Genomic DNA, 144179 nt, shown 5'->3' with positions numbered 1-144179 from the left:
AGTAATCCTAATTCGAGTTTATGCCAATTTATAATAATTGATAATTTTAACGTTGTTGTAATATCATATATAAATTTTTCCAATATTATCTATTATCAATTTCTTACTAGCCTAATTATTCAATTACTATTATCCACTGTATTATTATTCTCATTATTCTTCAGTTAATCGTACAATTGGTACACTAAGCCTTAATTTTCTAAATATAATTCTACATTCACGTAAAGATTGCTATAATAGATTTTATTTATTCATATTGAATCTGTATTCTATATCTTGTTAAATATTGACGTTGGTAATATATTATGGTTTAAATTTGAGTCCGCATAAAATTATAATATATCCTAATAGTCTTTAGATTTGTTATTAATATAAATATATCCTATTAGTATACGAATTTATTTTCTTTCAATTCTAATGTTATACTAAAACATCTGAATACTATTACTACCACTTCATGTTACTTGTTTCATTTTAGAGATTTAATAAATTATTTGTTAGACTAAAAATACTTTTGGTACAAAGTTACTAACAAGTTAAGTCTTTTTGTTTTGTATATTATATCATCATCTTTTTACGTTCAACGCCTAATAATTATCATATTAACTATCTAGTTTAAACGCAAAAGGTATATTTCTAATTTATCACCGTAGATAAGTGTTAATAATTTCCCATTGAAATTTAATCGTAATTATTATTTTTATTGTTAACATTGACGGTTGAACTATTATTCTAACAACTCTTACAAATATTATTGAGTCCCAAACATACTACTAACATTTATGTGATTGTAAATTATTGACCCTACGTATAAGTCAAGGTGCTTAATAAGTCTATAATACTAATCTCACTATTTATTTATTTTTAATATTGGATTGTCTACGTGTTTATACTTTTTAGATTAATTATTCTCAAATCCTTATTAGCTAAAGTTATTGGTGTACCCTACAATTTTTACTTCACTACATACACAAACAACCAAACAAACAAATCAATCAATCAAATAATTATTTTAATTATTGATGGTTTTTAGTGATTAAGATTTATCTCACAAACCCAATCCAGTTCTAAACTAATCTAGTTCTCTAACTGGTACTGGCTATTTCTATCTTTTCCCATATAATATCTAATAGTGAGCTCTGATACCAACACTGTAGCGCCCCCTAAGCTAGCAGCTGACTAATCCAAGAGATTGACTAAATAAAGAGGCACTACGAATCTAAATCAAATACTTAAACATTCAATTAAGAAATTTGCTACAAAACTTATCCCAAAACTAACCCCGCTCAGAATATATATACATGAACTTCTCTCAAATGATACATATACAATAGTCAATTGGTTTACAGATACAATAAACAACATAATAAACATAGCATAAGTTAACTAATTAACGAAGTCAACACTTGTGGCTTTCGCTGCGCAACTATGATCTGTCTCTGAAAACTGAAAGTGGGAATAATTAACATTTAACTTCTAAGTAATCATAAACAAGATTAAGAAAAACAATAATGTTTTTTCAGACATTAAATAGTGACCAAATCACTGAGATACACAAACACGAATATGGACAACCTCCTTCTTCAAACAATGTATACTATGGTTGTGCAATTCCGAACTCGCAAATCCACACATAATCGTAAATATGGATGTCGACAATTCCGAACTCGCAAGATGTCGACCAATATATCCTAAAAGCTCTAGGTATAAATGTGAAGGAGCGTATCCTATGTACCACACGTGGAAATTCTTATTTCCCATAACAATTCATATTGACCACAACACATTACAGGTCATTTCCAAACCATGGAAAGATTAACAAAATCAACAGAATTATCGTAAAACAAGTTAAACAATGCATAGAACGCACAAACAGAAATACATGAGTTTGTTAAACATAAACTTTTGTAAAGGAAAACAATAATGGTTACCAAAGAGTCAAATGTATTCCCACCTCTTTTGATGAAAAGCCATGCCTACCTCGAGATCCACGATCCACTGGTTCATCCTTTGAATATATCGTTGTTAATATAGACTAATTGTTAATCACACAAGAAGTCTAAGAATCTAGCCAAAAGGCTCACACATGAATCATACAAGTCTTTCTAATGATTTTAGGCCCATTTAAGGTTCTACATCTTTTATTTATCTATCTTTAGCATAGATAAGGTTTACTAATTGAATTGGGTTGATTCTATAGTCTATTAGATAAGTCTTGTGAATATCTACAGCTTTGTAAAAGAAGCCAAAGGTTAATTCAAACCATATGTGTTCCAATTCATCAAACTAAGAAAACTATCTCTAGGCCCAACTCTACAAACCCGACCCATTAAACTAAGGCCAGTCCATTCCGGTCAACTAACGGTCGGTGACGGTCAACGGTGTCAACTAACAGTCAACGTATGGTCAAAGGGTCAAATCAAGATTCATGTCAAACGGACAAGTCTAAATTGGTCAACTAGTCAACTCAGATCAATACAAGGAACTAGGTGAGTCAACGATTCAACTCAGTAAGATACTGAGTCATACAAGCTTAACTAACACACTATGTTACAAATCACTTTAACTCTAGTTCTTACATCTTCATCTACCATTTTAACATAACAATATCAATTCATCATTCTTAAACAAATTATAACTTCATTTACAAATGTACACTAGGTTTACCTGTGATTGCAGTTGTAAACCAAACTCAGATCAGCTCAACTTCTCTAAGTCACAAGAATTGTGACTTTACTGTCACAACATCATCGTCTCAGGTTATAAAATCTCCCTGGACTGTAGTCAAACTATCAATTACAATCAATCATATAAACTTCAACTCATCCACAGATGAATCTCAATCCATTATTATCAGTTTTCCCCTTTCAGTTTCAGCTGCAATCTAGTCAACATCCATAAAACCACTTAAACCAGCCACCCTTAGAAGTTCAATCATACCCTGCACCTTAAAACAACAACACCACCATTCGCATACCTGTAACACATCTCAATACCCCATTTACTTCAACAATAAAGCAATATGCAGCTCCACCAGCCAATATAATCCTGTGTAATTCAAAACAACAACCAAACTTCGTTCCATATCCAACATCCAGCCTTAACCCAATTATCAATCACAAATAATCAATCAAATTATCGTCTTAAGAACCTGCAACAACACCAACCTTTTCACCGGCATTCTACAACAACCATTCACTACTGGAATCCCATCATCCATTTATTATTTTCTCCCATTAACACAACTTCAATATCAACCCAACTACAGAACCACCACTAAGTATCTTAAATCCATCTAACAGGTTCGGTGTTCAACTCATAACACAACCATCACACTTCAGCTAAATCCCAACTCAGGTAACATACTCTTCTTGTATATCAAAACAACTCTAATTTGTTACTCATCTACCAGCTCAACACCAATCCAAGTTTCCTTCATTTACAACATCACAGCAGCAATAACCTCACCACTACTACCTCAATTCATCCGTTAAACACCTACTACTTCAATATAATCAACTCAACCTTCACCTCTAACAAAGATAGCAACCACAGACCCAATCCCAACTATACTTCAACCTCAACAATTCATCTTATATCAACATCACTTCTAACTTGAAATGCTAATACGCTGAATCAATTCCACCGAAGACCTAATTTCTGTTTTGGGGTAGAACAAAAACCCTAATTCTCAAATCTTCACCAAATTAACTTTTAAACTTCAATTATACATCTACCCATTAATCCTCAATCCATCAGCAACTCGATCTACATCTCAGATCCACACAATTCTTCAACAACTTTCATCTTCAATAAACCCTAAATTATTCAATTATTTCTATGAATCAACTTCAGAACTTCCATTGAACCACAACCCATCTCTAATCTTTTCCTTAATTACTCAATTTCACCATCTACCTACTCACAGAACTTATTAAGAAAACCTAATTCTTAATTCACTTCCTCATTCGAGTCTGAATCAACAAAAGACGCCATCACGATCACCACCTACTACTGCATAATCTTCCACACCTCCTATCGATCACAAAACCTTCGTTTAATCTCTCGAATTCGACAGAAAAGGAAGAACAAGAGAAGAACGGAAAAGAGAAAGAGAAAAAGAAGAAAGAAGAAGATAATAAGAAATAATAAAGAAGAAGAAAAGAATAACGAGTTTATCTCCTCGTTGAGATAAGGTCGTCCAATATTGATAAAGGCACCCGAACTGATAAGGGAAGCCAGGCGGTTAAGATTTAAATGACGATTCTACCCTTCGTACTTATCTGAAGATATCTTCTTCGTCTGATATCCGAATGACACGTTCGAGTAGTCCATTGCGCGTAACTTTTTGAGATTTATTCAGCGGCACTAGTTTCGTATCTAGATCGTTGTTAGTTTAATTCATATTAATTAACGTTCGTGTTACACTAATCGAGTAATTAACGGCTAAGACGTCTCTTGACTAGTCTAATAGCGTTGACGAGCTTGAGGGTCCTTACAACAAATTTAACAACATAAGGATGGAATTTACTTATCCCAGGAAAAGTATGCAAGGGATCTTGTGACAAGATTTGGCCTGGATAAGTCATCTCCAAAGTTGACACCTATGCCCACTACTGGTAAACTGCATATAGATGAGAAAGGAGTAAAAGTAGATCAAAAATTGTATCGATCTATTATTGGTAGCCTTTTATATCTTGCAGCTACTAGACCTGATATATCTTTTAGTATTGGTTGTTGTGCTAAATTTCAGGCTAATCCAAAGGAATCTCATCCTGCAGCTGCAAAGAGGATCATATGATATGTCAATCACGTTGTCGGGTATGGTCTTTCCTACACTTTTGATACTAACACTGACCTTTCTGCCTATTCAGATGCTGATTGGACAGGATGTGTAGAAGACATAAAAAGTACATCAAAGGGATTCTACTATGTAGGAGTGAATCTTGTGGCTTGGCATAGCAAGAAACAAAATTCAATCCTTGTCTCCATGCGAAGCAGAGTATATTGTTGCTGGGTCATGTTGTACTCAACTTCTATGGATGAAACAAATGATGGCTGACTATGGAGTTGATATTGGAATAGTGAAGATCTTTTGTGATAACTCTAGCGCGATTCGAATCACTGAAAATCCTGTTGAGCAATCAAGAACAAAGCACATTGATATCAGGTACCATTTTATTCGAGATCTCTATGACAATGGTATCGTAAATATGGAATTTGTGCCTTCCGAACAACAATTGGCTGACATTCTCACCAAACCATTAGACACTGCTATGTTTCAACACTTGAGGCAGTCTATCGGTGTTGTTCTGGTTCATTAGTTGTTTCCATGACACTTTCCCCTGTGTTTATCTCGATATTTTGGGAAATTGAGTTGGAACTCCAGTAAGTGTTTGCTTCAAGTTTGCATTTGTTTACATAGGTTGATTTTTTGTCAGGTTGTTTAGTATGTTATGTCCAAATAAATCCTTCTTTTCTTTTTTGAAATCAAGGTCGCTCTTGTTGTTCTTTCGGGAATGACATATAATGGGGGAGAGTTCTTAATTGAACTTGTGCTTAATTTCCAAATCTTTGTGGGGGGTGTGGCTGTGAAATATTATAGGGGTTATCTTGTATCTTTAAACTCCTTGGTTAATGTATTTATCTTCGGCTTTATGGTTGCATCTAAATAAGATAATATATGCTTTCTTTTGGTCATGAAATGTCTCTTTTGGAAATTTCGTTAGGATCCCGTTCTTGTACCTTAGCCAATTTTATTGACAAAAAGGGGGAGAATTAATATGTAGTTCACACTACAAATACATATGGTTTTCGGATCATTATGTAAGGGGGAGTGGTTTCCTTGTGAGTTGGAGTATTGACTAAGGGGGAGTGACATATCACCATAGTATTGTTGTTAAAGTTGTGATATAATTGAACTTTGACGTTGTGTAATGATACTATGACACTGTATAACAATGATTGAGAACTCTTGTTTTCTCGTTGTTATAGCTACGGATTTTCAACAACGATGATGCTAAACTTACAACCTTTGGGATTATTGGAGTACTTGGAAGTGACGAAAATTTCAAGTAATGTTGAAGATTAGGCATGTGGAATAGGATCTACAAAGTTTATTTATATAATTTTTATTCCATATGTATTGATAGTTTTGTCACTAAAATTGACAAAGAGGGACATTGTTAGAGCATTGCTCAGTCGAGCTCGCATTCGTTGCTATCTCAAGCATGTTTGTCAAAGTTAGTGATCAAAACTATAAGTCTTGATTTCTAGTCTACTATAGCTAAGGTCTTGGACTAGGATAGTGTAGTTGAGCTCAAGAACTCCATGGCAATCATCATACAAGACGAAGGACTACTCAATGAACTCGTGGATCTTCATCGACTAAAAGGTATGTGGAGACTTGAACTTATCTATCACTCAAAGTCTATTTATCTCCTATCTTGAGACAAAAGTTGTTTTGCTATATAAACTTAGATTATACACATTTGGTATTTCGAGCCGAGTTTACCTCGCCTATCTGTTTCTCGAAATACGTGTTGGTAAAGCTTTCTCTTTAGCCAAGTTCATCTTTACCTAGTGACGAAAGTCATGTTATGTTTCAATCACTTTGAAAATTGCTCTGACGAAAAATAGTTTGTGAATAACAACTATATAACGTCCTCTGAGAATGTTTCAATGATTGAAATGAGAGTTTAGACTATATAACCATTTAGAGGATATAAGCATTGTTGTGGAAACACATATATGTATAAGTCCTTGTTACTTGAACCAAAGTTTGCGAATTTTGTTGATCAAGTGAACCGGAGAAGTGAGTGAGCTAAGTCCGTGAACTCAGTCCGCGAACCCAATCCACGAACTGGCAAAATTCTCAAACCCGAGAATTTCTGTTGGAGTTTGTGAACTCCATCCGGGAACTTAAGTCCGCGAACTTGAGTAGGTTATGTCTAAAAACGATGTTTAGTGAACTTATCTTTATAAACTAAGGAATGAAATTGCAAACCGTGTCTATAGAGTTAATGAACCGATTCATGTGAATCAAATAGTTTTTGCTTCAATTGTGTCTTGTATAGTACATGAGATTTCCTTGCAATTGAACAACTCTCTAACTAGTTCATTTGAGTCATTTGAACTAGTTATGGTGAAGAAGAATATGGTTGATATGAAAATGATAATATGGCTAACCATTTGGTTAACTATTGTTGAACCAACTAATGTACAAGTTTGGGTACGGTTACACTAGCCCAGGAACGTGCATTTCCTTTGTGTATAAGAAGTTATGTTTTCGATCTAACGGTTGTTAAATATTAGCTTGAATCTAATCAGGTTTTCATCTAACGGTGAATATTGAATGCTTTGTTACCAAGCTAACATTGATTTCAAATCCTGATTTGAAAGACTATATAAGGGAGAACTCTAGCAACTGGGAAAGTTAATTCCCACACATTCTGTGTGATACTAGTTGTGCTAAGATAGAGTCAATTCTTCATTAACCTTTGGTTTCTTCTTCTAAACCAGGTTAACGACTTAAAGACTTCATTGGGATTGTGAAGCCAGACCGATACTACTTTTCTTGTAGTTGTGTGATATGATCTTGTTGTTTCTATCGTACGAGTACAATTGTAATAATTGGCTTGAGATTTCTATCTCCGATAGGCAAGATAAAAAGTAATAGCAAACATCTTCGTCTCATCGTTTGTGATTCCACAAATATCTTTTTTCGCTGCGTCGATTAAGATTATTGTGAGGTGATTGATAATACTAGGATGTTCTTCGGGAATATAAGTCTGATTTATCAATTAGTTCATGTTCATCTTGATTTATCAAAAGACGGAAAAAAACTCGTAGGTATATTCCTGGGAGACGGATTTATCTATTATCGTAAACTTTTTTATGTGATACGGATTTGTTTATTAATGTCTTCGACTTTGGGTCATAGCAACTTTTAGTTGTGGGTGAGATCACTGTGTAACCGTGCTGATATGATATGATAAGATAAGATTTATTCTGTTCTCAAATTTTGAAGATATATGGGATTAAACAACTAATACCTATTAATAAGGCATATATGTCCTACTTAATTGAGACTATTTCAACTTTTATGGGGAATGTGAATATAAGCAATGTTTGTAAATGTGATTGACTTAGGCCCAACGAACTAAAGAGCACAATAATTGGTTGAAAATTTGATGGGAAGGGTTCACGTATATACTGCACATTTGAAAAGGAAATACGGGGACAAAAATGGGATTTTTATATTAAAACACGAAAAAATAAGATGAAATTGGAGCAAATTTTTATTTTTATAAAAATTACAAAATAGGGAAAAATAAAATAAGGAAATTCCTTGTGAATTCTATTAACCCAATGTGAATCAACATATATAAGGGCTAATAACAAATTTAAAATACAAACCCAGTGGAGTTTTGGGACCAATACAGACGGTGTTGGAAACAGAAGGAGTTGATAAGTTTTTGGGACACAATATTCAAAATTAACCAACGCCGTGGCCGGCCCGTGCCGTTATGGCACGGGTGAAGATCTAGTATGTTACATACAATAACAGTCAGTATCTGTTATAATGGAGGCATGTGCATACAAATAAGAATATGTCGGCCCATCTATATGTAACCAGGGTTGACACTCTAGCCTATAAATATAGGCTTATTCCTATGTAATACTACATTTATATCTAATGAATAAGATCTCTCTCTTATCTATATTTCTCATTAAACACGTTATCAAGCACGACTCTATCAGCTAGTGCAATTTTTTTCTTCTTCGTTCAATACCAATCATGGATTCCTTCACAAAGATATCAACGTGGTTCTGATCAAGATTAATTTTTATTCTGGATGCGTTACTAGGTATTTCTTTTGAACAAAGAAATTTCGTTTTCCTAGTATATATTAGGGTTCCACGAATGTATGATTATCAAACATAGAGATTTAACCGTTAGATTTTCCTAAAATGTTAATATGTTACACCAAGTTAGGTATGATTTACTCTGTTAAAATTTCAATCCAATCGAAATATGATGCAATCTCCAAAACTAGATTTTAATGAATCTGTGTAGTTCAGGAAAACCCTAATGTTTAACAGCGTAGAAAAACTAATTATTAGGAATTCCAACCGTTAGATTATTCTGTAATTTTGTTATGAGTTACATGTTGTTCTCCCTGGACCACTGTAAAAATTTCATAAAGATCCAACCATGGTAAATACTCCAAAGTACGTGATTTTTCCAGCTATGTTCACAGAAACGTTAATGGAACAGTCATACGACATCATGAATATATTTTTATCTGGCCGTTGGATTTCCTTGAATTAAGTATGGAGAAACTATGTGATGAATCAACCTTAAAATTTTTATCATGATCTGGATATGATGCATTTATCTGTCGATAAGAACAGTCGAAAGAAGAATTTTTCAATTTTTAGGGTTAACGATATGTTCTGTGCTCATATGCTAATAGTTTCAAACTTATTATCAATGGGCCCGAATACTACATATATAATGAACCATATATGTTTATATTCATTAACCATGACTTTGTGAACCCAACGGACCGGGTCTTGACCAAATAGTTGATCAGACTTGGACTAAACCAATTCGACTCTAATTTGACTTTTTGGACTTAGAAGTACTTGAGCACCATTAAAGAGTCTATGATGTGGAAGTTTGTGTGCAAAAATACAATGCTTTCGTCATAAAAAATTTCAACTTATGAAGATACACCTTTTAAAGAGGAAGCCATACCTTCAACATTCTAAGGCGACATATTTACTTCAGACGATGTAATACTTTGAAGGAAGTTTGTCGAAACATTAATTTTTTTCCCCCAAACTTGAATGTTCAGTGGGATGTAATCCACTTGTTAGGCTATAACGATTCAATAACTTCGACAATGATATGTTTTAATTAAAAGAACACTTCACTTTTTGTGGAAAGAAACTCACAAAAGTTTCCATGAGTCAGAGATGTAATTCTGGCTCCAGTAGTAATGATACAAAGTAAATGTATCTACCTATAATGAGACATAGATGTAATTCTGACTCATATAAACGAGAGTTTTAAATCCTGGTATAAACATTTTATTATGAATGTTACAAGCGTTGTAATGCAAATATCATATATTAGTAGTCAACTACAAGAGATATAGGAAGTTTAAAGGAAAACGAACACACTATATTCTTGGAGAAAGTCATGACCTAGACATTAACATTAATGGCAACAAGAACTTTACCAAGTCAATACACTTACACATTTTTTCCATATCTTTATTCAATCGAATTCGTATGGTTAGATTCTATATTTTATATGATTTGATCCTAAATATTGTCTACATGATAGTTTGACCGATATTTCATTAGCTAAAATAAAGAATTTTTTTTATGCGAAGAATTATATCCAGTGTATGCTCTTGTGGAATGAAAAGTATATCATTTCTGTGAGACTGAAATCCTCTAAAGCACTTGAGATATACTCAAAAGTACTTGAGTTGTAAGGATCAATCGTACATTATGATGAAAAGTATATCATCTTCATGAATGATAACACTCTAAAGTAAATGAGGTATATTTTCTTTTGTCACGTAATAAGGACGCACCACTTATTACACAAAACTCTTAAGAAAATATATTAAACTTATTGTTAAATTGTTTCCTTATACACCCTGCGATGATTGGATCATCACAGGAGCCGAGCGAAGAAATGCCCAATCTTTGTTGCCTAATTGGTATAAAGATTAAAAGTTACATGAGCTCTGTAAGAACCAAGAGATAATCACACTTTGTTTCTACGAAGTTTATGCAAACAATAATTGTATGAAAACTAACTGTGAGAATGGGAATGCATATAAAAATTACCTCAAATGAATGTGAAAGGAATCACATTTTAGAGAAAATAATGAGCCAATTAATCTAGTGAATTGTAAATCACCAATACTTGGATAACTGGATCCATATCGTCACCGACAGTATAATGTTAGCATTGACTCATTCAAGTTTTGACATATCCATAAAGACACTTTGGTTGTGACATGATGCTTTATTTTGAAAGAACTCAAATGAACTAAATTTGAGTGAGCAAGAAAATGGGAATTACAAAGATTGGAAGAATACAAAGTGACAACATCTCTCACAATCAACGCTTTCTAAAGTACTAGAAATAACACCTCCCCTCCCATTATGCTTTTAAAGTAATAAAGCATGTCACTCATTTTATAAAGTCTTTCTTTAGTCAACAGGATTGAGACCATCCTAAGATGCAAATGGTAAACAACTCATTTTTTCAAAAGAAACAAAGTGATAATTGTGGACATATCCATGCAGAATGCGGTCCATTCAAGTGATTTATGGCTCTGGTGGATAATAGAAGTATTGAATTTAATTATTGTTCACAACATATTATGCGTCTTTGAAAAAATTCTAGCACATATTATATAATTTAAGGTCTCACCAACCTTGTTAATGCTAGATATTTTACATCAAAAGGATTTGATGGATATTGCATATTTAACAGGATCGTTGTAGAACATCCTACACCCCATGGTCTCGCATAGGCTACCATCAAAGGTTACAGATGGTGTCTAAGGATAGGTTATGCGTAACAACCTTCTATAAATGCTTGGGGGATATGCAATATTATATGCATATTTAATTATTCGTTTTAGAACTCATAACTAGTCAACCATTTTTGTGTACCAGTTGGTAACTGGTTATAAGCCTAACATTTGTGTTCCTATGTATTTTTGGTTGTGTTATATATGTGCCATTGCGACTCCACATCGTATTATAATGGGTCATCAAAACGATTAAGTAGTTTTGTTGGATACGAATTCCCGCTAATTATCCGCATTTTGAAACTTTTCGCAGACGATCTCTAAATCGCTATAATTGCAGGTTGTCACTTGAGACAGTCTTCCCATCATTAGGGGGAGATATAGAAAATAATTTTCCAAAAGAATGACATGAATTGTCGTGGTGTGTTCCCTCTTTGTCTCAAAATTTAATATTATGCTCCATAAATGTAATTGTGAAGTGATAAAGAATTATCTATTTTCAGAATGTGCACTGATATCGCTAAAGTGACAAGATCACACATACCAGCTGCAAATGTTCCTGCGAGGTTATAAATCCTCAGTAAGGGGTACACCATATACTACGGTGTTTCAACTACAATTGGTGGAAGTGTAGTTTAGGTCGTGGCTCCATAAGGAAGATGAAAATACCACCGGGTTCGATCAATGCTCACCTAGAAAGGAATTAGGTGACCAAGGCACAACCTAATATATCATTATTTAAATCATCTCATTATATTGTCTCTAATTATGTCCATGAATCAACTGGAGGACGCTCCGAAGTTTAAAGGATTCCAGAGAATACTAAAATGTAAAAGGAATATGAGAACACACACGAGTCAATGGAAAGATCGTGCGAGCATATTAATGATTATTATTTTTATATACAGTTGCTCAAGGAAATAGAGCGCGGTGAGATCGAACCATGCTCCTTATTGTTTAATTAACAAAGAGCATATTTGGCCTACACAATTCAGGTAAAACTTGGTTCTTTGACAAATATACAGGTATTTGGTGTGGTAGTGCTAACCAACCAAGTATAAATCCTGTGGGACATATATGATTATTTATCACCAGGAGCAGTAAGAAGAATGAAGTCTTAAAGTATATAGACTCGCCTTGTCGCGCGAGGTATCTCGCAAAGCCCTGAAATTGTTTACTTTATTGTAATGAACGTTACAGCGTTATGTTACTTAGATAGTTTGGTAGTTTCAAAATGACTTGAAATGCAGCATTTTTATGTGGTTATCACGTATCTCAACAAAGATTATGGGATAAAAATGTTTACAAAAGTGCATAACAGCTTTTTTTGTTACCCAAATCAAAAGAATCTAAACCACAGAGTACGTTTCAAATTAGAGTGGAACGCTCACTTAAGGATTCATATAATCTGGCGGATTTGGTATACCCGTCTAAGTGACTATTTGATTGGGAAGGGATAAATAATTAAGGTATTTTCTGAATTGGAATTGTAGCTATCTATGTCGATGATATGGACATGGTATGTACTCTTAATGAAATAAGAGGCTTTACAAGCTTCTTGAAATTCGAATTTGAAATAAAAATCTGGGAAAGCTCGATCGAACACCAAGCTTGTGGTATATTATTCCACTAGTTTGCATATGTCCAAAGTTGTCAGGAAATTTAACAAGGACATGCATACTGCTAGCACTCCCATGATTAGTCGAGGTCCAAATGTAAGTAAATAACCATTTCTTCTAAAGAACTATGGCGAAGATGTGTTGGGAGATGAAATTCCCATATTAAGTGCAATAAACGCATTGTTGTACTTAGTATAATGTACTCGACCAAATATTTCATCCTCAGTGAACTTGTTAGCTAGATTTAGCTCAGCGCCAACGCAGCGTCTTTGGAAAATAATCATTGACATGAGTTTGCTTTATCCCTACAAAGACATAAAGAGGACTGCTAATGGAAGTGCAATCCAAAAGTTGTTGATTATAAAGGAATAATAATCTCTTCTCCCACGAAAGTAATCAAGGGGAGACATGACTGACTTATTTACTAAGTCATTTCCTATATTCACTTTTGGAAAATATATGACTAAAGGAAATGTCTAGAAACTCCTCTGAGTGGAATCAGGGGGAGATGCCGACATCAGGGGGAGGATCCAAGGATATGATGTCGACATATTTGACTCTGAAATGTGAAGCTGTGTTGTATTCTTTTTCCCTTCGATCGAGATTAGTTTTTCCCACAGGGTTTTTGTTATTCGGCAAGGTTTTTAGCGAGGCAACCATAACTACACCAACTACATGATAAATGACGAAGAGCTGGAGATTGCTTGCTGAAAAATATCAGAATCAAAGAAACGAAACTCGATAGTTTGTCAAGTGAAACCATTGTCGGAATCAGCACAACAAAGCAAGAATTACATGGCAACAGTTTTCGGCACAAGTCAACTAGTAGTTTTGATAATACTATTGTGTATCAGCACTAGGTGTTCATCAATCATCTATAGACATAGATAGGATGTTATGTGCGAGTATTCAGCAAAGGCAAACTTCCGGAATTATCGCGTTGTACTTTTTTCCCTTCGTCAAGGTTTTATCCCACTAGGTTTTCCTTTGTCAAGGTTTTAACGAGGCAACATATGTGAGTCAAACTCTGTTCTAAGTTTTCATAATATTGTACTCTTTTTCCTTAGTTCGGGTTTTGTCCCTCTGGGTTTTCCTGACGAGGCTTTAATGAGGCAATAGACTTAGATACAGTGGTCATCGAAGAGAGAAACTAGATCTGAAGAGTTATATCTGAAGCGCTACATCGAAAACATTATATGTGAAGCACTATATATGAAGCATTGCTATTGGACCGCACAAGGGGGGGTGTTGTAGGGCCTTTGACCCATGTGTGCGGCCCATCTATATGTAACCAGGGTTGACACTCTAGCCTATAAATAGAGGCTTATTCCTATGTAATACTACATTGATATCTAATGAATAAGATCTCTCTCTTCTCTATATTTCTCATTAAACACGTTATCAGCACGAGGGGGAGTGTTTTAGGGCCTTTGGCCCAAATGTGCGGCCCGTCTATATGTAACCAGGGTTGACACTCTTGCCTATAAATAGAGGCTTATTCCTATGTAATACTACATTGATATCTAATGAATAAGATCTCTCTCTTCTCTATATTTCTCATTAAACAGAATACTAATTCAAACGAGAATGTTCCGTTATTTTCTTGGTAACGATTCAGATTTTTGTATTCAAATTTTGGGAATCTGAAACCCATTCAGATTTAGATTTGGTGTTACTGGAATTCCTTAAGATTCATATTTTGGGTATCTGAAACTGATTTTGGAATCTACACCATTATGATTCAAACTGAACTTAATTAACTTCATTAATTATTTTTTTTAAAGAAATAGAATCTCTGAATACAAATGGAAAGATAAATACTAGCAACCTTACATATCGAACATTAAAACTGAATTCTGTCTGTTGTCACCCTGCCAGTCTAATTTGGTTGGTCGCTCTTCGAGTTAAATAAGCTTTTGACCACTTAATCATGTCACAGCTTGAGACATCTCCAAGTACTCCATCTCTCTCGCATAACATCGCACTTACATCCATCAATCATGCAATCATAATCTTCATTATTTTGCGGCTTTGCTCTATCAACATATGTGACTCAAAAAGCAAAGACCAAATGAAGAAGGTGCTGCTGGATCCCAATATCCTGTATAACAAGACATCAACTTCGTATAAGGACATTTATAGTGAGATTAGTAGGGGGAAACGAAGAGATATCATGATTTCTATTACGTAATTTAAATATCACAGTTCAAAGGCTGAGAGTAAAATAACCGCTTAATATTTATGTAACAAACACATATATATACACAACACTTGTGTCTATGTGTCGTCCACATTTCCAAACTTGTATACATCTGATTAACGTTAGATTTCTATGTGGTTCTCACATATGCATGCAATGTGTGTGCAAGTTCTCCTGCCGAAAATTGTGAAAGCTGCTCATACCTTGTCCATTGTGCAGATTCCTGAACATTTGCTTGGGATAGTTCTGCTTCCCAATAGTTGTTTAGCTTCTCATTTCCTGTCGCTGCATATCACCACATTTGGCATTAGATAGGGTACTAGTGACCATAATCAATTAGAACTCAATAGTAAAGCTTGATGACAAATGATAGAGCATCCAAAAAAGAGTTCAAGTAGTGTTGGACACGTGTGTTGACAACCCAAAAATCAAGAAGGACATCCCTTGTTACGCAGGATGCTGAACTACGTATACTTGAGAAAACAATACCTAACTATATAGAGTATGAACAAGCATAAACTGGAATACCATGCAAAACATCACACTTGCTCAATAAAACCCTCACGTTGCGCACTAGGTTCGAAGTTTCATAACATTCCAAAATACTTAAACGCACTAGCTCCCACTTTTTTGATCCATTGACACTTGTATGCAAGCATGTTCATCGCTTACAAGTATTTTCATTCTCTTCACAGATAATATAAACAATGTGGCATTTTCAACTATAGTTAGAATAAAGACCAAGTAATAGAATCAGCCTCATGAAACTTTTGGTAAACTCAGTTACCTGTAGATTGCATAGCCGCAAAAATGGAGCATTAAGAAGCCAACAAGGAAGCCAGTACCTCAAGAAAATACTCCCAAAACATCTACACCAGGTAGTCCTTCTGAGAAAGATGAGAAACCAGGATCAAACACCTACTAGAGTTTGATCTACATGCGTTAAGATACCTATTCAGAGTTTTTGTGTTTCATATTGCCAGTGAAATGTAGTTCATATGACTATCACCCAAACAGATAACGTTTCAATTATATAAGTGGAGACTTTGTTGACTTTGATGTGTGCCATAACTTATGCAGAAAAAAGAAGCACACATAGACAGACCAGAACTGATTCCCCCAACCCCAACACACACCAGAACTGATTCCAAGTTTGTCCGATTCACATGGTGTTATTAAGATTGGTATGCCAGGGTAAAGTAGCCTGAGTTTCAGTGGTTCCAAAATCTTAATAAGCAAATGAAGCCGACATGCATAAATATCCAACAGAAAATCAATTCTCAATATAAGAATTACAGGAAAATATTTTATTAAAAGAGTAAAACAACCTTCAGACAGAACCAAATATAAGAAGGATGGACAAGATATTCATTATTCCTAGAGTATTGAGAAACAAAGTGGTATTATAGTTCAATTCACATTTCCTAATAGATTTCCGGTGCCCAACAGAAAAAGAGGATTGGGAGATAGTCCCTTTACACTTTTTATTGTGCTCCCACTAAAGATTTGGTAACAGAATGAACTTACTAACTTCCTCTACTATTTATATATCACCAGTACGCTGCTCTACTTCACAAAACGGGACTTACCAGGAAGTGACTCAAGTCACATCATTTCTGACCGGAGCCAGCTTCAACCGATTTGATTGCCTCTGCTTCAATAGCAGCCTCTGGACCAATGCTCATGTTACTCTGTTGACTCCATCAGGGACCATTTTCCTAAGAGAGCCATAGCTATCATCTTCCCACCAAGCTCCGCAGGATTTTCATGCTGCATCAGAAAAAAGATAATGACATGAGATAAATGCATAACAAGACCAGGTCCGCTAATACCTAAAAGAAGAAAAAACAGCAGTCGCAGTGAAGCTGCTAGAGATTAAAGTTGCATTATAATCAATCAAAATGAAGATTAAAAACCACAAAAAATCATTTCACTAGGTACTTGCTCATTACAATCAAGACACCAAGTTCCAGCTCTGTTTTCTATCAAATGAAGCAATGCTACTGTGATACTAGAAACTCTACCAATCCTTAACAGTATTGATCCATACATAATAGCTAGCCATCAACAAACTGATATTAAAAAACAAAGGGGGTTTAAAAGAATGGTAACCAATCATGTTCCACTAAGCATGAATTTGAGATGAATTTGAGATAACACGATTACGAAAATAAAAGAGAATATTGAAACCTAAACAACACAAGTAAGCTAATTACAGATTTGGTACTTATGAGAGTAACTGAAAAGAGATAGGTTTTTACCCTTGTAAGAGTCAGGACACCATCAATTGCCAATAAACACCTGCAAACATCAAACCCTTTTAAGTATCAGTGAGATATAAACAGCATCTAAGGATTAAATGTTTAGTGAAGAAATTAATAACAATAAAGAACAAATGGAAAATTGAAGGTTCGAAGATCATTACCTTCAACTTCTATAGAGAAAAAACAAAATGGAAGTAGGGTTTTAGAAGGTAGAACGAAAATCAGGTTCCTTATACGGCTAAGTCTGAACAGCTATGGGTTGAGAAGGTAAAGAAACAGGTAAAATTGTGCGTGTAGTTCGGTGATTCAGGGTCAGGGTTTCGTAGTACTCAGTCGTATAAACTCCGAAGAGGAAGAAAACTCAACAATTCTCTCTTCAACTTTTATATGACTGAATGATACGATTGAAAAACAAATCAATGAAATAAAGAAACTAATTTTGGTGGAAATCTGCCAAAAGCTTCGATCATAACGGAGGAGAAGACCTCTGTTTGTAGAATCAAACACATTGACCTAAAAGATTCTTATCTAGGAACACCTCTATTCGTAGATAAAACCATAATAAAATTTTCTGAAAGTATAATAGAAAAAACGGAACAAAAAATACAAGGCTGGATAGGAAAATTTTAGCTCAATCTAGTAAGATGATACTAAATAAAACCATTTTAGCTAACTTGGCTAGTTATAAAATGAGTTGTTTATATTGCCCAAGAAGATAACTAATAAAATAGGTGTTATTCAAAGGAACTTCTGGTGGGGGAAAGAAACAAATTACAAAGGTTATTATCCTAAATCTTACTCTTGCCTGTGCAAACCAATTAGTAAAGGAGGTCTGGGTTTCAGGAATGCCCATAAGTTCAATTTAGCTCTTATAGCTAAGCTTGCATGGAGAATTATGAAAGAACCAAAAGCTCTATGGGTATCCCAACTGAAACCAAGGTATTTCAAGAGAAACTCTGCTTTTACAGCAAAAATCCCTACTTCTAGTTCTTGGATTTGGAAATGCATATACAAAGGAATAATTCTAGTAGAACAAAGTAGTATTTGGGAAATAGGAGATGGAATGAAAGTCAACATTTGGGAGGATAACTGGATACCTGAAATGACTGAAAAACTTACAAATTACAAAACTATTCATAACTTTTCTTTAGTTCTAGTCGGGGAACTATTAGACATCAATACAAAAAGGTGGAATGAATCTTTAATCTATTCTTTATTTCCTAGCGGTATAGCTCAGAAAATTTGCAAAATTAGGTTGGCAGGAGAAGATACTCTGAGATGGCTTCTTAATTAATCGGGAAAGTTCACCGTAAAGTCTATGTACAAAAAGCTAAATGAAAAAACCATAAATAATTATAATTTAGGACAACCTGATATCTTTTGGAAGAAACTTTGGGATACATAAACATCTCAAAGGATAAAAAAAATTGCTTGGAAATGTCTTCAGAATGCTGTTTCAACTAACTTTAAACTGTCTAGGTTTAAAGGTGATATCTCACCTTCTTGCTCTTTTGGTTGCAATGAACCTGAAACAATAGAACATCTTTTCTTACACTGCAAGTTTGCAAAATCTGTATGGGCTACTGATCCTTATCCTGTAGATATACAATTTGCTAGAACTACAACTTTTTTGGAAGTCTTTAAGGAATGGCTAGAAAAGAAAATCCTTTGATCCCCATTGAGATAATAATGACCAAATTTTGGTTCATATGGAAGAAAATATGCAATAGAGCTTTTGACAACCAACAACAAACTCATCAGCAAGTAGCTTTAGAGATTCAAAGACACCTAGTCTTTTGGCACAAGGAGATATTCTTAGTTAAAAGTAATGATCAAGTAATAGGAAACAGAGAAAAAAAAACCTGGAAATTTCCGGAAACACTCCATAATAAACTAAATTTGGATGCTGCTTGGATCTCGAGTAGTATCCCAGCAGGCTTTGCTATAATTTGTAGAAATGATGCAGGTGAATTCACACAAGGAAGAGCCATACCAATCTCAGCAAATGACCCAGAAGAAGCGAAAGCTCTAGGTTTTCTACAGGCGGCTAAGTGGGCAAGAGATATAAATCTCTCTGATTTCAGCGTGGAAGGAGACTGCAAGAACCTTTTTGATTATATAAATGGAGAGCCATCTCAAATTTCTTGGCAAAACAATTATATCATGGACGAAATGAAATATGAATTCTCTTTTTGTAATAACTTTAAAGGCTTCCATTTTGTTCCTGGAACTGCAAACAACGCAGCTGACATACTAACCAAGGAGGCTAGAATGTTCAGTATTACTATTAGCTGGAGTACACACCCTCCTTCTTGTATTAAATATGTTATAGAAGTAGATAAATCTAATGCCAGGGTACCCCCAATATGCCCGGTACTAGATGGCTCTACTCATTGCGATGTAAGGGTTACTAACTCCCTAACTTAGTTTCTTTCTAGGATATTTTAACTTACAAAAAGAAAACGGAGGAGAAGAAAAGAAGATGAAAGAGAGGCGCAATTAGGTTTAGGGGTGAAAGACTTAGATTATGGCAAACCGATCAGAAAAAAGAATCGCAATTATGTCGGTGGCTAACCATTTTCGAACTTATAGGACCATGACACTATATGTGGCTAGCAGTTTTTGGGCACGCAATAAACGATAAATGGTGGGCGTATATAAACCGAAGTTATATGTCGGACATATTTCGTAATTTATTGGTTCATCATTAAATCACACACCTAGTAAAATACCACGTTTAAAAATGACAGTTTTTTTACGGTAATTGAAGGGCCCCACCATTTTCATATTATATGACAGAGTTTGTTTGTAATATTTTAATCACACAATTAATTAGTCATTTAAAAGCGTGATTAATAGACCTTTTTGGACTAGTGAAATCTAAATTTTAATCCAATTCTTAATCAATCTCCAATAGCATGTGGCATCATCAATGCTAAACTTTAACTATTTCATCTTCAATAACAATTTCATCACTAGGCTTCCTCCATGTATCTTTACAACATCCCAATTATATTTCCAAACATATCTTCATTCTCTTCATAATCAGTTCAACTAAACTCAGCTTCACATATGCCATTAACACCTGCATCATCCATATCCTTGTAACTTCAATACAAACATAAAAACACCTTCATTCCTGTCATTCAATACTCAACACAACCACATGCCTATCATAATTCAGCACCAACACCGACTGTCTTAGTCCATTATTGACTATGTTCTAAATATAACATCTCCACTTGCAGTACCAGTTCATCATCCATTACATAACATTACCACCACCACCATTTCCTTCCTTTCACCACAACCAACAAAGCTTCATTCCAAAATAAACATCAACTTCATCTTCAATAAAAATTTCATCACTAGGATTCCTCCATGTATCTTTACAACATCCCAATTATATTTCCAAACATATCTTCATTCTCTTCATAATCAGTTCAACTAAACTCAGCTTCACATATGCCATTAACACCTGCATCATCCATATCCTTGTAACTTCAATTCAAACATAAAAACACCTTCATTCCTGCCATTCAATTCTCAACACAACCACATGCCTATCATAATTCAACAGCAACACCGGTTGTCTTAGTTCATTACTGACTATGTTCTAACTATAACATCTCCACTTCCAGTACCAGTTCAGCATCCATTACATAACATTACCACCAGCACCATTTCCTTCCTTTCACCACAACCAACACATCTTCATTCCAAAATAAACATCAACTTCTACATCCATCCCCAAATGTATTTCAAAAATATACAACCAATAGAGTCTCTCTCCTCTCCGGATATATGGTCAAGCGAAAGTCAACATCTCAGTCAACTTAGTCAACCTTGATTTTCCAAATCAAATTTTGATCCGTTCTGGTTTTAATTACTTCATTCAATTGCTTTACAGTCTTGTCTGAATTCTGCTCTATATTAATTATGTTTTTATGTTGCTTTTCTTTTTTGTTTTTTCTCTGGTTTTTTTGCCCTAACTTCCTTATTTCAATTTTTCCTTTGTGTATTTCTCTGATTTTAACTGTGTCTTTATATTTTAATGGTAGCTTAGTCTTCTCCTCCTTGTTGCCACGCATTGGTGCATCAGTCATGTCCTATCACATCATGGAGTTTCTTCACAGTTGGCAGTTTCAAAATTGGCATCTTCAAAGTTGGCTTTTTATTGGAGTGGTACAGGTTTTGTTCATCGTTATTTCTTCACTTCATAGTTATCTAAACTGGGTTCATCACATAGGTTATTCTATTTTACCTTTATGGAAATTTGTTCACGATGTCATCCACAGTTCTTCACAAGCTTTGATATTTTCAATTTTTTATCAGTTTTCGATTTTTTTAAAACCTATCACCCATCTCTATCTTCATCAGTTCATGACACCTCTTTACTAGAAAAATAAATGTCTGTATTCAGTCCTCAACATATATGCATACGAAGGAGTCCAGTAACTCGCTGACAGGGGATTCGCGAGTGTTTAGAATCTTACCTCCCGTTCCAGACGGGGGATGAATCGGTTGTAGTCGACTCGGGCCACTGACTCCGATGTCAAGTGTACGAACCCAAGGTGCAGAGACAATATCGTAATTGTCCTCCTTTTATGCAAACAGTTTATATTTAAAGTACCCTTCCGTAGGGTAATAAAAAAATAATGTCCCAAAGTCCAAAAAGAAAAGAAAAATTACAAAAATAATAAACCCTAATACAGTTTTTTAAAGAAAACAAACAAACCCTAAACTAAAATTGTCTAAAATAAAATTGTCTTCTTTTCTGTTCTTTTTGCTTTAATCTTTAGCTCCAAGTCTTTATGAAATCACCAAACTCTTTGGATCAATTTTCTTTATGATCCAGAACCTGTAGACACAAGATAAATACCCAAAAACATAAAAAAGAACAAAAATAATAAAAATAAAATAAATCTAAAACCCTAAAAACAAGTCCGCGTCGGCGGCGCCAAAAATTGTGTTACGTGTTCCTAAAGCGGACATTTTTTTTCTTTTTGTTTTTGCTCAAAAAGGTGTTTTATTGCAGAAATTGTGTAACACAGGGATTTGCAACGCTGTAAGGGTGTTACAGACATCACGGTTACAATCTTCTAAGGCTGTAGAAGAATGATAGTTTTCTAGTGTAGCACAACTTCGAATGTCTCTGTAGGTCCAATGTTCTTCGTTTTCTCCTTCTTCAGCAGCAGCAGAGAACACCTCTGCAAGTCTTCTTTCTTCGATTCTATGGCTTCTGACCGGACCCCTAACTCCCATCTCCATTCGTAGACCTCACAAAAGCCTATATATACACAACAGGTCGATAAATCTCCCAAGAAATCTTCGATTATTTTCTTCTTCTTCACGGCCAAGTTACGGATATTTTCTTTCCTTCTAAACTCTCTTTGCGGCTTATGTTACCTTGTTTATCTTAACCTTCCTGTTAGAATGGAATTGTCCAAGTTATACTGTCCACAACCCCTACGTAACTTCCAAGAATAGGCTTAAACAAAGACCCGAGAAAGGATCACCTCTGTTTTCCTTGTACATGATCACACATCCCAATTTGATTGATCCAAACACATGTAAAATTACTATTATCATCTAACAGGTCCAGCCCAAGCCGAAACAGCGATTGAATCTCCATAGAACCATTTCAAAAATCCAAACAAACCCGACAAAAACTATTTTCCCCTCTTTCGTTTAAACTCCACGTAAATCCCTAATTCTTCGAATATAAAACACTTATCATTCCTGTTTTATCTCCACCAGCTAGTACCAAGTAAATCCCATGAACATCTCCAATTAAAACTCGATGAAAATCCTGCCAGAGAATTACGCAGGAAAGGAAGAAAATTTCCCGCCAAAACTGTGTGTTCAAACTATGAAAATGGTGTCCCCCTAACCAGAGTAGGGGTGCGATTAGCAGCTGCCTGGAAATGAGATGCCCCTTAGTAATTAGGTTACCCCTTATCCAAAGTGAGGGTCCGAATAGCAAATGTCCTCCCATGAACGCAAAAAACACTTTTCGAGCCAATTTCTCCGTAAAATCTTATTTTTCCAAAAACGCCTACAAAGACATAAAAAGCCAAAATAAATACAAAATCAAGCACTAACAATATAGATAATTGATAATAAAATAGACACATAAATGCGTCTATCAAATATCCCCAAACTTATTATTTGCTAGTCCTCGAGAAAATCAAATCCAGAAAATAAAATCCTAACTCACTGTCGCATGCATCGTCGATTGCATTTAGCGTATGCAATAAGCCTTTAAACCCCTAGGTGTCCCTAGTGACCGAGTTATAGTCTCGGGAGGGCTTAGCAGAGGTATACCCACAAAACCTTTACTCCAGATCCTAGCTATCTACACAGAACCTTGGAAGGCACTAAAGAATCTCCTTGGTTGGCATACTTATTGACTACAGGAGGAAGTACCCTAATGCGAAATTCCAATTGTTGTACACGAGTTTGCACTCTAGCATACTAAAATTCATATATAAGTGACAGAGCTCTACTCAAATAGTCGCACTATGGACATCAATATCCGGAGTCAAAACTAATCACATGGATAGATCAAGAAGATGGATATAGAGAAAAACATAGATAGTTTTGATGTTTACTAGGTGAACGGTGTTTCTCATATCTGTCTAAAGGCCTCCGCTAAAATGAACCTATCCTAATGGACTGAGATACTAGTCTGACAAAAATCAACACACTGGCATATACAAGGGAACCAGTGATTGATAATCCTAACTCTAGGTTAACACACTGGCATATACAAGGGTACCAGTGGTCGACTTTATTGAATTTATTCCGGTTGGTCTGATGGTCTGGTCTCAGTTTCTTTTCTTTTTTTTTCTTTTTCTTTTTTTTTTCTCTGTCTTTTTTGTATCTCAATCACTCTAATTCACCCTAGCATTGGTAACAACTTGAATCGTGAGCCCCTCCTAATCACTTAGCGAAACATAGTTTAAAAACAAAACAAAATAAAAACAGAAGTGAAAAGGACTCAACGAGATATGGTGAAACTATCATGTTATTTCTAACACCTGAGCTCTGTGCTTTTATGAATAGACTCTTTAGATGTTGCCATCTAGTCAGATTGGTTCCTCAACTCCTACAACCAAAATGTTTCCATCCACTTAGATTGGTTAGTGTCATCCTTAATAAGCATAAATTTCTAGGCTCTGGAGTTTAATTATGCAACCAAAAAGTAACAAAAAGTTCTACCCCACCCCCAAACTTAAATCTAACATTGTCCTCAATGTTTCTAATTAAAGAACAATACCAAAAATATAAGTAACATGAGGAAATAGTAAAGAGAGAAGTCGGAAAGATAGTACCTGGGTGAAGTGTAACCAAAAACCTACAAAAATAATATACAACATACAAAATTGCCTCGATGGTCAATCAAGGTAAACAGGGTCCTCCAGAGGGACCTCCTCAACATCACCTGTAGGAAAAGGATTTAAAAAGAGCTTCAATCGCTAAGCGTTAACCTTCGAAGAACTATTACCATCTGGTGTCTCAATCTCAACAACGCCATGAGAAAAAACAGTACGGACCACAAAAGGACCGGTCCACCGAGAATGCAACTTCCCGGGGAATAGATGCAAACGAGTGTCATACAGAAGAACTTTTTGACCTGGAGAAAATGACTTTCGTGAAATATTCCTATCATGCACAAGTTTCACTTTGTTATTATACTCCTTAGCACTAACGTATGCATCTCTACGAATCTCGTCCAACTCATTGAGCTGGAGCTTTCTTTGAGCTCCTGCCTTGTTAAGTGAAAAGTTTAAGTTCTTAATAGCCCAATAAGCTCGATGCTCTAACTCAACAGGCAGGTGACATGCCTTGCCAAACACTAAACGATAAGGTGACATTCCAATGGGTGTCTTAAACGCAGTACGGTAAGCCCATAAGGCATCAGTAAGCCTCGACGACCAGTCTTTCCTATTTGGATTAACTGTTTTCTCTAGAATATGTTTAATTTTCATATTGGAAACCTCTATCTGACCACTAGTCTGAGGGTGATATGGGGTTGCTACTTTATGGGTAATACCGTATTGTTTCATTAAAAGAGCAAATGGTCTATTACAAAAGTGTGAACCTCCATCACTAATTATATCTCGCGGCGTACCAAAACTTGTAAGTATATTCTCTTTCAAAAACTGGACTACGACCCTGTGGTCATTCGTTTTACACGGAACCGCCTCAACCCACTTAGACACATAGTCTACAGCGACAAGTATATAAAGATAGCCAAACGAAATAGGAAATGGACCCATAAAATCAATGCCCCATACATCAAAGACCTCAATCACTAAAATAGGGTTCAAAGGCATCATATTTCTACAGGAAATGGTTCCTAACTTCTGGCAACGCTCAAAAGAAACACAATGACTATGGGAATCTTCAAACAACGAAGGCCAGTAAAATCCACACTGCAAAATCTTAGCAGCAGTCTTCTTAGCGCTAAAATGACCCCCACATGCATGTTCATGACAAAAGGAGATAATACTAGACTGGTCACTCTCAGATACACATCTCCTAATAATCTGGTCCGGACAATACTTAAACAGATAAGGATCGTCCCAAAAGAAATGCTTAACCTCCGCTAAAAACCTAGAACGATCTTGCTTACCCCAATGTTAAGGCATTCGACCAGTAACAAGATAATTCACTATATTTGCATACCAAGGTGATTGGGAAACAAAGAACAATTGTTCATAAGGAAAGTTATCCCTTATAGGAAGGGAATTATTAGGGGAACTAACAACTAGCATAGACAAGTGGTCTGCTACTACATTCTCTGCACCCATTTTGTCTCTAATGTCTGGACAAAATTCTTGTAAAAAAAGGATCCATCTAATCAATCTAGGTTTGATATCCTTCTTAGACAAAAGGTATTTCAAAGCAGCATGATCAGTATATATTACGATCTTAGAACCTAACAAATAGGATCTAAACTTATCCAAGGCAAACACCATGGCTAGCAATTCCTTCTCGGTAGTTGTATAGTTCATTTGGGCATCATTCAGAGTTTTGCTAGCATAGTAAATCACATGGAGTAATTTGTTTTCTCGCTGACCTAGCACAACGCCTATAACATAATCTGAGCATCACACATAATTTCAAAGGGTAGGTTCCAGTTAGGTGCCTGGACTATCGGGGAAGTAGTGAGTAAAGTTTTAAGCTTCTCAAAAGCCTTTAAACAAGCATCATCAAAGACAAACTTAACATCTTTTGCAAGCAAATTGCAAAGAGGTCTAGAAATCAAGCTAAAATCCTTAATGAAACGACGGTAAAAACCTGCATGCCCTAAGAATGACCTAATATCTTTTACGGTTTTTGGGACCTGTAGAGTCTTAATAAGGTCAATTTTGGCTTTTACTACCTCTATACTCTTTGAAGAAACGGTGTGCCCTAAGACAATTCCTGATTCAACCATGAAATGACATTTTTTCCAATTAAGCACTAAATTCTTTTCCTTACACCTAGTCAACACTAATGTCAAATGATGCAAACACTCATCAAAAGATGAACCAAACGCTGAAAAATCATCCATAAAGACCTCTAAAAACCGTTCTACCATATCAGAAAATATGCTCATCATACAACGCTGAAAAGTCGCAGGGGCATTACATAACCCGAAAGGCATGCGTCTATACGCAAAGGTACCAAAGGGACAGGTAAAAGTGGTTTTCTCTTGGTCTTCTGGGGCAATAACGATCTGATTATAACCGGAGTAGCCATCTAAGAAGCAATAGTGACTATGTCCAGCTAATCTCTAGCATTTGGTCGATAAAAGGAAGGGGAAAGTGATCCTTCCTTGTGACCTTGTTCAATTTCCTATAGTCAATACAACACGCCATCCCGTGGTCACTCGGGTTGGGATTAATTCATTATTATCATTCTGGACTACAGTGATACCTGATTTCTTGGGGACAACCTGAACAGGGCTGACCCACTTACTGTCTGAAATTGGGTAAATAATACCCGCATCTAACAACTTAAGCACCTCTTTTCGAACTACCTCTTTCATGTTAGGGTTCAGTCGACGTTGCATCTCCCTAGAAGGTTTGGAGTCTTCCTCTAAATGAATCTGATGCATACACACAGTAGGACTTATACCCTTAATGTCTGCTATAGTCCACCCTAAAGCTTCCTTATTGTCTTGAAGTACATTTACTAGCCTACTTTCCTGATCACTATCCAAATCGGAAGCTACAATCACAGGTAAAGTCTCAGATGGGCCTAAAAACACACTTTAGAGTATGGGTAGTGGTTTAAGGTCCAACTTGGGGGCTTTTCTAAAAAGGAATTAGGGTAGTCTCAGAAACTGGTAACGGTTCGAAACAGCTTTTCATTCAGTGTCTAACAGGGGAGAATCTAATAGAGCATTCACCTGTTCAATAGTGCTACGTCGTCAAAAATCTAAACCAAAATGGGATAGACAAATTTCTAAGGGTCTTCAGACAAAATGTGGTAATGACTCTGAACTAAGGCTTTATCATGTTCACCTCTTCAACACATGTGTCTCTAGCTCATGAGGTGCTTACTGACATTTAAAAATGTTCATCTCCATAGTCATATTACCAAAAGATAACATCAATCACACCATTTCGACAGTTAATGATCGCATTAGACGTAGCTAAAAATGGGCGACCTAAAATCACAGGTATCTGGTTCTCTGGGTCAGGGACAGGTTGGGTATCTAGGACCACGAAATCCACTGGATAAATAAACTTGTCGACCTCAATAAGAACATCCTCGATAACACTCGAGGGATTTTAACAGACCTATCAGCTAACTGCAGTGTCATCTGAGTAGGTTTCATTTCACCAAGTCCTAGCTGTAAGTATACATGGAATGGCAGTAAGTTCACACTGGCTCCTAAGTCAAGTAAAGCTTTTTCTACCCGGAAGTTACCTATTGTGCAAGCAATGGTAGGAGAACCTGGGTCTTTGTACTTTGGAGTTGTGGTGTTCTGAATGATTGAACTTACGTGACTAGCTAAAAAGGCTTTCTTATGGACGCTAAGTTTTCGCTTTCGCGTACACATATCCTTAAGGAACTTGGCATAAGCAGGAATTTGCCTAATTGCATCTAATAAGGAAGGTTTATGGTAACTTGCTTAAAAACCTCCATATGTCATTAAAGTTCGATTCCTTTTTGTTGGTACTAATAGCTGAGGAAATGGGGCTCTAGGCATAAAATCAGACCTTTCAGGAACCGAATTCACATCATCAGAAACTTTATCAGTCTCCTCAGCTACTGGTCCTGAGAGGTGAGATTCTGAGGGGTGAACTACAGTATGTTCACTATCGGGCATGGTTACCTTATTGTCTACAACTCTACCACTCTAAGGGTTCTAACAGCATTCAATTGATTCGATGGTTTTGCACCTAATTCATGAACTCCTCTAGGGTTGGGTTGTGTTTGACTAGGAAACTTACCTTTTTCTCTCAAAGAATCACTTATCAGACCAACCTGGGTTTTTAACTCGGAAATAGCCTGACTATTTTCTTGTCCTATCCTGTTACTAGCTTGTAGACTCTGTTCTACGGATAACTGAAATTTTGCAGTTTGCTGAGTTAACAAGGCGAGAGATTCCTCTAAACTTAGGATTTTCTTATCTGACTGATTCTGAAACTGAGCTAGTCCTGAAGGATTCTTAGTATAGCCAAAACCTGGGGGAGCATTAGAATTACTAAACTGACCTTGACTTTGGCCCTTAGACCACGAAAGGTTCGGATGGTTTCTCCAACCAGGATTATAGGTTTCTGAATATGGGTCAATCTTTTGACGGTTATCAAATCTAGTGTTATTATAAAGAGCATTGGCTTGCTCTTCAATATTCTGGCCTTCCCAAAAAGGCTCCACTCTACCACTAGTCTGGCCCACTTCTAAGCTTCTAACCTTTTTGCTATAGCAGCAATTTTGGCATCTGATTCATAGCCTCCTTCTACCCTATTAACGTTTCCTCTACTTAAAAGAATTGTTTTCTGGGGTGCCCTACTATTTTCCCATTGCTGGGTTTTTTCGGCGATTTCATTAAAAAATTCCATCGCCGCATCAACAGTTTGGTTTTCAAATCCACCAGTGCATAGAGACTCAACCATGGTCGTTGTGGAATAATCTAAACCCTCATAAAGGATCTGAACTAGCCTAACCTTTTCTAAACCATGATGAGGACACTGGGATAATAAATCATTGAACCTTTCCAAATACCTATATAAAGATTCTCCCTCTTGTTGTGAAAATGTGCATATTTGCGTCCTAATAGACGATGTTTTGTGCCTAGGGAAAAACTTATTGAAAAAGGCAGATGTAAGTTGTTCATATGTCTCAATTGACTCGGAGTCCAAACTATATAGCCACGACTTGGCCTTATCTTTCAGGGAAAATGGGAATAACCTAAGTTTCAAAGCATCATCATCTAAGCCTCTAATTCTTAGAGTACTACAAATTTCCTCAAAATCCCTAACATGGTAATAGGGTTTTCATTTTCTTTCCCTAAAAAGATTGGGAGCATCTGTAAGGTCCCAGGTTTCAGTTCATAGGGTGCCTCCGTTTCAGCTAACTTAATACACGAAGGACGAGTAGTCCTAGTCGGATTCAACAAAGCTTTTAAAGTTGCCATTTCTGGCACTATCGGAATATTAGGGGTTGTCTCCTCAAGCAGACGTTCAAAAACGGACTCTTCAAAAATCGTACTTTCTAAATTGAGGTAATCGAGACATTTAGAACTACTAGGTTTCTCTTTAACAAATCTACCTAGGGCGTCTCTTTTACGTTCAGGCATGCAAAAAAAAATTAAGGAAGGGGATTCTATTCAATCACAAAACAAGGCTGACTCAACCAAATCCAACCTATTGATTTCTAGCAAACAAAAAGCATGATGGCTCCACTTAGATTGTTTCTAGACCAACTTCTAATCATTCGAAAGGGAATTCGTTACAATTTAAACAAACCCATATGAAATCAATTCGAGTTAAAGTAAGTTGAATAGAGGCGAGGGAAGCTCGGTGGAGCTTTGATACCCAAGGCCTCACCGGTATTACAAGGCGGCGCAGTCACGCATTCAACTTACAGAAACCGTCAAGAACTTCGAAGTATGCTTAAAAGAGTAACCAATATTTTTCGAATGACTTTCCTGTTAAACTCGTTACCCTATCGGTCTCGTTCTAGTCAAAATTTTAGGCTTAGGTTCGCGTAGGTTACGTGCTCCTAAAGCGGGCAAGAAGAGAACGGTGATGAAATCTGAACCCTTATCTTGTATGGCCAGGCCTTGCCCTTTAGTAGAAAAATAAATGTTTGTATTCAGTCCTCAACATATATGCATACGAAGGAGTCCAGTAACTCGCTGACAGGGGATTCGCGAGTATTTAGAATCTTACCTCCTGTTCCAGACGGGGGATGAATCGGTTGTAGTAGACTCGGGCCACTGACTCCGATGTCAAGTGTACGAACCCAAGGTGCAGAGACAATATCGTAATTGTCCTCCTTCTCTGCAAACAGTTTATATTTAAAGTACCCTTCCGTAGGGTAATAAAAAAATAATGTCCCAAAGTCCAAAAAGAAAAGAAAAATTACAAAAATAATAAACCTTAATACATTTTTTTTCTTTTTTTTTTCTTTTTTTTTTCTTTTTGCTCAAAAAGGTGTTTTATTGCAGAAATTGTGTAACACAGAGATTTGCAACGCTGTAAGGGTGTTACAGACGTCACTGTTACAATCTTCTAAGACTGTAGAAGAACGATAGTTTTCTAGTGTAGCACAACTGCGACTGTCTCTGTAGGTCCAATGTTCTTCGTTTTCTCCTTCTTCAGCAGCAGCAGAGAACACCTCTGCAAGTCTTCTTTCTTTGATTCTATGGCTTCTGACCGGACCCCTAACTCCCATCTCCATTCGTAGACCTCACAAAAGCCTATATATACACAACAGGTCGATAAATCTCCCAAGAAATCTTCGATTATTTTCTTCTTCTTCACGGCCAAGTTACGGATATTTTCTTTCCTTCTAAACTCTCTTTGCGGCCTATGTTACCTTGTTTATCTTAACCTTCCTGTTAGAATGGAATTTTCCAAGTTATATTGTCCACAACCCCTACATAACTTCCAAGAATAGGCTTAAACAAAGACCCGAGAAAGGATCACCTCTGTTTTCCTTGTACATGATCACACAACCCAATTTGATTGATCCAAATACACGTAAAATTACTATTATCATCTAACAGGTCCAGCCCAAGCCGAAACAGCGATTGAATCTCCATAGAAACATCTCAAAAATCCAAACAAACCCGACAAAAACTATTTTCCCCTCTTTCGTTTAAACTCCGCGTAAATCCCTAATTCTTCGAATATAAAACACTTATCATTCCTGTTTTATCTCCACCAGCTAGTACCAAGTAAATCCCATGAAAATCTCCAATTAAAACTCGATGAAAATCCTGCCAGAGAATTACGCAGGAAAGGAAGAAAAATTCCCGCCAAAACCGTGTGTTCAAACTATGAAAATAGTGTCCCCCTAACCAGAGTAGGGGTGTGATTAGCAGCTGCCTGGAAATGGGATGCCCCTTAGTAATTAGGTTACCCCTTATCCAAAGTGAGGGTCCGAATAGCAAATGTCCTCCCATGAACGCAAAAAACACTTTTCGATCCAATTTTGCCGCAAAATCTTATTTTTCCAAAAACACCTACAAAGACATAAAAAGCCAATATAAATATCATTTCATCAGTTACCTTTTCTCTATCACCCATCTCTATCTTCATCAGTTCATGACACCTCTTTCTGATTTCAATTTTAAAACCCATACCTATCCTCTGTATCTCTTGACACCTCCTTTAAATTTCATCTATAAAAATCATTTCATCGATTACCTTTTCTCTTTCACCCTTCCCTGTTCTTATTTTCTTTTTTTATCTCTTTGCCTTGATGGCTAGACCTGTCAGGAATAATATTATCCACCAATGGAAGGGTTTCAATTAGTGATCAGGAACCTCTTAGAAGAAGGGTAGTAATGCATTCTAATACTACTATTTTATCTGGAGTTAGAGACTGGAGATATAGTCTTGCTGGAAAACTTTATGCTCCTGGTGTTATGATTTGGCAAGATGCAGAGCGTGCTGCTAAATTCATTTCACTTAAAAAGATATAACCAATGGATGGTTCAGGTGCGTAATTTGGAACTTAACATCTTTGTTATCAAATTTCAAGTTTCTGATGATAAAGATGTAATTCTCTTTGGGGGTGCTTGGAATTTTGATGGTTATTTGATCGTGTTAAAAGACTGGAACCTAACTATGGATTATCATCAGCTCGATTTCTCGATTTCACTTTACTGGTTAGAATACAAATACTTGTTACCAGAATTTACTTATGCTGATATCTTATGTATGATGGGTAATATAGTAGGTGAAGTTAGAATTGTTGAACCTGGTGGTATAAACCCTCTTACATCTTCCAAGTATAGAGCTTTAGTCCTCATCAATGTTAACACTCCACTTATCACTTCTATCACTGCTGCTAATGATGCTGGTGTGACAAGATGGATCGGCTTCTTTTATGAGAAATAACCATATAGACTTTGTTCTGAATGTAAAGTTCCTAATCATGAAGAAAATGATTGTGTTGATATGACTAATAGAAGGATTGATATGGAAGAAATTGTTTGAGGTTTTGGATTTGCTGAACCTATTGTACCTCCTAAAAGGAATCCCCAACAGGAAGCTCAACTTTTTCTACAACATGGCTCTCAACGACGTAACAGACTGAGACAACCTTTTGCTCAAGAACAATCTCGTCCGTTTGATGGAATGTGTATATCAATTTTCTCAGCTACTAACTCTGGTTCTGGCGCTTCTTCCTGGCATAACAATCAGTCTCAACATGCTACTTCAGTGTTCCTGGTGTTTACTTTGTCAAGTGATGGTGCTAGTACTAGTGGCACTAAGAAAAGATATCGCCATGTTCCTACTTTGGTTATAACTTCTGAGGCTCAAGCTGATGCTGATGATATTGAGAACAACAATTCTATTCGAGCTTTTGAAACTGTCTCTGTGCAAGATGCTAATACTTCTTCTGATCAAGAAAATATGTGGAACATTGCTGCTGCTAATGTTGATGCTGCTCAGAATCATACCAATGCATGGAAACAGGTGGTTTTCTCAACCTCTCTTTATTTATTTTCCTTTATTGTTTTCATCTTTTGTTTTCATTACTCTTTTCACATTTTCTGTTTTTGTTTTCAAAGTATGAAAATATTTTGTTGGAACTGTCAAGGTATAGGAAACCCTCATACTAGAGATTATCTTAAATTTTGTTTAAATCAATATGAGCTAGATATTTTCTTCCTGTCTGAAACTAAAACTCAACCTAATAATATGATATTTTATCTGTCTCATACTAGATATCCTCATTATTGGTTTTATCCTGCTATTGGTCTTTCTGGTGGTATCGCTTTAGCTTGGAAAGATGGCGTAGATGTTGAAATACTACTAGTGATACAATTTTTGCAATTATTCATACTCATGATCATAGCTCTGATTTCTTGATCACTTTTATGTATGGTGCTCATAATGTTGTTGACAACAATAATCAGTGGCAGTATATTTTGGATATGCATAGTTCTGTAGATCTTCCTTGGGATTTTTTGGGTGATCTAAATTTTACCATGTCAGATTCGGAAACTCATAGTCATACTAGTCATACTCATCATGCTAGTCATATCAGGAACTTTGTTCAACAACTAGAACTAATTTATTTGGGTTATGTAGGTTCTGATTCCACTTGGTCTAACCACAGATCTGGTATTGATCATGTTTCTTCTAGATTAGATAGAACTCTTGCTAACCCTCAGTAGATCAGTAGTTATAATGATGCTTATCTTCAGCATCTTGTTCCCATTACATCCGATCACAGTTCTATTCTGTTACACAGCATCCCTAGTTCTGTTAAACACTCACCTTTTAAACTTTACAAATGTTGGTTGAGGTTTTATTCTTGCATTGATACTATTACTCAAAGTTGGAATCAGCAATTCTTGGGTTCTTCTTTTTATCAACTATCAAGTAAGTTAAAGCATACTCGAGCTCAACTTCAACAGTGGAAAAGATTGAATTTTGGTAATATTGAGGCAACAATTCATAATATTCAGACTCAACTTCAGAATTGCTATGACAACAATATTCCTTTGTCTCATCCTGAGATACACCAACTAACTACTTCTCTACAGAATTGGATTTCAATTCAGAACGAATATTTTATGCAGCAGGCATGTGACAAATTTTTGGAAGCTGACCGAAATACTTCTTATTTTCACTCTATGGCAAACTTCAATAAGAGGAGATCAAACATACAAGCTATTCAGGGACCTCTTGGAATCTGGTATGACTCTAGAGATGAAATTGAAACTGTTTTTCTCTCTCATTTTCGGAATATTACTGCGACTTCTCACCCTTCAGTACATAAGGACATTTTACAGCTTTTTCAACCTTGTATTTCTGATGTTGAAAATCTGAATCTTTCTTGTCTTCCTGATCCTCAAGAAATTAAAGAAGTTGTTTTTAGTATCAGATCTTGGGCGTCTCCGGGGAATGATGGGTTTCCTGCAGCTTTTTATCAACAATATTGGGATACGATTATTTGTGAGGTGATATTTATGGTCCATCATTTTTTTACTAATAAGCATATGCTAAAGGCTATTAACCACACTTATCAAGTCCTAATACCTAAATTTCAATATCCTCAAACACCTGCAGACTACAGAACAGTTAGTATCTATAACGTTAGCCATAAAATTATATCAAAAATCTTAGCTAATTGTTTGAAACCACTGTTGTCGAAAATCATTTCTCCAACTCAAACAACACATGTTTCTGGTAGACACATTCATGATAATGTCATCATTGCCCACGAGTTACTGCATACTATGAAGAGGAAAAAAATCAACAAAGCTATTGTTGGTATGAAATTAGATATGTCTAAGGCATTCAATAGGGTCGAATGGCCTTTTCTTCTTGCTATTCTTCGTCAGTTGGGGTTTAGTTCAGACTGGATATATATGATTGATCAATGTGTTTCAACCACTAATATATCTATTCTAATTAATGGTGCTCCAAGTGCTTCTTTTTCTCCTTCTCGAGGCATTCGTCAAGGCAACCCTTTGTCACCTTATTTATTTATTTTTTATCATGGAAGCAATTTCAAGACTTTTACAACACAATGTTGACTGTGGTTTTCTTGAAGATCTCAGAATAAATAGACATTGCCCTGTTATTAATCATCTTTTTTTCGAAGATGATTGTTTGCTTTTCTTTCAGGCAAGCTCTACTCAGATGCATCACCTTAAACATCTCTTTGATTTGTTTGGTGAAGCTTCAGGTCAGGTTATTAGCATGCAGAAATCAACAATCTTTTTTGGTAAGCACACAACTCATTCTCAAAGAAATAATATATATGGCATTCTCAACATGAAGCTTATGGGTTTAGGTGAAAAATACTTGGGTATACCACTGTTATTACACAGATCTCGACAGCAAAACTGTAAATGCATCTTAGACAAAATGTCTCATCGTCTGCAAGGTTGGCAAAGTAAGACAGTTAATCAGGCAGGGAGAACTACCCAGGTAAATACTATTCTTAGTTCTATAAGCACGTATCAGATGCAAGTTTTTAAAATTCCTGAATCAACAATCCAACAAATGGACAAAATCCAAAGACAGTATTGGTGGAAAAATTACAATACTCAGCATGCTCCTAATCTTTTCTCTTGGCACAAAATGAAAGTCCCTAAAAGATATGGAGGTTTGGTTCTCAAATATCTGAGCAATTATAATGCAGCATTTTTAGCAAAAATGTCTTGGAATCTAATACACAATCAAGATGCTCTGTATGCCCGAATTTTAAAAGGTAAATATTCTCCCTACTTTGATCTCCAGAATTCTCCTCCACCTGATACAAAAAACTCAAGATGGTTATGGCAGAGTTTGTGTTATGGTCTTCAAATTGTAATGGAAAATGCTAAGTGGCAAGTGGGTGATGGTTTGATTATAAACATCTGGACTGCAAATTGGATTCCTTATATGTCTAATGCTCTTCAACATTGGGACGAATTACATCTTCATGATTTACAATGGGTATCTGAATTGATTGACTTATCTGCTGCTCAATGGAACATTAACCATCTACGTCAATTGTTTAGTTCTGAACAGGTGAATTCCATCTTAACAATTCCCATTTAGCTAGATCAGCCAGATACTCTCATTTGGCATTTCACAACAGCAGGTATTTTCACCACTTCTTCAACTTATAAAATGCTCTGCGTTAAGGATTCTCCTAATGATGCTTCTCTGAACTTATCCCAATCATTTTGGCTTATTTTTGGAAACTCAAAATGCCGTATAAATTTCAAATCTTTTTATGAAAAGGTCTTCACAATCCTCTGACAGTTAAAGCCATATTGTTTCGCCATATGAGTTCTTCTGATCAACAATGTGTTCTCTGTAATACTGGTACTTCCGAAGATGTAGATCATTTGCTTCTCCACTGTCCTTTTGGTCAAGCTGTTTGGAGAAAGTTTCTACCACAACACTTTTCTTCTATGATGAGCATTCAACCCTTTTGTCTTGGATTCAGAGTTGGCAAATTCAGGATTCTCCAATCAACATATACAGTAACTCTAACTCTATTCATATCATAGTATGCATTATGCACATCATTTGGAAACATAGGTGTAAAGTTATCTTTAGTAACTTAAATCCAAACCCAAACACAGTAATTCATCAAATAAGTTACTACATCTCAGTGCATCATTTGGATACTGCTGCTGATAACAGTCGCACTTTACATCATTCACTATCTGTTAGAACTGCTTTGAACATCACTTGGAGGCCTCCTCCTATGAATGCTTTGAAAGTTAATATTGATGCCTCTTTTAATCCCCAATCTTTAGTAGCTGGTATTGGCATTATAACTAGAAATCATGCAGGACAATATGTGGTGGAAAAAGGAGCTGTAAAAAAGGCTATTAATGTGCATCAGGCGGAAGCATGGGCTTTGTTAGAAGCGATGGATATGGCATCTACTCATGGTTGGACTCAAGTTATATTTGAAACTGATAACTTGAATATCAGTTCTTATTACTTGCAAAATAGTACTCCTCTTTCACCCTGGCAGAGTCTTCCTATGCTTAGGAAATGTATGAATAAATGTAATCTGAATGATGGTTGGTCCTGTGAGTTTGTATATAGAGTATGTAATAAAGTTGTTGATTCCTTAGCAAAAGCAGCCAGAAAACATAATCTTTGTGGGGAATGGTGGTTACATCCACCAGATTTATTAATTTCTCACTTAGATAATGATGTAAGATTATCCCCGTTTAATATTAAGGTTTCTTTGTTCAAAAAGAAAAACTGTATTTCAGTACCCAAACCTGTTCTACAACAAAAATTCCATTTCAATCATCATAACTTCAACCCACTCTTCGGTTGCACCTAACAAACTATATGCACCTCCACCAGTTCAACATCAACTACTCTGCCCTGTCCTGCAATCTCAATAAACTAACAAACCACCATCTCTAGATACAACACCTCCTAAATAACATAACCAGCACCACCAGTTTAATAACATACTACCAACAAAATCCATTGTTCTTCTTATACAATTACCATCAGCTCTAACTTCACCAACACCATCTCGAAATCACTAACAAATAATCTCAATTAGATAAACCCAAACCCCAATCTTCTCTGTAAAACCTTAATCAGAGATTATATTTCCTAAGAACTGAAATTAAACCTGATACAATACTTTCTACCCTGATTAAAAACAAACCCATGAAATATACTACCAAACCAAATTCAATTTCACAAAGAAATCAATCAACACAGAAACCTCAAATTAAATCTTCAAACTAAGGAAACCCTAATTTACCTGATTCTGTGATTCTTCTTCATAAGAAAAGCTTCACATCAACAAATTAACGCCAACCCTTTTTGTTCTTCATCACCAGGCACTCAAATCCATTTTTAATTCAAAAATTCTTCCATATCTTGAACTTAAACCGAAACCCTAAATTCGATTCGACATCAACGTCACTTTATTCTTCTCTTGGAACTCAAACAACCTCAACTTATTCGATTCATCGTGCTACCTAACTTTCCATGAATTAGTCATACTAAATGATCTCAATCAGTCGAATTGAAACCAACAGAAAGAGAAGGAGAGGAAGAAACAGAGAAGAAGAAAAGAAGAAAAAAGAGAACGGAAAAGAGAAAATAAGAATTTCTCTTCGACACGTCTTGAAGATAAGGACGACCAAAAATGCTAAAGGCACCTGAGAAACGGATAAGGGCATCCTGGAGGTTTGAAGCAAAAAGATAATTTTACCCTTCACTCAAACGAACAGATATCTTCTTCGTCTGGTATCCGATTGACACATTCGAGATGTCTACTACGCATAAATTTTCGAGACATATTCAATGGTACTAATTTCGTATCTAGATCGTTGTTAGCTTAATTTCTATTAATTAAGGTCCATTTCTAATTAATCGAGTCATTCGCGGTTAATTCGTCTCTTGACCGGTCTAACCATTAACAAAATTAATAGGTTAAGGGGTTTTGTTGATTATTATTTCATGACTCTCTCTTTTTCATCTTGTGAGCCCCTAAAAACCAAAGTTTGGATCCCCTATAATAGGTTTCAAAAAGAAAGGGTTGTCCCGCGTAATTGCACCTCAGAGTAGTTTGATTCATCGGGGATCTAGGATTTGGTCGAAGAAGACTGTGAGAAGAGAAAAATTAGAAAATCACCGACTATCGTTCTTTTTGATACCCATAATTGTTTTCGACCATGTTCGACGCAAATACATGTGACGTCATCAAATGGTGATCTTTTATTTTAATTCTTAGGGTTTGAACGGAAGTATTTTCTCAGATTCAGGGTTTTTTTCTCTCCGCAGCTCAGCCAAAAAACTATCGCCTCTTATTTCTCTCTCCGTCTCTTCATTTTCTCAAAACTGGAGATGGGAAGTGGAAATATCAAGCCACGCGTGGGAGCCTAATCTTGAGCATGCTTAAGTATCCTCAAAACCGCAACATTGCTAATGGGGAGTGCCAGATTACTGAGTATGGTACCAAAACTCATATAAGACAGAGGATTTTTTAGTTTGTTTTATGTGGGGTTGGGTACCCTCTCCAATAAGCTGGTACCCCCATTAACATCCTTACAAAACCGTAGATTATCTTTTCTAGACAAATCTTGACCTTTCTTTATATATGCTAACTTAGCCAACGCTACTAACCAACATCCACCATCATAAAAACCATCCACCGTCACTATTTTTCCACCATCACTAATGTTACTGCTTCTACCACTTCCTAAGACCCGCCAAAAAGATTTATATATTTCAGCATATATATATCAATTTAGTTTGATATGCCCGTTGTCATAGCTAGTTAGTAGAAGTTAAAGAAATATGTATTTGTTAGATTAACTAAGGAGATATTATTGATAATATGATTTAAGGTGAATTTCCTCTGTTGTGGTTAAAAGCTGAACAAAGCTCTTTTCCTAGAGCTTCTGGTCCCACTGGAATATATTTCAACCAATAGAATTCTTTAGATTTTTCACACCACCGATTTTTGATATTTTCAACACCACTTCTCTAAAAAAAATTATCCCACGACTCCGGCGTATAAAACTTTTCTAAACCCTGATGTCTTTTTTCACCGCCTCTTCCTCTTCTTTTTACTCTCTTTTTTCTCCGTGGTTGTTCTTCGTTCTACCTGTATTATTTCTTTTATACTGCAGTTGATAAGATATATGAAAATAGGGAAGAAATTAGGTCGAGGCAACTGAAAACGTTCTTGGATTCAAAGTTATGATTAGGTGGGTGATGGCTACCAAATCCTAATTATACTTCTTTTAAACTCTCTTCTACTGCATCTTGGCTATCTCTTTCTTTTATTATTATTTCTCTTGATTTATTTCATTGTGTTTTGATTTTTATTTCCGTTTTGATTATGCAGGCGATTGTTAGTCTTTGAATCAAATATCAAGCACGGTTCGTTTTGATCCTATTGTTTTTGCATAATTTCTATTTTTTTAATTTTTGCTCATTTTTTTGGTTTAGGGTTTATCTCAATCGTATTTATGTTGTTTTTTTTTGGTCTTGTTTTTAGGATCCTCTGATTTTTATTGTAAACGGAAACAAAAATAGCATGAACAGGTAACCACTATGTGTTCTCTCAAAGCAATCCTAATAATTATGAGAACTTTGCTGTTTAGTCCACTAAACCTGACCCGGGTTAATGGCTAGTCCAGCGGGAGAAGTTATTTACTCGCTAGTCCAAAAAAGGTTTGAAAAGAGTAAAATTACTCTGCTAACCCTAACATATAATACTATGTAAAACCCTTTTTTATGCTCTCCATTAGCTTCACTACATACCAATATGTGTTATGTTATGTATTGATATACTACATACTACATATGTTACTAGTAACATATGCTACTACATATTAATATGTTATGTATTGATACTACATACCAATATGTATTATGTTATGTATTGATACTACATATGTAGTATGTAGTATCAATATTTTTTTTTAAATAGGAAAGAACATACATTATGACTTAAACTAGATTTTAAACTACATATAAGGAGTATTTAATGAGATCTCCAAACTCGTGAGCGGAGACTCGATCCGCTGACCTCCTACTTGAGAGTCAGGCTCCTGGCCAACTGGGCTAATCCCTGATGATTATGTAGTATCATTGTTAATATGTATTGATATTGTACTACATATGTAGTATCAATATTAATATGTATTGATACTACATATTACATATGTTACTACATATTAACATATGTATTGATACTGTTAAGTATTGGTACTATTAAGTATCAATACTAATATGATACTACATATGTTATGTATTGATACTAATTAGATCTGGAAGGGTGTTTTAGGAATTTAAAAAACACACTTTATAATCTCCACAAAGTTTTCGGACCAACGAGTAAATAATATAGTCCAAAAACATGTTTTTTGACTAGCGAGTAAATTAATTTCACGGGTGGACTAGCCATTAATTGAAAAACTGGATTAACCAGTAATTCCTAGAATAATTATAGCTTTTCATTAATTCTACATATGAAAAATCAAGAGAGTTTTAGTGTTTACTTTTTCTATTTTCCATTCCGGGTTGATGGTTAATCTTAAAAATTGGTTCTAAATTGGGTTTGTTATTAATTAAGAACTAATTGGATGTATACATCTACAGGGTCTCAAATACAAAGCATGTATTTTGTGGTTTGATGAGTTTGTTAATTGTCTTGTTGTTATTGTCTTTGTTGATAAAGTTTTTTTCTTTTGTTGGTTCCAACATCTTTTTTTTTTATTCATAGGGAGTTCCATAAAGCTGGAGAAAGGTGGTAGATTTTTCGCTTCTACATATAACAGGATCCTCAGGTTTGTGGTTTGTGATAGGCCCCATGTACGTGCTTTTTGTTTATCAATTATCAGGTCATTGAATTGAACTATTAATTAGGTTTTCTTAATCATTTCTGTCTCACCGCAAGTGAGCACCTGTGGAAAAAAAAACGGGAAGACTTTATTCAAGGTGGGAGCTGATCTTGCATGTTTAATAGCATTCATATACTCTAAAGGGATAAGACTTTATCGTAACTAAGGTGAGTTAGTGTAATATATCTGCTCTTTAGTGCATATCCTAAAAGCTGTATAACTTCTAAGCCAAATTTAGGTACGAGCACAGTACTGTTTGCCTCTATGCTGTCAATTCGGGTATGCTATTGTCACATATATAACTTTCAGGTTTAAGTTGAGTCCCAACAATATTAATCTCAATATTTTTGTAGTAATCAGCAAGGATATCAATGATCAAGCCAAGTGACGGTGACCTTGCATTCTAAATTCATCATGCGCAACGCATATTGATATGCTTTCGAGATTACCAGTTGGAAGACTACCCATTTTTTACTTCGGCTAATGAGAGTGAGTCAGCTAGAGAAAATTGGTATGTGCAGAATAATGAAGAAGAATGAATGGAATCAAAGAGAGAATGAGGCACATCCGAACAACTTAAAAGTCAAAATACATATAACAAAGCTTTTAAGGTGGCTTCAAGGGTAGGTTCTAAGTAATGTTGGATATGTTCATTGTGGTGATAACTTCACGTTATCATCAGATTTTAAATGAGTCATTGGTCTAGATTGTAAGTTGCATTATTAAAGAAGGAAACATCATGTAACAATGAGGCAGGAAAGTTGGCACATTGAATAAGACTAATTAGAGTTGCATTTACATTTCTTAAAAATAATGTTTGTATAAGGTAAGAGGGGGTTGTGTATGCAGCTCATTTTGCTTTCAAGTAATAAAATTTGAATGCATACATCAAAGTTTGGAAGTGTCTAAAGCTATAAGAAGTTTTACCATCATAAAAAGCTGATTACATAGAACTTCTCTTTAAATGTTTTTGTACATATAACTTAGAGATTTTCTCCTATAGATATTTAACAACTTTTTAAAAGTGACAACCATATGGAAATGGTGATAAAAGTAATATCTCGAGTCTCGACGGATCTAATTAACGACCAGTTGAAATCGGTATAATTGACAGTTTAACTTCATAAGGAATCCATGAGTGTTGTACATTTTTTGCACATACTTTTGAATAAATACTGCACCAATACATACAAAAAAGTATCCTTTTAGTTATATTTTTTTTTAAATAATTTTATTGTAATTTTAACGTATTTTCTTCTCAAAATATACATATGTTTCTTTGCAGGACGCAATAACTAGTTGATAATAAAAAATTAATAAATTATTCATTATGAGCAATTAATCGGACCCTAATTAATAAAACACTTATAAAGGTTAAGCTGAACAAATTATGACCTTAGATTTATCTTCCTTCTAGATAAATCCTGACCACTCTTTATCTAGGCTAACTTAGCCAAATCGTGTTATGTATTTTTGATATCATGATTAATGTTTGTTCTTTTCATTTTCTTCCCTGTCATAGAATTCAAGGTACCAATTTTCCTAATGACTTCACCAGGATTTGGTTTTACTCCCTAAAAGAAAGACATAGCAGCACCTAAATTTCCATATCTCCCAAGCAGCATTAGCCATTCTGACACTTCAATTTTCGTCTAGCAGCATTAGCTGATTTCCATTCTTTTATACTACTCCTAAACAGTTCTATAGACCTTCTAGCTTCAGGAATAGTAGTAAACCATATGGCTCGAGAGAGAGGGCATTCCCTTGAGATGTGCACCAATCGTTCTATAGACCTTCACCATCAGATGCCGTTTCTTCGGACTTTTCTTTCCCGACGGTCCGCGAAGCATTTTTGAAACTTAATAGAGTGATGATACAGCTACCGAGGAAAACCCCCTGAGGATATCCCGTGAACCCTTTTTGGCCAGCTGTTCCAATCAGGGACTGAATGCCATGGGATGGTGGGCCCATTACAAAATTTTCTAGCCATTCGATTCGTTTGCGGAACATTTCACGCTGCTTTACTCGGTCAATATATCATTTTCGAACTTAATAATGCCACATCTACAGCCCGTTAAACTCCCTCCCTCCCTCTGTAGATCGAGTTTTTACTGCAAAAAAACAACAAGAAAAAAAAGAACAAGAAAAAACAGAAGAAGCCAGACCGATTCTGATGGGATTCAAACAAGGAAAAGCATTGTACTTGTTTTCTAATCTCTGGTATTCGATTCATTTTTCTATTCTCATTTGAATCCCTAATTTTCATTAATTTTATGATTTTGGGGCATTATTTGCACTTATCTAGTTAATCTTGGATTTATAGCTTTCACTCTCGAAATTGCTCGGTAGTTGATTTAGTATTTTAGAACATTAAATTAGGGGATTTCCTAATTTTACTCTGCTTAAGGCTTCATGGTGATGTTGTGTTATTGCTGGTATTGTTGATACACTACATTTGTCGATCTTATCTAATGATTGAAGGGTTATAATGAAACTTCGGGGGGGCCTCATTGGACTGGTAAAATGTACGATGTTTAAGATCTCACCACCTGATGCTTTGGAGTGGGTGAAGTGAGAGTTTGGAATATCATAGTGGTGGTGTCTTTATTGATTACCAAATGCACGTAGGGGAAATAGCTTACCTGTGTTCTGTCGTATTTGTTGGTGTAGTGCCATTGTCTTTTGTTTTTATGATTATATGCAAGTGAGTTTGTTAACTTTTAGTATTTCTTTCTTGAAAGACTTTATAAGTGACTAACCATGTAGACAGATTGTTCTGTGCTGTAGAAAGTAGTAGAGTAAGTAAGGGAAGAGCATAAGTAGTTCATCATGGCTGAGTTGGAGGAGCTAAAAAAGAAGCTCGCTCCATTATTTGATGCTGAAAAGGGTTTAGATGGGCCATCTATGAACCCTTATGAATCATACATGGCAAGTTCTTTCAGTGTTTATATGACACAAATAGTGCAACTTTTTTGTTGCTGTCTTATAAACTTTTGTTTTACATATAGGTATCAGATGGTGGAACCGTAAACTTATTAAGCAGGTCTTGTGGGGTATATAACATCAATGAGCTTGGGTTGCAAAAACGATCTTCTTGGTTGGTAGATGAAACAGATGTAAGTGAAAAGACATATCGTTGTGCTTCACATGAGATGCGCATATTTGGAGCCATAGGTAGTGGCGCAAGTAGTGTTGTTCAGAGAGCTATCCATATTCCGTCTCACAGAATTTTAGCCTTGAAGAAAATTAGCATTTTTGAGAAGGTGTGTATAATATGGCCACTCATATGAGTCCTAGCCTACTATTAACTCCTTATTAATGGGTTTTTGTCATATACTCAGTACTGGCTTAAGATAATCCTCGAAACGAAACATGCATGTCATCTCCTACTGATGGTGATCTACGTTTAAGTTTCTCTTGTTTGTATTCTAGGAAAAGCGGCAGCAGCTTCTTACTGAGATACGTACGTTGTGTGAAGCACCTTGTTATGAAGGTCTTGTGGAATTCCAAGGAGCATTTTATACCCCAGACTCGGGGCAAATAAGCATAGCATTGGAGTACATGGATGGAGGTTCCCTTGCAGATGTCTTACGAGTGCGAAAATCTATACCAGAACCAATTCTTTCATGTGTAGTTAAGAAACTCTTGCGAGTAAGTACCCTATTTGTCTTCACTTTCATCTCTCGCTTTCTTTTTGAACTTTCATGAAATTCTTGAGTATCATCTTTGGGGTCTATTTCTTAGAAAATTTCATCTTATGTTTGTTGAAGGGTTTAAGCTACCTGCATGGAGTTAGACATTTGGTTCACAGAGACATTAAGCCTGCAAATTTACTTATGAATCTAAAGGGGGAGCCAAAGATCACCGACTTTGGTATAAGTGCTGGGTTGGAGAATTCTATGGCAATGGCAAGTAACAACTGTATGTCATCATGAAAGTTTCATTCGTATAGTATGACTAACATTGGTGTCAATATGTTTTTCCAGTGTGCTACTTTTGTCGGCACTGTTACATATATGTCACCTGAAAGAATTCAGAATGAGAGTTATTCTTATCCGGCTGATATCTGGAGCCTTGGTCTAGCTTTATTTGAGTGTGGGACTGGTGAATTTCCATATACAGCTAATGAAGGGCCTGTTAATCTTATGCTACAAGTGAGTCCCTCTTTTTACCTTTTCCAGTTCCGAAATGTTCCCTCTTTGATTTAGCTTGCGTGTTCCTATTGAAAATGAGTGTAACAGAATCTTCAGAACTACATGTAGTATCTGTTAGTGTACAATTCCACCCCATCTACTTATCTTGTTATCTGACATCCTGAAAGTGGTAAATGTATGGCAGATCCTGGAGGATCCATCACCTTCACCTTCAAAAAATTTCTTTTCCCCAGAATTCTGCACATTTATTGATGCTTGCTTATTGAAATGTGCGGATGCGAGGCCAACTGCGGAACAGGTGACTACGTGGTCATTCAGAGTGAATTGTAACTGATGTCTTGTCTTATATATATAAATTTTTTTTTGTCTAGTCTACCTTGAGGCACAATAAATCTGTATTGGTACTTGGGGAATCTTCTTTTGGTTCTGTTGGTTTAACAAGTGTTGGAATCTTGGGTCGTTTCCTTCTATAAGGCTATTAATTTCATCTTTGATTCATTCACTCTTTCTTACTGTGCAGCTTCTCTCCCATCCGTTTATTACAAGGTATGCAAGTGCAGAAGTTGACCTTGCAGCATTTGTTCGAAGCGTTTTTGATCCAACACAAAGAATGAAGGATTTGGCTGATGTGAGTCTCTACTGCTTTTCTACTTGTATTTCTTCCATCAGTTATTTTTTTTACCATTCATGTAACTGTTGTATCAGACGTTTACTCTTTAGACAATGTTGATATATAACTGGAGTATTTAGCTATAGAGTTACTAGACGAAAATTATTTTGATAATTGTAACATTGTGAATGCTTGGCAGATGCTTACTATGCACTATTACTTACTTTTCAATGGTTCCGATGACCTTTGGCATCATTCAAAAACCTTATATAGCGATGATTCAACTTTCAGGTACTCTGCAAATTTCTTAAAACCATTGGTACCAATAAAATCCTAATTACTGTGCTATGTAAAACAATCAAGGTATATTTTGCAGAAGAGTATCATAGTAATGCATAATTTTTTGACCAGTAACCGTCTCTGTTTGATTGTAGCTTCTCAGAGAAAGTCTCTACAGGCCCTAGTGAAATATTTACAACTTTGTCAAACCTTAGGAAAACATTAGCAGGTGACTGGCCCCCTGAAAGGCTAGTGCATGTTGTCGAGAAACTTCAGTGTCGAGCCCATGGCGATGATGGAGTTGCAATTCGTGTGTCTGGGTCATTTATAATTGGGAATCAGTTCCTTATCTGTGGAGATGGGATACTAGCTGAGGGTATGCAGAACATCCAAGATCTTGCGATTGACATCAAAAGTAAGAGGATGGGAACGTTCAAGGAACAGTTCATCATGGAGCCAGGCAACGTGATTGGACGCTATTTCATTTCTAAGCAAGAACTGTATATCATCCACTAGAAAACTTTCCAACGATATTCTGTTTCCCACCAAAGCTGCCAGCTTATCAGCAATCTGTATTGGTACGTTATCAAGTGACTTGGTAGTTGGGGTCTATCAGTGTTTGTTGATACTTTCTTACTCTTTGCACGTTATATCCTACTTTGTATGCAGGAACGCCTGTCTTGGGCAAACGGTCCAGATCTTCAAAACCACCTGATATCTTTTGAAGCTGTGTAAATTGTTCTTAAAATTGAGCGTGTGTTTATTATGTCTAATTGAAATGCAGATTCCATACTGCATCTAAGTTATTCTATTTATTTATGCGAGTTGCAACCATAGCCACACTGTAATCCCACGCTGCAAAGCAGAATATCTAAGAAGCTTTTTTACCAATTCAGTTTCTGTTGTCCTCTAAATAACACAATCTTGGTTGTTAATGGCTACCCCATGTACTTTCAGATGGCCAAGGCCAATCATTCCATGTGTAATCTTGTTTTTTTTTTCTTTTATGTGTACTCTTGTTAGGTGTGTTAGTCGGTCTCCAATCATCTTTATGCTTTCTTGAGCCGGAGGGTTATGATTTTTCCTGACCATTGAATTCCATTTGAAAAGCGTCTTAATGGATCACCTCCCATTTGAGAAACCGGCAGTTACCCCGTAAAATTTTCTTATACAGAGAGATGTTAACGAATGTAACTGTCTTTTGAACAAGGAAGACCCGTTCAACAACAACTTTCTTTGACAGGCATAGTCGACTTATTTTCTTGCAGGCATTTCTCCTCTCTGCAGATATAAAAACCATGGTTATAGAAGATCTACTTCTGTTTGTTGTTGGACCCGAAAACCATTTTGTTACTTATTTAAAACAACAAACAGGTCCCCACCACCACCATGGAGGTTGGTGCCTTGATCCCAACCACCGTTTTTGGTCTCTTTTTGTTCTGTTCATTACTCGGTCAACCAACTATGGTGTTGTCTCAGGGCCTTCAATATGGCTTTTACAACAATGTTTGTCCCGAAGCTGAGCAAATTGTAAATGAGGTTGTCAGCAAGTTTATGCGCCGTGATGCTCATATTGCTGCTGGACTTATTCGTCTGCATTTCCATGACTGCTTTGTTAACGTAAGTTCACCCACCACCACCTATACACGACTCTAAATTCTCGATCTTAAATTATTCCAAATTTTATTTTTCTCTGAGTTGCACTCGATTTTTTCCAGGTTTAAGTATGATCTATAAGTTGATTAGAACATTGTGTTTCCATATAAAAAAGTTTAGTTCTGGTATTTATTCCTGGTAATGGTGAACTTAATAAATACGTTTGAAACAGGGTTGTGACGCTTCTGTCCTCTTGGAAAAAACACCATCAGGTGAACAGGTAGAGATGGATTCGCCAGCCAACTACAAGTCCCTCAGAGGAATGGATCTCATCGACAAGATTAAGAGCAAACTCGAGGATAAGTGCCCAGGCATTGTTTCCTGCGCTGACATCCTTGCATTTGCAGCTCGTGACGCTGCTGTCAACGCAGGTGTTTTACCTTACTTAGTTCCAGGTGGACGACGTGATGGATCAATCTCACGTGCTATGGACACAATGATCCTTCCAGCACCCTCTCTAACTGCCGAGGAGCTAACTGATACCTTTGCTAAGAAAGGATTTACCCAAAATGAAATGGTAGTCCTATCTGGTGCACATTCCATCGGTTATGCCCATTGCGCAACTTTCGGGTCTAGACTATATGGAGACAAACCCCACCACTCTCAGGATCCTACTTTGGAACCTCTACACGCTGAAATTCTGAAGAATAAATGTCCACCATCTAGTATTCCTAAGGATGGATCCTTAGGTCATCACAAGGTGCCATTAGATTCAATCACACCTACGATCCTTGACAACATGTACTATGTAGGATTGGAACAGGGCAAAGGGCTACTCGCATCAGATCAGGGACTGATGAAAAATTTTCATACAAGAAACTTGGTTTTCGAATATGCACAAAATCCAATTTTGTGGTCTAGACAGTTTGGGCTAGCCATGGAAAAAATGGGGACTATAGATGTTCTTACTGGTGACCAAGGCCAAATCAGACGCAAATGTAGGAGAATCAACTAAGATTATAAACAAAGAAGGGACCAGCATGATTCTGTTCCATTTTTGTAACCCGTATGGAATTTAGTTTCCTTTGTACAAAATTACTGTATCACGTTTGGGGCATTGATTTAATGAAAGCCATAAAAAGGCCGATCTTGTTATTCATTATTTATGGTACTACTAGAGCTATTTTTGGGGTATTGCTATGATATTTGCACGAGTGTCGGCTTTAATAAATTTTCTTAATCTACCATATATACTTCCTCCATCCCTAAATAGATGATCTATTTAATTTTAAATTTTATCCCTTAATAGATGACATATATTAAACAATGGAATATTTTCAAAATTATTATTTTTAATTGATTATTGTTAATATAAAAAATATGTGTAATTTGATAGCGTTACGCAAGTGTTTTAAAATATTTTTCAATGATATAAACTTACGTATATCTATTATATAGTTTGAGAGAGAAATTATTTCTAAACTAAACAAATACTTATCCATAAGGACATAGTTACAGAAAAGGGAACTTAAGAAAATGCCCATGAGGAGAAATGTAATTAAGAAAATGCCACGTTTTTTGAAAAACGGCTAACAGACGTTATTGTATACGGGTCAATAATTCAAGATTACGTGGTAATATTCATGCTTGGGAAAAGACATTGAAGCCCCTCCTATGACTAGGACCTGGTTAAACCGTGTCAAATGCCCAATACACTGCCTAGTTGAATCATAGGGTTCTAAACCCGTTCACATAATGAATGGTTAATACCGCCCACCCTTTGGTGGGTGTCCAAGATTGCACACCTGCTCTATTTCTTCTCCGACGCCGGTACCTTCTCCGGTCTAGAAGTAACTGGTGGGAATCCAATTAGGATTTGCGTCTATTGAAAACCGTAAATCATTAATTCATACAAAATTACAAATACCCAATTTTAATGAATTAACAAAAGAAATTGAAAGCGCAGTTCTTCGATTAAATAAAAATGGAATTAATTAAGAAAAATGATTAAAAGTACAGTTCTTCAATCAAACTAAATGTAATCACAAGGTAAAATTATCAATATATACAATATCTCTTGCTGCATATCCAACTGATTCCAATAACTAAATCATCAACCTCACTAGTTATTCCTTCCACTGATATCTCCAGAAAACTTGTCTTCACCAGCACTTACACCACTATTTCATTATCACAGTAGGCCACCATTCAAAATCAAACTCCTCTTAATTCGAAAACAGATTGAAACAAACAATTGTTAAACCTACCACGCAATCAATTGAACCCACAAATGAAAAAAAGAAAATTCAGTACTCTCAATCAAGTTAATTACAATTGAAAATTTCTACTCTAGCATCAAAATCATCACGACTATCCAAAATTTCTACCGATTAACCACGTAACTGTATCAAGAAGAACCCCATTTAACACTGTTACCCGTTCCCCCATATTCATATCAACACCACCAGAAAACCTCATTCAAACCCTAACCAATTCAAATCCTAATTGCAAGCCCAACACAAACCTCATCGATTCCCAATTGAAAAGACATTTATATCTATCTACCTAATCGAATTTGTGAAAACAAATAGTTTGCTTCCACGACCAATTGATTGAAATAACAAAACAGTAAACAAATTGAATGAAAACAAGAATCATAAGCAAAATATAAGGTGCAATCAGAGTAAGAAGACATCAACTCAAGTGATTTACGTGGTTCGGCATTGCCTACATCCACGGGGTAATGATAGTGTGAGTTTTATTAAGTATTGATTTCATTACAAAGGTGATGAAGCTCCATCAGAGATGGAGTTTTCTGAGAAAAGTAGTCAAGGAAGGAGGCTGGTCCGATCCCCTTTTTTACCCTAATAACGTTTTTTTTATATAGGGTGAGTGGTTACGAGTATTTTACTAAACTATCCTTAGCTTAGTTTCTAAGCAGACTCATAACTGATTCCGCGTGCGCGGTTGTATCATTGTGTCCGGCTTCGGCTCGTAATCTCCGTCCATGTGTCAAGTTACATTTTGGTGTATACAATTTGCCCCTTTTCTTGAGGGTTGTTGGTGAACAATCCTTGAGAAAAATCACTTCCACCTTGTTTGTCATTGCATCGTTTGTTGTTTCCTTCAAATGCCCCATGTCGAGAAGTTTTTGCGCATTCTCTTTAACTATTGTATTCATTACTCGGATTGCATCCCCTACGTAATTCGTATGGCCCCTGGAACCTGCAGAGATCAACGCCGTCGCTGACTTTGCACCTTCGCCGACTTTGCACCTTCGTCACAAGGTTGCACCTTCGTGACATAGCTTTGCATCGTCGTCGGCCATGCATCTTCGCGACATGGCTTTGCATCGTCGTCGGCCATGCCCCTTCGTGACATGGCTTCCCATCGTCGTCGGCCATGCCCCTTCGCGACATGGCTATGCATCGTCGTCAGCCATGCCCCTTCGCGATATGTGATTGCTTAGGGTCATCACATTCCCTTCCTTATTGATATGTGATTTTCATACTTGGATTGTCAGAATACACTAGTATCTCCTTTCCTTTATAATAACACCACTTCAGCCATGTAGCGTTATTGACACCAAGTTTTGAGTATCCCAGCATCAGCAGCAAACATCATTTTCGTGCTTTGGACCATCTTCGTGACATCAACTTGTATATAGCTTTGGGTAGGAAGCATCGTCACCATGAGCTTTTCCGCTACACTTCAGCCTTGTTTTATGATCCGCAAGAGGTTCGTTGCTACCCCAGCTTCACTGCATATGTCATCATTGTAGATTTGCTCCCCTGTACGCACACATGTGCAGCATTCACTTGAACTGTTATCGTCATTACTTGAACTGCAGTCTCTATGTAATTCTCATGGCCCGTGGGACCTGCATAAAAGTGGAAAAATAAGGGACTGGATTAGCCTCCGTCGCAGGGATGAGCACCGTTGTCGGCTTTACACCTTCGTAACTAGGCTTTGCATCTTTGTCACGAGGCTTTGCATCATCGTCGGTATCACTTTGTTCGTCGAAATGGAGCTATGATCGGGTTTACTTGCATCATTATCATCTCTTTTGTACTTGAGACTTTGTGCCGTCGGCATCAGAATTGTGTCATGTTGGTCCTTTGTACTTTGTAAGTATTGGTTGATAGTCCTACTTGAGCATCGTATCTGGATCGAAGTTTTATCTTCGTATCTCCTTTGTTGTGATGCTGGTGCAGTCTCTAACCTTGAACTGGTCCGCATCTGCTCTCCTCTGTTGTACTGTTCGTGCAATTCCAATGGGTAGGCAGCAAAACATAGCGTTAGGTAGCACTAATACAGGTTCGTCTCAATCAGCATAAGTGGATCTTCATCCATCATATTCCGAAGATGAGACACAGCATAAGTGGATCTTCATCCACCGTATGTATTTATTTACTCCATATGCTACAGCTTTGGGTGCATCTCTACCACAGCGGGTAAGCCCATCGCATTGGTTCGTCGCCGTAGCAATTGGCAGGTGTGCAACGATTCCCCCTTGTCGTAGTATGACAGTTTGTAGTAGAGGCAACAACAATTTGTATCTCACAACATCTGCGGATTTTATATTACATTACCATTGCTTTATCTACATAGCAGCTCCGGCATCGGTCATGCGACATCTCTTCCGTTGGTGCGTACCAGCAACTATCTGTAGATTCTTGGTTTTGCTTACATCCAGCTCTATCGGTTTGCTTGCCTTCATCCTTACGCGCCCACAATCTACTTATGTTCGTCTTCATGCTCATGTGGTTCTTTGCTTGAGCTAAGGATCATATGTGGACCTTGTCGGGTTACTTGAATTCGTTGACTTGTTGTGTAGTTTTAGCTGGCACAAAAATGTAAGTGCACGATATTTCATGTACTATAATCAATAAGGTAAATTCATGGTATAATTAATAACATCAGTGAATAAATGTCAACTTCTTTATGCAGTAGTAAACTTATTAAGAAATTTGTATGGCTGCTCGTGTCCCAGCCTTGTGGGGAATCGTAAATCCATTGTCGCTGAGGTAAGATGAGTGTTTGAACCTGTCACCCCGTTGGCCAATCTCGGGCCAGGAGATTACCGAACGGTGGGGGTTGAAAATCTCCCGGAGACGTGGTGTAAAACTGAATGTTTTGCAAACACCCGTTCCGCTGAGCTGCCAAAGGCATGTCATGTTGGGCATCTCTTTCTTATGGAAGCCTTTCCCATGGTCGTACACTCATAGAAGCTTATGGGGGAGTCCGGAGAGATTGCGTGTGAACGCTTTACCCAGTATGAAGATATGAGACCGGTGGTGCTTTCCCCGGTTCTCCATTATATGCATTAGTATCCAAAAACATATCCAATTTATGGGAATGTATGCATTATTCAGAATTGAAATGTATCAAATGCATATAACAATGTATGCTAATATAAACAAGATGCAAGGAGTCTGAATATTTGCAAACTCTTTTGTTTGGTGTGATGTATGCCCCGTTTTGGTTTTGGAAGCTGGTTGCCGAAGATTGTGAAAGCAAAAGTAATCGCCCCGCTGCTGTCAATGGTTGCAAGGCTTATGTTATATGTGTACCCCTTCTGATTGGGACAATAGTTGTCTTCGCGCCGCTGGGGTGTGTGGATATGTATTTCTATATATACAAATTTGGCATTGTTGGGCTTGAATTGCATCCTTTAATTATTCCGGAATTGAGCCTTGTGATGGTCAGTGGTGGTGCGCCTTCAGCTGCGTCCCCTAGTTGAGCAGATGCTAGCTACTTTGCTAACTGCTGCAAATTGAACAAACTCACACACTGTTGATGGCGTTGATGAACTTTTCTCGTCCTTGTTGTGCCTTTTCATCCTTGCTTCGGCTTGGGTGTGATGAGTCTATATCTTATAAATCAAGTACCTACACAGATAAAAACCGAAAAGAACGTGGGAGTTTACACTGCATCCGTGGTTACTTCATCTTCTCCTACATATGAGTTTTGGGCATGTGAGGTCTCCCGGGGTTGATCACACATTTTTCTGAAGAGCAGGTGCAGTCCTTTTTGAACTGTAGAGCTTAGGCGTTTGCATAAGCTCTTCAGTCGAGCTAGGGAACTTTCAAAAGTCACCGACTTTCAGAAGTCATCGTCTTCTGAGCCATCGTCTTGGTACGTTGGACCATGGTCGTTGTTACTTTCGTCATCATCTTCGGATCGAAAGTACTTTATACGTTGGGTAGCTGCGGGTTCACAGGTGTACTCGCCACCCGCGTTACTAAAGATGATTTGTGTAACTCTTTTGATGAAGTTAGCATTAGCTTGTATATCGTGGCAGCATGTTCTTCTCAGCTTGTTCAGGGTGGCAACGTCCTGGCAAGCTGAGCAAAGTATCAAAGGATACTTGGAGTCTGTGTAGCATCGTTCCTTGACCTTTAGTCTGAACTATGGTCCGAGCAAGTCCATCTGTATAAGAGGTAACTGGAAGTAGGGGGGACACTTTCCCGTAAGAAGAAATAAGGGATATCGGTCCTTGGAGAAGTACTTTTTAGTACTTCTTAGGTCCTTGGTACGCCTTCATGAAGATTTGTTCTGATGGTTTGAGTTGCTACCACAAACTAAGCTTTGGCGTTTCGTCAAAATCTGTGCTACGAGCTGAAGGCTGGAGCTTTATCTTGCTAAGGTTCTCCCACAAAATTCTCAAATCATGTAAACTACGACAGTCTGAGGAAGTATATATAGTATGACAAAGTATATATATACTGTCATGACTGTCGTACTTTGCGTATGAATGGAAGTATAAGAATCATTCTTATAAAGAATGAAGCATCAGCTCTCATATCATACTAAGCATTGATGCTTAATGTAAGGCAAGTCCATCGTACTGATACAAAGCTTTCGTCATTAGCTTCGTAATTTTGAAGGTTTTGTCATCAGCTTCGTACTTTGAAGCTTCGTCCTTAGCTTCGTGTTTTGAAGCTTCGTTAATTATGATGACGCCTTTTGAAGCTTCGTGTTTTGAAGCTTCATGTTTTGAAGCTTCGTCCTTAGCTTCGTGTTTTGAAGCTTCGTGTTTTGAAGCTTCGTGTTTAGCTTCGTGTTTTGAAGCTTCGTGTTTTGAAGCTTCGTCCTTAGCTTCGTGTTTTGAAGCTTCGTCCTTAGCTTCGTGTTTTGAAGCTTAGCTTCGTCCTTAGCTTCGAGTTTTGAAGCTTCGTTAATTATGATGACGCGTTTTGAAGCTTCGTGTTCCTTAGCTTCTTGTTTTGAAGCTTCGTCCTTTATGGTGTTGTTGGTGTTGCTTTACACGCAGACATATGCTCCCTTCGTCTAGGTGAGTATCTATGGCCACCGGAAGAGATGTGTCTGGTTATTCAGAACTTTTTGTAATCTGTACGTCCTTCTGAACTTTGTGAAGATTGTGTCATTATTGAGCAGCTGGCTCTACAGCAACCTTGCATTATCGGAATGGAGGATTGGAGCCATTGGATTTGAGCCATCATCGTCATTATCGGATTCGAACTACACGAGGCAAACTGTGCTTCGGGCTGTTTTTGTGGGCGTGGTGCTTTCCTAGTCATCAGTTCATCTTCATGAACTGACTTCCTCCGTAGCTTTACTGTATATACACAACATTGCTTCTTTTCATCCTTTGTGAAGACTGTGTCCGCATTTGATTATTCTTACATCTCAGCAACAACACTAGGCAGCGGCTTCAGGTCGTTTTTATCTTGAATTGCAACATTTAGCTTGGTGTCTTGTTGCTCTGGAAGGTACTCAATCCAGCCGTATCATCTACTTGCCTAAGAATGGAGAAAAATAAGTTGATTTTGAGTTGGAATTGTGACTTCTCTTGAGTGGTTATTCACTATCATAGCTTGGTGATCTTCAGCTTTGTGTCGATGAACTTTGGATATTGTAACAAGACTCTAGCTCTTCGTTTTCACATATCATTGTCGTCGGACCATGGATCTTCGTTTGGTGTTGCACCGGTTTTGATCGTTAGTAACAAAAGTTCACACCACCATCATTGGATTTGTTCTTCGGATTTTGTATCATCGTTCCCAGAATTTGCATAGCGGTTGTACTGCAACATTGGGTCGGACAGAAGCTAGCTGGGAAATCGGAGCTGAGCTAAGCTGCATGCGCTTTGTAATCGCCATATGAAGACTTCGAATGACTCCACAAACTGAACTTTAGATTCTAGGATATCTTGTGCATTCCAATATAGGGTTTGAATAGCATGACATGGCAGTAACTTTCGAAGATTACTTGAACTGCAACTTCTTTTAGTCGTACTCCACCGTTCTTTTAGCTTGGCGATCTATCTTGCTTGGAAGCTACAGCATCGTATTAGGGGATCGTAGCTATTGTCCGAGTAAGGGACCGAAGCTGCGTCATCGGGGTTATCAACGTCATCAGATTTGTTCTATAGATACTTCTGTCTTTGAACTTGCTTGCACCATCGGGTGGCCTTTGGTTGGAAACTAATCCTCTTTGTGTCAGGACCCTGCACTTGGATCGCCAGCGGGATGTTGGTTGATGTGAGCATCTTGTATGTCAGGTGACTTGTACGTCTTCATTGTACTACCTTTTGGATGTAATGATACTCCTCCTCAGAGATTATGTACCTACATAAAATCAGAATTGAAACAAAGGGTCTTTTTGCTTGGCTTGATCGTCCCAGGACTTTGCTTCATCGGCACCAGCCCTTGCCTCTTTGTCTTCGGTATTTGCATCATCGTCATCATCATCGTCGGTTTGCTCACACCTTTGTCATTAGTGACGTCATCCAGCTTTTATCCATCATCTTCGTATTTTGGATCTTCATTTTCGGCCTTGGATCATCGTGGAGAGGCTTTGTCTCTTCGTCATTGGAATTGAGACATCACTGCAAGACTCGCATCTTTGGTATCAGTCTTTGTTTCCTCATTATAGTTTGCTCCAACATCGTCGTCGGACTTTAGCTGTGCTAGGCTTGGGTTACGTAGAGAGACTTATATGTGCACGGACCAAGCTTTGAATGTCTTCGTCATCCACAACCGACTTTGGACCATCGCTGCAAGACCTTGTACCACCTTCGTCGTTTGACTTTGTATCGAGTGGATGATCGAGATTGCATATTCAGACCAAGCCTGCGTTGTCAGACTAGGACTACATCTTCGGACCAAAACTGTGCTTCGTTTTCGCAAGACTCTGCACCATCGTCATCGTTGGCCTCCAACTTTGGTTCATCTGCGCATAACCTTGTCTCATCGGCTGACTTTGATTTGTCTACATGAGGATTTATATCATCGGTCTTCTTGCATTTTTTGTCATCCTGGTTGGCCTTGGCTTCTTCATCTAGCTTTGTAGTCTCGTCTTGTTTGTAGAAGCATCATCGGCGGTTAGCATGTACGAAGCATCTATATCATCGGCGCCGCAGGCTTCGGATAATTGCAAGTTGCTCGTACGTCGAGTCATACTTGGTTCATATTACAACATTTCTGCACGTCGGCTTTTACAGCTCCAAATTTGCAGCAGCAGTGACGATGTCTTGGCTTCATGGTGGCTTAGCTATATCTTTCCACAACGACGGGTATCTGTTGTGAGTCACAAACCTGCATAGAGAATGAACACGGAAACTTGGACTGACTGAATCCATTAAAGTAAATGTATCACGATATCAGCTTGTATACTTCGTTTTATTTGCATGTCAACTGCATATTCTGGTGACTTTGTATTTCAGGTAGCCTGTGTATTCAACTTATACAAGTTATTGGACTTCGGGTTCACTTGGATCATCTTCGGGCTTTAGATCACTAAAGAACCCAAATATTAATGAGTGCGATTAACCGCATCATGGCAGCAACAACGGTGGTATGTAGTAATGCTACCCCGCGTGGAAAGACTGTGCCATTATTAAGCAGCTGTGTTAACAGAAGCTTGGCATCATCGGAATGAGATCGAAGCTGGATCGGAGAAAACGAAGGTACACCATCGCTGGAGTAGGGGAACGAAGGTACATCATCTGAGGAGTATTATATTGGTGGTGTGGGGGAACGAAGGTAGTAATACTACCAGCTATTATTCCTCTTTTTAGAGGTAGTGGGTTTCTTACTTCTCCGTCTTTACGATTTGAGCTGGCTATGCGGCTGCATTTCCACTTTTGATTGGTCCAAAAACATCATCGTCGCAGGTCTTCTTTAGCAGAGCTTTGGCATCGGACTTTGCTCATCGCTGCATGGCTTTGTATTGTCGGCATCAGAATTTGACTAGTCCTCTGGGTGAACTTTGTACTTCATCGCTCACTTGGGTGAACTTTGTACTTCATCGTCATTGGCATGAGGACCTAATCAGTGGGTTTGCACTTCGGATGGTATCATCGTCTTTGTATTTAAGACTACGGGTTCATTTGGAGCATCGATATCACTTTGTACCACCATCCTTTGCAGCATCGTTGCCTGGGTATGAATTGCATCTTCGGTGTGTAGTCCCTGCACATCAAAAAATGCTTGGGAAACATACTGGTTGTAAGGTAAAGGACTAGAACATGGATTACAATTCAAAACCCAAAGAGAAACTTTGGTCGTCCAAATATGACAGCCATAAGGATCTCAGGAAAACAAACGGCATTGGTTTGTAACCCAACAGAGCTGGCTGAGACAAATCTCAAAGTCGGTCAAAAAACAAGTATAAGAATAAAGGTTCACTGAACATTTTTAAACAAGATACGAACTGTAAGCACTTGCACAAGTTCGTGTAAGACTAAAATAAGTCAAAAAGTTCAAACTTGTCTCTTCATAGCAATTTTAATTCATTGGATTATTTTGGCAAACAGTTAACAGGCATTCTAGATCTGGCTTTTCACATGGGATTCGTTCGATTTTGGGTGGCACCCCAGCAGATTCTCTATGTAAGAATAACAAATTGACAGAAATCTGAGTCGAAAGAGATAGAAAACTGAAAACAAATTTCAGAAATTCTTATCATATTTAAAAGAAAATACATTTTGAGAAGGTAGAATAAATTCTTTACTCATAACCTGATTCTAGCGCCAAATTGTGAACACAAATAGTTTGCTTCCACAACCAATTGATTGAAATAACAAAACAGTAAACAAATTGAATGAAAACAAGAATCATAAGCAAAATATAAGGTGCAATCAGAGTAAGAAGACATCAACTCAAGTGATTTACGTGGTTCGGCATTGCCTACATCCACGGGGTAATGATAGTGTGAGTTTTATTAAGTATTGATTTCATTACAAAGGTGATGAAGCTCCATCAGAGATGGAGTTTTCTGAGAAAAGTAGTCAAGGAAGGAGGCTGGTCCGATCCCCTTTTTTACCCTAATAACGTTTTTTTATATAGGGTGAGTGGTTACGAGTATTTTACTAAACTATCCTTAGCTTAGTTTCTAAACAGACTCATAACTGATTCCGCGTGCGCGGTTGTATCATTGTGTCCGGCTTCGGCTCGTAATCTCCGTCCATGTGTCAAGTTACATTTTGGTGTATACATAATTAAACAATACAAATCCCTTGGTAATGGAGGTGATGTTGCTGGTAATGAATCACAACCAGTTATCATTAATTCTGAAATAAAAGAAGAAAGCAAATGGAAAAGACCAGTTGAGGAAGAAGGAAGGAGGTGCACAGAGGAATGAAAGAGATGAGGGGCGGAAATACCAAGTAAAACCCTAGGTATTTTTGTTAAATGGTAAGATGCGCATTTTTTTTAACACGTGTAACAATCCCGTCGACTTCATCTTAAGCCGTCGATGATAAAACGCTTTGACGGTTAAAGATGTTATTCTCACAAACCGTTGATTTATCCAACGAATGGACGGTAAAAGATTATTTTATACTTCTAGGCTCAATGGGTTAATTTGTAATGCATCCGCCAACTTCTCATCTCATTTGATGAGAAATCGACTAAGTAAATGAGATTTTACTTAGATGGTAGGTCCGGACGGAAATTGTAACGGCGTGGGCATTTTTTTAATTTTCAAAAAAACGTGGGCATTTTCTTAATTACATTTCCCCTCATGAGAATTTTCTTAATTTTCCCTTATAAAAAATATTTAAAAATTCTCCACTCCTCCTTGCTTTAAGAGAGAGAGAGATTTCTTATTAATGGGTGTTCAATACAAGAGATTGGGCCTCTATTTATATAGACATAAGAAACCCTAATATCAGACACAGGGGCATCTTAGTAAATAAATAATGGTTTATAACACTTCCCCTGGTGACACTGTGTCTAATCTAATTACAAACGTACCGGGAAAACTCAAAAGAGAAAAACCTGAAATTGCATAAGCATGTAAAGACTCGAAATAATGTTGGACACGCAAATGTTGCCTCATTAAAACCTTGACAAGGAAAACCCAGTGGGTGAAAACCTTGACGAAGGAAAAAAAGTACAACACGATAAAGTCCAGTAAATGCACCTTAATTTAATGATGGCGCTCCCCCTGATAAATACTTCAGTCGATTTATGTATACAAATCTTTGAGTTGAGACTTTCCACTTTTGAAGAACGAATATCTTGAATGCGGAAGACTACTGTGCTTTCATGAAGATGTCGGATAGTTGATAAAGTCTTATATTGTGTTGCACAAGAAGTATTGCCTTCAATAATACTTTTACGGAGTCTACATTCTTCTTCAACACATTGAGAACTTGTGTCATGGATTGCTAGATTCCCGAGATAATTTGCAGAAGTTGTTGATGTAGTTTCTTCAACATAGAGCCAAGATGTAAACAAATTACCATAAGACCGAGCACTATGGTGCCTTATATCCCTTCTTTATCCCTCGTATGTATAGAAAAAAACAAAAAACCATCCACTATGGTCTCCCATATCCCTACATGTGTAGAGATATCCCTCACTTTCCCTACAAGTAGGGTCACATATGATCCCCTTGTAGGGAAAGGAAATCACACGGTTACTCAGTTTCCGTATTTATTTACACTTTACGGCTACTGAGTAGCCGTAACATTTTACACGGCTACTGAATAACCGTTTCTGGTTTTTAAAGTTTTACCTTAAAACTTTCCTTTTCCACTCTTTTTTTTTTACTAAAACTTTTTATTTTTACCTATTATATATCCTTTTTACCTATTATATATCTTTTTCTTACTTTAACATATCTTTTTTTTTACCAAGACAAATATATTTCTATTGGAAAAAAATATGGAAAAAAAATACGTTTGGCACTACTCATACGGCACTGAGTAGCCGTATCGTGTAAGGAATGGAAAAGAGGGCACCATAGTGAGGTTGCCTTCCTTGTGCTATCCCTTCCATACATATGAGGGATAAGGAAGGGATACCAAGCACCATAGTGCTTGGCCTAAGTGAACAAAACTGAATTTGTGGCCATACCTTATGTGGATCGGAATGACACCCAGATTACTAAGGGCTTGTTATGTTGAGTTGGTCCAACAAAATAACCTAGTTAATGGTGGAAATACACCAAGTAACCGAAATTGATACATCTCCCCTTTGGATGACCACCATGTTGAATTAAATTGCCTCACTACCTTTCCAGTAAAACCCAATGGGAAAAAAATATGGACGAAGGAAAAAGAGCACAAATATCAACATTAAAAGAAATTGAAACGTCGGAGATGTTGCCTCATTAAAACCTTGTCAGGAAAACCACATGGGACAAAACCTGAAAACGAAGGGAAAAGAGTATAACTTTTGACGATTCATGGGTGCTAACTTATAGAAAATAAGCACCAAAATCATAACTATAGTCTACATCAAAGATAGGTTTTAAGCAAGCATAATATTCAAACTGCAAATTTTAAGAAATAAACAATTTTTTTTTTAGAAATTATGCTGCTAAAGTGTGGATTTTTGTGTTTTTATGGACTCCTCAAGAGACCTATAAAGTTGATATCATCAACTAATTAATCCGGATTTTTGGTTTCGTACCAAATTTCTAAAAACACATAAAGGATTGTTAAACCTGACATAGTAGAGTCAAGTGACTGCTTTAATGTAATTGAATCCTCTAAGGATTACAAATTCGAAAATGTTCTCCGACCATGTATGAGTCCTTCAAGGACTACCATGCCAAATTTGTCTTATAAGAAGAACAATTATTAAACCAATCCTAGGGTCTGAGCAAAAAGAAAACCCTCAAATCGTTTTACAATGAATATATTCTTCGTATAACGCAATTATTACTACACCAACCTATAGTTAATAGACTTAGAAAATTAAAGGTGCTAGTTTTGGATCCAAAATTGCGTCGATTGGTCGATATTTCAAAATCCAAAATAATTTGGATTTTGTGCCTACCAATCACATTTTTCGATATTTCTCTGCAGAGGGTTTAAAAATAACCATCATATATATAAGTATCTACTAAATGAATATTCGATAATTGTTATTTAACTACGATCCCACACGATTTTCAAATATATGCATATCTTTAAAAATTCAAAGAATTACTGGTACCAGTGTCCGTAGGCATTATAATCTCCTATCATTCAAATAAGGAGATATGAACATTGAGAATGTGGATCGTATTATGATAGACTCTGTTGGAACACTATCTGTAGCTGATATAAAAATGCTACATGCTTGCTAGATGTGATTGGATTTGCCTTTTCAAACGACATAAGCTTATGGGAAAGCTAAATGAGATATTTTCATGCCTATTTAAAAGCAGTCTTTTTTGATTTGATCATGATGGGAGAGAAATTATATAACCTTTAAGTTAACTAATGCTAACTTCTAATAGCATAGAGTCTCTCCCTGATTCTGGCGGAAATTATAATCTCATATACGAAAACAAGTTTCGTAAAGTATTATCCGATTAAATCGAAGACATATACTCATAATTTCTGGATTTTAACAACACCAGATTGGACAATAGATACTGACTATAATAGCCACAAAAATAAAATACAAACAATGGTCCAAGAATTGTAGTCTATACAATTTAGACATCAACCATGGATTTTATTAGTTACATCCAAAATATACAAAATAAAATCTCCAATAATTTTTTGACCTATATGGTCGATGATAGAATTATTTAGAATGAAATTATGGACACATTCTTTGTTAATGAAAATTATATCAAGTGTGATATAGTCATTACAAGGACTAATGTTATGGCCTAACAACCTCGGTGCGCACCCTTTGACCTTTAGTGTCCTGAGATGTTCCAACTTCAAGTTGAACGGATATAAATTTTGGAGACTATTACCACGAGAAATAATTAATTGCCGAATACAAAATATCCCACTTTGTGGCTGATTAATGATGGTTTCTTTTATAGAATGGAAACCAATCAATGTTTCTTACAAGAGTAGAAACATATCGGCTTAAAAATAATTTAGAATGCCAATCGCATAGAGTTGATGGAGGAGAAAAAGTCAACTTCAATTGGTTTTTACAATTTACCAAAAGTAAATCGACAAAATAAAAAAATATTGTCGTTCTAATCATCGCATAGAACAGATGGTTTCCTGTAAAAAAATAGAAACCATAGGATATGATAAATCACACGATCTTCGTCGTATGGACAAAAATACCAAAGTTAATTGGCCGTAGGTTTTTCAACTACACATATGATTAATTAACATAAAGGTAACTAAATAGCGATAACACCAATTTTGGTGATTACAATTTCATTAAAAGAATATAAACTGTAAACCATCTTACGATGGATTTTTTTTTTGTTTGCTTCTTTTTCTCATTCTCTATGAAAATATTAGAGAATAAAGGAAAACAACTTTAATTCGATTAAAATTGATCATCCGAATCCTTTAAAAATAAACCATATCACTTTATGATTAGTCAATGCACTTGGACTTCAGTTGCACCGGAAAACAAAAATCGGGAATAAATACAACCATATTCTCATTGTGGGTGCAAAGATATATGATATTCGTTGGAGCAAAATACTCCATAATGTCTGTCTAAATGATGTGTTTCATAACCACAACAAATTAGTGAACATTTTTCCACTTAATTAACAAGTAATATGGTGGTAGTTAAGTTCGTTCCCACGAGGAGCAAGAGGTTTTAATTGTCTTATAATGTCAAAAGGGGGTTTTGGTTTTAGATTTTAAAAGCAAAATAAAATAAAAAAAGCAATCAAAAGATAAAGTTGAAATCAATAAGAGAGATTACATCAAGGAATCCTTCTTCGTTGTAAAACGATGATTCGAGTTATGTTCTTTTCCACTTTTTATTAGTCACAAATTATCACCAACCATAGGATAGCAGGTTTGCTTAGCTAACCCCAAAATTCCTTGTTTCACTGAGTAACAGGTTCGCTTAGTTATCAGATTCTATTCAATAGAACCACCTTGAGGTTCGCTTACAAGATGTAATTCTCCCGAATGCTTTAAGATTTATGAATTTAGGTTTAGTACTAGTAGTTAGACTCGGTTAGTTAGACTCGGTTCGCTCGGTCCACTTTCTAGCGTTTTTTCACACACAATTGCTCCAAGGAATCACTCCGCAAGGTCTCATGTTTTCTACTTATGTAAAGAGTCAAGAAACGATTACTTATCCTCTAGATCAATTAAAAAATCAATTTAGTTGGCCACCTAAACAATCTATAAGCATAAACATTCTTATTAGAAGAAACAAACGATAATCATGTGAAAACTTCAAAGTAGATTTAAAACAAAACTCAAAACATGTTAAGGACTAGGAATTCCCTCAATCAATAATAAAATTAGCTACTCATGCTAAGGAGTTCACACAAAGAATAATAAAAAGAGAAGTGTTGTGTGTATAGAGGTGTAAAAGTGTAGAAGTGTATTGAGAAAAGTAGAGAACTTCTCTATTTATAGGCTTCAATTTGCTTCCAATCCTCTTGGGAATATAATCTCTTCCCCATTCAATCTCCAAGTCCTTGTCTTTGTAAAATTTCTCCACTTCTCTTCCAAATTCAATTTCAAGTCAAATTCCACATCCATTTCCAAATCCAAGTCTTCACACCCACGAAAAAAACTCACACAAAAATATGTAATTATGGATCGCCGGAGAAATCTTGGTACCACCGGAATCCGGTCTGAAAAGACACCGCAGATCATCTGAGTTCTGTCGCCGTCGACAGAATATTCCGTTAGTGTTAACTGTCAAACTAATGGTCGCCGTAGGTCAGCGGGTCAAGGCAGATGGTTAGTCAGCTCATTCAGCTGTTCTGGCTCATTCTTACTGGGTCTTACTCACGAGCTGGATCGTTATTTTCGGCACTGAGTTAACTCGCCAGTGTAGAAATCCGGGAAGAGTTTCGTTTGTATTTCGACCGACTCCAGGACAATTTCAGTCTGATCTCTTCTCCATTCCTGCAATGCGTCAATTCCTAACATTCATCTAATTCATCCTTCGTTTATCATCACACATCCATGACAACAACAGCGCTGCTTCCTCCTTCGATTCCCATCTCCTCTGAATCGCAGCAACAATTCTGCCCTGTCTTCCATCCTCATCTATTGTAGCAACAGCAGCCAGATCGATTAAACCCATCAACAACAACATCTTTTCTGCCTTAATTTCTCAATCTCAAACTAAAATCTCTGATTTTATCAATTACAACCCATTCTTCAATTCAACCTTGGAAGCACAACGCCTTCTTTCTTCCTGTTTATCGATTCAACAGATTGAATGGCAGTATCAGCAATACCCCATTTCCTCTTCACCTCTCGATTCACCAGCAACTCAGCCTCATTCCCATGAAAGTCAATAGCATCAATTGGGTTCTTCTGTTCTCTCAAAACCCATCGATTCCTTTCGTCTTCTTAGTCATAATTCCATTGTAGCACCACCATCACTGATTTATCCATTGAATCCGAACCAAACCCATGAAAATCATCAACCACATATTCCCTTTTATCTTCAAGAACATCAACACGAACCCTAATTTCATTCAATTGCAGGGAATAGAAATCTGAACTGCAAATTAATCATCAATTTCTTCTTTATCTCTGCATCAATCGATTCAACAGAAACTAGTACAAACCCCATCTGCTCTGTGTGCTCGGCTTGAATTCAAATTCATCCTTTAATCTTCATCGATCATCATTCTTCTCCTTCATTCTCGAGTTTTAATTCATTCTCGAATTACAGCAGACGGCAGCTTTTCTTTCTCTTCTTCTCAATCTCAGATGCAAATAATGATTGAGAGAATAAATGAATGAGAGACAGAAACTCTCGATTTTAGGATTGGGGTGATTTGGGGTTGGATGGGTACACCCCACTGCTGATACATGGATGCCCTGAGTAACTGCTTAGGTGCCTTTATAACAGAATCGGCTACCCCTTAACATAGACTCGGCTCCCAATATTACTGGCCTGTGAAACGACCTTTTTGCCTTATTGCTCCGTTTATGTTGATTTCTTCTTATTTTCCTCCGCATGGCTCCAAAGTACCTAATAACTCAAAAACACGCATAAAATACATAATTTACAAGAAAAATAGCAAAGAAAGCATAATCAATAGATAATAAATAGGGTGCATTCTACACCTATCACTAAACAGAAAGGTATCATTGGTTTTTGCCAATAATATAATAAACAAGATAACAAAAGAAAAAAACTCAATAATGAAGCACGGAGAAAAATATAAGATGCGAAAATAAAAACAATAAATTTTATTGTATGAGTTACGTTGTGTATGTATATTACCCTCCATCCTTGCTGGTTTTAATTTCTTTTCTCGCGCGACTTTTGTTGATCCAATTCCACATAAACTTTTACATACCATATGTCGTATGCAAATCAAATCAAATCTAGAATACAAAACAAAGCTTGGCTAAGTTAGGCTAGATAAAGAGTGGCCGAGATTTGTTTAGGAAGGATAAATCTATGACCGTGGTTTTTTCAACTAACCATTATAAATACTTTATTAATTAGTGTCATATTAATTGCTCATGATGAATGATTAATTAATTTTTGATGATGAATGTTCATTTAATGAATCTAATAAATACATATTTTTATTAATAAATAAGTTTATTAAAAACCATATATATATATATATATATATATATATATATTGACCGGTAAAGAATTTGGTGCTGGCTAGTTTCAAACTCAGGTAACTGGTATCATCACCCAATGACTTTACCACTATACTACAGTGACCCTGGTTAAAAATTATATTAATAATTTTTAATAGTGGTAGTGAAAGAAGCAGTGAGTAGTGGAAACAGTGGCGGCTATTTGTAAGTGATGGAGGTGGTAACATTACTGGTGGTGGAAAAAATAGTGGGCGTGGCTGGTTTTTACATACGATGGTGGATGTTGGTGAATAGTAGTGGACAATAATAGTTTGGGTAAATTTATTAAATACTCTTAGTTTTGACACCCAATAAATATACCCTTATACAACAATATAAATACCCCTATCATTTAAATACCTTATCCATTAAAAAATAGATTACCTTAATACCCTCACTTACAATATTATTTTTCATTTGAGAATCTTATCCATTAAAAAATAGATTTTTTTATTATTTCACATCCACCAGCAGCACCCTTTCACCACCACCAACAGCACCGCCGCCACCACCACTCCACCACCACTCTGCCACCACCACCACTTACTAAATGCAATCACCAATAATATTCCACCACCGCCACACACCACCACCATTGTTGTTGTTGCCGCCACCGCCGCCATCAATATTAGGTGTCAACAACTGAAGTTGATCCAAAAAATCAAAAGTTCCAAAATATTTATCAAATTTGGTTGTTGATTCCATTTTTATACTGTTGATACATAAACATTGGTTGTTGACTCCCTAAACTAAGGTCAATTTCTATTGTTGATACACAAATATTTGTTGTTGACTCCTTACACTAAGATCAATTTTTATTGTTGATACACAAATATTGGTTGTTGATTCCATTTTTCCATTGTTGATACACAAACATTGAATGTTAACTCCCTAAACTAAGGTCAATTTCTATTGTTGATACACAAATATTTGTTGTTGACTCCTTACACTAAGATCAATTTATATTGTTGATACACAAATATCGTTTGTTGATTCCATTTTTCCATTGTTGATACACAAACATTTGTTGTTGACTCCCTAAACTAAGGTCAATTTCTATTGTTGATACACAAATATTTGCAGTTGACTCCTTACACTAAGATCAATTTCTATTGTTGATACACAAATATTGGTTGTTGATTCCATTTTTCCATTGTTGATACACAAACATTGGATGTTGACTCCCAAAACTAAGGTCAATTTCTATTGTTGATACAAAAATATTTGTTGTTGACTCCTTACACTAAGATCAATTTCTATTGTTGATACACAAATATTGGTTGTTGATTCCATTTTTCCATTGTTGATACACAAACATTGGTTGTTGACTCGCTAAACTAAGGTCAATTTCTATTGTTGACACACAAATATTTGGTGTTGACTCCTTACACTAAGATCAATTTCTATTGTTGATACACAAATATTGGTTGTTGATTCCATTTTTCCACTATTGATACACAAACATTGGTTGTTGACTCCCTAAACTAAGGTCAATTTCTATTGTTGATACACAAATATTTGTTGTTGACTCCTTACACTAAGATCAAATTTCTATTGTTGATACACAAGTATTGGTTGTCACGATTCAAAACAGATTCAATCATTACCTTCAACATTTGATGAAGTAGTATACACCAACTTATCGTTCCAACCTCACCACCATCACCACCACCACCACCAGCACACAGAATCTCCACCAACACCACAACAACCAGAACCACCACTATCTTCATGACTGATTTTAATTCATCATTCGAACGAATCGAACCAGAACCAACACAATCTCCATCATCAATTTCATCGTTCTAACCTGTTTACATCTACATACCACCACCACCAGCAGAAACCCAAACTAGAGAAAAGAAGATAATCAATTGATAGATTGAAATACATACCTCCTTCATCGCTGCCGCCACCACCATCATTGTAGATCTGGTATCTTCCTCCACCACCACCATCACCACCATCATCTTCTTCTAATAAAACATAGATTTGATATCCTCCTTCACCACCGCCAAGACCTTCACCTCTATTATTCGAAACTAGGGTTGCTGATGGATCTTAAATTCGAGCTTGTTACTCTATCGATTGAGAAGAAGAACCTTCAATTGAAAATCTAAACCCATTGAATCTATAACAGACATCAAAAGAAAAAGAATATTAACAGTTGATAATGATTATCAAGCTTGATTTCTGGATCTGAATCAGGTGAAAATCGATCTAAATCAGGTGGTGATGTTGCTGCTTGTGATGGATTTGTTGGAAGCATAAGAGGTGCTGCCGGAACTGATGACGAGATCGGTGGAGGTGGTGGCGGAGGCGACTGTGAAGATGTAGTGGCGGAGATGACGATAAAGAAGTTGATTTTCGGTTTTTAGTAATGAAGAAGAAGAAGTATCGAATAGATTAGGGGTATTAAAGGAAGTATCTTCTAATTGAATTTCCTTGTTTTTAGATTAAGGATATTAATATAGTGGACAAGGGTATTTTTGAATTCCATGAGAAGGAGGAGCATTTATATAATTCCCACTAATAGTTTTATGTCTTACAAAATGGGCAACATTTTATTCTGATAGATGTAGTTGGTTGTTTTTAGCACAACTGGTAAGGACAAAACACAAATATTTTTGAGGAGGGTACTAAATCATATAAGACAATATGATCATGACCGCTGGATCACCCAAATGGGATCCCAACTATTTGTAGTACCCGATCGAATAAATCACCATTTTTAGTATTAAAATAAAATTGATTGCATTTCCATAATACAAAACAAAATTTGCACAAGTTAGGCTAGATAAAGAACGATTAATTTATACTTGCAGGACATAAATTTACCGCTAGAAATGATCACGTTTAATTAAAATTTAATAATAAATGTTCAATTGATATTTCATAATAAATGTTTCTTTAATTAATCAAATGAATATATTTTTTTTTATACATAATAAATTTATTTGATAATAACCACATCAGTAAGCATTAATAGTGGGCAGTGGTGGGGATAATGCTGGTGGGTATTAGTGAGACTGGTGGAGTGGTGACGATATTGTGGTGGTGGAAGAAGTAGTGGTAGTAGGGTGAGAAAAGGGGTCCAAAGATAGTTAAATTAAGCACTAATGATGGTTTTGATCGTAGGTGGTGGTGGTGGATCGGCGGTGTGGATAATGGTGGTGGGTATTGGTGAGACTGGTGGAGTGGTGACGGTAATGTGGTGGTGGAAGAAGTAGTAGAGGGTGAGAAAAGGTGTCCTAAGATATGTAAATTATTTAGTCACCCTTGATTAATTTTTTTTTTGTTTTAATTTTATTTTAATTTTCAAATTACTTTTTTTTTTAAATAAAACAATTTTTAAAGGCCAAATTTTTCCAAAAATGAAGATGTTGTGGTTTTAAGATTTGCTGAGTAGGAGGGAAGGAAGAAAAATAAAACCTATAAAAAAATTGACCAACCACAAGGCTACACGCGAATTAATTGTAATCGGTTCAGTCTCTCACATCTCTCTTTATTCCCCTTTTTTGTCATGGTTTCTGTTTCTGTCATTATTTCTCCCCTACTTCAGGGGACTATGCAAGGCTACGCATGAATTAGTTGTAATAGATTCAGTTTCTCACATCTCTCTTTATTCCCGTTTTTTGTCGTGATTTCTGTTTTTATCATTTCTCCCCAACTTCGTGTAATTATGCATGCTTGAGAAATAGTTCATAATAATAGGTAAAGAGACAAGAAAAGAAATGGATCAAGAATTAAATATTATTATAAATTTTATGAAAATGAATAAACACAAATCTATGTAAATTGGGAATCTAACAATTTATATCAAAGAGAAAAATTAAATTCTAATGCTAACAGATTTTACAAGATTAATCTAATTGATTTTAAAGTAATTTTAAGTGTTTTTAGTTTTGTTACAAGTTTGGTGAATGACCTTTGATGATATTTTTTGAAGTAGTGAACCAAGTAATGTTCTACTACCCATAGGATTTGTTCTAACGATTAACTATGTTTGTCCCAAACAGTTGTATGACTTACATACACAATATTAAAAGATTCGAGGATAAGGACATGTTTATTAACCAACTCCTCAAAATATTTTGACCTGGATCGATTGGTTCGATTTTTCTCAGACAATTACGACATGTATGAATCGATGGATACATTGGAAACACATATAACGGCACGGGTTGAGACCTAGTCTAGAATACAAAACAAAGCTTGGATAAGTTAGCGAGATAAAGAGTGTCCAAGATTTGTCTGGTAGGGATAAATGTACGGCTGTGGTTTTTTCAACTAACCAATTAATTAGTATGCTATTAATTGCTCATGAATGATTAAATAATTTTTCATGATAAATGTTCATTTAATGAATCTAATAAATACAAATTTATTAAAAATTATATATATATTGATCGGTAAAGAGTTCGGTGCTTTCGAGTTTCAAACTCAGGTAACTGGTATCATCACCGAATGACTTTACCACAGTACTACAGTGATCCCGGTTAAAAATTACATTAATAATTCCTAATGGTGGTGGTGAAAGAAGCAGTGGGTGGTGGAAACAGTGGCTGGTATTTGTGAGTAGTGGAGGTGGTAACATTAAATGTTCATTTAATGAATCTAATAAATACATATTTTTATTAATAAATAAGTTTATTAGAAACTATATATATATATATATATATATATTAATCGGTAAAGAATTTGGTGCTGCCAAGTTTCGAACTCAGATAACTGGTATCATCACCCAATGACTTTACCACTGTACTACAGTGACCCTGGTTAAAACTTATATTAATAATTCTTAATGGTGGTAGTGAAAGAAGCAGTGGGTGGTGGAAACAGTGGTGGAGGTGGTAACATTATTGGTGGTGGAAAAAATAGTGGGCGTGACTGGTTTTTATCGTACGGTGGTGGATGTTAGTGGATAGTAGTGGACAATAATAGTTTTGTGTCTTTACCAAATGGGCCACATTTTATTCTAACAGATGTAGTTGGCTGTTTTTAGCTCAACTGGTAAGATCAAAACAAAAATATTTTAAAGAGGATACTAAATCATATAAGACAATATGATGATGACCGTTGGATCACCCAAATGGGATCCCAGCTATTTATAGTACCCGATCGAATAAATCACGGTTTTTTGTATCAAAATAAAATTGATTACATTTTTAGAATACAAAACAAAGTTTGGACAAGTTAGGCTAGATAAAGAACGATCAATTTATACATGCAGAATATAAATCTACGGCTAAAAATGATCACGTTTAATTAAAATTTAATAATAATTGTTCAATTGATATTTCATAATAAATGTTTTTTTAATTAATCAAATGAATATATTTTTGTTGATATATAGTAAATTTATTTGATATTAACCATATCAGTAAGCATTAATGTGTTGTGATGGTAGGCAATGGTGGGGATAATGGTGGTGGGTATTGGTGAGACTGGTGAAGTGGTGACGGTAATGTGGTGGTGGACGAAGTAGTGGTACTAGGGTGAGAAAAGGGGTTCTAAGATAGGTAAATTAAGCACTAATGGTGGTTTTGATGGTGGGTGGTGGTGGTGGATCGACGGTGGGGATAATGGTAGTGAGTATTGGTGAGACTGGTGGAGAGGTGACGATAATGTGGTGATGGAAGAAGTAGTAGTAGTAGGGTGAGAAAATGTATCCTAGGATAGGTAAATTATTTAGTCACCCTTAGTTAATTTTTCTTTGGTTTGTTTTGTTTTAATTTGATTTTAGTTTTCAAATTACTTTTTTTATTATTTTTTTAAAATTAAAACAATCTTTAAAGGATAGATTTTTCCCAAAAAGAAGATGTTGTGATTTTAAGATTTGCCGAGTAGGGAGCAGGAAGAAAAATGAAACCTATAAAAAAAATTGACCAAACACAAGGCTAAGCATGAATTAATTCTAATCGGTTCAGTTTCTCACATCTCTCTTTATTCCCCTTTTTTGTCATGGTTTCTGTTTCTGTCGTTATTTCTCCTCTACTTCATGGGATTATGCAAGGCTACGCGTGAATTAACTTTAATTGATTCAGTTTCTCACATCTCTTTTTATTTCCCTTTTTTGTCATGATTTCTGTTTTTGTCATTTCTCCTCAACTTCGAGTAATTATGCATGATTGAGAAATAGTTCATGATAGTAGGTAAAGAGACAAGAAAAGAAATGGATCAAGAATTAAATATTATTATAAATTTTAGGAAAATGAATAAACACAAATCTATGTAAATTGGGAATCCAACAATTTATATCAAAGAGAAAAATTAAATTCTGGTGCTAACAGATTTTGCAAGATTAATCTAATTAATTTTAAAGTAATTTTTGGTGTTTTTAGTTTTGTTACAAGTTTGGTGAATGACCTTTGATGATATTTTTTTAAGTAGTGAACGAAGTAATGTTCTATTACCCATAGGATTTCCTCTAACGATTAACTATTTTTGTCCCAAAGGATTGGATGACTTACATACACAATATTGAAAGATTCGAGGATAAGGACATGTTTATTAACCAACTCCTCAAAACATTTAGACCTGGATCGATCGATTCGATTCTTCTCAGACAATTACGACATGTATGAATCGATGGATACATTTGAAACACATATCCTTACCCGTGCCGTTACGACATGGGTTGAGACCTAGTATATGAATATATTAATGAAAAACAAGATATAAGCAAATGGAAAAATATAAGGTGAATCGATATCGAAGTATAAAATAACTTAAAAACAAAAAAGTTAAGATCCTTCTTCAATCGACATTGCAATCACTTTTTTTTATTTCTTTTCTTTAAATCTTCTTATTATCGTCTCTTAGCTTCGATTTAGCTCAGCGTGTTGATGACCTATTGTGAAATAGAGAAAGAAAGAAGGAGACCAAAGTAGAGGGGAAAAGAGATAAAGATTTCTTTTTATACGTGTTTAATACAAGAGACAAGAGATTAGGCCTCTATTTATATAGATAGAAGAAACCCTAATATTAGACACGGGAACATCTTAGTAAATAATTAATGGTTTATAACAGGCCGACCTTGTTATTCTTTTTTTATTGTACTACTAGAGCTATTTTGGGGTATTGCTATGACATTTGCACGAGTGTGGGCTTTAATAAATTTTCTTAATCTACCAGATATACTCCCTCTCTCCCTAAATAGATGACCTATTTAGTTTTAGATTTTGTCCCTAAATAGATGACATATACTAAGCAATGGGATATTTTTTAAAAAGAAAATTTAATTGATTATTATTAATATAAAAAATATGTATAATTTGATAGCGCTAGGTGTTTTAAAATGATTTTCAATTTTTTTTTTTTTTTTGATAAACAAGGAACTTTTTCATTAATGGGATTTCAAGGTTACAATGAGTTTAAGATCGAAAATAAGAGAATACAAAGTAACAGGAACATACCGTAAGAGTACAATACCGAGAAATCCGACAAGAGAAAGAGAAGGATTACCGAAGTAAGACAAATACAAGCATGAATAAGATCCGATTAAATCGGAAGAAAGACATAATTTTGAATAAATTTGTTCACATCCCTCCTCTCTCTCTCCTCTCTCAAATAGTAACTTTCCTCTAATGGAGTAATCTTCCTCAACTGGATTCTCTTGAAAAAGTAAGAAGGGGTAAATAAATATGTGGATCGATCATAACTAAATGGGGGAAGGGACGGAATCAGTGATGGATTTAGGGAGTGTAGGTTATAGGTTTTATATAGTTCATCTTTTATGCTTTTGAGCTTAAAGGGAGGTTTCTTGTCTTCGTTTATGAGCTTGTGAAATTTCAGTAAGGATGTTGTTGAACATCATTAAGATCTATGTCTTAATAACTTTATCTGCTTCTACTTTCTTTTACTTAATTTTTCTGAATCTGTGTGTTTCTTGTCTCTTCTCTAAGGTGGAAGTGTTTCGACAGTCATAACAGACCTTTGGGACCCTGAACTTAATGGGCAGAAAGGTGTTGAACTTTCCCTTTAAGTTGAGAAAGAACATAACAGTTGTGTGTTTCTTTTTAGTTGTTGTGTTTATTGCTGTTGTCTGATTATCTCTAGGATTTCGGTCGGATTTTCTTTTTGATAAAATTAAACCTTTTTGATAACGAGAACATCATCGTAACATCTTTATCTTCCTAATTTTTTAATCTTAATTCATGATATAATGAAATTAAGGTACTGTTCTTCTCTTCTCTAAGGTTGAAATCAATCGACAGTCATCACAGACCTTGGGACCCTGATGCTTTATGGGTGGAAAGGTGTCGATCGTTTCTTTGAGATTGAGAAGAACATCGTAGTAAATTAACCGGGGTATCATGTACGTTTATACCTGCTTATGATTTACGAATCTCTGGCCCTCCATTAGAGGAAGGATAAAAGAGTTGTATTTAAAATTAATTTAGTTTTAACATTTGAAGACCTAATAATCCTTTTAGAATTGGGGAAGTATGAAGGAGTAATAGAAAATCAACTAGAATTGGTAAATTGGGATTAAATCAATCTTAGGGTTGTCTTAGTGTTCCATAATGTGGAAGTTTTTTGAAATTTCTTATTTTAGTTTAGTTAATATGTTTTAATTTGGGTGATTTCATCCCTGGATGTTCTTCATTGTGTTGTTATTCTGGTTCAGTTTGCGTTCCAGTTTAGGTCGGATATCTCTTTTTTTTCAGCCAGTAATAGGGTTGGTTTCAAAAGAAAAATCAAAATTATTTCCAAAATTTAGATGAAACCGATTTTGGTTACATCACAAATCCGATGAAACCGATTTTGGTTTCATCATAAAATAAGATGAAATCCTAATTGGGTTCATCAGAATTCAACTAAAAGAAAAATTCAACAAGGATCTTATGTTGCAGTTGTCTCGGATACAACAACATCACAACAACACAGATCCATGCTCTATGCTACAAACACATATTATCAACTGCCAGCACCACCACTGCCGACCACCGCCGACCACTACCGACTAAAACCAACAACATCGCCAACACCCGCCGACGACCACCACCACCACTGACCAAAAATTAGATGAAACCATAATTGGTTTCATCAGAATTCATCAGTAGCTGCACTTTATTTAAGCTTCATTTCCTCTCTAGTTTACATCATCATCTCTTGTAACACAGCTCTACATAAAAACAGCTCTACTTTCAGGAAAAACCCAGCTGCACTATCCACCTTCAATTGCTTCAACTCCAGCTGCACTATCCACCAGGCCCTATTCTTTGCATCTTAACCCGCACTTCCAATTCCAACCCTATAATCCACAACTCCACAATACTTTCCTGCTTTTCCTAGAATTCATCTATTTGTGAATCTTCTCAATCATTCATTCAAGCCAACATCATTGTATCAACAACCTCATTCTATTCTTTCAACCATCAGGCCATCAATTCAATTTATTTCTTTCTTCAGTCACAGCCTTTGTCCATCAAACCAACACTGCCATCTTCTATTCCATTTCCTTGTCTGCAACACAGACCAACACCATTTCAGTCGCCTGCAAAACCCATTTGCATATACCACCTGCAGCTGCTCAGGTAACCTGCAATTCATTCATATACAACACCAATTGCATTTCAAACTCAGGACACTTCCACCTGCATCTCTTTGCTGCCTCAAAAACCTGTTAACAATCACACAGCAGCCACAAACTCATTGCACAACATCCACAACTTACTCATTGCAACATCTCATATTCAAGCTTCTGCCATTCTCCAACTCCATTGTACCAAAACCATCTCTAAATCCTCCATCAACTGAATCTTCTCTATGACAAACTCTATCCAAGAGCCTAACCCATAGCACCATCAGTTCACATACATCACATAATTCTTCAGTTATAGAAACCCCCACTTCAATTCAATCATCATCCTCTTCCATACTTCGATTTCAGGAAAAACCTGTTCATAAATTCATCACAACAAGACCTCGATTTCATATCAAATTCGTCGTGGTAGCAGCAACTGGTTCTGCAACTTCATCATCACCACCAGCTACAACTTCAGTTCTTCTACTTCTTCCTTGTAAGCCTTCTCTCAACCATAAATTCCTCCAATCCCCATCTTTTTCTCCATTCATCTCAGATATCTACAGGAGCAGCAGAAACCAAACCCTAACTAATTTACATCATCAGAACCTCAATTTAACCAGCAACAACCTAATTCACATCTTCACATCAATCTAACTCAACTCTGAGTTTCAATTTCTGAATCAACCCCAGACGAGATGCAGATCCAATTTCTTGCAATCTCAGATTCAACCCATCTTAAATATGTTTCAAATCCATCATATTTATCTTACCCTTTTCACATCTCCCAATTCTCGATCTATTTCTCGATCAACAACAACGAGATTTACTCTCAATTTCAGGTGATAAAACAGCGGCATTTGCTGCTTCTTCTTTTCTCAGTTTTAGGGAAATGAATGAACTAATGATTGAGAGAAAACGTCTCTCGAATTCTTCATCTCTTGAATCAGCGTCGTTCTTTTCTTCTTCTTCATCTCTGTCTCGATCTAATTTCAGGTGATAACAGCGGCAGCTGCTGCTTCTTCCTTTTGGGGTTTTAGGGACTTGAAATGAACGATTGAGAAAAGAATTTCTCGATTTAGATCTCTCGGCTTTAATAACAACAACCGTTTCTCAATGAACAAACTAAATTTACAGGGAATTACAGGGAAGTGGTGTGTCGGGGGAGAATAAAATTGTTGTTGGTGTTCGTGGAGATCCATTGTTGCTGCTGGTGATGATGGTGGTGGGATAAGGAGTATGAAGAAAAAAGAAACCAGAGAAGAAGAAGAAGAAAAGATGAAAAGGTACATTTGGGTTTTTTTAAAATAAAAAAAGTTAAATTTGCTCATTATCATTTGACTTGGGGTTTTTGTCCCAGTTTTGTTTGAAACGGTTTTTATTTGGTAGAAATAATATGACCGGTTTTTTTTTATCACTAGTTTGTTCACCTAGGGGTTTTGTCACTAGTTTTGTTTTCAAAAATTTCAAAAGAAAAGTCAAATTTGTTTACTCTCTGGGTCCTATTCATCCTTGTCGTTTTGACGACGTCGTTTAATGATGTAGTGAAAAACTCTATCAAAGTTTTTATGTGGTTCTAAGAGCGTCCACAGTGGTGCGAGCATAACTAAAGACCAAAGACTAAAAAAAAAGATCAAATTTGGGTTTAGTCCGTCCTGTGGCGTAGCGGGTGACGAGTAAATTTGGTCGCGCGTTGATATAAAGTCCGCTTCATCGTCCAGCGTAGATAAAGATTACGCCTGGCATGGGGCGTTGATAAAGATAACGACTGGTATGGGGCATTGATAAAGATAACGCCTGTATGGGGCGTGAACTATAGAAACGCCTGGTGTGTGGGACGGAGATTATACGTTCGCCCGGGTTCAAAAAAAAAAAAAAAAAAAAATGGGGCGTTGATAAAGACAACGCCCCAAGCAAAGTTTTCAAAACTTTGTGAAGGTGGGATCATGACTATAATAAGAGTCTCTAATTGAATTTTTCTTAATCTTAAGAAGTTTTGACATCATTCTCTGTAATTTAGGATGGGTCTACTTACTAAAAAAAATGCCAGATTTATTGAAATTTATCATCTGTCCTGAGGCTAAACTAAAAGTTTCTATGATATTTAAGTTATTCTTACAGCTTTTTAAATCTGCTTTAGTAAATAAGAGGCAGTCATCTGCGAAAAAAAGATGCGACACAGGTGGGCTATATCTAGAAATTTTTGTTTCATGGACTAATTTTTCCTTCTCTTTAGCTAGAAAAATCCTAGAGAAAACCTCCATACAAATTAAAAACAGGTAAGGAGACAATGGATCTCCTTGCCTCAAACTCCTAGTTGGTTTGAAAAATTACCATGGGATACCATTTAACAACACAACAATAGAAGAGGTGGAAATACATTGATTAGTAAGTTGGCACCATTCACTACTAAAACCTAATGCTAGCATTGCTCTATTCAAGAAATTCCAATTTACCCTATCAATTGCTTTTGACGTATCTATCTTAATCCCAAGCCCTCCTATTTTAGATTTCTTTTTCTGAAGTGAATAAATTACTTCATGTGCAACTATGATGTTGTCATAAACTTGTCTTCCAGACAAGAAGGCTGACTGAAACGGAGAAATGATTTTATCCAAAAAAAAATTTCATTTTATTTGCTAACAACTTAGATAGGATTTTATAAAGTGTATTACATAATCCTATAGGTCTAAAATCACTAGGATCCGTTGGATTCTTAATATTATGAATAAGGAAAAGAAAAGTTTAGTTTAAATTAGGATGTAAAGTTTTTGACACAAAAAATTCTTGAATACAACTGACAATCTTAGAACCTACTAGGTTCCAATTGTGTTTATAAAAACTTACTAGAAAAACGTCTAGACCTGGCGACTTATTCGGTTTCATCGACTTAACTACTTCCCAAATTTCCTCTTTGGAAGGGATTTCCATCAAACTAGAATTATCCTGTTCATTTATGCCTATCGTCAAATGTTTAAAATTTTTATTATCATCTCTAATAGGAGTGGCAGAAAAGAGATCCACAAAATAATCTTTTAGTACTACCTTAATCTCATTTTTATCTACTTTGACCTCCCCATCAGGAGCTAGTATGCAATCTATATTATTCATTTTTCTTCTTTTAAATGTTTTTATATGAAAATATTTTGTATTCCTCTCTCCTAGATTGGAAATATTATCTCTAGATATTTGTTTAGCTATCTCTTCTTCTGTATCATAAAGTTTTTCTAAATGATTAAGTTTTTCATTTATTTTTGATTGAACAATAGGAGAGAAGCTCTGTTTGTTCAGCTTTTCAATATCAGACAATAAATTCCTAATCTTCTTAGTTGGTAGCCCAAAAACGGATTTCTTCCACAATAGTAATTGTACACCTAGCAAGTCTAAATTATTAACCAAAGCTTCAGCATGATCACTATCGGAAGAATTCCAATTAGAATGAATAAGATCAATGCAACTTTGCTCTTTGAGCCAAGTATCAAAAAATTTAAACGTAAAAAGAAGATTTTGACTAGAGCCACCGTCTAACAATAACATCAGAGGACAATGATATGATCCCACGGGATCTAAGATCTTGAGGATGGAATTTGGGAATCTAGAAGTCCATTCCACATTTGCTATTCCTCTATCTAGCCTTTCCTGAATGTTATTTGGAACACCTCTGTGATTATTCCAAGTAAAGTTACTTCCTGTAAAATCTATGTCTTCTAAGGCAGACTGTTCTAAGAGTCTTTTAAAGGGCCCAGCTTCACTTTCAATAAAAGGGAGTCCCCCTTTTTCTCAGTTTGATTAAAATCACCCAAAACAGTCCGTGCCATTTTCTTATGGTTAACTCTAGTTGAGATTTCCTCTATAAACTTCCAAGAATCTATTTTACTTGGTTTATATGGACTTCCATAAAACCCAATAAATAACCATTCTTGCTCAGCAAAATTGGTTTTGATTAAAATGTTTATCATATGATTATTTGAGTGAACTATTTTAAAATGAAAACCGTCAATCCAAGGTATAGCTAAACCACCTGTCGTACCCACTATACGCACGAGATCTACGAAAAACATATTAGGGAAATCAACTAAAATTTTCCTTAAAACTGATCTTTTAGATTTTATTTCGGATAGGAAAACAAAATTAGGTTTTTCATTATTGACCAAAAAATTTAGATTTTTTTTTACCACATCCCTGGGTATTCCAGACAATGAATTTCATGGTGAAAATGACAAGAGAAAAATACCAAAAAACAGAAATCCAGAGAGTAAAAGATGAAAGAATTCAAGCAATTTCCCGATTAGAAGAGCATATGAATCAGGGCAGACAATAATAAAAAAATTCAAAGAAGAAAGAGAAATTTTCAGAATTTGTGTACCTGGATTTCCTTGATTTTTTCAGTTGGGGCAGCATAAATAAGCAAATCGACCATGTGAAATTTGGAGGGGAGAAACTAGATCAGACTCCGAGGAGGATTCAACTATTCAACTTTAATGAACTAAAGTTAATTTAACCTATATCATCTATTCTTCTAATTTCATTAAGGATCCTTCAGCAAGATTCTCCTAACCCGAGAATTATGGATTTTCTTCTTCAAAAAGATACCAAAGAACAAATAACGCTGCACTCTCTATATAAATTTTAGATGAATATTGAAAAATTAAACCCACAGAAGAACGACCGCCAAATGAATATAGCCAATACAAAAGAAACACACTCAAAGAAACTAGAGTTCCAAACGAAGAGAAGGTGGAAAGGGGGACCACGAAGAAGACATTTAATAGAAATGTTCAAGAGATGAACCAAACAAGCCTTAACTTTGGTTTTTATTAGAAGGCATAAAAAATTGTTTCTTAAACAACTACCACGAAACATGTGGGTACGAACACTTAGAGCAATTGCAGTGGACGACTAAACCCAAATTTGGTATCAAGTGGGCTGGCGTAGTGGGACGGACCATCGATCAAAATTTGATCAAAGAGTAAAACTCGGACCAAATTTAGTCGACGATTAAGACCAAATCCAAATATAGTCGGGCGTTTATATAATGTCCACCTACCCGACGGGCGTTGGTATAATGTCCGCCTGTAGCCGCGCGTTTGTAAAGTTAACGCCTGATGCAGGGTGTTGGTATAATGTCCGCCTGGATGGGGCGTTGGTATAATGTCCGCCTGGATGGGGCGTTGGTATAATGTCCGCCTGGATGGGGCGTACGTAAAGTTAACGCCGGACACCCAGGCGGATGAGTAAAATTCTTTCACAGGCGAGTAAAGTAATACTCAATAAATCTATTTTATCGAGTCTCCCTTTTTTTTTCAAATGGGTTGTTTCATTATTCCTAAAAAGATAATAAAAAGGATAAATGCGATTCAAAGGGATTTCTGGTGCGGGAAAGATTCTAACGCTAGGGGTCATTATCCTATGGCTTGGGATTTCCTCTGTAATTCAACATCTGTAGGAGGTATGGGTTTCAAAGAGGCGGGAAAAATGAATAAGGCTATGGTAGCAAAGATAGCATGGAGGTTGGTCTCACAACCAGAATCTTGGTTAGATAAGTTGTTAAAGTCTAAGTATTATAGGAATAAATCCATTTTTGGCTTGAAAAAAAAGAAAAATTCAAATGCATCTTGGATTTGGAAAGGCATTTTGCAAGGTGTGTCTTTTATAGAAAACCACATCTGTTGGGAAGTAGGGGATGGTCAGTCTATTAGTCTTTGGAATGATAGATGGATTCCTGATTTAGAATTCCCTTTAGGTCACTATTGTCTCAACACAAACCCATTGTTGACACTTGTATCAGACTTGATTGACCCTGATACTTATAAGTGAAACCAACTCACAATTTCTGCTACTTTCCCTCATGTTATTGCCCAGAAAATTCTAAACATCAACCTGTTTAGCTCTCTGGAAGACGGTTCAGAAAAAGATAAAATTAGATGGTTATTAACCAATAATAGAGTTTTTACAGTTAAGTCTTTTTATGATAATCTTAATATGCTCGTAGCTCCATCCGAGGCAACACACACTTTTTGGAAGTCCTTTTGGAAAATTAACATCTCTCAAAGAATTAAAATATATTCGTGGAAATGCTTAAATGATTCCCTACCTGTCAGACATAAGATTGGTTCTTTAGATCAAACTTGTGTTTTCTGTGATTCTGAAATTGAAACTTTGTCTCATTTGTTCTTTGAGTGTTCTTTCGCCAAGTCTTTGTGGATGCTACCTCCTATGGCTGGTAGGTGTCCTGACTTGGGAATTGGAACTCCTTTTATAGATTATTTTAATGTTTAGATGAGTGTTACAGGTAATTCAATTGACATACACTCGGCCGCTACAAAATGTTGGTTGATATGGAAAGAGAGGTGTTGCAGAATATTTGAAGATAAATCTACTTCTTCTTTGAGCATTAGCCTTGCTGTTCTGAGACACTTAAAATTTTGGAAACCGACAAAGGATGCAAATATGAATAAAGCTAATGTTTCACATCAAATTGAGAAAACAAATTGTTATTGGAATCCTCCATTAGCAAACCAGTCTAAGATCAATTTTGATGCTGCTTGGGTTTCAAAATCCTTGATTTCGGGTTTTGGTCTAATCTTAAGGAACTGTGCAGGGAACAGTCAAGGAGCAAAATCAGGATTCTTCAGAGCAACATGTCCAGGAAAGGCAGAGGCATTAGCTCTTTTGCAGGGAGATAAATGGGCTAAAGAGATGAATTTAAAAGATTTCTGGATGGAAGGGGATTGCGAGAGAATTTTGGCTTTTATGCAAGGGAAGAACAACTTAGTCAAATGGCAGAATGAATCGATTCTCAAAGAGGCAATGCTCATTTTATCTGGTTGTGATAATTTTTTGGGTTTTATCTACACACCAAGGGATAGTAACCAGGCTGCATATAAGTTGGCAAAAGAGGCTTTCAAATCGTCTCTTCATCAAAGTTGGAGTCTAACCATGCCAAATTTTCTTTCGGAAATTTTAATTTTAGATAAAATAAATTGTAGGTCGATGGCTTTGTCAAGTTCAGTTTTAGAAAATTATGTTTTTTTGGAGGAAGAATACTTGTTGGCAGGTTGCAACATTAGGGTGTCAACCGCCTTGATGGGAACAATCACCAATATTTAATATTTTCCTTTTTCTTAGGGCCAGTCTGTTGATTCCTAATGTTCTGTTTTCTCTTTCAATATATAACCAATTCACAAAAAAAAAAAAAAATCGGAAGAAGGATGGTTTTTCTCGGAATTAAATTCCAACCATTTAGTTTGTTTTTCTTCTTTAGAAAGAAATACTCCCAAAGTAGGAGTGATTTGCTCAAATATCTTATAACTAGTGATGAAGCTTCCGTCGTCAAAAAGATCACCTATGGAGATTCCGTCACGGGATAAGTTGATGATGAAAATTCCGATTAAGATTGGGAAAATTTATAAAGTACCCCTGTTTTTTTTGGGTCGTTTTTTTCTTGCCCCCGGTATTTACAAAATTTTAAAAATGCCCCCAAAGTGATAAAAACGGGAAGGCGTCACACTAGTTAGTCAAATCTGTTTTACCCGGTCAAAAAAATGTTTCAAAGTTACCAAACGATCCTTATCTTAAACCTAAAGAGATAGAGAGAGAGAGAAAAAAAACTCATTTAGCTTTCGTTCTCTTTCGTTCAGAGAAGAGAAAATGGGAGACTGAAGACTCTGTGTATCCTTTTCAATCTTCAGTCAATTCCCTTTTAGTTTTTGACCTTTAGAAATCAATAGAACAAAAACTCATCTTCTCGATGGAGGCAAAGCAGAAGGTCATGTCCAGGTAACATTTTACAAACCCTAAATTTGTTTTTTTGTTTAGATCTGTACTTGCATGCTCTGTTAAAGTGTTTTCAATGCTTTTTCTTTTATAAAGTGCTTTGATATGTCACTGTTTCCATGATTACTTCTGTTTTTTCTCTGTTGTCTATGAAGAATCGAATCTTAAAAGTTAGGATTTTCAAAATATATAAATATTAGTACCCATATCTTTTTGTCCATAAACAAACCCATAAAAAGACACGCAATTTGGTTCCCCTGTTCTTTTTGTCGATCTTTTTTCTGTTCTTTTTTATTCTTCTATCTTCTTCTCTTATTTTCTTCTTATTTTCTTCGCCTCTGACGATTCTGTGAGGATTATGAGATTGAGATATCAGTCGCAGGGGAAATTCGATTTAGGTGATGATTAAGGAAAAAATTGGAGCCAGGTTTAGTTGATTGAAATAAGGGTATTTGTTCAATTGATAATCTGAAGTGGTTTGATGTAAACTGAGAAGCTAGGGTTGCTACAGCGGATGAAATTGAAGATGAAAAAGATGATCTTTGAGGAGAATAGAATATGGGTTGACACAAATTAGGTTGAGAGGATGTAAAATTGATATGTACACTGATTAATGTTGTATGATATGTAAAATTGATGTGTAAATTGATATGGATGAATGTTAGGATAGCACAATTTAGTGAGATTTTGCTTGTAATGTGAGTTTTTGTTGCACCTTGATGGTATGTTTTAATGTGTGTGTTGAGAACTGACCTTGTGTGTTGTATGTTTCAGTGGCAACATTGATAAGGGGAAAGTGAAGTTTAGAGACATTAGCTGCTACTGTATTGAGAGTAAAATTGAATTTGTGTTGAAAAATATAGATAGAGACAAAGTCAGTCTCAAGGTATTTGAGTAAATGGTTCACCGAAGGTTGTGTCTTGAAGATATAGATATTGTTAGCTTGTTATGGGTGTTAGAGAATGGAAATCCTTGGAAATTAAAGAATGATCATTTCTTTTTCTGGTTTTGGGAGAAAGCTAAAGTAAATGGCAAAGGTTGTATAGAGTTGGTTATTAGGATTGATATGCAATGGGGTATGGATAATGAGCAGTCAGTGATGAGCACACTAAAGAAAACAGTTGTATCAAAGTCACCTGCAGTGAGAAGAAGCCCAAGATTTGAAGATGTTGAGAAGAAAAAAAGTGTTGCTGTTCATACTGCTAAGAAGTTTGGGATGGAATGTTCACAAGGTGCTCAGCTAAGTGTTGTTGGTGACAATTCAAGAGGAAGCTCAAGTAGTAAACCAGTTGTAGTTGATGATGAACCAGTTGTAGTTGATGATGAACCATTTGTGGAAGATGTGGAACCACCAGTAGAAGAAGATGATATGTTTGATCCAGAATATTGGATTAACAAATGTAAAGAAAATGATGATTTTGTGTTTCAACTTGAGAACCTTGAAGTGGATGAGTTCATCCTGTAGAAGACCCAGAAGCTGCAGCTGCTTATATTACTGATGAAGACACTGAAGATGACGAAGATGATACCGACACAGATGAAGGTATTAATATTTGTACCTTTATTTTCTGGTTTTGTACTTTTGTACCTCAATAATTATTGTTGTACTAACACTTCAATGTTACAGATAGTGATGATTCAAGTCATGATGGTACACAAATTAATGACCAAGGTACTTGCAAATACTATTATTGTTGGTACATTTTTAATGTATTTGTTTTGTTGTAGTTGTAGTATTAATAACACACAGTTTTCTTTGTTATATTGTTTAGGTGATGATGATAAAGACCCTGAGTGGTACAAAAAATGGAGAGAAGATAATCCAGATGTAGATGATGTTGATGATGAAATTTGTGAGTTGTTTGATGATGGAGATGAAGTTCAACCAGTGGATCCTTCACAGATGGTTGTAGGTACAACATTTCCTGATAAATTATCATACAAAAATCATCTTAAGCATTTCTGTGTATTGAATGAATGTGAGTATAAGGTTGAAAAGAGTGACAAACAAAGACTTAGGGTTTGGTGTGCCAATAGGTTTAACCATAGAGGAACTGTTGTGTGTAAATGGTTTATTTTTGCTTCTAAACTACCAAAACAGTCTACATTTATGGTTAGGCAGATGAAGTTGAAGCACAAGTGTAAGGGAAGTAAGGATAGTCGAAATAAAACTGCAGACCCTTTATTTGTAGCTGACATTGTAATGGATAAGATGAAGAATAGCTCAATGAAAGTAATACCAAAACCTAGACAAATTTGTAATGATTTCGAAAAGTCTCACCTCATTAAAATTTCTTACCAAACTGCATGGAAGGCTAGGAATTTAGTATTAGAAAAACTACATGGGAGTTATGAAGACAGTTTTAAAGATATTCCACAGTTTTGTAAGATGGTGACTCATACCAACCCTGGCTCAGTGGCAAACTTCTCATATTGCCATACTGACATGAGGTTTGAGTCAGTGACCATCAGTTTTGATGAAGCTATAAAAGGATGGCAGGAAGGGTGTAGATCAATTGTTGGGCTTGATGCTTGCCATCTGAATGGTAAATGTGGTGGTGTGTTGATGGCTGCAACATGATTAGATGGTCAAAATGGATTGGTAACATTAGGAATCGGGGTTTACAGCTCTGAGACAATTGAGAATTGGATAATGTTTCTCACTGACTTGAGAGATAAACTTAATGCACATCCAAAGCCTCTGACCTTCATTTCAGACAGGCATAAAGAGATACTTGAAGGTGTTCAAGCTGTGTTCCCAGAAGCACATCACAGATATTTTTGGAGGTTTGTTTACATTTTTTATACATTATAACTACTTTGAACTGAAATATTTTAGTGTGAGATCTGACTTAATTCTTGTTTCTGATTTCAGGCACTTATATTCGAATTTCAAGAAACATTACAAGGGACAAAAACTGTATGCCTCACTATGGAATGCAGCAAAATGTTACAAAATCAAGCATTTCCAGGTAAATATGTTACTTATATATCATGTAACGTTGTATGTTCTTTTGTTATGTATCTTATATTTGTATCATATATGTAGAAACACATGGAACAGATACGACAGGAAAATCCCTTGGCTGTGAAGTACTTAGAAGATGTTGAGTCTTGGTCTAGGGCTTTCTTTGACGACACTAGTAAATGTGGACACCTAAACAATAAATTTAGTGAGTCCTTCAATTCCATGGAAAAAAATCTTAGGGACAAACCAATCTGTAAACTATTAGACCTTTATAATCAGATGGTTATTGGTCTTTTTCACAAGAGAAGGACAGAGAGTGTAACATGGAATCTTAAAAAATTGGTTCCAAAAGCAATGAAATTGATTAGGAAGATGTTAAAGTTAGTTGGTGCATTTGATGTTCTACCATCTGTTTTGGGAAAATTATATGAGGTTACAAATGTAGGTAGCAAAGCAGTTTTTGTTGTTAACTTGGAAACAAAACAATGTAGTTGTCTTCAATGGCAAATGAGAGGTTTTGTTTGCCAGCATGCAGTTTGCTGTTTGAAGTCATTGAGACCAGATTGGACAAAGTAAGTTAACTTTAATATTTCTTGTTTGTAAACTTTAACATTTAAGTTATTTCTTTACTAACCATTTACGTGCTTATGTATTGGCAGGTACTGCTCTAAGTATTATACTGTTGCTGCATACAGGGCCACATATGCACCAGCTATTGCTCCATTTACTGGAAAAGATGACTGGCCTGAGGTACAAATTTGAATAATGCATTTTAACCAGTTATTTGTGCAATATTTGAAATTAATTTGCATTGTTTCCTTTAGGGTTCTCTTTTTATGTGTTACTTTGTTGTTCTTTAGTTGGAGGAACATGAAAAGATAGAGTTGCAACCTGCTCTCAAGATCAGGAAAACAGGAAGACCAAGAGTTAAGAGAAGGAGAGCATGGGATGAACCTAAAACACAGAGCATGACTTATTCTTGTGGCATTTGTGGTTCAAATGGTCATAACATATCAACATGTGCAGGTGGTGATGTTGGTCAGAATCCTAAGGCAAAGAGGCCAAGAACTCAAGTAGATGGTGCTACCTTCACCAGTAGTCAAACACCTGCACCCATTTCTGCAAAAAGTAAAGCTAAGAAAAACAAGACAAGTTGGAAGGGGGAATCATCTCAAGCATCTGCTGCAGCTCCATCTACTACAAAGAACCAGAAAATGACTCAGGCGTTCTCAAGTGTTGGATATGTCCAACAAACAGTGAAGCAGAATTTTACAAAGACAAAGAAGTACACCAAGACAAAGTGATGATAATCTGCAGCAGTTTACTTATGTCTTGTTGAATTGCAGTTTCCTTTTGAATGTTTTTGGATGAAAACTCTCAGTGATTCAGTTTCATCAGGCTTCTATAAATGAAGTACTTTCACAATCAGGTCTTCTACATGTATGAATGTTTATCACAACAGTGAGTTGAGTCACTGAGTCGACTGTGTCGGATTCCAACCTGTTCAAATCAGAGGGGCTTTTAAGACTTTATGTAGGTGCCACGTGGAGCTTAACAACTTTAACTTTCTGTTTAACGTTTTATTCAAAAAAATGTCAAACTTGGGATACTTTAGAAAATTTGTAAAAAACGGGGGTACTTTTGAAGTGTAAATTTAAACACAGGGGGTACTTTATAAATTTTCCCATGAAGATTCCGTCATCACAACCAAGATGAAGATTTCGTCGTTGGAGAGCTTAGAGAGCATCACTATTGATCTTAAAACCCAACCCAATAACCAGGAATCGCCATTAAAGCGAAGATAAACTTCAAAAGAGTAGATAAAACCACCAAAATGGTGTAGATAAGTAGAAAACATAATAAAAAACCAAACTAATCTATTAACTAACCTAAAAAAGCAAGGAAAAATGAAGAAATCTACTCAGATCTAGTCCAAAAATGGACTAAATCTGAACAGATAAGGGTTGTTTTTTATGGTTTTGTTGGAGGAGGAGAAGGAGTGAGAGAAAGGAGAGAGAAATTTTGCTTCTCCCATAATTTTCAATGATATAAACTTTACGTATATCCATCGTATAGTTTGAGAGAGAAATCATTTCTAAACTAGACAAGTAATTATCCATAAGGGCATAATTATAAAAAATATTTAAAAACTCTCTTCTCCTTGCTTTAAGAATTGTGCAAATTTGAACTAGGTCATAAACATTTACATGCTCATCTCTGCCAGCGAGCCAAGAATAAACTATATTATCCGTTAAACCGGGGCTGGCTAGTGGTTACAACGCCAAAACATCCCCAATTTCCCCGATAACTTCCTTTACTTTTGTCAACATCTCTGGCAAGGAAGATAAAAATAATAATCAGCCCAGTATCATTTCATACCAAAGAAATATGAAACCACAAAGGTATGGTGATATGAAGCAAAGTGTTAGAGCTTTTATAGTTGACAGGTTAACAGTCATCCTAGGGAAGATGAAGTCATCACGATTCTGGTGATTAGGAAATCATTATAGAATGGAAATTCAAGTAACTGATCAGCCTGAAGTGACATAAAAGAAAAGCTGCAGAAATTGCATACCATGGAAAGAAGCATCGGACATATATTTCTGCAACAAAATTACCAACACAAAGAAAAGGAAAACGAAAGATGTTAGGCAACAGTTATATTATAATCAGTGTTAATTCTCATTGGACTTGGTTGCATTGGTATTGCTGTGTAGGAGTTATGTGGTGTGAAGATAAAGTTTAATATTGATTGACAAGTTATACATCTTCAGACACTTCCATGTTATGAAAAAATATAATCTTAGAAAGGTTAAAAGTACTTCGATATAAAAAAGTTCAAAATAATACCATGATTTGAGACTTGATATCAATTTCCTCAGGAACTGATAGTTGTTTCTCTACAAAAGCACGTGACCTCAATCAGTGCATAAGAAATATTAGGAGCGATGAATCTAAATTGCAAATCTCTACCTTGTTCAGAATCACCTCCTATTTTGTTGACAACTTCCTTTACTTTTATCAACATCTCTGGAAGAAAAAAGAAGAAAATATAACTAGCCCAGCATCGTTTCAGACGGAAAAAAATATGAAACAACAAAGACACTAGGCAATGCACATGAAATAGTTCAGTCTGAAGAAAAACGTGGTGAGGATACATAGCAAATGTTTTTAGCACCTTTATCGATAATGATTCACAGTCATCCTAGGAAAGATGAAGTCAATCACCAATTCTGGTAACTAAAAGAAATTCATATAAACTTGTGTTCCACGAAACTGGTCAGCCTGAACTGATATAAAAGAAAAGCTACACGAAGATAACTTACCATGGAAAGAAGAATCTAACAGGTATTTCTGCAACAACATTACCAACAGAAGAAGGAACAGGAAAGATGTTAGGCAACAGTTATAATCAAACTGAAACAACTGGACTATGAGTTCCATTGGTATTGCTATGCAGTACTTTTGTGACAAAAAGAAAAGGTCAACATTAGTTAAAAAGAGCCATTCATTGCAATAAGACTTCATTCACTGCCAAGTTACCAATAAGTTCTTAGTACTTAGAAACCTGAAACAGTAATGAACAATACCGTGACTTGAGACTTGATATCAATTTCCTCGGGAGCAGATAGTTGTTGTACTACAAAATCATGGGATCTCAATCAGGATATGAGATAGAGTAGAAGTGATGCATGTAGAATATAATTTATAACCCACCTTGTTTGGCCTCAGCAGTACAAGTGGTCAATTGTGCGGTGAAGCTGATGGGAAAGGATCTACAGTAGTGAAAGTCTTGACTAAGTGATTGTTCTTGGGAGCATTTGGTTTGCTCAAAGTTGTTACTTATAGCAGGTTGCAGCTTAGGAGAAACAGCAACTGGTGAAATCCTAGGACTATAAGTTGCAACTTGTGGCATCTCCAGTAAATAAGTGGAATCTGGTGGCAGCTCAGAAGTGTCTGCAGCAACTGGTGCCGGCTTCGGCGAACAAGTTGCATATAGTGGCTTTTTAGAAGCCTCGGCAGGACGCATATTCAGAAGGCTCACTTCATCCATTCTGCAGAGAGAATACGATAGTTCAACCGTGATAAGATTATTTACCAAATTACCATTACTATTCGAGCACAAGCTAAGAAACAAAGACGGTAAAATTGATATTTTCAACTTTAGTAGCAGCTACTTCTTTATAATCATCCCCCTTCTTAGTTTTACACCCTTTCCAAATTGATTTTTGAAACATCTTAAGAATTGTTACATCTTGAGAAGATAAAGACCAGTATACGGTTCCGGAGTTTATTATTACCTGTAACAAGGTCCATTTGAACAGACTAACTGAAACAAAGATGAGAGTTCTGTCTGTAATTCTGACTCTGAATTGCTAATCTCCATCCTATCCATCAACCTCTCCTGACATGTGAACAGAACAGGTTCATTAGAATTAAAAGACGAAATATTGTAGAAATACAAGTGACGATTGTGCAGCTACAAGCCTAAAAGAATATTCGAACGGGAACCTGTTCTACACGCTTCTTCGGAAGAGACTCGTCTGTGTCGAGTGGGAGGGTTATCTCATTAATTTTAAGTAAGAAGGTATTGAAGCCCAAAATAAGGTTTCTATGTCCTTTGAACAAATCCTTCACCAAAGCTAAAACTCCTGTTGTGTCAATCCTGGAACCAATAAAGAAACAGGAATGAAAATGTTGCTATAAATGTGTCCCTAGGACACCCACAAAAAGCGTCATTAAGATATTCAAACAAGTTTACAAATGAACAAACCTTTGAGCCTTGAAATCTTGCAAGACTTTAAGGAACTCGTCGTATTTACCGTTCCTATCCTGAAACATGTCCTTTACATCCTGGAGATAGGCTAATGCATTGCAGGTTGTTACTGTTTCTGTTCCTACTCCAACAGAACTCTGAAGTGATCCGGGGCTGTTAACCAACACGGAATAAAAAAACAAGTTTCAGTGCAACTCCAACAAAGATGAGATTCAAATATTTTTTTAAGCCTATGCTGAGACATTTTGACAACTGACAGTTCTTAGAAGGTAAAGATCATTTAAAGGCTCTTGAGCTTCTTTTTACCAATAAGGATGTTCATTTGAAGAGCCAAACTCTAATGGATATGAGATTTCTGGCTGTAAACCAGTTTCCAAATTTCCAATCTCCATCTCATCGGTAAAACTCTTCTGACAAGAGAACTGAACATACTGATTAGAAGAAAATCCAGAAAGACTGTAAATATATACAAGTGATGATGGTACAACTACGAGCCTAGATAAATATTCACATCCAAACCTGTTCTATAATTGCAAGTGGTGATGGTTGCACTTTTATGAAATCCATGAACGCTTGAGCATCACTTACTGCCACAAATCGCATGGCAAACTTCTGAATCTGCAAAACCCCAAATAATAGCATTTGAAATGAAGTGTATGAAACATAACAAGTAAAATAAAATGATAAATTAACATAGAAGCAGAAATACACCAACAGTCGAAACATCAAAATGTCATGATTTTTGGGTTCTCCACAATCAGCACTTTCAAAGTTTTGAAATGAAACATTAAGCCAACACATTTTCCAATACAATACAAAGTTGGAAACCCCAAATTGGGTCCGTCCGTTGCCCACTTATGCACCCCAAATTCAGAAAACTGAATATGTGATGGATCCTCAACATTAGAGTAACATGAACACAATTACGTACCACCGAAAACAAGTATCCAGCAAAGAATATTAAAAACATGTCAAACTTATGTCGCAAAAGGATTATAGATGCTTGCCTGATTATGTCTGTCTGTGTAATTTGCAAAAATAACTCTACTTCCCATGGGAAGGCATTGAGCGCTCTCTGACACCTGTAGCCATACAAGATTCAAATTGCACACATAGTGTTGTTCCTGTATCAATCGAACCACACCGGTGAGCCAGAATTTGAACAAAAAAAAATAATCCAATTATGTATATACAGGAAATTGTTTGAGACTTACAAGAACATAATCTTTAAGACAAACGGCGAGGATTTGTTCAGGATTTGAAGGATCGTATGTGAGTTTTAAAGAAACAAGTGAAGATGAAGAGATCCAAGTTCCACGACTAATTTTTCTACGTTTAGGTTTTAGATTTGTTGAAGTTGATGATAAAGATTTTGGGTAATGGAAGAACCGACAAAACTCAACAGCCCATTCATACTTAATCTCTTGCATTTCTGAACTCTGATTTTCTACTGACAACGGATTTCCTTCCATCTCCTTCTCTAAAACTTTCTCACTTGATTTTGGTACTGTTATTATCTGAAGAATAAGAATTTAAACGGGGTATTGTTGTAAGGATTTTAAATCATTTTAAAGTGGACTAAAACGAGAGTATTATTACTTAGGGGTAATCTTAGTCATTTACAGGTTGGAACCAGAAAGTTTCTGCTAGTTTCTCACTCTCTTCGCGTGTAACATCTCTCCTTGTTGTTATATATGAATTACCCGATAAGATTTTTTTAAAATTGTTGAGTTTTCATAATTTTATATATATTTTAAGATTTTCTTTTATTTATTTTATCGAATTCTAATTTTGAAATTTTTATTTTTAGATTTTTTTTTATCGTTTTACTATTTTTGTTTTAAAATGTCAAACAAACATCATTTATGTTAACTTACTACTGGATAGCGTGTCGAACAAACACAATTTGAGTTAACCCAGGACAGGATCGGATTTCAGACAAACATCACTTAAACTGACCGTGTTAAGGTTATCATAAATTAAATTAAATTAACCTATACTAGAATATGGTATCCTAGTTTCCTGGTTGCCAAACTCGTCCTTGCTGTCTTGTTGTACCATAAGTTTTCATTCATAAAAAATGTTAAGTTTATTTCTATTATACTAGTATAACACGCACGCACGATGCGCTTGCCGAGATTGATATATAGCAAAACATGATTCTCTAGTAATTGATTTACTTCGTTTTTTGTTTCTTCTACTGTCAGTACCAATGGCTTCCGGTTTCCGAGATTCATATATATAAGAAAACACAATACTATTAGTCTTGTATGTTGATATAGTTAACATAGCAAGTAAAACAGTATCGACAGTTAACATAATTATGACGACTAAAGCAAATAGAAAATGTGAATATCAAACCAATCTATCAAACCAAAGCAACAACGGGTGGTAATGGAATGACTGGTTCGAGTGATTAAAAATGTGGATGAGTGGTGGTGTATAGCAGTAAATTTCTTCAAGCAGCTGAATCCTTACAATAAATTTTCAGTTGGCCATCCGTACTCCATCTGAGATTGTTATATAGTGCACGTAATGATGTGCAACTGCACTTCCTTCTTAATGTCTTTTTATCTTACCTTCTGGATGTTCCAGTTGTTGACGTTTAGCCTGCTCGATGAGCCTTGGGCTTATACGGGGTCTGGATCTAGAAGCATCCATTTGTACTTTGTGTTCAAATAAAATCCTAGTCCCTTAAACAAAAGTGAAACTGCCTCCTTTCTTCACCTGGTTGTTTTCTGCAGTGACCTGAATCTCAATATGCAACAAAGTTTTTGCGAGGAGAGGAACACAAATGAAGCAGTGACGACAACCTCTGCACAAAATATATTCCTAACCACATTTAAATATCCTTAGTTTATATATACGTCAAATGTAAAAGCCATAAAATAAGTTGTTAAGTTTTACGATAATCTAGAGCTTAGAGTTTCCTTGGACACACCTAACTTGTTTAACATAAACATGTGTGATTATTCCCCAGACTTCTGTACACCACAGTTCCACATGACAATATTTTACCCTCCCCAATTAGATGTATAGGCATGTAATTCCATTGTTTCATTTCCAAACAGAAATCCAACTGTGTAAACTCATTGACTATACAAATTGGTTACATTTTCTTTCAGGCATTTCTTCAAACAATGAATGTTAAAATACATGGTTCACAAATTAGCAATGTGAATGGCTTCCTGAAAGGGAGGTTTTGTTTTTCTTTGAATCAAAAGTTCAATCCTGATGACATAAGATTGGCTTCCGGTTATACCATCACCCCTATCAAGTAGAAACCAAATGGGACTAATCACATTATGTGCATGAAAAAATCTCTAAACTAATCCACCTAATTTCATTTCTTGGAAGCACAAAAAATCTCACAATAAAGCAAAGGAAAAGTGAAATTTTTACAACTATTCACACATAAACCAATTGAACACATAATTAAGAAAAAATCATCTCAATTTCCGAGTGGGAAAAATCATCTGAAGTATACAATAAGACAAAAGTATATAATACCTTTGTGAGATTATTTCTTTGTTTGAAATTTGGGTCGAGTAGAGAATATGGAGATCTTTGATCGATAGATTTGTTCGTCTAGATTACCCGGATCCGAATGATTCCTCTACTGATTTTAATCAAAATAATGGAAGCAAATCAAATATGGATGTGATCATAATTATCCGGAAGAAGATGAATAGAATTTTCTCAAGAGAAAGTTCAATTTATTACCTTAATTATCTCCACCTTTATAACAGCTGTTGAATGATTTTTTTCATGAAAATCATACCATATATGAAATCTTTAGATGGGATTGAAAGAGGTTTGGGGAAATTGGTTGGCGGAATTGAAATTTCCAAACAATACAATAGGTTGAGTTAGAAAAGATATTTGGTAGAATACTTCCACGCTTGAAACTGTGGAGATGCATTGATATTTATATGAGTGATTACAGAAGTTGTTACAACTCATTCAACTTATTCAAAAGCATCAGATGCTATAATAAAGCTACCAAGAGATCCGTAAGAATAGTCACAAAATACTCGGTCATTAGGTCTATCCACAGTTCGGTAGATGGTTCAGTTGCGAGTTATGAGCAGCTGAGGTGGAATGCTTAACACCTCCTCTCAAGTTGTACTTCATCTGATGAACGTGCAACTTGTTACGTATACTTTAGAACCTCGGTGCAGCCAAGCCTTTTGTGAAGATATCCGCCAGTTGATCCTTTGAGCTAATAAATTTCACTTGCAGTGTCTTGTCAGCAACTCGTTCTCTGACAAGATGATAATCTATTTCGATATGCTTCGTCCTTGCATGAAAGACTTGATTCGAAGTGAGATACGTAGATCCCAGGTTATCACACCATATCATAGGAGTAGAATGGGTTACTCCTAACTCCTTCAGCAATGACTGAATCCAGATTAGTTCAGATGTCGCAATAGCCACTCCACGATACTCTGCCTCAGTACTTGACTTGGACACTGTTTTCTGCTTGCGAGAGCTCCAAGAGATTAAATTGCCTTCAAAGTAAATGCATTAGCCGCTTGTGGAACGCCGGTCATCCAAACTCCCAGCCCAATCAACATTTGAATATGCTTGGAGGGAAATATATGTAGAACACCGTAGATGCAATCCATAATCAAATGTGTTTTTAAGGTAGCGCAGAATCCTCTTGAATAACTCCCAGTGTTCAACATAAGGGTCATGCATGTATTGACAGACCTTATTGACAGCAACAGATATATCTGGTCGTGTAAGATGTAGATATTGCAATGCGCCAACGACACTAGGGTCCTCAAATTTCTGAGTTCCAATCTTATGTATTTTTGCATTAGGAGCAAGCGGTGTACAAACAGGCTTCACCTCGTCAAGCTTTGTTTTCTTTAGAAGATCAGTGACATATTTTCTTTGAGTTAAAACAAGCTGCTTATCTTGGCGCAGGACCTTAATGCCCAAGAAAAAACTCAAATCTCCCATATCTTTCAAAGCAAAAACAGCTCCCAGATCCGATATAAGCTGATTAATTTGAGTTGGATCTGAACCCGTGACAATAATGTCATCTACATAAATCAGCACGTAGGTGATGGAAGATTTACTCTGCATGATAAAGAGAGAGCTATCTGCAATGGAGCCTTTAAACCCTAGCTGTAGCAAATAGTTACTTAGCTTATAAAACCAGGCCCTCGACGCCTGTTTAAGTCCATAAAGCGACTTATGCAGCTTGCACACATGATTTGGATGATCCGGATCCACATAACCAGCCGGCTGCCGCATGTAAACTTCTTCTTCCAACTGACCATGGAGAAATGCATTCTCCACATCAAGTTGTTTTATATTCCAGTGATTCATAACAGCAATTGACAGAACCAAACGAATTGTGCAGGGTTTAATAATTGGGCTAAACGTCTCGCCATAGTCAAGACCCTCTTGCTGGTTGTAGCCCTTTGCTACCAATCGAGCCTTTCGTTTGTCAATGCTTCCATCAGGATTCTGCTTAAGCCGATACACCCATTTACAACCAACAACGTTCATACCTTGCTCATATTTAACAAGAGAATAGGTTCCATTGCGAATCAACACATTAATCTGAACATCCATCGCTTCCTTCCACTCTGGAATTTTTGAAGCCATACTATAGCAAGTAGGTTCTGCATATGCCGCATCGGGAAGAGGGTTCTTAGAGGCTGTTAAACACAGTTTGTTAATGGGTTTCATTATTCCATCCCGGGATTTTGTTACCATTGAATGCCTGACAACATCTGGTTGGACTGCTGGAGCAATATCATCACCATCTTGCACAGCTGCTGACACATATGAAGTTGCAGAGTTAGCAGCACTAATATCTTCTGATATATCTGGATGGGCGAATGAATGCTGTGTGAAAGATGCAGCTGGTGTAGTCTGTTGGTATGACTGTACGTGCACTGGTGTAGAATCTGAGAGAGCTGCTTCAGATGCTGCAGCTGTAGTACGAGTGAAAGGTGGAGAGAACAAAACACCAGTACTGGATGGAAGATTACCTTGTGAAAGCCTCAGATCCTTTTTCTTGAGAGACTGAAATGGGAAGGTACCTTCTTCAAAGCGTACATGACGAGAGATATATAGCCTATTTGTTTCTCGATGAAGACATAGATAACCCTTGTGCGCAGTACTATACCCTAAGAAGACACATGGAAGCGATCTGGGTTCGAGTTTTGTGGTATTATACTGACATAGACAGGGATAAGCTAAGAAGCCGAAAACACGAAGGAATTTATAGTCTGGTTTGAAGCCATACAGAAGTTCTAAGGGAGTTTTAGGTTCAGCAGCAAATTTTGGTAATCTGTTAATCAGATAGCAAGCCGTATTAAAAGCATCGACCCAAAAGCTTTGAGGCATATGAGCATGAAACAATAACGATAAACCAGACTCACTGACATGTCGAATTCGACGCTCAGCTAACCCATTCTGTGGAGAGGTATGAGGACATGAGAATATATGTTGAATACCGGATTCATTTAGATAAGCTGTTAGTTTCTTGAACTCTAAGGCATTATCACTTTGGAAGACTTTTATTTTGTGTTCTGTTAGATTTTCAACTAGTTTATAAAACTGAATGAAAGTCTGGTAAGCATCAAATCATTGTATAAGTGGAAAAACCCAAGTGTAATGAGAAAACACATCCATTATGAGAAGATAATATCTAAAACCAGACCTAGATGGTGTGGGAGATACCCAAATATCTGACACAACCAAACTCAAAGGTTTGTCATAAACAATATTACTTAAAGAAAATGACAACCTCTTGCTTTTACTAAGATGGCAAGAGTGACAAAAGTTGAACTTTTTATTGGAAACTGAAAGTGAATTTTGAGAACAAATTTGAGAAACAGTTCGTAGCATCGGATGCCCTAATCTTTGGTGCCATATTGGTAAGGAAGATGAAATGTGTTCCTGTGGTTTTACTGGATGATCTAGCATGTCAACTCCTTCAAACATGTACAACCCATTTTTATTCAGTCCTCGCAGCAGAGTGATCCCCGAGAGCTTGTCCTTCACAAGAAAATAAGATTTATGAAACTCAAAGAACACATTATTGTCCTTACAAAACTGACTGACTGACAACAGATTTGTTTTGATCTGAGGGACATGATAGATGTTGTTTAAACAAAAAGATCTTGAGTTATACGTAAATGAAGCATTACCAACATTAGCTATGTCAAGTGCATTACCATTACCAACGTGAACCATTTAAGTGCCATCATACTCATGGGGTATGGATAATTTTCTTACATCTGCAGTAAGATGATGTGTGGCACCGGTATCACTGACCCATTGATTTCCTTGTGCAGCTGACGGTAGAGCAATATAAGAAGTTGGTGGTCGTTGAGCATTGTTGTCTGGTTTGCAGCGAAACCAACAACGCGTTGCCTGAAAATGGTTCAGAGTAGTGCAGCAACAGGTGAAAATGACGGTAATTCTAAGTGTGGGAAGCGGAAAAGGGCAGTTGCTACTGATGCTGGTTCGAGTGCTGCTGCTACTTCTGGTGCACATGATGCTGACCATCCGATATTCAACAAACGGTCCATATTTTTCGACTTGCCTTATTGGAAGGTAAGTTCTAACCTCAAATGCATGTTGGCATGTTTGAATATCTAAATAGACTATTTTTCATCTACTACACGGTATGAATATGTAAATCATCTCATTTTCATCTGCTACACGGTATGAATATGTAAATAAACTATCTCTTATAGTGTTTGGATAGTCAAAATATTATTACATGAGCTAGATATTGATGTTATTATCTTCCTTCCTTCCTAGGATTTGTTACTACGGCATAATATTGATGTTATGCATACGGAAAAAAACGTCCGTGAGAGTGTCATTGGTACTATATTGAATATAAAGTTCAAAACAAAAGATGGCTTAAACTCCCGTAATGATCTGAAAAGTATGGGAATCAGAGAAGACTTGCATCCAACACTCAAAAATGTCAAAACATGGCTTCCACCAGCACCATATAACTTGAGCGACAAGGGAAAGGCTATATTTTATAATAGGATGAGAAATTTGAAGGTTCCATCTGGGTATAGTTGTGATCTTAGGAGGCATTTCTCGAAAGATGGTTGCTTGGGTGTCCTTAAAGCTCATGATTACCATGTTCTTATGCAACAAATATTACCTGTAGCTTTGAAGTGACTTTTACCTGATGGGCCAAGTACTGCGGTTAATCGATTATGTTCTTATTTTAACGAAATATGCCAAAGGGCAGTTGATCTCGATATATCAGTAGAACTTGAAGAAGAAATTGCTGAGACTTTGTGTATGTTGGAGATGTACTTCCCTCCATCATTTTTTGATGTGATGGTACACTTGACAATTCACCTAGCTCGAGAAGTGCATTTATGTGGACCCGTACAATATTGTTGGATGTATCCATTTGAAAGGTATTACTTGTTTCATTAGTTTTAACACTTCTGTTTTCTTGTTTCATGCAAATAGAAAAAACAATTTAAGTGAAATGTTCTAATAATTAAAGGTTGGTCTGTCGCAGGTACATGAAGACATTCAAAGAATACGTAAAAAATTACGCACAACCTGAAGCATGTATAGAAGAGTGTTACCTGGGAATGGAGTGCGTCAGGTTTTGTAATGTTCATGCACACAAAGCAGATGAAGGAGGAGTAGATCAGAGCCGTAATGAAGACACTCAACATGTTTCCATACTGGTAGGGCGTCCTCTTTCTAAAGGGGCTCGAGTGTATATTGATAGTGATATGCTAAATATCGCTCATAGATACGTGCTTTTTAACATAACAGTAATTGACTCATATAGAACGTAAGTTGACATTATATGTTCATTTCAAATTGTTATCAGTTATTATACCTTTACGAATCTTTTTCATATTATTGTTTTTTCTTATTAGAATGCACATGGATGAGTTAAGATCTTCTGATACTGCCAATGATGAAAACCAACTCCTTTTCATACACTCAGAGACATTTGCAGATTGGATACGGCAAAAGGTATGTGCACTACCACTTGGTCATTTACCAGTAGTACCTGTTTTTTGCATTACCCAAAACAGCTTGCGCCCATTGCTGTGATCACTTGTGTTCTGCTAACTAAATTATATTTATAGGTTAAAATGCAAATTAGTCAAGGCATATCAATATCAAATACAGTAGAATGGTTGGCATATGGTCCTTTAGATAACTGTGTATCATATAAAGGCTTGGAAATAAATGGGTCAAGGTTTATTACGAAGGATATTCAAAGAGTCACACAAAACAGTGATGTTTCAATTGAATCAAAATCTTTAGTTGCAGGACGGTCACAAATGAGTGGTTTCTATGGTGTTTTAGAACAAATTCTCGTGTTGGACTACCAACATATGTTTCATATTCCCATATTCAAATATGACTGGGCTCACACATATTTTGGTGTCAAGATTGAAAAATGCTATACATTGGTAAACTTACGTCAGCATAAGAACCAATATCAGAATGATCCATTCATTTTAGCGTCACAAGCCCGACAAGTTTTCTATTCTCGAGAGTCAGATACATCTAATTGGTTTGCGATGTTGAAACCACCACCAAGGGGTTTCCATGAATTAGAGGAATACAATGAACAAGAAGACACAAGTTGCCATCCAGTGGATCCTTCAACTCTTCTTGGCTTACAAATGGATGACGAGACCGAGAATTATGCAATAACTGATGCTGAACCTATCTTAGTGGTTCCGACAAAGAAGAAGAACAAGAAGAATAAGAATAAGAAAAAGAAGTGCCATTGATGGCGGGTTTACTTTTTTCATTTCTACTTAATTTGGGTATTATTTTTGTTTCATTTTGGTTCTGCTGTACTTTTGGTTTGGAGTTGTTTTATCGTTAAAACTACATGTTATCTGTTTCATTTTATGACTTGTAATATTGTTGATATATATGATATGCTATTTGTTTCTCTTGAGATGAACCCCCCTTTTTAACTCCGCCATTGAAATGATATATATATATATATATATATATCATTTCATTTCCGGTCTCAAGCCCGGACAAAGGAGGAGAGAAAAGGGGATTTGTTACTTAAATGCAGTTTTTCTGAAGTTATGTGCAGAAATTGGTGACTTAAATCATGATTTTGTATCTAATTCTGCACTTGGCCTTTTTTGCAGTCAATGTCTTGCTTTTTTTGCAGTTAATATACTTCAGAACTGTGAGCATTTGCAACTTCTTCAGGACTGGTCTTTGCTTCACCAAAACTTGCATGAATCTGGTACTTCAGTGGAGATATAGATATACTATGAGTGTTGATTGAAATGTGATTACAGGGAATGCCTTGTATGTTTCATGCATAGTGGCTGCATTCACTGGCCTTTTTTTTAAGGCTCAGCTGAAAATTTTCTTACATATAGACATAGAAGTAAAATATAACCACACATGTGAATGTGGAAAGATGGTTGGAATCCCAGACTTGGACAGAGGAGGCTCAGTTTCGACTCTCCCGAGCTTCATTTTTTTTCATTTTTTTTCAAAGTTAAGTATTCATTTTAAAACTCTTATAATGGTTGTGGATAGAGATCAAAAAAAACAAACACAAATCTACCAGTATTGTGAATACGGAAGGATGGTTGATGACTTGTACTAACGCGTAGCAGGCTTGTGTTCGAATCTCTCCAACAGCTTTTGTCAAAACAATATTTTTTTTAACTTCAACAACCGTTATGAATGTTGTTATATAGTTATTCACTATCTTTACGTTATGAGTAGTTAAAGTTTAAAGGTGGTCAGTACTCTTTGCACACAAAATGTTGTGGTTTTGATTCTCGTCACTACTCTTTGGTCCTCTTTGTCCTAAGAGTTGGACGTTTTTTAACTTTAACAACCATTATTTGATAAATGTAGTAAAACATGCCACCTTTCACAACTTTAAAAATATGAGTTGTCAAGTTACAATTGTAGATAACTATTTTTCTCGTAGTGTTAGTGTAAGGGTTCCAGACTCGTTAGGTTTGCTAGCTTTATCTATTGCAAACAGATTTTCAAGCCTTGGTCTAAACAATCTAAAGGGAAATTAAATAGGCTTATTTTTTAGAGGCAGATTGGTATCAAAAGTCTTCACTTAGGTTGAAGCAACTCTTAGGTTGTAAAAGATGTCAGCTAAAGGAATTAATTGTGTAGAGACTTGAGAGGTTCAAGAAACGTGAGGAGTACGACTGTAGCTGAATTGATTGTAGGGTTAATTCAGTCTCAACTACATTCCAGTCTGAAATCTGATAATAGGACAGTGTTTGTAACAACTTAATAATGTTTGGTGTATAAAGATAGACGCGGTCCCAGGGTTTTTCTGCACCTTTAGTTTTCCTCGTTAACAAAACTTCTGGTGTCTTGTATTTTTCCTTTTCCGTATTATATTGTTTATCTTTATAATAGAAATAACACAAGTAGTACATATTCAATAAATGTAGTTTAAGTCCTTATTAATTGTAATTAATTGCGAGACTCGTTCTTCTGGAATACATATCTTCAAAGATAGATAACAAGTTTCATACTTGACAGAATTCAGTTCCTCTTGATTTGGATACGATTGGATTGAACTTGGATATATATTTGTCCATCGTCCAAGAACTCCTGTATACAATCAGGTTGACGGATTTTGTTGTCTAGACAGATTGGTTCTGGAATAGATAAGAGAAAACTTTATATACATATTTTTCAAGGATCTTTAATTAAATATACTTGCAACTGTGTTAGGTGTCCGTACAGGTTGCCGAACAAATTTTTTGGTGGTGTACTTAGTACCCTCTCTTTTTCAATATTGTTTTATCTTTATAATTGAAATATCACATGTTGTATGTAGTTAAACCTAGATAGTATTATCTCAACTATAAAGAATCTACAAGACTCATTCTTGTTCAATTCGTGTCTTGAAACATAGATTACAAGACTTGTTGTTGTTGGAATTCTGGTTGTGTACAGTTTTTGTATATACTATGTTTTCCTTGTTAAAACAATCTTGAAAACGGTTTTGTAAGAACGTACAAGTATTTTCTATATAGGTTCCTGAACGAAAATTTGGTAGTTTACTAGTTACCTCTTCGTTTCAAATTGTATTATCCAAAATGTTATAGTCTGGAAGATAAGTTGTTTCCAAGGTGAAACTTTTTTTTTTGAGATGAGAGGTTTCAATCCAATATACATTAATTAACTTCCACAACAATGTCGATGCGGGATGGACTGCTACCGTGATTCCGTCATAGTATTCTATGGACACTTAGGTTTCCTCCAATAATTAGATGGATACTGAGTATCGGACAAGCATACAAATAATTGTTTGGATTATTCATCTGACATTCCTCTTACATTCTATTTTGGCGGTCCATTTTTTGTAATGTAACTATATTTTGAGTCGTGTGGTCTCAATAATTACTTTTTTAAGAACTAGTCATTGGGATCCAACCCAAATTGACCCTGTCAATTGAGATTTTTATTTATTTCTTCTTCTATTGCTTAAATTTTATTTTATTTGTTGGAGAAAAATGGTTTACACTTTATCGAAAGATGTTTCTCACTTTTCTAAAAAACCTCTCTCATCTCTGGCTTCTTCTCAAAACCAAAAAAACTTTTCTCCTCCATTAAAGCTTGCTGCTCAGATCTAGTCCATTTTGGGCTAGATCTGAACAGATTACTTTATTTTTTCTAGTTTTCATAGATAGTTAGTAGTCTAGGATAAATTTATTTAAGTTTTTGTTTCAATCTCCATCACTTTTAGGAGATTTTCATGGTGTTCTTGGGGTGTGTTGCCCTCTTTGTTTGTGTCTTCTCCTTTATGTAGATTCTTTATGCTCTCTCATGGAGTTTCTTTGTGATCTCAATGGACATTTTAGATGGAAGTTCAAGTGTGGAAATCAAGATTCAAGACTTTGGGCATATTACTCTCATATTTTTATGAGAAGATCTCTTTTTCAAGAAGAAAAAACCCTTTCAAAATGGTTGGATTATAATCCCAAAACCATTCTCTCAATCTTAGGATTGTTTGGTACTCTTGTTGGTAATTTGTTACTTCTCTTCACAAATTACTCTTTGTTAGTACCTTTGAATTGTAATTTGATCTTTGATCTTGATGTACCTGGAATCCATGTAATCTTTATTTTATCATGAATGAAATTTATGAGATTTAAAAAAAAAAAGATGTTTCTCTTTTTTCAAGCATATGTAGTGATAATCCATTAATGACTTAATGAACCTTACTTTATATTGTGGAAGAAAACTAAATAAACTTTTGTGAAGATATACGGAAATAGAAAGAAAAAAACCCTGTGATGATGAATAAAAATAGAAACCGGAAGACTTATAGACTCAGTGTAATTTGAAAATGGCAAAAAACTTTATCAAACATATATAAGAGGTTACCAAAACTCATCCTAGATCGCCTATTGAAGAATTATTGAGCATTTTGATATGTATATACATATTTTTACATATGATTAGAGTTTTTTTTTTAACTAGTGATGACAACTTATTATCCTTTTGACTTCGGAAATGTACAGATCAAGTTTAACTATCTGGAGCTTCATGAAAATGCATTCGTGCGATGAAATGTAAGAAAAAAAATATTTCCTCATCTCGTACCTGATCATGACCATATTTTTTTTGTAACAAATTTATTTTCTTAGTTATTAGGGGTTTCTCTGTATAAGATAACCCCTTCCCCAACTCAAACTGTCCCAATCAAAATAAGTTTTATTTATTCTTTTTTTCTTGAAACTAGTTCTTCAGTTGCTCTTTAGCTTCATTTCTTCATGTGTTTCATTTATGAGATATTTTGTAAAAGGGTCGTATGTTTATAGTGATATTAGGGTCTGGGTCGTAAAACATGTCATTGATGCGATAGGGTCGTAGACTGACCGAAGACTGTTAAAACATAGTTAGCTGACTTTTATATATTGCCAAATACCTGGACCATTGGTTGACTACCGTTGACAATTAAAATAGTGTTAAAATGTTTAATCCTTATGTCCTTTTCCATCTCCATCTGGTGGAAAAATCCCCTTTTTCCAAAAAGAAGAAGAAGAAAGTTCAGGAATTTCTGCGAACAACTGATGAGCACAAGCTGATGGTGTCGTTGTGCATTAAGAAGTCTTCTTCTCTAGCTGCCTAATTCCAGCAATTCGATTCATACACAACGAATCTACTATAGTCCATCAGGAATTCAAAAAAATTCATAATCTTCGCCATTCATTCCCTATTGTCACCGGCAATAAGAGCATCAAAACCCATATGTTCCTTGTTTCTCTCAAATTCAGAAACCCTCTAATCGCCTTTGTTTGGTACCATTTCACACTTCATACACAAGGGGCTTGCTTTTGCCTACACTTAAGATAATGAGAGAAAGGGATCTTCTACTACTGATGTATACACATAATGTATAATCAACCACGTGTTAAGAAGTAGACACGTGCACTAAATCAACATGAGGAGCATCAAGACAATGATGCCACGTCGCAACACTCGAAGAAGAGGATCACCATCTTCTACCACGTATCTATCATCATGCAGACCCGACGATGACAGATCAAGGGGTACCAAAGGATCGAGCTACTGTGAAGTACCATAGAAGACCCAAAGGCATACTTTACTGCATCCTGAGATTGATTCAAAATCAAGGGCAGAGATGAATCTAACCGAAAAGGACGTGACAGGGTATCACACCGCTATCTGAAGCGTGCGGACTATCCAACCACCCGCATTAAATGCTGCATGCATAGAATACGTGTCAAGTAATCTGTGAAAGAACAAGAGGTGACCAATCGTCACAATATGTTATCGTTAGGGTCATCGGTGCACTACGAAGATACTAGTGTAATCAACACAAAGACCTAGACGATAAGGATACAACTTTCTTTTATGAGCGTCCCACATGGAATCCCTATAAATACCCAACTCCACTAAGAGAGTGGGGGTCGACCAATTCTAAGGAAAAAGGATATAGTTCAGGAGAGAGAAAGAGTGTGACAGTAAGTATGAGTCTAAGAATAAGCCTTCTATCTTCGTTACTTACTTAAAGTTATTCGACTATCATTGTAACCTCTTATATCATAATGAAGCACCAACCCCCGTGGACGTAGGCCTTAGTGCTGAACCACGTAAATCATTGTCTCATTTATATTATGCACTTTAATCTTCGTATTCTACTATTATGCATCATTTAAACTCATCATAATCCCCCCTATGATGAGAGACGAGGACGAGCCCGAAGGATCAGAGTATCCTTATGAACAACACACGTAGTTTTATTTACACTTCAATCATTTTTGTAATTTTGGTTATGTTGCGAATATTGTTTGTGGACACGAAGGTACCATCGTTATTTCCGTGTTCACAATCTGGCGCTAGAAACAGGGACTATATGTCCCGGTAAAAGATTTATCTTTCCTCTGAGTTTTGTTGGACGCTCAACACTGTTTTTCAGTACAGTTTTTGGGCGACAAATCATTGAAAAAACTGTCTTAACGAGCGATTTTTTTTAGATATATGCCTTGGTATGCGAAAACTTTCAGATCTATGTCTTCATATGAAGAAACCTTCAGATTTATGTCTTCATATGAAGAAACCTTCAGATCTGTGTCTTCGTATGTGAAAACCCTCAGATCTATTTCTTTGTATGCAAAAGAAAAACCTTTGGATCTAACCTTGCTTTCGTGATTTATTGGATCAAGGTTCGGGTCAAAGTTCTCTTAAAATCCCCTGAACCTGTGATAAAACTTATATCTCTCTTTGGATTTGCGCTTTAAACAAGATTTATGCCTTTCTTCGGATTTATGTCTTTCACCTATATATTTGGCTTATGCCTAGTAAAACGTAAAACCCTGTTTTTTTCCCCGTGGTGACTTTGCTAACAAAACCTATGTGGATGTATGTTTCTTGCAAACGTCTTATTTTTGCAGAAAAGAAAAGAGAACATGAACAAAGCAAAGGACGTAGGGAAAGCCAAAGCAGTGTCAAAAGAAACACATAGGACCACGCCAGTCGTGACACGCAGCAAGCAAAAGGGTGAAAAGCTCATAGTGCTTAGCAAAAGACAGGATGTAGCAGAAAGTAACTCTCCTATCGATGCCGCGACAGTAGCAGCAGCGGCCCTCAAAGCAGCAGCGGCTAAAGTTGGAACTTCCAAAGCGGCAACGGAAAATCAGGCAGAAGGAGTTGCAGAATCAAAGATGCAGCAACCTCTCTATGGAATGCCGCTCACTGATGAAAGAAACCAACCACTGATGGTCACCCAACCAATACTGATCACAAACCAGACGGTGCAGCGGCCTTGGGGCCTCAAGTCTTGCTTACCGACCCTCATGTCCCCCTGATACAGACTGTTGATGAAGATCACACTGTAGTTGCAGAGGGATAAGCACAAGGAGGGACACCGAACCAGGGATCGAACCATTCCATCCAACTGATAGCAGAGCTAGAAGAGCTGAAAGAGAGCTAGAAAGTGTATGCAGACGCTGTGGCATTACTGGCACGGGAAAACCAGGAGCTCAAGGATCGGATCGCCCATAGCGCAGAAGTGGAGAATCAACACGACGAAGCCAATTCCAAGGCACCACCGCCTGATCAAGATAGAAGGACGGTAGTAGCCGATGTCCATAATCCCGAGCCATTTTACCGAAGAGCAGCCAGAGGAAACATATTATCTGAACCGGACTACGTTCCTGACAGTCAGACTATTTCGACAGTGAAGATCGAAGACCAGGACGATCCACCATAGCAGAAGATCATCGTTTTTCCTTGGAGAACCTTCGTGCTGAAATGATGGCAGAAATCAAGCAACTAAAGATGAGACATAGAGGAGGAAGATTAGAGGAAGTAATGAGACAAGTTGCTACAAAACCGCTGGCGACCCACCTATCCAGAGCACCCATTCCCCAAAAGTGTCCAATCCCAGCGTTCGAATGTTACGACGGAGACAGTGACCCAGCAGCCCATCTTCGGTATTACAACTGAGTTCTAGCACGATGGTATCAAGACGACGTGGTTCTTTGCAGATACTTCCCTTCAAGCCTCAAAGGATCGGCCCTATCCTGGTTTGAAAATCTATCGCCTAACTCCATCGATTCTTACGACCATCTCACGGAGAAGTTCCTGGGGACGTACATGTACAACAAGACATTCAACGCCGGAATAGACAAGCTATTTTCATTAGCTATTACTCACAAGGAGATGATCATGGCACAAGATTTGTCAGGCGATTGGAAATTTTGATCCAGTGGTTAATGTCAATTGTTACAAATGGGGACTGGACCGGATGAGCCCATTGTTCGTTAAGATTCATGGAAGCATTTCGAAGACCGAAGGAGACCTTCAAGTTATCATCGAGAAGCATGCCAGACTGGAAGAAATACAACGTGATAACCCAAAGGCACAGGTGAAAAAATCCCATCGTACCAATTCTGTGAAACAAGCCAGCGGATCCAAGAGAGGCAACTCGGTCGAACGTTCCAACGAAGATAAGAAAGGATGAAAGGATGATCTGTGGCGTGATGACCGAAAATTCGAACACCAAGTTTTCACTAAGCTAAACACCAACTACATTCGCATCCTAAAGGAGATTAAGGATCAATAAAACTTAGAGTATCCTTAGTCAAAAGGAAAGCAGCCACCCCGGTCTGAGAAGTCGAGAGACTTTTGTGAGTATCATTGCTTCAACAGGTATCAAACTGAAAAGTGCAAGAACCTCAAAATAATGACCCAAAAGCTGATTGACGTTGGTAACCTCAAGCAGTATGTTCAGAAGGTAGAAATCGATGACAGGGCAAAACGAAGCAAGCAAGTCCAACCACCCGAGGGTAATCGAACGCTCAATACCATTTCATGCTCCGAATCTAACAGACCCTCACTGACTTCCCAGATAGGAAAAAGATTGAGGAAACAATTTGAGGACTACTGCGAGCTGTACAAGATTGGCGGAGTCGAAGTTGATGAGCACGAAGAATGGATGAACGCACTGATGATATTCGATGCTGAAGATGTCGAAGAAGACATGGAGGACCACAACAATCCTTTAGTTCTCACGTTACCATTAGTGGGATGCAATGTCAAGAAGATTTTGATTGATGGAGGGAGGGAGTTCAGTCAACGTTCTGTTTTATGATATGTTCAAACGAATGGAATTGAATGATGATCAACTGATGTCTTCTTAATATACCATCTATGGATTCAACGACGCACCTACGAAGACTCTAGGAGACATTGTGTTAGAAGTAAAGGCAGGCCCGATGAAGATCGAAACCCGATTCAGTGTGGTAGATGCTCCTTCTCCCTACAACGCCATCATCGGTCGAAGATGGGTACACAAACTCAAATGAGTAGCAGCAATATATCACCAATACCTTATATTCCCGACACCCGAAGGGGTAATGGAAATTAAGGGAGATCAGGTCAGCGCCCGAGAATGCCAAGCTATACAAAACCAAATCAACAATGAACAAGATGAGCAGCGGAATTCCCACAGAAAAAAAACAAGGTATCCGCTAAGGATAAGGAAATTGATCTTTATCTCGAAGAAATCTCAGGAAAGAGCCTGACGAAAGAAAACATCGTCTTAACTACCGAAGCAGGTATTTCAATGGCTAAGAGGGATGAAGAGCCTACCAAATAACAATTAAAGAACGTCCCTCTCCTAGGGGAACCAAATCCTTCATTCATACCTGTAGAACCCACGAAGGAGATCAATATAGGGACCGAAGAAAACCCGAAGATGATCAAGATAGGAACTCTAATGGATAAGGAACGAGAAGCAGCCCTAATCAAGCTACTTACGGAATATGAGGACATATTTGCATGTAAACTAGGATATATGCCAGGAATCGGTCCGAAGATAATCCAGCACGAGCTTCGTATAAATCCAGGCACGAACCCTTTCAGACAGTCGCACCAGAATATCACCAGGCGATCGAGAAAGAACACTGCAAGCTGTTGGAGGCGGGATTCATCAAGGAAGTGAACTATCCAACCTGGATTTCGAACATGGTCATCATACTAAATAAGAGTTGAGGAGTAAGGATATGCATCGATTTCACCAACCTCAATAAGGCATGTCCGAAGGATAGTTACCCACTCCCAATCATTGACCAATTGGTAGAAGCTGTTGAAGGATACGAAGAACTGTCATTTATGGATGAATATTCTGGATACAACCAGGTAGCCCTGGCAGAAGAAGATCAACAATACACGGCATTCCATACCCCACACGACCTCTATTATTACACACGGATTCCCTACGGGCTGAGGAACGCAGAGGTAACATACCAGAGGATGGTCGGTGCTATTTTCAAGCCATGGATTGGGAAAACTTTAGAAGTCTATGTTGATGACATGCTCGTCAAGAGTAAGCTGCGCAAAGACCACCATCAAGACTTGAGAGATATCTTCGATGCCACGAGGAAGTACAACATAAAAGTGAATCCAGAAAAATGTACATTCAACATCACGTCAGGAAAGTTCCTCGGATATCTGGTGACGAAGAGGGCATCGAAGTCGATCCTTCTAAAATCCAGGCCATTGTGGAAATGCCATACCCAAAGAACCTGAAAGAGGTCCAAAAGCTCAATGGATCCCTGGCAGTGCTGGGGAGATTCATCGCCAGATCTTCAGACAAATGCAAGCACTTCTTCAATATCCTCAAGAAAGGGAGTAAGTTCGCGTGGACCGCTGAATGCGAAGAAGCCTTCCATAAGATTAAAGAATACCTTTCTACGATCCCGATTCTACAGAAACCCGATCCCGATGAGGTGCTGGCCATTTACATAGCAGCGACCGAAGACGCAGTCAGTGCAGTATTGGTCAAAACCAACACAAATGTCGAACAATCAATCTACTACGTCAGCAAGACTCTCAACCCGGCAGAAATAAACTACACGAAGATTGAACAACTCATACTGGCATTAGTATGGGCAACCCAAAAGCTAAGAATCTATTTCTTAACCCATTATGCCTGTGTCCCATGCAAGGCATCACTGGAAGCTGTTCTCAGAAACACTGGGAAGGTAGGAAGGATAGCGAAATGGAATACACATCTTGATCAGTTCAATATCATCCACGAGATCCAAACTGCACAAAAGTCACAAGTCTTGGCGGATTTTTCAGCGGACTTACCCCTGGACAATGACGAAGAAGTAAAGGACATACCAGAACCAGAAGAGGAATAAAGATACAGTCGATGTACTTGAACCCTCAAGCCAAAGACGATGGGAGGTCTTCGTCGATGGATCAAGAAACAAAGAAGGCGCGGGCATAGGCATCGTGATCACCACCCCAACTGGAGACAGGATTGTGCACGCACTAAGACTAGATTTCAAGGGGCATACCAACAACATCGTAGAATACGAAGCCGTAGTACATGCCCTTCGCTTGATAATAGAAATGAGAATTACGGAAGTACGCCTAACAAGTGATTCACAACTAGTCATTCGACAAGTAGAACTGGAATATAATGTTTATGATGAGACCCTCTCAGCATATATGGCTCTGGTCCAGACCCTAGCATCACAAATACCCAACACCAAGTTCCGACATTTATGTAGAAGAGACCTCAGGCATGCTGATGCCTTAGCATACATATCGTCTATGCTAAGGGATGAAAGCGTTAAGGCCATCAAGATAACAAGAGTATATGAGTCTTGATCGATCCGCAACAACCCTTCGCTACAAATCGTGAAGACGATGTAGGGGAGGACATCGCTGACGATGATGCATGGGAAGATATCGCAGATGACTTTGTCGAAGATAATAACCTATCAAGAGCCAACGAGGATGAAGACTTCAGCAACGAATAAGATTGGAGAACCGAAGTTCACCCTTTTCTTAAAGAAGGAACGCTACCCAAGAACCTGAAGCAAGCCCGAGAAATACAATCAAAGGCACGGAGGTACGATCTTCGAGACAGAGTCCTTTACAAGAAATATTTACTCAAACCCTTGTTACGTTGCTTATCCAGAGAGGAAGGCCATCGTGTCCTGAAAGACATCCACTACAGAGATGCAGGCAATCACAACGGGATGAGATCTTTATCTGACAAAGCTAAGATGCAGGGATATTACTGGCCACAGATGATACAAGAAGCAACCAAGATGTCTAGAAGATGCGAAGAATGTCAGCGGTTCGCTAGGATAATCCATGCCCCGACGACGAAGCTAAACTCATTAGATAGCCCTTGGCCATTCACAAAATGGGTCATTGATATCGTAGGACCCCTGGTCGAATGATCAGGGAAAAGACGATTCCTGATTGTAGCCACAGATTATTTTAGCAAATGGGTGGAAGCCAAAGCTCTAGCCAGGATCAAAGATGTGGACGTATTCACCTTCATTTTTCAAAATATCATTTGAAGGTTCGACATCCCCGCAGAAATTGTCTCCGACAATGGCAAACAATTATAAGGAAAGAACATAGATATGCTCTTCGACACCTTTAAGATCAGGAAAAACAAATCAACTCCTATTTACCCCCAGAGCAACGGACAAGAAGCCACAAATAAGACCCTTGTTCTTATCCCCAAGAAATCATTGGATGAACACAAGGGACGATGGTGTGAACAACTACACAATGCATTATGGTAATACCGAACCACCCGAAGGTCCGCTACCTGTGAATTTCCGTTCCTCCTCACTTATGGGGTCGAGGAAGTCATCCCGACAGAGATCATCATGCTAACCACGAATACTGAAGCATAGGAAAAGAACCTTACAACGGACATGATGCTGGAAAGGCTCGATGATCTAGAAGAAAGAAGGGAGACAACGTTACAGAGAATGAAAAACTACCAACGAAGATTCGCAAGAGAATACAACAAAAAGGTTAAGCTTAGGAATTTTGTAGAAGGAAAATATGTGCTGAGAACTATACTGCAATATCAACCAGAGAAAAAGTGGGCGCAATATCAACTTGGGGAGGACCATTTGTAATACATGACATCACAGGGAACAGATCCTACTACCTGTGCAATCTAGAAGGAGGAGTCCTCAGGAACCCCTGGAACGCAAAATACCTCAAGCCATACTAGCCATGAAGCAATGCAGTTCTGCACCTGCGTGAAGAGTACCAAAAGAAGAAGAAGATGGCGCATCCGCTTGACATGTTTCTATCTCTGGTCGAGGAGTAGCAGACCTTTCCACATCAATCAAACAAATCTTTTGCAAAAAATATATTGGGGAAAGTAATTATATATGATCTCTCAGAACTCCCCTATCAGCGTCTATAAGTGTAGGACCATGGGGAAGGATTCCGGTAGAAAGAGATACCCAACCAATTAATAAGGTTGCGGTTCGGCAGAATGGGTGCATGTAAATAATTCAATAATGCATCACATGTCTGAGAACACTGCATCAACCCCCACTGTTCGGTATCCCTCTGGCCCAGGGTTAGCCGACGGGGTGACAGGTACAAAGTTAATAACGAAGGTACATACCTTCGTTATTTCCACCAAACACTTTTCTTTTCTTACTTATTCGTTTCTTAATACTTAAGGTTGTTTATTCTCTAAAAAAAAAACTAAACGAACTAACAATGCAGATGAATCAAAGATGTACATACTAAAAAAAAACAGTGATCCATTCCATGAAAGTTGATTACAATCCTGGAGGGTTAAGCAAGAAATACAGAAGATATACAAAAAATGGCCTGAAGCCAAGTAATCAACAAAGATCAGCTCTCTATTCTAACCCGGGGGCCTACTTCCCCTTGGAAGATTCAGCGAGATCGGCTGGACATTTCTTCTGAGACGAAGGGACGCTTCCACCCGAAGAAGGATCGGAAGTGTAAGTGAAAGGCTCAGGCATAAGACGACGAACGTACTTTTTGACAATTCCATGCTCCTTCAGAAGGCTTTGCTCTATCTTGGTTAAGGTCTTGTTTACCTCCTCAGCAAGCTAACAACGAGCCTTGTGCGCAATAACGGCGGCCTTGAGCTCAGATTGGGATAACGAAGATTTTAATCATCCAACTTCCTTAGCTGCCTCCTTTGCTGCTTCGTCCCGAGATCCAGCCAACCCTTCATAGTACTTGGTCTGTCCTTGCTGGTACACTAGGGTAGATTGAGTCTCTTTAAGCTTCTCATTTGAAAGGCCAAGCTGTCCCTCGAGCTCTGGAATGGAAGAAATAAAAGGGTCGGAAGAAAAAGAATTACAAAGTCATCCATGACCAAAAAAATGTATACCTTCGACATTAGCCGAAGCTATCTCATATTCATTTACTACTGTGTCCCGGGCTTCGTCGAGAAAATCGTATTCACCAGAAAGTTTCTGATAATCAAGTTGAATATTCCCGATAGCATATTGACACCCATCTAACTCTACCTGCTTCATAGAATCTAAGTGTTGGAGACGATTGACTTCGTCGGTCATCCCTTCGATCCCCTTCGTGAGTCTGTACATATTAACCTTTAGGTCCTTCTCGGACTCCACTAGACGAGCAACATCGTCCCGATAAGCACTTAAAGCATTACTGAGGTCACAAGCCTCTGCTCTAGCATCGTCCCTCTCCCGAACGAGCCGTTGAATATAACCCCGAATTTCAGGATCGTGGGATGAACGAGCTTGGAGAAGCTCTTCCTCCAAGTTTGCTACTTTGGCTTCTAAACGAGAAACATCCTCACGCACCTCACGTAGATTCTCACGAGTACACAATAAAAAACCATTGAACTGACGACGATCAGCATTCATATTATTCTGCATATCAACCATTTGCTCCCGTCTTTCTCGATACCGAGCCGCCAGTTCGTTATGCTTATCGACCCGGGAATTCTATTTTTCGGCTTCATCCTTAATTTTTGATACTAACTCTTTAATCCGGGAAGCTTGACGATTTCTCTCACCACGAAGCCATATCAACTCTCTGGCATCACCCGCTGAAGACAGGGCCTCCCAACTCAGAACGAACACTAAAAAACGAAGACGAAGAAAAGGCAAGGAAACGAACCTTTGGACGATGCACCAGCAGACGACGCCTCTGTTCGAGCTTTCTCCAACTCGACCTTAAGATAAGCCACTTCCTGAAGAAGTTCTGTTTCAGTAGCGCCAAGCTGTTGCTTCCATTTCAACTGCTCCTTCAGCTCCAATATCTCTTTATCTGAAACAGTTTCTTCAGCAGAATTCAACTCGTCCTTTCTTTGACGCAGCTTCGCCTCTAGCTTTAGGGACTTCGCCTTAAAGAACTGGTACATGGTATGATTGTAGTAGTCATTCCTCACCACCTGTGTTAACAGTAAGCAAACGACGATCAACAATCAGAGGACACAACACCACTGGGCTTGGGAGAATTTACACCAACTTACCTCGAGAATACGTTGCTGAGGGAAACCATACTGATACCCATCAGTTATGGCCATCATATCAACAATGGAAGAAGGTGTATCGACCAAAAGACTAGATGAGGTAACTCCCAAATCCTTTTCCCAGAGCATTGCGACTTTATCCTGGGACGATAGTCGCATCCTTTGACGCGTGAAGGCATCAGAGTCCCTCTCACCAGGAACCATATGAGCGGAATAGGGAACGCACATTAGGTCTTTCTTCATCATCCAATCAAAGGTGGCATCATCCCCTTCGTGCATCACATCACGAATGAAGCCTTCAGAAGATACACCAACGAGAGTACCTTTACCAGCATCAGAGTTTTTTTTCTGACTTCGGTCTCTTTAGTGGCTCGAGCTTCGGCATATTCATCATTGGAGCTTTCTTCTTGCACTGCCCCCTTATCACCATTGTCATCAGCAATAACATCCCATTCGTCATTCGGAGAAACCAGGGAGAAATATTCGTCCATTCCCATATCGGTGTCAATCTCGACCTGGCCAACGGAATAAACCTTTCCAAAAGAAAATTCTGGGTTGGGGTTCGTTGATTGAAGATCAGCGTCATCGTTCCTCTGGATATGACTAGATCCAGTGACAGGGTTGTTCACTTGAGCCTCAGGAATAACCTTATCTACATCATTTTTACCATCAGCATATCCATCATCCTTATCATCGGTATCTTCATCATTTTCGTGACCATGCGGGGAAGTATCAGTACGTTCCTTATCATCAGTAATCTCCCCTTCGGAGCTCCCTTCATCATTCACTGGGCTAGTAACTTCGGGAATCTCTATTTCCTCTACACCAGTGGTAGAAGACTGAACGGGACCAAGCTTTTTCTTCCTCGTAGCCTGCAACAAGCACATAACCAACGTCTAATTCCAGGGGAAAACATACAAGCACCATGCATTATTATATGGAATCATACCTTAACAATGGCAACATCCTTCGGAGGAAGAACTGCATCGGAACTCTCCTCTTCGTCGACATCAGCGGAATTAACAGTATAGTCAAAATTCATACCAGCAAAATTTAGCTTCCAAGGACAATAATTACCATAGCGAGACGGAGCACCGTCACGAGGCTGGCTGCCAGCAATAGGGCGCCATCCATGTAGACCGGGCACCCAACCATGAGCCCAAGGTCCGATGATCTCAAGGGGAGTGGCATGCCACTCATACTCGTGATCACGTTTGAGACGCTCGTTTTTTGGAAAAAGCTTCGGATTTCCAGTCTCTTCAGTACTAGGGAAGAATCGAAGCTTCGAGTCACTCACTTCACTCAAAAAGAGAACCTCACCCTGGGAAGCTTCCACCGTACGGAGACCAACGCTCCATGGATTCCGACTCCTACCATTGAGATAATCCCCAAAAGAAGCATTGAAGTTCTCAGGGGTATACCAATCCTTCTCCGCAGGATTAAGAGTGCAGCAGGTCATCAACGTCTCACATTTGCTCCGAAGATAGCACTCTTTAAGTGTCCGAAGATAGTTCCCACTCAACTGGACCACTGAGCGGCGGTGGGTATGATAAGTGGAACCCTCGCGGTTTGCCAAGGCATCGTAGTAGAAAGAGTCACCTGATTTATACAAGGGAAACATAAGACCAGCTTCGAAAGCCCCCGTGGTCGTTAGCAGATGGAAAACATCGTATTTGTAGTTCACGATCATATCATAAGTGAGATCGTCCCCTTGATTGTAAAATTTAACATCAAAAGCTTCAAGACCATGCCCTGCCTTAAAAACTTCGAGATCAATATGACTGTAAGAGACCTTCTTCTTCTTCTTCGAAACTATAATACTTCTGATAACTGGGGCAGCCTCAGAAGATACGTCCTTCCCAGCGACTGCTTCTTCGGAGGACTCATATCTGAAGCCTTTCTCTTGGTCGAGGCATTCCTAGTCAAATCCACTTTCGATGCAACCCCCTTTGAAGAAGGATCCTTCACCAAAACGGTGGTTTGCGAAGCTTTGGGTTTCTGAGAAGGCGTCGCGGTAAGAGGAACTATAGAACGAAGAGGTTGAACATTCATCGGTTCCGAACGCTGAGGAGATGGATTAGGTGAAGGACGATTAACTGCATACCGAGAACCTCTAGGCGGATCTCCTTTTTTCTGTGAAGAAACCCTAGGACCCGATGAAGATGAAGTCTTGAGGGTACGAGGATCCGGTTGAGAAGATCTAGACGGACCACCCCTCGGCGGAGATATATCAGGACTTCTAGACAAAGGATGTCTGTAAGGGCTCGGAGGTGGAGTTTTATAAGGAACACGAGGACGATCATTCATACCTGCAAGGGGCATAGAGAGAAAACGAAGATCAGATTACAGGTTTAATGGAGGTCGAATAAAGCTCTAATCATCATGTCAAAAACATCTTCATAATAAGAGTATCACCAGATCAAGAGCATCTTCATATTAAGTGCATCATCATACTAAAAGAACGAACAACCCTAAATTTTGTGATAAAGAACAGGGGCAAGTATATATACTTTCGTATGAATTGTTCTTCATCACAAACCCTAGGATCATCGAATAAGAAGAAACAGAAGTAAAAATTACAGATGCAAGAGAACTACTTACCGATAAAAAATGCTAGAAAGAAGAACCAGGAAGCATCCGCAGTAGAAGACGCCAAAGAAGACCTAACTAGAATTTGTGACAGAGGATGAATAACAGTAGCAGTTAAGAGGTAAAGACAAAATGAGAAGAAATGAGTTTTTCTCAGAGAATAAGAATGAAAAAGAAAAAGAAAGAAGAAGATAAAGGGAGGGAATAAAATTTATTTCACCAGCTACCCATCTCCTATTTATAACAAGAAATGATAAAACCGTCCCATGATTCTAGGAGGAGTTATTACTAGAAATGGGAAACGTGCCCTAAACACTAGGGGGAGTTATTGCGATAAGTTGAGGAGATTGTGAAGACGGTTTTGTTCATACTTTGACCGATTTCAAATCAAGAAGAAAATGAAAAAATTGTATATACATAATCTATAATCAACCACGTTTCAAGAAGTATACACGTGCACTAAATCATCATGAGGAGCAACAAGACAATGATGCCACGTCGCAACACTAGAAGAAGAGGATCACCATCTTCTGCCACGTATCCATCATCATGTAGATCCGACGATGACAGATCTAGGGGTACCAAAGGATCGAGCTACTGTGAAGTATCATAGAAGACCCAGAGGCATACTTTACTCCATCCCGAGATTGATCCAAAATCAAGGGTAGAGATGAATCTAACCGACAAGGACGTGACAGGGGCATCAGACAGCTCACCGGTACAATACATTGCTAAATTGGGAGTTTAGTTGAAGTTTGCGACAACATGACCGATATTGCTGCCCGCCACACCACATGGCTACATTTATTCACCGCTAGAGAATAATTGAACGATTCAAAGAGTTTTTCTAGCTCAAGTATGTGTTTCACCGGGACTTTCAATGCCACGTAATAACTATCTAGGCTTCAAGCAGAAACAAATCCGAAGAGATTAAGACAGATGAATTCATATTTCAAGAGAGGGTACTGAGTGCTCTCTTCACAGTGAATCAAGCCTTGTTCCGAGTAGCTGCTATCGTCACTAAGATGGAGATTTCAGTGGTTCATAAATGGGAGTTGTTCGCTGCTGCCACACTCTTTTCATCTCTTAGTTAATACATCTGGAAGGTGGTTGAACTCTGGCTACTGGTGAAACAAAATGGAGAGGGTTCGATGTGAAATGTTTGTAGTGATGAAGTTTTGTTGCTTCCACTAGTTGTGTTGATTGAAGTTGGCAAAAAACAGTCCAAGGAATGGGTGACGATATCTAGGGGTGCACATACCCTACCCATACCCGCCAACCCTACCCTACCCGCCAGTTTTTTAACCGTATCCTATCCTATCCACTATTTTGCGGGTAGGGTGGTGGGTAAAGATTTTCTTAACCGCCAGTAAACGGGTAGGGTGGCGGGTATAGGCCATATCCTACCCACCCTACCTAGAAGTGCACATACCCTACTCCTACCCGCCAACCCTACCCTACCCGCCAGTTTTTTAACCGTATCCTACCCTATCCATTATTTGGCGGGTAGGGTGGCAGGTAAAGATTTTCTTAACCGCTGGTAAACGGGTAGGGTGGCGGGTATAGGCCATATCCTACGCACCCTACCCGTTGTGCAGCCCTAACGATATCCATGGAACTGCAGATTGAAAGATAAATTTTAGCAGCAAAGTTGAATATTGTTGCTGACTCAAAATGGTGTTAGCTGATGGTTTCCGACGACGGCACCAACATTGAACAATGAGAATGAGGTATGTTGGAACAGAGAAGAATATTTGGTTTCTCTATTTATGATTGGTCTATACTGCAAGAAAATATTCTCTAGATATGCTCTAGATATGCTGCTATCTATACGTAAGATATGTGGTATGTGTAAGCTATATATAAGTCTTCTAAAAACTCCATTGATAATAAGTAACCCTAAGTCGTTCTTCTCCCGTGGACGTAGGCTATAGCCGAACCACGTAAATCTGTGTTCTTTCTTCTACCTGTTTAGTTAACAACATGGTATCAGGGGATCGTTAACGATCCTAGCCATTACTCTGTCATCAAGTTTGTTTTCTCTGTGTGTTTACTATGGCACAATCATATCATAATACTAGACTGCCATTAACTTCTGTTTTGCTGAATGATGTCAATTATGTCAGCTGGTCCAAGGCTGATGCTCTTGCTCTTGGGGGTAAAAGAAAATCTGGGTATATTGGTGAGAATAGTACCTGTCCAGATGCTAAAGATCCAAAGTATGATGATTGGATTGCTGATGATCAACTGGTTCGCACGTAGCTTCTCCAGTCGATGGAACCACATATTTCAGAAATTTTCTCGTTCTCAGAATCTGCAAAGGATTTGTGGAAGTCTGTTGCTAGTTGGTGGGCCCGGGAAAGCGTATAAAATTGAAGTGAAATGAAACGCGGGCCTACAGTAATACCGCAAGTGCACGGTCGTCAGTTGTAGCTCGTGCAAGTACGGGTCGATCCACAGAGACTGGGTGTGTTTGGAGTTTTCTAGCTATTTTGGGCTCTAAATTTGCTATTGTTGGGCTTTGAATACCCTTTGAGTAAATTGGGCCTAATGGGTTTGTTTTTAACAATGAAATGAACTGAGCTTGGGCTCAGTTGGTCTTGAAGTGCACTAGGCTTTGGGCCTTTGAATGATGAACTGTGAACTTGGGCTTTGGTCTCTGAATTAGGCTTTTGATTAAGCCCACAGTTGACTGAATTGGGCTTTGAGTCTTAATGAACTGGGCTTCAGTTTGTACAAACAATGGACAGTGGGCTTAGAGAATTTTTTTTGTCAAGAAGAAAAGAAGTGACCAGGAGAGACAGGTAACAGTGAGAAACAATGGCTCTAGGCCAAAACAGCAAAGATAGAGGAAGAAGGCAGTGAGGCAACATGGTTGCAGGGCAGTGCAAGCAGACAGCTGCAGTAGCAAAGAAAAGAAAGCAGCAGCAACAGAACAAGGCAAGGGGAAGAAAAACAGCAGCAGCAACAGGGTTGCAGCAGCAGCAGCACAAGGCAAAGAAAGCAGCAGCAGCAGCAGTACTGCACAGCAGCTGCACAAGCAGTGGAAGGGAGGCAACAAGCCAAGGGAAGAAAACAGGGCAAAACAAGGCAATGGAGAAAGAAGAGATGGCAGTGAAGCAAAGACAATGCAATAAATGGAATGTAAAGAAGCAAAGACAATGAAGAAAATTTACAATGGAAGCAACACAGGGCAAAAGCAACAGCACAAAAGCATTAGGAGAAGGTGACAGAACATTGCACTACAAGCAGAGAACAAAGGAAGTAAACCAAGTCCTAAGCCAAGGGCAGGGGAGATGGTGAAGCTAACAGTGATGACAATGCAAGGCCAAGGCAGTGGCTCTAGGCATACAAATGGAATGGAAAGAGAATTAGCTTGCTATGAGCACTAATTTCTCCCATTGCTCAATCAAATCAGTGCATCCTAAGCATACAAATGGAATGGAAAGAGAATTAGCTTGCTATGAGCACTAATTTCTCCCATTGCTCAATCAAATCAGTGCTTCAAAGCTCTAACCTAGCATTCCACTTCTTGACAGTGAATTAAACCTAACAGTGAACTAAACATAACATTAAACATTTACAGTGAACTAACATGGCACTAACATGACATTAAAATTAAACATAATTAAAACATTGCATGAGATCAAATATCCTAAACATCAGACAAAACAAACAAGATAGATGGCAACAGAATAATACATGAACATTTAAACATTAACAGTGAATTAATATGGCACTAACATGACTCATTACCTTAAACAGTGAATTAAAACAACAACAAAAAGAAATTACAACATAACTAAACACTAAACACTAAACATAACAGTGATTCAAACATGGAAATTAAACCTAAACAGGATACTAACATAACATTTGCACAAAATCAAAACAATTGAAATTGAAATTGAAAATTAAAACAAACCTAAATTGATACTGGAATTAAATTAACCTAACCCAAATTGGGTGGAAACTTGGCTAGTCCAAGAACAGTTTTCTCTCTACACATCAGTTGCCTTTTATAGTTTTACAAAAAAAATACAAACCCTAATTCGAAACCCTAAAATTTTGGGGAAAATCAAATTCTCTCACCAATTTTCTGAATTAAGCTCGACCCATGCCATGTTGATGTTCCCTCTGCTCCTCCTCAGCTCTACAGCTCCCAATTGCGTCTACTGATGCCCTAGCTTTTCTCTTTCTTATCTGTAGCACCTAGGGTTGATGCTAAGAACAAAAAAGGGAAATACTAGGGAGCTGGATGATGGTGAAGCTCGAGGTGGTGATGGAAGAGATGGTGGTGGCGTACATGGTGTTGCAGTTGCAGCTCTGCAACTGTCGGGTGGAGGAGAAGAAGAAAGAAAGAAAATGATTTGGGAAGAAGAGGGTGTTTGGCTTGAGGTCGATGGGTTCGATGGCTAAGGTGTTGAGCGGGTTCATCAAACTTTGATGTCTAGCGAGGAGACGCGTTGGATGTGAAGATGGTTGGTAGATCTAACGGTGGTATGAGAGATGAATCACTTCGACCGTTGGATTGTGAAATACAACAAAGTTAACGGCGAAGATCGAGGTTAGGTGCTGTAGTGTTAAGCGGAAGTATCGAGGTTTGATGCGCAGGCAAAGAAGCGACCGTAGGATCTAAATGTGATCTAATCCGAAGGCTTGGAATTTAGGTACTATGGTGTTTTGCATGGACTTCAGATTTTGATGAACGATGAAGAAGCGACCATTGGATGATGAGATGGATCCGATCTAACGGCTGAGAATGGAGGCGGGTATGGATATAGAAAATGGGTTTGGGTAAGGGTTTTGGGCCTTGGGTATGCCAAACCCATATCTTCTTTAAGCACAATTCTTCCTTCTTGAGCCCATTCCTAGCTTTTTGGACGTGCGCTCCATTCTTTGCGGCTTCCTTGCGTAATTTCTTCCGGCTTTTCACCACTTTTCTGCTCTTTTTCGCTCCGCGACTCATCCGAACTTTATTTATTACCTAAAAATACAAAATTAATTAATAAAAATATTTATTCTCGAAAACAATGAAAATACAGAATATGGGATAAAATGTAGAATTAATGCACAAAAGATGAGTTAAATGCCAATAAAAAGGGTGCAAATATATACAATATTTGGCACTCATCAAATACCCCCAAACCTGAATTTTACTTGTCCTCAAGTAAAACAAAACTAAGGAAATCCTACCTATACCACTGTCGCTGGTCTCTCGAATGCATTTAGCGTATGCACTAAGCCTTTTAAACCACTAAGTGTCCCTAGTGGACGAGTTGAAGTCTCGTGAAGGTTTACCAGAGGTGTACCTACAAAACCTAGGTCAAAATATAAGCTCAGATTCCATCAAATGTGACATGTGCAAGATAGTTTAAGCTCACAACAAAATGGAGATGTCAATCTAGCTATCAAAGGCACAATCCTAGCACTGATAACAAAAAAAGACATGTGATAAGAGTGTAAAGTGTATCTACACATGTGTAAAGAAAGATCTGAAGTTATGACTACTAATCACCAAGAGATAGTTTCTCAGGCTAAGAACCAAGGTCGAAATCTAGCTAGCTGTCCGGACTTTACGAGAATTGTGAATGAGTAGGAGGTATTTCACAATCACTCGCGTTGTACATCAATGGCATACACCCTCCTTGCTTATTACAATAAAACACAAAAGATGACTCTTTACATGACTCTTATTTACATTGACTACTCTCTTTTATTTTTGGAACAAGAGAGAATGGAATTGAAAAATACATGATTTTTTTTTTTTTTTTTTGTATTTTTTTTTTCTGAATATACATCGTTTTTTTTTTTTTTTTTTTTTTTTTTGATAAGGAAACAGTTTTGATACATATACAAAAGGAAACAAAAATTACATGACACTTTGCAAGAGGTAGCCCTTTTTGATGCACCCAGTTAAATTCGATGGTTGTCTTTCTTAATGTAACCTCCACCTTCTATCCCAACCAACCAAAGAACAAGCTAGTCAAGTTTCGTTCAGTATTCTAAAGTGATTGGCAATCGTAACTTCCTATCAAACACCTTGAAGATCGAGGCCATACATGTATTGGTAGATCGTGCGCGTGCAAATTTCTTATCACTATGTGAATTGTGCTAGAATCAGGGTGCCTAAATATCTAGACTAAGACTCCTAATAAAAATACATATTTGCACAAGAGTCAACATTTCAAGGTAAATGAGCTCCATTTTTTTATGTTTTTTTTTTTCAATTTTTTATTTTTTATTTTGATTTTTTTAATTTTTTTTTTTTTGGAATTTTTTCAATTTTTTCAAAAAGATGGAGTTTTGTTTTCAATTATGGCATATTATCGTGGTATCTACTCTATACCCCCAAAGCTAAACTAAACATTGTCCTCAATGTTTCAAAATATGAACAAAATTATAATACAACATATGAAGAGGATCATGTTGAGTAGAGAAAAAGGAAAGAGAATACCCGATTTCGGCGAAAGTAATATTAGAACTCCGTTATTCAAGGCAAAAATCCATCATATGTCAGCCGAGATCATATTGGATTAGCAAAATATATACAAAAGGAACAAAAAGGGTTTTAAGAAATTTTATTTACTGGATTATATACACAAATTCACCATACACTAACAATCTAAAGAGTTGAGGATCAACCCAAAAGACAAAGTGTAGAGGTTTCAACAGCTTCACACAATAATAATATGATAGGCATGCAAGTGAAGCTGTGAAACAAAATGAGCTACCCCCAAACCTGGATTTTACAGAAGATATAATTTTGAAAACAAAATCGCGCAGTTTCGGGGGTTCATCATGCAAAAGGTCTAGCTCGAAATGAACTTTGCTAGGGACGAGCAAACATGCTAATTCCAACTGTGGTTCCTCAAATATATTATACTTAGAAGCAAAATAGTCCAAGAGGACTTGGGAAGCACACAGTTCCAAACCTAGATTAGGGACTCTCAGAAAAGTCGGTTTGACAATATGGGTACAAACCAAATCTAGGTTGGGTGGAAGGCCATCAGATTGTGACTTAGGTAGAAGAATAGGCATATCATTATCAATCAAATCAAAATCTCCTAACTCATCTACACATGTCACATCATGCTCACAATCATCAAACAAATTGGCAAGATCACAATCAGAGTCATCAACATCATCAACAAATTTATTCTCATGCATCGGCAAATCAGGAGAAATATCACAATGTGACCTAGGTAGAGAATCAGACACATCAAATATATTTTCATGCATATTAGTGTCTACAGAAGATTCAACTATTCCTATGTCATGCTCATCTTCACAGAATAATTGTACGAATCCCATGTCAATATCAAAATCATATGAATTACAATGAGTATTAGAAAAAACAACATTCATGAAGGTCGAGGGCGAGAAGCCATATGTTATTGAACCAACAGGTTCCACAATATTTTCATGTTCTTCTAACATATCATCATAATCATCATCATGGTAGCATGCATATTGGTCCTCATTAACAGTGGTGGTGTCATTAGTCGATTCATGTTCCTCTAAATTAGGTTCATATTTAACATTATTTACATGAATGGGACTAGACACTTCATTAGGGACAACATACATTTCCTCATGAATTTCCTCCTTTTGTAGGTGAAGCAAAATCTGATCTAAAGATGCATGAATTCGTGATGTAGATCTATCATAGTCTTGCTCACTGAGTCTGAAAGCTTCTGTGGTGGAGTCTAAATTCATGGGAGTACAAAATTCTTCATGTTCAAATTGTGGTAATTGGTACATGTGTGCATGGTCATTAGGGTTTACAAAATATTGATCGCAACCCTCAAAGGATTGATTATGGTCCCAATGACTACCATTCTCACAATTTATGGACATTTCATACCTTGGATTTTCTCTAGATTGCCTAAAATTATGCAAAATATGACAATTCTCAACAGGGTGGTCTAAACTACCACATGCGGGACATGCATAGATTTCAGGTTGCCTAAGAAAATTAGATGTGACAGATTCCTCATGTGATTGCATTTCTAAAGCTGTGATTCGAGCTTCTATTTGATCCATAAGTGATGATTGTGTGAGTGAGGCACTAGCAAAATGTTCATTTTCACGTTGCGACGAATGATGCATGTATGAATAGTCATTAGGGTTCATGTATTGCGGCTCGGGACTTTGAAAGTGTCCATAATAATTCCTATGACTATTGACATCATGGTCCGTGGAAGGTTCATAACGTGGTACATGCCCATAAGCAAGTTCTCTAAGAGTTTTATTTCCATCCCCAGGAGCAGACCAAAATCCAGACATGATTGCTCAAAAGCTAAGTAACTATGTTACAAAGCCCAAAATTTGGTTTTGTAAAGGGTTTGGATTTTTGGGAAAAATTTGGTTTTGGTGGGAGACATTTGAAAATTTGGTTTTGAAATGGGAGTAAAATAAAACTTTTGGTTTAAGATGGGATAAAGAAGAAAAAATTTGGTTTAAAATGGGAGCAAGTAAAATTTGGTTTTCTTTTTTTTTTTTTTTTCTTTTAACAGAAAATAAAATTTGGTTTTTGAAATGGGAGCACGCCCACTGTTGGTTTTGTGTTTGCTTTGGCTCCGCTTGGTTGAAAACTTTTGGTGGAACTGAGTCCAAAATCTCGGCCTAGAATTTGGGTACTCGGCCCACTAACGAGTTAACCTAGCGTGATCGGTTACAAGCTCAGCGGGGTTTAAACCCAGAATACAAGATACAAGTCCAATTTAAACAAGCCCACAAAAATTAATTACAAACCCAACAGAAAATAAGAAGCCCAAAAATTGGCTTTAATATTACAAGCCCACAATTAAAAATTGGAAGCCCACAATTCGGGTTCTCTTAAATGGGTTACCTTTTAAGCGCAGCCCAGCTGCTCTGATATTGTTGCAAAAACCCAGTTGGGCTTTGGTTCTTTTCCTTGGTGGCGTCCCAGCAGAGGAAAAACAGGTTCAGAACAGCAGGTCCAACAGCAAATGAAGTGAAGCAGATGCAGATGCAAATGCTATGCAGTGAAATGCAAAAATAGCTAATAAAACTACAAGAAAAACACAGCACCAATCCCCGGCAGCGGCGCCAAGAACTTGGTAGACCTTAAAGATATTATATTTAAATGCAAAATGGTCCCCGGCAGCGGCGCCAAAAACTTGGTGGGTCCGGGAAAGCGTATAAAATTGAAGTGAAATGAAACGCGGGCCTACAGTAATACCGCAAGTGCACGGTCGTCAGTTGTAGCTCGTGCAAGTACGGGTCGATCCACAGAGACTGGGTGTGTTTGGAGTTTTCTAGCTATTTTGGGCTCTAAATTTGCTATTGTTGGGCTTTGAATACCCTTTGAGTAAATTGGGCCTAATGGGTTTGTTTTTAACAATGAAATGAACTGAGCTTGGGCTCAGTTGGTCTTGAAGTCAAAAACTTGGTAGACCTCAAAGATATTATATTTAAATGCAAAATGGTCCCCGGCAGCGGCGCCAAAAACTTGGTGGACCCGGGAAAGCGTGAAAATTAAGCGTAATAAAAACGCGGGCCTACAGTAATACCGCAAGTGCACGGTCGTCGGTTGTAGCTCGTGCAAGTACGGGTCGATCCACAGAGACTGGGTGTGTTTTGTAGTTTCTAGCTATTTGGGCTCTAAATTGCTATTGGGCTTCTAGTTGTGCTTTGGGCTTAGTGGGTTTTTGTAACAATGAAATGGTTTTGGGCTCAATATTCTTGAAGTGAACTGAGCCTTGGGCTCAGTTGGATGGGCCTCAGGTTAAACTAGGCTTTTGGTTTACACCTGAACTTGGCCTTTCCTTGGAAATGAGATGAACTGAGCTTGGTAATGAAGTGGGCTTTGGTTGACTCAACAGTGGACTGGGCCTTTGGCCTTACAATGAGCTGGTCCTTTGCAAAACAGAATGCAATTAAGAGACAATGGCCAAGGCAGGGCAGTAAGCTAACAAGCCAAGACAATGGCTCTAATGAGGCAAAGGAAGCTAGAGAAGACAATGTTATTTACAATGCAATGCTATTTACAGTGAAATGAAAACAGAAAAGAAAAAAAAAGCAGCCCAGTTGCAGCAGCAGCAGTACTGCACAGCAGGGGAAAGAAAGCAGTGCACAGCAGCAGCACAAGCAATGCAAGTAGTAGCAGCAGCAGAACAAGGAGTAGTTGAAGTAGCAGGAGAAAATGGCAAACAAAATGAAGGACAAGTGAAAGTAAAACAGTGGCAGTGAAGGAATGAGGAAAAGTGACAGTGCAATGAAACTAAACAAGAACAATGGAAGTAAACCAAGGCCTAAGCCAAGGGCAGGGAAGATGAGAAACTAACAGTGGTGGCAATGCAAGGCCAAGGCAGTGGCTCTAGGCATACAAATGGAATGGAAAGAGAATTAGCTTGCTATGAGCACTAATTTCTCCCATTGCTCAATCAAAACAATGCATCCTAAGCATACAAATGGAATGGAAAGAGAATTAGCTTGCCATGAGCACTAATTTCTCACATTGCTCAATCAAATCAGTGCACTGAGGTTTCTAGCCTAACATTCCACTAAACATGTATCACATAACAGGTACATTAACACTACATGGAACACAAACATCAACAGGAACATGCACTAGGAAAAATTGAAGAAACTAAGCATCACAGTGAACAACATTAAACACAAAACTGAATTGAAATTAGAACATTAACAGAACTAAGTTCTGGACACTGGCTAGTCCAGCATATCTTTAACACTAATCCCACACCCATATTTATACCCAATACCCAATTAGGGTTTACAATCAAAATCCCCAAATTTGAGAAATTAGGGCTTTTAGAAATTGGAGAAATCTCACCTAATTCTCTGAAATTGTTGTCGACCCATAACTCCTCTGTACTTGTTCTTCCTCCTGCTCCAACAACTCTACTGATGCCCTAACTCGAGGTGTTTTATCTGCCCTCACCTAGGTTTTAGTGAGGAAAGGTGAGAGATGGTAAAACAACTAGGTTAGGGGGATAGGGATTTCAGGCTTTGTTGCTGTCGAGTGAATGGGGTGGTGATGGTAGTGAGGCAGAGGGTGGCAGTGGACATGGAAGAGAGGCAGGAGCAGAGCTCGACTGCAACTGTCGGGGGAGGAAGAGAGAAATTTGGGGAAAATTGATTTGGGAAGAAGGAGATTCTTGTTTTAGGTCGATGGGTTCTGGATGCTAGGGTGTGAAGCGGGGATAGCGCGGTTTGATGATCTGCGACAAGGAGCGATGGATGGGAAGATGGTAGGTGGATCCAACGGCGATACGGAGGTAAGCGTGGAGCGACCGTCGGATGAAGGGATGTAGCAAAACGGACGACCCAAGATGGAGATGGGCGTTGCGATGTAAAGCGGGGGCTTCGGAGTTTGATGTGCGATGATGGAGCGACCGTAGGATGCTGAGATGCTTCGATCTGACGGCTGAAATCCGAGACGGGCTTGGATAGTGGAAATGTGTTTGAGTAAGGGTTTTGGGCCTTGGGTATGCCAAGCCCATATCTTCTTTAAGGACAATTCTTCTTCTTCAAGCCCACTTCTAGCCTTTTGGTCTTGTGCACAACATTCTTCGCGGCTTCCTTGTGTAATTTCTCCCGGCTTTTCACCACTTTTCTGCTCTTTTTCGCTCCGCGACTCATCCGAACTTTATTTATTACCTAAAAATACAAAATTAATTAATAAAAATATTTATTCTCGAAAACAATGAAAATACAGAATATGGGATAAAATGTAGAATTAATGCACAAAAGATGAGTTAAATGCCAATAAAAAGGGTGCAAATATATACAATATTTGGCACTCATCACTAGTCTGTATGGCTTACGGAATAATGTTGCTCGGGTGTTTGAGCTGAAACGTGAGATTGCTGAGGCTGAACAAGGTACGAAAAGTTTTACTGAGCATTTTGGTTATTTAAAAAAGAAGTGGGATGAACTTGATACATATCGTCCTCATACAACTGATGCCAAAACTCTCTTGAAGAGGGTTGAGGAGGATAAAATCTTTGATGTTCTCAGTAGTCTCAAACCAGAGTATGAATCTCTTAGAAGCACTATTCTCATGAGTGCTGAATTGCCAAGTCTGTCTAGTGTCTGTGCGACTGTGCAGCGTGAAGAGACACGTAAGAAAGTTATGAATCCTATTTCTAAAAGCATTGTAGACCTGGATGCAGCTGAATCCAGTGCTCTTATGAGTTACAAAGATGATAAACGAAGAGCCGTGCCATTTGATAAGGACAAGAACTCTCGTTCTAAGGGTAAGAGAGAAGTTTTTCATTGTGATCATTGTAATAAAACTGGTCACAACAAGGATCGTTGTTGGGATATTTATTCTCATCTTAAAGCTAATTTTGACAAAAATAAGCTTGCTCGAGCTGCTGTAGCTGATAATTCATCCTTCACCATAGACCAATTGAAGGATTTCTTTAACCAGTTGGGTAATAAGACTGAGCGCAAGGCCACACATACTTCAGGTAACTTACTAGCCTTTCTTACTACGCCTGTTTCCAACCGTCACATCTGGATTATTGATTCATGAGCTACAGATCATATGGCAAATGATCCTTCGTCAGTTCATGCATTTATTCGCAGCTCTCATAAAGATGTTTCTGTTGCTAATGGCTCTACTGCTCCTGTGATGGGCAGTGCGAAAGTGAATTTTTTTTCCAGATTGTCCGCCATCTAATGCACTTGTTGTTCCATCGTTTCCTACTCAGTTGTTATCTGTTGGCCAAATCACTAATTGTCTGAATTGTGATGTTACATTTACCCCTACCTCGGTCATCTTTCAGGATCGAAAGACGAAGAAGACGATTGGTAGAGGCATATTTTCTCATGGATTGTACCTGTTACGCTCCAGTGACATGGCATGTCTCACTCAAAGATCTACTCCGCAGTTTCTTTATCGTCAACGACTTGGACATCCTTCCAGTCGTGTTTTGTCTAGGATTTTTCCCACATTTCCTGTCCAGTCTCAAGTCTGTGATGTTTGCCAGTTTTCTAAACAACCTCGTTTTCCATTTCCTTATTCCGTGACTCGAGCTACAATGGCTTTTGAATTAATTCATTCTGATTTATGGGGTCCTGCTCCAATTGATGCTTATGATGGGTATAAATATTTTGTTATTTTTATAGATGATTGGTCACGTGCTACATGGATCTACTTACTCAAATCCAAAACTGAAGTTTCATCTGTATTTGCGGATTTTCATTGTATGATACGCAACCAATTTGATGCACAGGTTAAAATTTTTAGATCAAATAATGACACTGAGTTTGTCAAAGGCCTTCTTCCAGGTTATTTGCACAGTCATGGTATTATCCATCAAACTAGCTGTGTTGGTACCTCGCAGCAAAATGGTGTTGCTGAACGGAAACTCCGTCACATTCTGGAAACAACTCGTGCTCTTATGATTCAGATGCATGTTCCAAAGAAATTCTGGTCTCATGGTTCTCTGACGGCCACTTATTTGATCAATCGTCTGCCTAGTCGTGTGCTTGAGTTCAAATCTCCATTGGAGGTTTTAAAACATCATCAACCTAGCATTTCTCATCTCAGAGTTTTCGGTTGTGTATGTTATGTACATTTACAAGCAAAGCATCGTGATAAACTGGATTCACGGGCAACCAAATGTGTGTTCTTTGGTTACTCATCTACAAAAAAATGATATATTTTTTATCATCCACCCACTAGAAAGCTACAGATTTCTCGTGATGTTGTGTTTGATGAAACAGTGGCTTACTTTCAGTGTGACTCTGGCAGTCGGTATCAGGGGGAGTGTTACACAGATTTGGCACCACTTCCAGTTATTAATGAGATACATACTGCAACAGATTCCCACAGAGATAATGGTGGTGGGGTAGAATTGGTGGACTTACCTAATTCAGTGTTGGATGTGCATAATGAAGCAGTTCATGAGGAAGCTTCAGACAATAATGTTAGTGTTACTGATGATGATACAGGATTACAAGATGTGCCACATCAAGTTCCAGAAACTGAGGTTATGGTTCCACAAGATCACCAACCAGTGGTACCAATTTTCAGAACCTGAGGTTATGGTTCCAGAAACTGAGGTTATGGTTCCACAAGATCACCAACCAGTGGTACCAATTGTCAGAACCTCAAGTCGTGAGAAGAAAGCTCCATAGAAATACAAAGATTTCTTTACATATCATTCCGCTGCGTATCCCATACAGGCACATTTAACTTATGATCATGTAGGTTCTTCACACTCTGCATTTCTAAGTGCTATATCCAGTCATCAAGAACCTAAAAACTACAATGAAGCAAAGTCTAATCCAAAATGGAGGGCACCAATGGAGAATGAGTTACGTGTCTTAGATGCAAATAATACATACAATGATGTAAGGTTTATTTACTATGAGATCATTTATATTGCCAAATTTTTAAAATATGTATATAATAGTTTTAAATTATAATGACAGAAGCAGTTTTATCTTGATTCGAGTATAATTATTTTAAATCATTATTCCCCAGGTAACGATATTGATGTATACCTGAGGCCCTTAATCGACGAGCTTAAGGAGTTGTGGGAAGAAGGGGCAAATACATATGATTCTTCACGAAATGAAATGTTTAATATGCGTGTGGGGTTATTATGGACTATAAGTGATTATCCTGGAATAGCGATGCTATCAGGATGGAGTACCAAAGGAAAGTTGGCATGTCCAACGTGTCAGGAAGATACACGACATCAAAGGTTGAAGCATGGAAGAAAAACCTGCTACATGGGACACCGACGCTTCTTGCCAATGGGTCACAGGTTTCGCTCTCTAACGAAGGAATTCAATGGTAATGTGGAATACGGTTCACCACCAAACCCATTGTTAGGGCCAGATATCTTGCAGAAGCTAAAACACATTCCACATGTATTTGGAAAACAGTTTGAGGATAGTTTGATGGGTAATCGTCCACGCAAGAGAAAAGAATGAGCATCAAATACAGCTACGAGTAACATGCCGGGCAATTGGAAGAAATTGAGTATTTTTTATGAACTGCCGTACTGGGCAGATAATGTACTCAAACACAATTTAGATTTCATGCACACTGAGAAGAATGTGTGCGACAGCGTTATTGGTACTCTGCTGGATATGGATAAGAAAGCCAAGGATGGTCTAAAGGCAAGGTTAGATCTTCAGCTCCTAAATCTCAGACCTGAGCTTCACCCAATTATGACTGCAAATGGGAAGAAATTTTTCTTACCAAATGCATTTTACTTTATGGATAATGCTAAAAAGGAGATGTTCCTTAGTGTCTTGAAGAACTTGAAGACCCCAGATGGTTACTCTTCACTCATTGCAAGATGTGTGAATATGAAACAGCGTAAGATTTTTGGATTAAAGAGTCATGATTCACATGTGATAATGCAGCAGCTATTGCCTTTGGCAATTCGAAAGACGTTTCCAGATAGAGTTAGTTCTGTGTTAATTGAGTTAAGTTCATTCTTCCAAGAACTACGCTCCAAGAATTCATGGCCTAAAGACTTCAAAGAATTGGAAAAGCGCATCGCACTCATTCTCTGTAACTTGGAGCAGATATTTCCTCCTTCCTTCTTTGACATTATGGTACACTTGCTTATCCATTTGCCAACAGAGGCGCGTATTGGTGGACCTGTTCAGTATCGATGGATGTACCCGATTGAAAGGTATATGGTCTCCTTATTCTCTTTCTCTTTTGGCATTCAAATTTGGTTCTTTGTTACCTTTTAGATTGAATGTTGTACATCTTCATTTTTTTCTCTTTTTGCATAAGTTCTTAGTCATCATTCATCGGTGAATTTCGTTTCCTGCATCAATGAATTCATCATAGAATTGGAATAAGGATTATTCAATTTGCATTCTTCAACAGGTATTTGTACACTCTCAAGAAATATGTCAGGAATAAAGCTCATCCGGAGGGATCCATTGCTGAAGGATATTTGGCTGATGAATGTGTGACATTTTTGTCGAGGTACCTCAAAGATGTAGAGTCACGAATAAACAGACCAGTTAGATACGTGGATGATACACACATTGGGAAGGCTGCGCGGATTGTTCTAAGTGGCAATCAAAAAAAAGTTGTTGCACGACTATATCCTTTTCAATGATGCTAACATGGATACATATGCAGAGTAAGATTTCTGTTTTCTGTAATTGGATCTCTAATGATATAACTAATTAGGTATTTTCTGGTCTAATTAAATGTATTATGGACAAGTTATCTCTAATTAATTTCTTGTTTCTTTGATGTAGGCAACACAAGGCCACTCTGGCTATGTTACACCCTAAAATGAATCAACGTCAGCGCCAACGGAAACACAAAAATGAGTTTGCTGATTGGTTCAGGGACCATATCATGTTACTTGGTCAAGCTAAATTACAATTTGCAGAAGGATTGGACGTGCTAGCTGAAGGTCCATTCACAACTGCGAGACGATTCACCGGTTATATTACTCGTGGTTATAGCTTCAGAACAGTCAGTAAGGATTCTAGAGCAAAGACACAGAACAGTGGTATTGTAGTAGAGTCAACAACACCTTTCTATAGGAATGCAGCGGATCAGAACCCGAACAATGATACTGAGCTCACATATTATGGACAAGTTAAAGACATAATTGAGCTGACTTATAGACAAGGCCGTAAATTTGTATTATTCGAGTGTGACTGGTTTTATGTTGTTAGTGGATCAGGCAGAGGTAAGAAGGTAGATAACTTAGGGTTCACTCTCGTAAATTTCAATCATCGCATACCAACACAGAAAGAAGAACCTTTCGTTTTGGCCTCTCAAGTGCGGCAAGTTTTTTATTCTCAAGATCCTATAGATTTGGATTGGCACGTGGTGGTAAGGAATAAACCCAGGGATGTTTTTGACATGGGTGAGGGTAATGTTGATGAACTACTTGACATTGATCCATTTGGAAGGGATTCTGAGCAAGTCGGTATTGAAGATGATGATATCAGCGTTGTTAGAGATGAAGGGAGTGGGGTGTTTGTTGATGCTCCAGCAAGGAATGTTAATAGTCAACAAGGTGTAGAAAACGGAAGTGTTAATGAAAACATTGAAGAAGAAGAAGAAGATGACGAAGAAGAAGAATACGTCGGGGACAAGGAAGAATCAGAAGATGAAGAGTACGTAGATGGGGTTACAGATAATGATGATGGTGGTGATGGTGATAGTGATGGTGATAGTGAAGATGATGGTGACAGTGAAGATGATGGTGATAGTGTTGACCTGAATAACTGAATCGATGATGATTAAGTTCATCATTTGTAACTTAATTAGGATTTTCTATTTGCGAACTAGTTCTGTACAAGTTTTGAACCATTATTTGTGCTTATCATACTACATTATTATTTGTCCTTATTATACTACGTTATGATTTGTGCTTATTATTTCCTTAGCAAGAACTGCAGGGGACCTGATGTTGTTTTCTGTACTAACATCATTGGTTCCCTTTACGTCATTTGTTTCCATGTGTTGTAGGATGACTGATCAAGAAGGGACAAAAGGAAAGGGCGTTCGAGGGAAAGGAAAGTTGTTATTCCTAGAAGATGTCGAAGAGGGACAGAAGCTACCAGTGGAAAACTTCACGAGTCAGCCTTCTGGGGAGCACCGATCAGATCTAGCTCATTATATCGGCCGTCTAGCTAGAGATGGTTACATGCTGCCATTGTCCGTATCCAATTGGAAGTATATGACGCCTAATCGGATTCAGAAAGCTTTGGATGATATAAAGGTGAAGTTCGTTGCCCTTCAAATTATTTGGTAATAATTCAGGATAGTAGTTTAAGTTGACATCTAATTGGTTTCATTTTGTTCAAGTTTGCATCAAATTTATTGACGGAGCCATTCATTTCCTAATAATTGTGTTGTTTTTGTATTTAATGACAGAATGTATTTGACTGCCTCTAAGAACTTGATGCTTCCATCAGGAGTAGGCTTAATCATTATTGGAGGGATCACAAACATACAATGAAATCAGCAGGGTATGATCCGAACAGAAGTGAGGCGCAAAATCTTGCACACCGACCTGCAGATGTTGTGGAAAGTCAGTGGGCGCCGTTAGTTAAAATGTGGAATACCCAGAAAAATAAAGTACGTATTTGTTGTATCCATGCTCTTATTAGACCTTCTATCATTTTCCCACTAGCGCAAGGCTCACAGCAAGCGTCATTTGTTATTATGATTTTGTTTTGAAACAGGAGTTGGCGGCTAAGAATAAACAAAATAGGTCCAAACAAACAATTCAACACACTGGTGGCTCCAAGCCACATATGGAATATGCAAAAGAGGTAAAGCTTCTGTTCAGTTTGATCTTGGTGAGGATGTTTCGTATGTTATATGCAACCAACAGCACAAAATTTCATTTTACAGATGCTAGCCAAAACAGGAAGGTTCCCTGAACGACACGAGATATTTCGTAGGACCAGGACAAAGAAAAGGAAAACATCAGATCCAAATGAAGAAGTGATGGATCCTGTTGCTGCTGAACAATACGTATACCTTTATACTTTTAAGTTTTCTTTCGGGTCATCTGTTTTTTGCATTTGTAATTCGAATTGGCCTAACTTTCGAGATTGATTTACTTGTAGGATCGAATGGTGGAAATACACAACCAGGCTAACCAACCTGGATCTGGAGTCGTTTTAGGTGGACGAAATGATGCATTTGCGGCTGTAATGGGACCAGATAGGCGTGGTCGGGTCCGTTGCTTTGGCAGAACTGTGAAGCCGAAACAGTTTTTGGGCGAGTCATCATCATCAAGTAAAGTCGTTCAATTGACAGAGGAAAATGCAATGCTCAAACGAAGGGTTGCAGAATTGGAGGCTCAAGTTGCAGTATTACCACCAAATCAGAACAACGAAGGACTCGAGGTATCGTACATCATTCACTTTTTTTTTCTTGTACATGCAATTTCAGTCAATAGTGGAAATATTTTGGCAGAATGCAACTATTGATTGTTGCCATTTTGAATTGATATGATTAACCTTAGACTCAGTGGTTATTTAGGTATGTATGAGCTTCCGTGTTATCTAAGTCACTATCTCTTAGGCCACCTGACACAAAATTAGGTTCTCAACTATGCCTTAAGCGTCATTTTTTAGGCTTCATCATGGTCTCTAAGAACTGGGGAGTAAGTATTGAATATCTGGAGTGGCTTTGCAACATGTGCGCTGTGACTTAAAGTCAGCCTATGACCCTATGTCTTAAATTTACCTTAATGCTCTATGTTGTGTTAATTGACGAAAAGAACAGTCTCCATTAGAATCTCAGAACTGATTGTTGCCATTATGAATTTGTTGCAGGAAATGTGACATGGAAAGGTGCAGGAAGGGTTAGTTGCCAGATTTTGACAGATGATAGACAAATGATAAAATAACACTCAAACGCCGCAGGCCGCTAATTGTAGTTAACAGATGAGACACCATTTACTGTAGAGATTATATGAACATCTAAACTTTTTCTTGTTTTTTGAGAATGGTTGGGTCTCTTTTGTAAACAAATAACTTGGTTTTTGAGTATCCATACAAAAAAAAGTCTTCTATGAGTTTGTCTCTGTTCTGTGGATGTATGGCATTCTAGTTGTCTCTAGTTTTATGATGTATGGCATCCAATCCTATGAGGGGATGGCATTCTGCCAATTAAAGCAGGGGAACAGAGCTTCAATATTCAGATATTAGGGACGGTTTTTAAACCGTCCCCATTGTTCCAGTTTAATCTTGTTTTTCTGGCGGTTTTAAAACTGTCCCTAAAAGATGGAGGCGTCCCTAGAAGAATTAGTGGCGGCCAAAAAGAAACGTCCCTAGAAGATGGAGCTGTCCCTAGAAGTATTAGTGGCGGCCCAAAAGAAACGTCCCTAGAAGATGAAGACGTCCCTAATAGTACTACTGACGGCCACTCAGAACCGTCCCTAGAAGGTAAATCCGTCCTTAGTAGTATTAGTGACGGTGGATCTGGGGACGCAGCAACAAACGCCCCTAATAGCTTTTTGGGACGGCTTTCAAGTTTTTGGGATGTTTTTATGACCGTCCCTAGAGGCCTTCCGTTTTGTAGTGCTTGTTGTCCTGTGTTACGTTCAAGAAGTAGCATTCCAAATCCAAAGACATCACTCGTATCGGAAGATTGACCTGTTATGGACTACCGTTCTTCGTACTGCACTTGTCACATGTGAATTCTGATGATCTAAAGGTTGGCTAACCCAAAATATCTAACTAAAGATTCACAGTAAGCATACATAAAGTAGAATATTGGGAGTTTCAACATTCGAGTGGCTCATTTTATATTTATGTTGAACCAAAACGAAACTGCATCATGCAAAAACCAAAGGCATAAAGACATGCAAACCAAGTATTAGGGATTTCAATACCAAGACATGCCAGGGTGGAGACGAATGCAAGCATACCTTGATATATCATAGATAGCGCCAAAACGGTAACTACATAAACACCACAATATTAGGGAACAAAATACATGAGCTGGATACAAAAAAGAAAAAAATCCTTCCAGAATCCCATGCTTTGCCCCACCATTAGAAGAGAGCTCAAACTGGACCAAAATCAAACTGCATTGTAAACCCTCACGAAAGGACAGAAATGGAGAAGACACTCTTCATTATTTGTACAGTTAGGCTCGTTTCACCCCAAAGCAAAGATTCTACTCCAATTAATAAATTAATAATACATAAAAAGCCAAAAATTTAACAACGTGCATCTAATAGATTCCATACATACAGTAATTGGAGCAAGAGAATTGCAACGCCAATGGTAGAAAACCATGGTTCTACTAACAAAAAGACAAAAATGAAGAAGACACTCTTCAATATCATATGCTCGACATTAATTAATCAAATTACTGACAAAAAGAAACTAACAAAATTTCTTCAAACAGCGGTAAAAAAAATATGATGCCGAACTTACTATGAGTCTATGACCATCTAGAACTCACCCGAGCACAGTTCATTCATCCATCGCGCGCTACCTCATCATCCATATTTTGTTTCCGTGTGTTACCACCAGATAACAACAGCATCTGCTCCTTCTCTATCAACAACCACTTATCTTCATTACCAGCGACTCGAGCTCGATCATGTACAACAATCAGTCCATATGACTGATCAATAGCAACATAAATAAAAGTAACTACAACAAGTTAAACCCCATTAATAAACCTTGCATCTCTTTGCATTATCACTTGTTATAAGAATAAAAAAAAGAAATCAACTAAGAGACAGGAAAAGAAAAAATCCATATCTACATGTTAGTCACATAACATAACTACGGTTTTTAAACAAAACTATATATACACCAATACGTATAAAGATTACAAAATTACAATCACATTCAACTAATATTGAATCCCAGAAATTAGAAAAATCCTAAGAAAAATAAACATAAAAGAGAGAAAAATAAATCCGTCGAAAATTTTGATCAAAATACTAACCATAATAATATGTCAAATGGATTATCATCATCCTGGAAGAAAAGATAAAGCCTTCTACTCCTGGCTAGTTGTTTTTCTTTTCTTTGTATCATCATTAATGATGATTTGTTTCGTAGGGAAGAAAATCTAGGTTTGTTATAAGAATAAAAAAAAAAAATTCAACTGAGAGAACGGAAAAGAAAAAATCCATATCTACATGTTAGTCACATAACTACGGTTTGTAACAAAACTATATATACACCAATACATATAAAGATCACAAAATTACAATCACATTCAACTAATATTGAACCCCAGAAATTAAAAAAACCCTAAGAAAAATAAACAGATAAGAGAGAAATAAATCCGCCGAAAGTTTTGATCAAAATACTAACCATGATAATATGTCAAAAGGATTATTATCATCCTGGAAGAAAAGATAAATCCTTCTACTTCTGGCTAGTTGTTTTTCTTTTCTTTGTATCATCGTTAATGATGATTTGTTTCGTAGGGAAGAAAACCTAGGTTTGTTCCTCGGGTTTCTTCTTAGGTTTTTCTTTGTTTTTTTTTTTTTTTTTTGTGTGATAAATACAAAAATTTCTTAAAAAGCCTTATTTTCTCTCCTTTGAGGAAAAATGGAATGGAGCAATTCTAAAAATGGGTGGAGGTCACCTTTCAACATGGGGGCTCGCATGAGTTATGATTTTAAAGGAGTTAGATTAGATGTTAGACGCTCGTCATACTATGCGGTTGACCAATCAAAACATCCATTTATCCATTAACATTTTGTGTCGATGACATACAATGAATGAACAAACATTAACATGCATTCTTTGTCCAATAACTTTAATCTAGGTATAAAACGCTTTGGATATACAGTAAATCAACAAATATATTTTTTGATTTTTTTTCTTAGATCCGCTCCTGAAAAATCTAAATTCTTCTTCCTCGTCTTTTATTTCCTCTCTGACCTAATTTTATTGTTTTTTCGGTATCTTTTTTGGTTTTGGATCTAAGTTCTAAGATTCAACTTTAACCGGATCTCTTTGATCTTTGTTCTCTAGCTGTATTAAGTTTTACTTAATAGCTTTAGTGTTGGTTCCTGATCTTTATCAACCATCATTTCTTCTTTCTTTTTCAGTTTTTATTTCTTGGTTTTTCAGCCTCTTTTCTTTTTCAATCTTAAGGTTCTGCTGGTTTGGGTGTTTTAATTTTCAACTGAGTTATAAAATCGTGCAATTGTTTGTTTGTGGATAAAAGTGGTGTTTACTGTTTTGGGTTGGTATTTTCATCAAGTTCTTATAGATCTTTTTGATTTTTTCAATCAAATAGCTCAGGCTCTTCTCTGCAAAGGGAGAAAACCACTTCAAAATTCATTGTAGACAGTTTTAATTAGACCAACAGCCACAGAAAAGTATCCTTCGACAATTTTTCCAAATCCAGATTCACAGACTCCTTCACTGGATCACATGTCAACAACAAGAAGTTACCCAAATACACCAAAGACACAGGACTCTACAAAGACACATAAGACACAAGACACTTCGAAGACACAGAAGATACAAACAACAAAAATCTATAGACTGATGCAGAAGAAGACCCAAACCGATCCCGACCGAGTCAGTTCTATGAAAACCGAGTTAAGGTATAATGGTTACTTGTGTTACTATTTACTATGAAAAAATCATTGACAAATGGTTGGATCTTTAGATCCTTTTATACCTATATCATGTGTTTCGATATGATTTTGAAAAAACTCTTGAGGAATGGTTTGATTTATAGATCCTAACATCTCTACTAATTGTAGTTTTGTTTTATGGTTTGGATGCGTTACTTTTGATCCAACCAAGACCATTTAAACTATTTATGTTACTTTGGAATCGGTTGGGAATGGTAGGATCTATTTTTCAGACTTGGTCCTGTAAATATGTTGCTAACCACTTTGGACATCTTTATTGCAGGGTGAAAAACTTTGTAATCGCTAAAAACTTTTGGGTCAGTCTTGTAATCGCTATCGTTGAATCGGAGATCAATGATCAATATATTTGAGGCTTGACTATTTTACGAAAAAACAAAAAACAAACATTTTTTGTCCCGATGACATATCTATTACATATCTATTGCATCGATAAGATGTTTATATTATAGAGGTGGGATCGGCTGACAGGGCTCAGGGTGACAGAGTATCACAGGGTCATATGAACCGTTGATCCACGATAAATAGATGGGTGAGATCGTCCATAGTTATATAAGTAACCCGGGTTACCCTCAGGCTCAATATCGAGTTCCAAAAAATAATTACCGTATCTCACTCTTTTATTCCTTTGGATTGCCCAGCATCTTGTATTGAATAGATTTAGAAATTATGTGATCTTCATTAATTACCATAGAGGTTTATGATTTAATCTTTACATTCGTTTAGTTTTAAGGATCAATAAGTTTTCTATTTTTGATTCGGTGGAATAAGAAAGGGATTCTTTAAAAAATAATAATTAATCATCAAGATTTCGTCTGTTAGCTTCTTCAAAATTTGGATGAATGAAGTGAGTTTCAAAAGTTATGCTTTTAACATTCTCTCCCAATTCTTCATTCTAATCAAGATCCTTAATTTTTTTAATTTCATAACCCCAATACTGTGTGATCCGAAACTCATCATAAGTTACATTATCCCCGTTCTACCATTCTGCTGCAATGATTCTCAAATAATCAACCGCAATTTTAAACTTTTAGGAAAATCTCAAAAATAGTAAACCTTGATTATGCACCATCACCATATCTACCTGAAATTTTGCTTTACAGAAAAATGAAAAATATTTCTACTCATGTTGATGTACTAATTGGTGCTTCATTCAAAATCATAAAAATATCTCTGTTAAAAAATTTCTTTATCAGATACAAGGGAGGTAGATGTCAAGAGAGAAAAAGAAGAGAGGAAAGACAGAAAAAAAATCTCATCCATCTATTTTTTATAAATCGACGCTTCAAATGGCCCTGTCATCCTCTGTCATCCTAAGCCCT

At 37.2% G+C, this 144179-nt stretch overlaps 4 protein-coding genes, 2 long non-coding RNA genes and 1 pseudogene across 11 annotated transcripts; 4 read left to right on the top strand and 3 right to left on the bottom strand.

Moving 5' to 3' along the window:
- Positions 1-14944: 14944 nt before the first annotated feature.
- LOC113319188 lies at positions 14945-18368 on the bottom strand. Its single transcript, XR_003345195.1, has 6 exons — positions 17812-18368; positions 17648-17687; positions 16976-17156; positions 16174-16273; positions 15590-15671; positions 14945-15287 (listed from the first exon to the last, which is right to left on the bottom strand). It is a non-coding gene; the product is annotated as an uncharacterized LOC113319188 (long non-coding RNA).
- An 11462-nt stretch (positions 18369-29830) lies between these two features.
- Positions 29831-29930, top strand: LOC113319759 (annotated as a pseudogene).
- A 14337-nt stretch (positions 29931-44267) lies between these two features.
- LOC113318946 (mitogen-activated protein kinase kinase 3-like) lies at positions 44268-48169 on the top strand. 3 transcript variants are annotated; one of them, XM_026567237.1, is made up of 11 exons: positions 44268-44405; positions 44973-45113; positions 45194-45448; positions 45618-45836; positions 45956-46093; positions 46172-46339; positions 46524-46637; positions 46860-46967; positions 47149-47240; positions 47384-47806; positions 47898-48169. In XM_026567237.1, exons 2-10 carry the CDS (start codon positions 45015-45017, stop codon positions 47742-47744), a joined length of 1554 nt encoding a protein of 517 aa, XP_026423022.1. In that variant the 5' UTR covers positions 44268-44405; positions 44973-45014; the 3' UTR covers positions 47745-47806; positions 47898-48169. The 3 variants fall into 3 exon arrangements, with proteins under 3 accessions (XP_026423022.1, XP_026423023.1, XP_026423024.1); XM_026567238.1 differs by having other exon boundaries at positions 44956-45113; XM_026567239.1 differs by lacking the exon at positions 44268-44405 and adding an exon at positions 44450-44889.
- A 360-nt stretch (positions 48170-48529) lies between these two features.
- On the top strand, positions 48530-50018 carry LOC113317634 (peroxidase 5-like). The gene is made up of 2 exons (XM_026565788.1): positions 48530-48848; positions 49057-50018. The coding sequence occupies exons 1-2, from the start codon at positions 48618-48620 to the stop codon at positions 49837-49839; spliced, it is 1014 nt and encodes a 337-aa protein (XP_026421573.1). The 5' UTR covers positions 48530-48617; the 3' UTR covers positions 49840-50018.
- Positions 50019-90085: 40067 nt separating this feature from the next.
- On the bottom strand, positions 90086-94512 carry LOC113318860. Of its 4 annotated transcripts, none has more exons than XM_026567136.1 (14): positions 94077-94512; positions 93870-93986; positions 93382-93480; positions 93169-93293; positions 92860-93015; positions 92598-92751; positions 92387-92490; positions 91803-92140; positions 91676-91725; positions 91412-91439; positions 91059-91115; positions 90936-90985; positions 90661-90688; positions 90086-90417 (listed from the first exon to the last, which is right to left on the bottom strand). In XM_026567136.1, the coding sequence occupies exons 1-14, from the start codon at positions 94332-94334 to the stop codon at positions 90359-90361; spliced, it is 1623 nt and encodes a 540-aa protein (XP_026422921.1). In that variant the 5' UTR covers positions 94335-94512; the 3' UTR covers positions 90086-90358. The 4 variants fall into 4 exon arrangements, with proteins under 4 accessions (XP_026422921.1, XP_026422922.1, XP_026422923.1 ...); XM_026567137.1 differs by having other exon boundaries at positions 93169-93284; XM_026567138.1 differs by having other exon boundaries at positions 93169-93272.
- Positions 94513-137226: 42714 nt separating this feature from the next.
- On the top strand, positions 137227-138323 carry LOC113315295. The gene is made up of 4 exons (XM_026563591.1): positions 137227-137507; positions 137675-137837; positions 137945-138034; positions 138117-138323. The coding sequence occupies exons 1-4, from the start codon at positions 137227-137229 to the stop codon at positions 138321-138323; spliced, it is 741 nt and encodes a 246-aa protein (XP_026419376.1).
- Positions 138324-140397: 2074 nt separating this feature from the next.
- Positions 140398-141712, bottom strand: LOC113317670. Its single transcript, XR_003343823.1, has 2 exons — positions 141557-141712; positions 140398-140852 (listed from the first exon to the last, which is right to left on the bottom strand). It is a non-coding gene; the product is annotated as an uncharacterized LOC113317670 (long non-coding RNA).
- Between the last annotated feature and the right edge of the window lie 2467 nt (positions 141713-144179).

This window comes from Papaver somniferum, chromosome 10 (assembly GCF_003573695.1).
Source record: "Papaver somniferum cultivar HN1 chromosome 10, ASM357369v1, whole genome shotgun sequence".
Taxonomy (NCBI): domain Eukaryota; kingdom Viridiplantae; phylum Streptophyta; class Magnoliopsida; order Ranunculales; family Papaveraceae; genus Papaver; species Papaver somniferum.
The sequence above is the reverse complement of the archived record's forward strand: the minus strand, read 5'-3'. Positions and strand labels throughout refer to the sequence as shown.

Bases quoted from the DNA above. Each gene is read 5' to 3' on its own strand.
- LOC113318860 (XM_026567136.1), bottom strand. From the start codon at position 94,334: ATGGAAGGAAATCCGTTGTCAGTAGAAAATCAGAGTTCAGAAATGCAA. The intron at 91,440-91,675 runs GTATTGTTCATT...ATGTTGTTGCAG, and splicing joins ATATCAAGTCTCAAGTCACG to AAATACCTGTTAGATTCTTC. The intron at 91,116-91,411 runs GTAAGTTATCTT...TTTTTCTTCCAG, and splicing joins GTTAGATTCTTCTTTCCATG to AGATGTTGATAAAAGTAAAG.
- LOC113315295 (XM_026563591.1), top strand. From the start codon at position 137,227: ATGACTGATCAAGAAGGGACAAAAGGAAAGGGCGTTCGAGGGAAAGGA. The intron at 137,508-137,674 runs GTAATAATTCAG...TGCTTCCATCAG, and splicing joins GTTGCCCTTCAAATTATTTG to GAGTAGGCTTAATCATTATT. The intron at 137,838-137,944 runs GTACGTATTTGT...GTTTTGAAACAG, and splicing joins GGAATACCCAGAAAAATAAA to GAGTTGGCGGCTAAGAATAA.
- LOC113317634 (XM_026565788.1), top strand. From the start codon at position 48,618: ATGGAGGTTGGTGCCTTGATCCCAACCACCGTTTTTGGTCTCTTTTTG. The intron at 48,849-49,056 runs GTAAGTTCACCC...CGTTTGAAACAG, and splicing joins TCCATGACTGCTTTGTTAAC to GGTTGTGACGCTTCTGTCCT.
- LOC113318946 (XM_026567237.1), top strand. From the start codon at position 45,015: ATGGCTGAGTTGGAGGAGCTAAAAAAGAAGCTCGCTCCATTATTTGAT. The intron at 45,449-45,617 runs GTGTGTATAATA...TTTGTATTCTAG, and splicing joins AAATTAGCATTTTTGAGAAG to GAAAAGCGGCAGCAGCTTCT. The intron at 47,241-47,383 runs GTACTCTGCAAA...GTTTGATTGTAG, and splicing joins AGCGATGATTCAACTTTCAG to CTTCTCAGAGAAAGTCTCTA.